Source organism: Chelon labrosus (genome assembly GCF_963514085.1).
Source record: "Chelon labrosus genome assembly, chromosome: 11".
Taxonomy (NCBI): domain Eukaryota; kingdom Metazoa; phylum Chordata; class Actinopteri; order Mugiliformes; family Mugilidae; genus Chelon; species Chelon labrosus.
Genome location: NC_140344.1, coordinates 5,167,571 through 5,311,749, shown reverse-complemented (window position 1 = coordinate 5,311,749; position 144,179 = coordinate 5,167,571). Strand labels below are relative to the sequence as shown.

The 144,179-nt window shown below is 41.0% G+C and overlaps 5 protein-coding genes across 7 annotated transcripts; 4 read left to right on the top strand and 1 right to left on the bottom strand.

The window, feature by feature from the left end:
• Nucleotides 1-27,161: 27,161 nt before the first annotated feature.
• Nucleotides 27,162-42,822, top strand: eif4g2b (eukaryotic translation initiation factor 4, gamma 2b; the record flags this gene model as incomplete). The annotated part of the gene is made up of 21 exons (XM_084555932.1): nucleotides 27,162-27,171; nucleotides 29,787-29,895; nucleotides 32,052-32,117; nucleotides 32,583-32,708; nucleotides 33,585-33,687; nucleotides 33,829-33,960; nucleotides 35,257-35,323; nucleotides 35,426-35,577; nucleotides 35,753-35,863; nucleotides 36,208-36,390; nucleotides 36,585-36,726; nucleotides 36,945-37,108; nucleotides 37,225-37,338; nucleotides 37,826-37,954; nucleotides 38,105-38,209; nucleotides 38,682-38,897; nucleotides 39,184-39,442; nucleotides 40,087-40,291; nucleotides 40,538-40,746; nucleotides 40,938-41,059; nucleotides 41,209-42,822. 21 exons carry the CDS (start codon nucleotides 27,162-27,164, stop codon nucleotides 41,272-41,274), a joined length of 2,790 nt encoding a protein of 929 aa, XP_084412058.1. The 3' UTR covers nucleotides 41,275-42,822.
• A 10,558-nt stretch (nucleotides 42,823-53,380) lies between these two features.
• lyve1b (lymphatic vessel endothelial hyaluronic receptor 1b) lies at nucleotides 53,381-56,526 on the top strand (the record flags this gene model as incomplete). The annotated part of the gene is made up of 6 exons (XM_084554675.1): nucleotides 53,381-53,626; nucleotides 54,110-54,275; nucleotides 54,609-54,748; nucleotides 55,292-55,708; nucleotides 56,056-56,134; nucleotides 56,325-56,526. Exons 1-6 carry the CDS (start codon nucleotides 53,542-53,544, stop codon nucleotides 56,524-56,526), a joined length of 1,089 nt encoding a protein of 362 aa, XP_084410801.1. The 5' UTR covers nucleotides 53,381-53,541.
• Nucleotides 56,527-57,414: 888 nt separating this feature from the next.
• rlig1 (RNA 5'-phosphate and 3'-OH ligase 1) lies at nucleotides 57,415-62,474 on the top strand. Its single transcript, XM_084555242.1, has 7 exons — nucleotides 57,415-57,742; nucleotides 59,279-59,396; nucleotides 59,528-59,623; nucleotides 59,754-59,870; nucleotides 60,027-60,224; nucleotides 60,530-60,699; nucleotides 61,127-62,474. Exons 1-7 carry the CDS (start codon nucleotides 57,653-57,655, stop codon nucleotides 61,310-61,312), a joined length of 975 nt encoding a protein of 324 aa, XP_084411368.1. The 5' UTR covers nucleotides 57,415-57,652; the 3' UTR covers nucleotides 61,313-62,474.
• A 2-nt stretch (nucleotides 62,475-62,476) lies between these two features.
• cep290 (centrosomal protein 290) lies at nucleotides 62,477-95,684 on the bottom strand. The gene is made up of 53 exons (XM_084555244.1): nucleotides 95,545-95,684; nucleotides 95,176-95,253; nucleotides 94,897-94,954; nucleotides 94,766-94,812; nucleotides 94,059-94,193; nucleotides 93,572-93,625; nucleotides 93,393-93,413; nucleotides 92,926-93,072; nucleotides 92,538-92,720; nucleotides 92,287-92,376; nucleotides 91,490-91,612; nucleotides 90,613-90,736; nucleotides 89,438-89,610; nucleotides 88,916-89,078; nucleotides 88,713-88,813; nucleotides 88,563-88,629; nucleotides 87,876-87,997; nucleotides 87,214-87,289; nucleotides 86,885-87,018; nucleotides 85,370-85,525; nucleotides 84,252-84,401; nucleotides 84,051-84,166; nucleotides 83,861-83,963; nucleotides 83,470-83,700; nucleotides 82,706-82,879; nucleotides 82,504-82,615; nucleotides 81,560-81,765; nucleotides 81,075-81,226; nucleotides 80,308-80,419; nucleotides 79,551-80,006; nucleotides 79,220-79,384; nucleotides 78,869-78,976; nucleotides 78,502-78,636; nucleotides 78,133-78,402; nucleotides 77,798-77,905; nucleotides 77,283-77,482; nucleotides 75,276-75,489; nucleotides 74,665-74,802; nucleotides 74,289-74,510; nucleotides 73,631-73,753; nucleotides 73,091-73,233; nucleotides 72,633-72,788; nucleotides 70,961-71,084; nucleotides 69,568-70,359; nucleotides 69,149-69,283; nucleotides 67,614-67,700; nucleotides 67,286-67,444; nucleotides 67,059-67,181; nucleotides 65,030-65,199; nucleotides 64,744-64,885; nucleotides 64,201-64,274; nucleotides 63,897-63,991; nucleotides 62,477-62,722 (listed from the first exon to the last, which is right to left on the bottom strand). Exons 1-53 carry the CDS (start codon nucleotides 95,647-95,649, stop codon nucleotides 62,478-62,480), a joined length of 8,097 nt encoding a protein of 2,698 aa, XP_084411370.1. The 5' UTR covers nucleotides 95,650-95,684; the 3' UTR covers nucleotide 62,477.
• A 615-nt stretch (nucleotides 95,685-96,299) lies between these two features.
• Nucleotides 96,300-128,627, top strand: tmtc3 (transmembrane O-mannosyltransferase targeting cadherins 3). Of its 3 annotated transcripts, none has more exons than XR_014699333.1 (15): nucleotides 96,300-96,426; nucleotides 97,447-97,660; nucleotides 97,969-98,187; nucleotides 101,131-101,230; nucleotides 102,228-102,343; nucleotides 104,133-104,305; nucleotides 112,646-112,898; nucleotides 119,451-119,599; nucleotides 119,897-120,017; nucleotides 120,170-120,281; nucleotides 121,235-121,338; nucleotides 121,876-122,045; nucleotides 122,239-122,465; nucleotides 123,985-125,442; nucleotides 127,737-128,627. XR_014699333.1 is itself a non-coding variant. In XM_084555241.1 (15 exons), exons 2-15 carry the CDS (start codon nucleotides 97,472-97,474, stop codon nucleotides 125,300-125,302), a joined length of 2,697 nt encoding a protein of 898 aa, XP_084411367.1. In that variant the 5' UTR covers nucleotides 96,300-96,426; nucleotides 97,447-97,471; the 3' UTR covers nucleotides 125,303-127,650. The 3 variants fall into 3 exon arrangements, 2 of the variants coding, with proteins under 2 accessions (XP_084411367.1, XP_084411366.1); XM_084555241.1 differs by lacking the exon at nucleotides 127,737-128,627 and having other exon boundaries at nucleotides 123,985-124,743; nucleotides 125,298-127,650; XM_084555240.1 differs by lacking the exon at nucleotides 127,737-128,627 and having other exon boundaries at nucleotides 123,985-127,650.
• The last annotated feature ends 15,552 nt before the right edge of the window (nucleotides 128,628-144,179 follow it).

Sequence of the window (144,179 nt, the reverse complement as noted above, 5' to 3'; positions counted from 1 at the left end):
AAAACAATGTGAGACTTTTAGCAGATCATCTGAACTGATTGAAACAAGATGATGTAATGAGTGAGTCATGGTTTTGCACTGGTGGAACAAGCATATTAGTAATGTAGCCAAACCACAATATAAAATCGACACAGATGTATGACATATAAGTCTACAACTGCAAAACTTTGCCTAGTATAAAAAAAAAATCATTATGCATGTTTAACCCCTGTGAGTATATTATTATTTTAATCAGATCAGATTCACGTTTATTTATCATGTATATGCAATGATGTTGTGGATGAGAGAACCGGGCAGCTTAGTCTTAAATAGTAAGAGCGAAAACAAAACAACAGTATAATACTAAACTTTAAGCACAAAAATAACAAAGTTTATAACATGAAATTTGAATTCACAAAGGTGACAAGTGGAAGTAGCTGTCATCCTGCACATACAGTCTGCACATCTGTGTGGAAACAGAAAACAATAGCAATCTCGACCACCTTAGAATGAGGACAATTAGAATTTCTATAAATTAATAAATTATTGGATTTTACCCTTTAGATGAGTGTTTCTGAGCTGGAGGGCACAAGAGGATGTCAGGGGATGAAAGCAATATTTTTAGTAATTTGCTGATTTCATCTCAAAGGGGATCGCCGAGGTCTTCTTGGGGGGCATTTGTTCAAGGTTTATGATGAGACAAGCTGAAACTATTTTCAAAATATTGTGGCCTGCACCATTCTAAAAACCTGCCTGTTTACGCCAATGCGACTGTGTGAAACAGTTTATCATTTAAGTAGTGATCACTCTTTACTTCAGTGCTTCCTGTGGAACAGTTGCTTCATCAGAACGGGACGTCACAGTGTCATTTATAATAATTATCCTATTTATTACATGCTGTCAACTCAGGAAAATGGATGTAATAGTCTCGTCTATATCGTTCCTGTGCAAGAAAATGCGAGTTTTATCCTTGAAGAAATGAATTTCTGCCTAGAATAGCTACAAATTAAGGTAATTAATTAATTAATTGACTAATCCTTTATTGATCCCTCATGGAGAAATTCTTTCTCTGCATTTAACCCATCCATTAGTTCACACAGCAGTGTGTACATGCAGAGCAGCAGGCTGCCACCTATGTCGTGCTTAGGCAGCAGTTTAGGGGGCAGGATCTTTACTTAAGGCAACTCAGTCAGATGGGGATGCAAACCTGTGACTTAATGCTGCTTCTCTAACCTACTAACTACTCCCCAAAATAGGGTTCATCCAGGATTTGAACCCGAGGGCTGTTGCGCTCTTTTAGCGTACTGCAGGACCTAGATGCTTACGTACGTAGCCTACGCCAGTGCAAGCCATTTCTACTTGTGCACTCGTCAGTCTGGCTCGCTCTGTAACAATGCCGCCCAAATGCTAGTTGGCGCTCTTTTCGTTTTTGCCAGTCCTACTACTTCCTGCTTTACTTTCAACAATGGCGACTGAAACTTTCGCCAAAATTTAGTCGAAATTTCGCCGAAGATGAGTCATAGAAACGTTTGTATCTCTGAACCTCCTCAGTTAACCTTTCCTCGATGTGTTCCATCTTTATTGATCCAAAACAATCGATTCGAAAATTGCGGAGATGGAGAAGCAGCCGGAAATACGCTACTACCAAGCGGACAAATCACAGCTCTTCACAGGTCTGCATCGCTGCGGCACATAGTTACATTTCTGGGGAGGTGTTCGTCAGTTGCGGCGCTAGGGTCTGTAGGGGACTGCGCTGTCGCTGTATCTTCTGCGTCAACTTAAAGCAGAAGTATAAACTGCCTGAGAAAGAACCAGGCTGTTGGGTGCAGACATTCTTATGACCTGGCTTTCAGTGTGCACTCAGAGACTCAAAGACTGACATAGACAAACACACACAAACATTTTAGTGTTCTGTCAGAGCTTTTATTCTGTCATTCAGTGACATATTTTTATAACTGAATAAAACATTCATGGAACATAAATGGATTGAAATTGACCTTAAAGAACCTTAGATTGTGGCAATGACGTTTACATACAAATTTTGTGCGGACCAAAGTGGGAGTGGCCTACTCACCCCTACTAAGCCTACTACACGCAACCAAGGACCTCCATACAACACTACTGTCAACGGTCATGTATTTGTTTCCTGGTGCAATGGCCCAAAGAAACTACCCAACACCCAGAGGAGGCTCTGCAACTCCTGACAATGATGCTCGGCAAAATGTCTGGCACGTCTCCACTGGGTACCCCCGGGACTTTGATGAAATATTCCACCTGAGGCGTCAAGTACAAAAACTGCACCAGAAAAAAACAGCATATTCTCTGTGAAAGAGAGACGTTCTACCCACACTTCTACATGATCCAGCTGGAGCGCAACAGGCTGCAGGAAGAACTGGACGTAGAAAAGTAGTAGAACAAAAAGTTCCAGCAAGAGCGTGAGCACAAAAACTCCAAGCCCACTGAGCTGGAGGACAAGGCTTCTTCAGAGGTCTGAATACGTCCAACAACTTTCAGCAAGAGCTCATTGAGCTGAAGGAGCAGCTCCATCAGAGAGACAACCAGATCCTGCAGCTCCAGGATCAGCTACAAGGCATAAGAAGAACAAATAACTGGAGACTCAGAAAGAAATGGAGGAGGAAAGAAAAAAAACTTGAAGAGGAGAAGCTATGGAATGGATGACAAAAACAACAACATGAAGGACAAGGTTTAGCAGTAGGGGCAGTAACTTGAGCAGTAGGTGAAGGAAATGGAGGAGACAAATAAACAACTCCAGGACAGGAATAAAGAACTGGAGGAGGGAAAGACAGAGACAGAAAAGAAGGATCCAGAGGATACGTATGAAGGACTGGAGATGGAGAAGAAAATGGAGGAAGAGAGGAAAGAAATGGAGACTAAGGAGGAGAAAGAAAATGAAAAGAAGAGAGGAAGAAGAAGAGTTTCTGGCACTAACTCTGCATGAATGAAATAAAAGATATTACGTATATTTTTGACTAAAATACAAGTTATCACAATATCTTCTAGGTTTAGTTTTTTGCTTTCTAAAGGATGCATCTAACAGCTCAACCGCAAGTCGCTTAAAATCACTTTTTTATTCCTGCTCCCATTTCCTGTTAGGAGTACTTGCCTCTTGTTTGCTAATTGGCTGCTGGTTGTGATAAATCATATTCAGTATATAACACACAATAATAATAATAACATTTGAAACAAACATGGGGCGGCACAGTGGCGTGGTGGTTAGCAGTGATGCCTCACAGCAAGAAGGTTCCGGGTTCTCATGTGAGGAGTTTGCATGTTCTCCCTGTGTCTGCGTGGGTTCTCTCCAGGTACTCCGGCTTCCTCCCACTGTCCAAAGACATGCTGGTTAGGTTCATTGGTGATTCTAAATTGGCCGTAGGTGTGAGTGTGAGTGTGAATGGTTGTCTGTCTCTCTGTGTTAGCCCTGTGATAGACTGGAGTCCTGTCCAGGGTGTACCCCACCTCTCGCCCGATGACAGCTGGGATAAGCTCCAGCGACCCTTCACAGGACAAGCTGCTACAGAAGATGATTGAATGAATGAATGAATGAATGAAACAAACATCGGTTTTCAGAGGAGAGCTACATTAAAAGAACATCTGGATTCAGATGTGCCAAAGTGTGTGGCATGAGAACACTAAAAAGAATCTGCTCCACACACAGCAGCTAACCAGTGAAAGCTGACTATTAGAACTGAGGCTGTGGCATTAACATAATCATGAATATTCATCTTTAGACTTCCACAAACGTCCTTCTGAGTTGTGTCCCGGGGTAAATCATAAATAGCTCCTCCTGAGCTTTCTTCCACAGATGAAAACTCTCAAAAGTTTAAGGAGAGAACGCAATGTCAGATGCCTGTCCTTTTGGAGCATGGAGGCCTTGGAGAGAAAATAACTTTGTAGTGGCTTAAGGATATTCTCTATTTTTACCCTGTTTTTGAATGGAAATGAACCAAACTCTCGTCCTTTACTGAGATATTATATAATGATTCCCAACATTATTGGGCATTGTATGTTGTGTTTTGGTGTCACCTTAGCTAAGCCGTTCAGCTACTTCTAGGGACTCTACAGAAGTGAACCAGGCAGTTTGTCTGACTGTGGACCAGTTATTGTAACCCTTGACAGCTTTATGTCATTAACCCACACACACAGTATGAAATACTTGTTTCCAGCAGATGTTAGACATGCATGGATAGACATGGCAAGTATAAATGTTCGCAGCGTAGGCCACGTGCGTAAGTTTATGCCGTCTACCTCCCGTAAAAGTATAAACCGCACTTAACTTTCATTCTTTCACCAGGTATACTGTTTATTTTATAGATTTTTCTTTTGGTGTGTTGCATCTGTTGTCTTGCCTCATCACTTATTCACCTACAGTAACTTGCATGTGTTTGCATGTTGTAGGAGGAAGAGGGACCACCTGGAGTGAAATCACACAAAGATACAAAGAAAACATACAAGCTCCAGGCAGTCTGTGGGTTTGAACTCAGAAAACTTCAAGCAGCACTGAAGCACAGTGCCACCTCTTTCAAAATGTGAGGGATGCAAGCATTTTTTTTTACAGCACTACCACATTAACATAGTCACTTTTAACCATTGCCCTGGGCATTCATAAAATTTAATTTTACATTTTAATTTACAGAGGCATAGTGCAGTAGCAGGTGCAAGGTATATTTTTGGAATATAGCTGGGACCCCCAAAAAATACTTGCAAAAATACTTACAGTATGTGTCTCTCAGCCAGAAAAAAGACCTCTCCAGTGGCAAGCTTCCACATTACATAAAGGAATGTGAGAATCTCTCAGCCATGCTGGAGGCATATCCTGTTAATTTTAATGCACACCAGCCCGCAACCAGCAGCTCAATCTACTCGGGAGAAAATTACAAAGCCCAATCAATACAAATGTGTCCTACAAAGTTAAATACCAGCTCGCCTGATAAACAGCCACTTCTCCCTGTCATACTGCACAGAGGCAATTTGGCACTACAAATTGGTTTAGAGGGATAGCAGAGGAGAGTTAGCCTTCATAGGAAGAAATTCTGGAACATTTGTACCCTTTTTCAGAAATGTGGCACTTCAGAGTTTTCCTGTCTGACTCATACGCCGCTGATGATGCTCACTGGATCCATATTGGGTCACTTTTCCATTACACAGAAAAAGAAAACATGGTCACGGATTTTGTAGCTTTTGAAAGGTGTGATGATGCTAAAGTTTGTAGTGCTGATCCATTTATTGGCTGAAATTACCCTTTAACATTAGCTCCTTTCCGGGTTCCTAATATTAGAGGCAGATCTGCCTGTTTGAGCACTGTGAATAGAAAAGTCAGAAATAAAATGTCAAATTTTGAATACTTACAGGAAGAATGAAGCCCTGCAGGAACAAACTGCGTGACTTCATGAAGTCCTCCTCATTTTGTTTAATGGAACTTGGACCAAAGTCATAATCTCACTGTCAGGTCATCTCATATCAGAGTTTCAAACAGCAATAGGTGAAATACTTGTAGTATAAATATATAATAGATACTTTTACTACAGCTGTTACCCCCATTGCTGCTACTATTACAACAACAGTTACAGATTCAGAGCAACATTTCTGACGCTACTGCTGTGGTGCATTGCATTGTGGGATTGTTAGCAGAAAATACTGTACATGTCATGGATACTATTTTTGACGGTGCTACATTTTGTCAATTATTATAATACATCATAAATTGGCAATAGTAGCACTGTAAATAGGGGGTGATTTGGACACTGAATAGCCATTTAGTTGTGTTTCATTCAACTGACACTGAAATCTTGTTACGGCTGTTGTGTTGCCCAAACCAGTTAGTGGCTTTCCAACCGTCATTTTCTGTAGATAATGCCTGAATGTGTTGTGACCACAGACTAATATGCGGTTCATGCTTCTGCGTTAATTTGACTCCGTAGCTACGGACCCTACACAGACCCTCCCCAGAAAAGTAACTACGTGTCACAGCACTGCAGACCATCCAGACAATGCTTGGTAGTAACGTATTTCCGCTTTAGTATGTTTTGGATCAATTCAAATTGGAACACACCGAAGAAAGACTGACTGAGGAGGTTCAAAAATCCTCAAAGCCACCGCCTCTTCGGACAGAGTTCATCGAAATTTCGGCAAAAGTTTCTTTCTCCATACTGAAATCCAGTAAATGTGGAAGATGAGCGAAGAGAGTGCACTTTGTGAGAACAAACAAAAGTTTTTTTGCATTGTTAAATTTTTTAGTGCTGGGTAAAAATAAAGTAAAAAAAAAAAATTGTTTCAAACTGAAGCAATTTCTTGGAAAATCAAAACCTTTCAGCTGAAAAATAATCTCCACATTATTTTATGTGCTGAATCCTGAGGGGGTTCAAGGAGGAGCTGAGGAGTTTCATGTGCACCAGGGCCACAACTGTGAAAGCATCAATAAGTGCCAGGGCAGTAAACCCCCCCTGGGTGTGAGATTGGCCATATTGATTAGTTTCTCTGCAGATAATATCCTCACTTGCGGTCCTGTCTCTTAAAAAACCTGAAATTCAGCTGCTCAGTCCTATTTTGATCTCTGATCTTTCCTGAGGGAGAGGTGCATGCAGACAAACATTGACATGTCACAAGAAAAAAAAAGAAAAAAGAAAACTGTCAGCGCAGTTAATTTGCAAAAGAAGTAAAAAGCACTTCACAAATCTTACTGAAAGCTTTTGTAGGTGGTCAGATGTGTGTGTTCCACACTGTGGCGGGAGAGTGCCTTGAAGGAGGTGAAATACACTGCTGAGTATTGGAGTATTGATCTGAGACCATGTGATCCAACTTCTCTCCCTGCGGACTCTGCTCCCTCATCGTCTGTATCCGCCTGCATCGATCGGCTGGTGAAGGTTCGACCTGCACAGCAACGTGGTCAACCAAACGTCTGCTGCAGAGAAGGCTTTCCACTTAGCCTATAACCCTAATTGGTATGCCTTTGAGTTTTATCGCCAGTCGTTGGCGCTTTGATTGGATATCTCTGCAGTGCATACACCAACTGTAATTTGTCAAAGGCTGTTTGCAAGTGTTACAAATGTCAGTAACACTTTGACTTTAATGTGGCTTTAAGAATAGTCAGAGCCATAAATACAATGTAATAACTTTATCTATTTATTCATTGTTACTGGTCTCTGAAATGTATGTGTGATATAATACTTTTGTGAGAATCAATAAGCTATTGCATTTTTGGATTTCATAAATTTGTAATTTGTCATAAAAGATGTAATGAACATTTAGTTTGATTTTGGTCTTATCGATGGCAATGCAATAAAGCTAAAACTCCTCATTGATCGCAGAGGCTAAATTTCAAGCAGCCGTGCTCACTGAATGCTATGCAGATGATTAGGGTTTAGAATGGGACCTTTGTTTCAGTTGTGCTTTTTTGGGGGGGTGTAGAAAAATCAAATTTCCCTAACAAGCCTAACATTTCATGGTACAGGCATCTTTAAATAGAAAAAATATCATCAGATTATTCTAGCACAATAATACAAATAGTTACACTGACACAAAGAGTAGCAGCAAGGATGAAAGGAAAGGTTTACAGGACAGTGGTGAGATCAGTGATGTTGTATGGTTTTTAGAGAATGTGGCTTTGAGGAAAAGACAGGAGGAAGAGTTGGAGGTAGCAGAGCTGAAGATGTTGGGGTTTTCTCTGGGTGTGACCAGCATGGATAGCATTAAGGCTCATTTAAAGTACTGCGGATCATAGACAACGTAATGTATGCTCACTGTGTGTCTTTTTTGCCAGTCGGGTTCATTTTTGTTTCTACTTCCTGCTTCACTTTCAACAACGGCAACTGAAACGTTCGCCGAAATTTTGCCAAAGACGAGTCACACAAATGTTTGCATCTCCGAACCATCCTCAGTTAACCTTTATTCGATGCGTTCCATCTTTATTGATCCAAAACAATCAATTGCAGGGATTTGGAGAAGCAGTCAGATTATAGTAAAGCCGAAATATGCTACTACCCTTGTGGTCTGCGTCACCATAGCTACATTTCTGGGGAGGTGCCCGTCAGGCTATGGCATTAGGGTCTGCACAGGGTCTGGGACAAGAAGAGATAAGAACACATTACATGACACTTTATAAGCCAGTTACTACAAAAAAAATTCAACATGGTAGGTTGAACTCAAGCACATGCTACACAGTACATTGCAATCAAACTATGTTTTAATAGCAGTACCTACTTTTGCTGACCAGCACTTTTGATTAAAAGAAACAGAGCTGTCAGGTAGCAAAGAAACACTATGCATATTTACATTGTTGTACCCTTCTGCTGTTCTGGGCATATGGGATCAATGTGGTATAAATTATTCAGACACCTGTGTAGGCTACAGAACCACACCATGTAATCATCAGTTCCATTTGCATTCCATCTGATGCCCAACCAAATGCTGATCCTTGTTTAATTTGCTTCCCGGCTTTATCTGGAGCCACAGAGATAATGCAAACACTTTCGCTTTGTTAATTGAAATCCTGATTAATTAACAGGCTGCCTTGCTCTTAGTGTGATTTGCGTTCCAATCAGGCGTCACAAATCATACATATAACAGCATAAAGCAATCCCTGAAACGGTCTCGCATTGCATTTTTCGTCTTTCAACGTATGCAAGGCTTCACTCAGATATGGATCCCTTATAAAACATTTTCTGTGTACTATGTTCAGGCAACTGTAAAACAAATAAAAACAGATCTGTTGTAGGCGCATACCCAGAGTGAGGGCGAAGATTGTCTCACTGATATAGAGTCTAATGGGTAACAGGCTCTTTGAGTCGGACTACCAACAAAGTTAGCTGCTGCAGGATACTTTTTCACGTTTCATTATTTCCTTGGACCAGTGAAACTAGATGTGAACCCATTTTCTCCAAGATTGTAGAAACCTCCTGGATGTTCCGGTTGGGAGGAACTGTCCACTTCATTTACTCCTTCCATTTGTTAGGGCTTTTATGAAAGTCACGCACCATCTGCATGGTGAAAACACTTCTGGAAACTTCTCTTAGGGGTGTGTTTGCTCCCGTGAAATGCTCACTGCCCAGGTTGTTTAATGAGGAGATTTGTATTGTGGCTCTCAGCCGTCTTTGTGACCTCTTTCGGGTTCTACCTTGGTGGCCAAAGTTAAGTTGTGTTTTCGGTCGAATTAAAATGCGTCCAGTGGGTACTGTATGTGGGTTTGGAGGTTGCCTTGGCCTGCAGTTTTTTTCACCAGAGTCTAAGAGTGCTGTCACTTTATGTGATTCAGCTCTTAGTAAGACATCAGCTGCCAGTGCTGGAGGCCTTCATCTGCTCCCTCTGGACTCAGTTTGTACATTATTTAGTTTTTACACACACAGACAAACACACACACACACACACACCCACACACACACATCGCTAGTTTGGAGCAACCCGAGAAGACACGTGCTATTCCGAAAACTGTCACTTACACTGTCAGTGTATCGCTGTCGGTCTATGTGAGAATAATTCGAAAGGAAAAGGCAGAATCATGAATAAATGAACAAATGACCCCTGGTATTTGTTGATAATGGGAAGTGGTGTAAAAAAAAAGAAAAAAAAAGATAAAATCCAATTAAAAAGTTAGTGATCCTGCAGTGGAAATTAGCCATTAGCAGTTTGGTGTACATTTATGCTGAGTCACTTAAATTGTGATCATATTAAAACTGCCTTCATTTATCAAGCCCAATAGCTTCACAAGGAAATTAATTTTTTTTTTTTTTTAAACTTGCTACCATCTCACAGGGCAGTTAAACGTTCAAGAGGCTTTTTGAAAGTTTTTTTTTCCTTTCTTTCAGTTTGCCATATTCTGTACTTTCACTTGCCAGAACATTAAGTACACTAGTGATAATGAATGCATTCTGAACATTAAAGTGTCCTAGGTCAAACTGCAGGATTTCCCCAGTGAACTGACGGCCTCTGCGAGTGGAGTTTTACCTCATTCACTTTGCTCTACAACACTACACTGTGAATGTTGTCAATTCATTAGAAGGGAGAACTTCTTAACCTTAACCTTTGTCCCTTTGTAGCTGTTTTTGATTGCATAGATTTTTCTGTTTCATAGTCTCACAGCAGGCTGTTTGCATGAATGACGATGTGTTTAGGTTTCCCACTTCATGTGCATTTATTTGCGTTCGGTGAATGAAGTGAGATCCACACACAAAAGGTCACTTTAGATGCACATGCAGACGCATTCTTATGTCATTGTGAACAGATATTTAGAGCTGTGCACTTGTGATTGGATCACATATGAACAGAACCTTATCTACATCACTAGGTAGCACATTTACTGTCAGTCCACTGGTTAGTTTAACAAGTCTGCAAACAAAATTAGACCAGTGTCAGGGAAGAAGCTGTTTTGGTTTAACCAATCACAAAAAGGAGCCAGCTGTGCTAAAATGATCCTGTGAAAGTCTAGTATGTCAAAGGTAACTGACATACTAGACATTCTGGTTTGTTTGTGTGCTGCTGAATCACCTTCTGTTGTCCATTATCAGCATTGTGCCAAGTTTGAACAAGTCCCAATGTCACAAGGGATCATCAGTGTCATTATTAACCTCCTGAGACCCAAGCATTTGTTTGCTATTTGGGATTAGTAGGAACCAAGAAGTAAAAAAAAAAACAACAACAAAGCATCATTTTTGAACAGGAAGTCGTTTTTGGAGTCCTCATATGTGGACAATGGGATCATTTTACTGTATAATACAACACCCAACTAGAAAAAAAAGACACAGCGCCATCACCAGCGTGTAACAAAATATAAAACCATTTCAATACATGGCTGTGCAAAAACAGAATTGCAAACAATGCAAGAATAGTCCATCTCACCTCCTGGGGAGGGAGTGAAATGCTGCATGAAAGTTGCACTGAGTTTCCAAGCATAGGAACACATCACATGCCACAGAGTGCACGCAGGATTTCCCATAGCCACTGCCATGCAAAACTCTAGAAACTGCATGATGCCCTTTCTTGGTGTAGTACGCTTAGTGTTGTCTTGGCAATACAATAGCTAGCTGTTGACTAGTGAGACTGTTGGCAGGTGACCTCCAGCTGTCCAGCAAGAACAACAGAAAGCATCAAAACTGGTTTGTTGTCATACCACTTCACTACACAAACCTTCACATCTTGTCTGGTAACTGATCTATAGAACAGTGGTGTTAAACTCAATCGGAGAGGGGGCCAAAATTATGAACTGATGCCAAATCACCGGCCAACCAGAATGGATATTTATTTAAAATAGACACAATTTGCCTTTCAGATGTAGTATTATTCATACAGAAACATGAATTTAACTTTTTCCAAGCCATAATAAAGAATTTAAAATAAAACCAAGCTCACTGATTAAACGAGTAATGAGAACAAATTTTTAAATAAAAGAAATTGGCCTTTTTTGTGTGTTACTCTCTGTTGGGAGATTTCCAGTGATTTATTTCAAATGAAAATGTATTTTCTCTCAAATTTCTCACAAAACTGATGTAAAGGGGACATGCAGGGGGATAAAGGAGATGAAACTCTCACGTTTTGAGCATTTTCTACATTTAGTAGGGTGTGTGGCTTGTCGGCCAGCTCTGATAAAAAGCCATGCAGTCAGTTTGTTATGAGTGGTCTGAGAGTGAAAATGTGTCCTTCAGCGAGCTATTTCAAATTTGACTCATGTCTGGCGTAACTAGCTTGCTTTGCCAGTCAGTGGTGCCTACATGACTTCAGACAGCCTCCTTCTTCCGTGTACACAGGTAGCGACGACTCTGCAAAGCCACATTTCGTTTCAGCAAGCATCGAATACACATCAACAATGAAGAGGTCCTGGCATGTAAACTGCTCTGTGGTCGTCTGTAAAGGAATGTTACCAATACGATGCTATTTTTCACAAGACATTGTGAAATTATTAGTCCGCAGTATGGTTTCCTAATGTTACCTGTATGTCGCATGAATCCGCTGTTATCAACACTTTGAATTTACGCCAGAATAAAACAAGACTACCGGGGCTAACGTTGTGGTTACTATACGATGGAGAGCGGAGCTAACCATGGGGCTAAAGTGCGGTAACCTACCCACGTAGCCTGCGCCCGTGCAAGCAAATTGCGACTGAAACTTTCTGCGAAAATTTCATCGAAAATTTCATTGGAAATTTCATCGGAAATTTCATTGGAAATTTCATCATACAAATGTTTGTATCTCTAGTTAACCTTTCCACGATGTGCTCCTAGAACCTCTGGCTTGCTGTTTCATGGTTTGGTCACTTGGTAGCTTCTGCCATGTTTTGCTGACCCAGTTCTTCATTATCGTACCAGTCAGGTACACCTGCTTCTCCAACATTAGATCCACAGCTTTCATAGTTATAAAGAACCGATCACAGTATACTTTTGTACCTGGATACAGAGTTTTAACCAGACGTTTGAAAACCAAGGCTCCCAAATCCAGCCCTTCCGCTTCCTCAACCTGTGAGCTCAGTGCACCTTGATACACTTCAAAGTCCAGCACAATGCCATCTCCTGAAGGCAGCACGAACTTCTTTGTCCCAACTGGATTTGGATCTGTGCCCTCCTGACCTTTTCCTGAAACAAGACATCAGACAGACCTTACATCAGTATTTAACACCCATGCTAATACTCACAAAGGTAATTCTGCGTCATCCTCGTTCCCTGACTGAACAGGAGGGCTCGGCGTTGACACTAACAGAACCTTCATCTGCCTTCAGAGCTGTCACACTTCGTCTCGTCTCTTCTTGCCATTTCTCTCCGCGTTTCGTTCCTTATTTTTTATACTTGGGCTCAGCAGGAGCTCGGCTTTGTGTTCTCTTATTTGGGGCTGGAGGTCTCTCTGCAGTGCTGCGCACACATTGCTGTGGGGCTGCTGTGTTGCATCGACACAGTAATATGCAGGCGAGCATGAGAGACGGCACTACTGAGGAGAGAACAGTGACATGAAAATCAGGTGTTGACGAAAGGTGCCAGGGGTAATCACTGTTGTTTGGAAGCAAACAATGTGATCCCCATTCTGAAATATGGAGGCTAAAATGTCACAAGTCATTCGTTGTGACCTGCTGTTATATATAGTTGGCTTATATTCCTGTGGCAAGTTAGATACAGTGAGTGCAGTAAATGTTTTGACAGGGCTTTTGATCTGGAGAGACATGCTGTGCTTTGCAGTCGAGTGGCCTGGTGTTCTAAGAGAAAGTGAGCAACTAACTATCAAATGATCAATTGCCACAGCAAAAGAAAATATAATAGTGCAACGCGTCTCATTAACCGAGGAATGCCCCATCATAACAACTAATTAATTCAAACAGTGACTGGATGCCCAGTAAGGCTCCATGCATCACAATGCTAGGCAACAAACATTTAGATGTAATGATTCAAATTCACTACCAATCACAGTGTCTTTTATGACGGCAACGGCAGATGGAATCTACTCTCTGTGTGCAGTTTTAGATTTATCTGTGCACCATGAGACATGGCAGTCTTTTACCTGTGCTGTTCCCAGTTGGGTTGATGGTATGGAAACAAACCATATTTCAACTCAAAGGATGGGAGCAGGGCACAAACAGAATACAGTTTTTCTGTTGGGAAAACAGTGAAGCTGTGGTTTTCTCATTTTATCGTTTTTGGTCTCAGAAAATATTTGGCTGGTTGTTCTTTCATGCCTGCTAAGTAGCCTAGATAATAGTCATTTTTAAATATTTCTACATGCATACTTTTTATTGTCCAGTAATTAAGGAGCCTTGGACGCCTGGTTGGGAACCATAGTACAGTGGTTATGCTCACATCGATACGTCACTCGGACTGCTTGCTTCCACCTCCGCAACATCAATTGACTCTGTCTATCCCTAGCACAGAACACCACCTCCATTCTTGTCCACGACCTCGTCACCTCATGCATCAACCACTGCAACTCTGTTTTTTTTTTTTTTTTTTGGTGTACCCTCCAAATGTCTCCATAAACTTCAACTGGTCCCATTCAGTAATACACAGGATAAGCTTCCTGCCTTTGGAACATTCAGATGGCACACTTCACTTTGACTGATTGCAAAAGAGCCCTGAAAAGTTATATTCTCAAAATGCGTATTGTTTTTTGTGCAGTTAATATGCATGCTTGTACCAATAGAAACGCGTTGTAAAAAACAAGGCCATTTACTTGCAGCTGCTTTTGAGTCACAGAAAATGACTGAACTGTAACAACCCAAAGTTTTATTCATACAGTGCTAACATAACAAGCCCTTGGTGGCCTCAGCAGTGATGATCTACAGCGTTGAACACTTCATTCCTCAGAATCCCTCTGGAATCCATTATGTTGGCTTCCATTGTTCTGTCAGGTTTGAGGGTGCAGAACTGAAAGGCTTCTTGCTCGGGCAAACAATAGAAAACAGAAAAAAAAACAGGTTGTTCATTTGCTATTCTGTCTTCAGGTGAAAACGGTGTCAGCTGCAGAAAAGAAAAACATTGATGTGTGGCTGACAGAGAGCATTAATTGATAGGCCACTAAAAGATACACACAAAAAGTGCAGTTCGTCAGAAATGGTTAGTGCGGAAAATTGTGTGTCTTAGGTTGATTTAATAATACTAACGACTCAGCTTTAAGTTCTGCAGTGTTCCCATTAACAAATGCAATAACCAATCAGCAGTTGCTTATCAGACATCACCTAATCACAGCTAATCGCCAACAAGATTTAACGACACTCATTCCCCGCGGCTAACGGTGTGTCATTGAACCAGTTAAGCTAATCTTTTATCCGATCGCACCTTTTCATGCTGTATAAAGACATTTAATTTCCCTGGTTGTTGTGGAAGATTAATTGCAAATTAGCCTTTTTTTGTTTGAATTAAACTGGATCTTTCTAAACCTCCACGACAGACAAGTTCTGTTCGAGGCATCGAGCAGGACGCTAACTGACAGTAAGGCCGGGATAACAGAATTATACTCTTCGCACAAACAAACAAAGCAACAAACTAAACTAAACAAAAAAAAATAAAAAAGGAAAACAAAGCGACGGATAAAGAAGGGGAGGGCGTATTTGTTTAGACGCTGGCTAATCTGAGCGCCTGGTTCAGTGTGATATGTGGTGATCCAGGAGACTAGCATGTTTGTTTGTGTTTGTCGACTCATTTGCATGGGAATATGTGCCCCCTCCCACCCCAAAGAAAGAACATCTGAGGACATCATTAAATGTTGAAAGGCATCAACATAAATTAAACATTAGCGCTTCATGTTGCCTCGGTTTGTAAACTTTCTGAGAGATTCCCTATCACGGTCTCACATCTTAATTACAGCCATGTACAAGCCACTCGGGCATTTCTTTACTCTGTGAGGACTGAGCGCAGAGAGGGTGGAAGCAAAAGTCACGGGAATGTTTGCCAACACTTGATTTGCATTGCATAAGCACTGACGGGGGAGAATAACATGCCACTGAATGGGAAACAGTTATCAAGCAGCGGGATGACTAATTTATTACTGGTGAAGAAGAAATCTAAAATCATCCTTGAACGCTCCTTCACTATTATACTTAATAAATAATGGTGCTCTTGCCATTCAAGACACCATGATTTTTCTGCATTTCTCATAATGACCATTAACAGTCTCCAAGAGAGGATCATTTAAAAACTGGAAGTTTTGAACCTCTGTCCCAGTCGCAGGGACACCCTTTTTAAAATCGCAATAACTAAGCAAATAACTAAATGTTCAGCCTTGGAACATAACCTCACTCTGTTGAAGAAATGGTAGTTCTGGACCAAATTCACCTATTTCTAAGGTGCATGTAGGAAAAAAAGCAAATATATAAAGGTGAAGACTCCCACCACACCTGTAATAAGGAAGTGTTAGTAGACAAACATTTAGGTTGGTGGCCTTCATCTGGGTCATCCAGAAACACTCTGCAAACAGCATTTCATTAAACTACTGATTAAAAAAGTAAATATATGTGGTTGAACACTTGCCAGGTCATGAGGTACACCAGTTAAAGGAGAACTACAGTTTTTTCCAACCTTTGTCATTCGGACGATATTTAGATCCACGTTTGTCTATATAGTGGGAGTAACTGGGGCACTGCAACGCAGCCTCTAAATAACACATTATCTGCCGTGAAACTCATTAATTTCACCAATATTTTGTTATATCATCCAGATCAGAGGTTAGTAGGTCAATCTATAGACCCCGGATGATGATAACAGGTAACTCCGGACTCAATGGGCAATAGCACTAGCGTATCATAACAAAGTATGACAAATGTTCCAGTACACTATTCCAGCAACTTCGTTATGATGTTCCATGTATGCATATGCTGCTTAGTAGCATCTTAAAAGAGATATGATAAAAGATACGATAATCCATTTGCAATGTCACAGCAACATGTAGTATTAAGGACAGTGCATGCAAGAGATGAATAAAAAAATAGAAAATAGTTATAATTTTAGTTAAGTTACAAGTACATAAGTACATATGTGGTCTACTGGGAGCAGGCTTGTTGTAAAGCTTCACAGCAGCAGGAAGGAAGGACCTGCTACACACCTCCACACAGTGCTGTTATAGCACCATGGAGGGGGTGGGACTGGTTTTGCATCAGAGGTGACAGGTTTGCTTCCATCCTCTGATCACCCACATCCTCCACAGGCTGAAGAGGACAGCCTAGAACAAAGCTGGCCTTCTTCACCAGTCTGTTCAGTCTCCTCTGTTCTGCCACTGAGACGGTTCCTCTCCAGCAGAAGATGGCTGATGCCATCAAAGAGTCACACAAAGATTCACAGAAGGACCTCAGTAGTTCTCCCAGCACTCTGAAGGACCTCAGTGTCCTTAGCAGGTCGAGTCCGATCTGGCCTTTCTTGTAAAGTGCACTAGCATGGTCAGTCCAGTCCAGTTTTTTGTTCAGGTGAACACCCAGGTACTTATAAGAGTCCACTACCTCTATGTCCATTCCCTGGATGTTCACCGGTGTGTGTGTCTCTGTGGAAATCCACCACCAGCTCCTTGGTTTTACCCACATTCAGGTGGAGCCAGTTTTCCTGCCATCAGAGTACGGAGTCTAAGAGCCTCTCTCTCCCTCAGAGTCCTCTGTATTCTCCGCCTTCCCCATCCAGGATGAGGCCAACGACTGCAGAGTCATCTGAGAATTTCTGCAGATGAAATATGTGATAGTGATGATAGATGTGAGGTAAAATGGCACACCGTGCTTATGCGATTGATGGTTTCATCTTCGCAGTATATAGATTTATAAACATATATATGTGATTAGTTGTCCTGAAGCCATGTGACCATAAGACCAACCCCACTTTGCAGCTGTATATACTGTATATGACTGGTTAATTATAATTTCTTTATTTGGTTGTTCTTTTTTTCCTTTTTTATAACACTTTTGTGCCAAGTGTTATAACTTCAAGCACTATCAATGCAGTGTCTTCCTTGGTGCCACAATGGTCTAATAAAGTTGTTTCATATATCACAAGTGTTGCTGGAGTCTTTACCTAAACATAACCTCATTCATCAGAATGCCGTGTGATTCACCATGTCATTACAACAATGGTCAGTTAAATAAATATATATGATATAATAGCTTAAATAGCGTTTCTTAAATCACCAGTGTGATGGATCACATTCAGCCATAGTACTTGTGGCTCGGTGTAATTTCAGAATGATGAAAGAAGGTTAAGGTTAAAGAATATCTATGCAGTTAAATACAGACATTCTCAGCAGCGTGGGCTTTGGTGTTCAAGTGAAAGGGTAAAAATAGCCCTGGATAATGCTGTTAGCTGACAGTAGGAGTCTATTTGGTTGAAATGGTTTTATGATTAATCTTATCACAAAACTTAAACACATCCTTGTTTCCTGCTTTTGCTCCCATTAGACATTTCACTTGAGCTAGCTATTGTGTCAGTTTTGCACCCTGTGAACTGCTTATCATGGTCTGGAATGTGAAATTGAGATAAAATGTCACATTTTAAGAGTCAGTGTGAACGATTTGATCCGTCTTCTAGAAATGATGCTCATAATAAACCAACCTGAAGAATAGTTTAAAGAAAAACAACCTAACTGCATTTTGCACAGATTTTGATACCCAATGATAAGTGAATTTTCCAGTGACACTGTGATGTTTCTTGCTGTACAAAGTCCACTAGTAGTGGCTGCAACATTATTCCACTATTTATTGATATGTTTAGCAACTGACAGCCCTTGGCTTAGGTCAAGGAAAGGGTGCGGTGTTGCTGAATTCCTGCAACAGTTCTTTTGTTACCTAACAGATGTCAGGATGTGAATGCCAGCCCTGCACTCAGTTTGTTTCCCATCCGCATGTTTCCAGTGTAGTAATAACATTACAATGTATGTACAGTACTTAGTGCACATGCATATATTGCAGGTGTATGGGTACAGTATAGAGGCAAGTTGAAGAAGGAATGTTTTGGATTATTTAGAGGAGGGTTGGCTCCGAGATCAACAACATTAATTACCCTTGAGGGCACACGGTATACGGTCTTCTAAAAGGAGGTATTCTTCAACCCAGGGACACCAGGAACAAGCGGTCCAACTTGGGAAGTTCAGGATACAGGATAATTGGTGAAGAGACTAGCTCCCTGAGTGGGCTTTGAGGACCTCCAGGGCTCCTTGAGGCAGTTTCTGTAAGTTCCATGATTTCTTTTTTAAATGTGCTTAGAAGAACCAATTATAGGGAGACGGTATGAAATGACTAAAGACTCTCAGCTAGAGTTTCTGAGGATAAATGCTGCTCCCAAACAAAACTTTCCTGGTACCAAGATGTTTTAATTTTAAACTCCTGCACTGGCCATTAAAGTCCATTAGATAGCATCAAACCCGTATCTAAGGTCATATCTTATGGTTGGCCCTTCACATTCATGCTCTGATAAAGACCACATTTGTGATTCCTGATCCATCATCATGCGCTGTGCTGTTCTTCTAGAGCAATGCAAGTCATCACTATTAGATTGAATTCAGACCGTAAATTCCTCGTACGCGTCTACCCTTTGAAGTGTAATCCTGAAAAGCTTTTGTCAAACGGTGACAAAAACATGACTTTCAAGCGTGAATTCGAAAAGAACCCAGTGACGAATCATTAGTTTCCAAAAAACACAAACAAAAAGCCAAGGCAGGCTTCCGCTCAGAAGGTGGAGTCAGTGGTAATTTCTGCTTGTGCTTCATTGTTGACGTACCTTTGTCAGAAAGCACTGCAACATGAGGAATCACCTCTAATCCACAAGCTGGAATATTAACATAACAAACCCTTTGGGAGATAACATGAAATTCAATTCCTTGTGTATAGCTCATTTGAATATAAATCAAAGGAAGGTATGTTGACGTCTGGCTGTGGCTCATCATCCATTGTGCTATGGCAATTGTCCAGCCAAAGTCAATTTATTTTCTTAATGAGAATATATGGTAACAGAGATAACAACATGCAGCCCCCAACTGCCACCATTTGTCAATCAAAGCATTACCAGAAGCACTCAAAAATGCAAACAAAGTGCGCCTCGCACAAGCGAACTGTAATGTCCGTCCTGAAAATGTCATGCAGGTTCAGCGTTGGTGAAGGGCAAGAGAAGGGATGAGGCGTGGACAGAGTTTGAGACTGGCTCTGCAGCTCACAGCGTTTCATCCATAGAGCCGTCCCGCCTATTAGCCGTGTGTCTGCTGGATCCCTGATGCTGTGAGGACTTGACAGGCTTGCTGCAGATGCTCAAATTAACTTAATTTGGGTTTGGATGTCATCCCGCACAAAGCCGCCTGCCTGGCTTTTTCTTATTCGTAACCTCTGCCTGCTGCTCTTCCTGATGCGCAGTCAGTAAAAGGTACATAGAGTTTCCTCGAGCCGGGGAAGGCCGAAGGCTTTAATGAGGGGAGACTGAGGCATTTTAATTAGCAGCAGGGCCGCTTTCTTGCTTAGTGGTCTCTTCTTATTTCCATAGCAAGAAATTATTTACGGATGCTTTTACGGACGCCCATTTTTGGATGGGCGTGGTAATTGGCTTTGTGAAAAATAACCGCAGAGGTCCAGAGTAATGGGAGTGTTTGAGTGTCATTCGTTCCCCACTGTTTCAAGCTGAGAAAAGGAAATACATTTGTTTCCATTGTAGTCATATTCTGATTTCAGCAGTGAGTAACCACATTAAGAAAGAACACACTTCTTAATTCTGTTCACTTAAGCGGCAAGCTTCCCAAGCTCATAGCATTACTTGGCCAACTTTATCTGATTCATTTGTTGTTTTTTTTCCATCTGAGATCAGTCCCACTTTCCTATATGTTCCACAGCCAGCGTCGAGGGAGCAGACCACCTCAGCCCCTCAGCGTCTACTGTATCCAAAATGTCATTCCCTGCGTACGAAAATACATCTGTGCAGGGACCAGCTACCCAAGAGCCACCGGTCCTTCTTTACATTTCCACAAAAACATATGCATCATAAATACTTAACAAAAAAAATGTAGCTTGAAGTGATGAAAACTTCCATCACAAGGCAGTGTTAGGTTGTATCAGAGGGGTATACATCCTCAAGTCTTAATACACTGGAATACCCACAGCGAGCGACTCCACCCTTGGGACCGGGGTTCTTTGAACATTTTTTACATAATGGTGCTCGTATTGATTTTGTTTTGAACTAGAGGGAAGAGTTTGAACAGGAAGGCCTAATATTTTAATCCTGTATTCCCAAGACGAAGAAACACACAAACAAACAAGATTTTATTCTTTTATGAGAAAAAAAATAAAAAGTTGGGGAAGTTTTTCATAAAAAAACAAACAAACATGCCTACTGGCTTAACACGGAGAAAACTGGATCTGTATTGTAAGGGATATTCATGGTAACTCTCTTGCACGTTATCTTTTTATCTTCATTCTTGACATGTAGCTGACCAGTGATGTATTGTTCAGAGAAGTTTGTAGAAAAGTTGGTCCAACACATTGCCGGCTCCTGAAATTGACTTTGCAAACATGGACTTGTATTGATTTTCATATGACGAGCGTATTATTTCTCCAGCATGTCTCAAATCTCATTTGAAGTCATTTTGCTTTCTGCACTCTAATTCAGACAAGCAGCCAGAATCCCCTCTCTCATGCGAAGAGCGATAGATACCCCGTGCCAAAGGCCACTCAAACAGCAATGCGTTCTTTCAGATTAGCCTGTCAGGTACAATGTAATTGTCTGGGGAGATTAAAAAAAAGATATCAACGGTGCCTTATTGATCACATGTGAGGAGGGTCACATGCACCGCAGTTTATCTGCACCTCGGAAGACAGCCCGGGAATGGGAGACTTATTGTCCTCCCAGGACAAGGGGGAAGGATTAAAAGGTTACATGCAGTCAATTGTTTTCGCGTTTGCAGCTACAATGTATTCCATTCTCATCACTGACCCTATACTGAAAAAAAAATGGATGTCTTGCACAATGCATCAGACTATTCTCCACATGAATTAGATGCAGGGGTGGCTGTCTCAGAATTACACTCACAAGTCCTCTTGTGAATGGAAGATTGCCAGAACTGAATATTGAAATGTCAATAAACGAGGAAGCAAGGAGTAAAACAAAATCCTACAGCTATGTTTCAATGTGCTGGAAGTCTGTATTTATGCACAGCAATGCATGACATATTTGCACGGGTGTACATACTGTGTGTGTATATACATCTAACACTTTATATGCTACTGTATAGTATTGTATAATATTCATTCATTCATTCACCTTCTATACCCGCTTATTCCTGTTAAGGGTCGCGGGGGTCTGCTGGAGCCTATCCCAGCTGTCATCGGGCGAGAGGCAGGGGTTATTGTATAATATGTTCTATACTATGTTTAATAACATTCACTATAACATGCGTATGCATATGTAGATATTATGTAGATTGTATGTGCATATATAGGGGCATGTTTACAGGGCTATATGTTCGTATTTATGTTTATATGTACATATGTATGTATAAATGTATTTATGTGCATGTGTATGCGTATATGTGTGGGTATACAAACTGTCCATACTGCATACCGATCTATATATTAATATTAGTATTACAGTTGTTCTTGTTTTATATACTATTACTTCAAAATGCTTGGATACTTAATACAATAGCCATAGCCTGTTACCTATTATTGGGTAAATTTTGCACTTTTTTACTATTTGGACTTCTGGTTAGATGCCAAACAGCAACATTTTGTTGTACATGTACCTGTACTATATGCAATGGCAAAAAAATCTAATCTAATCTAATCTAATCTAATCTAATGATGCTGATGTAGCACCAATAGGAAACATGAAGCTTTAGTGTAGGATTTGACGGTAGTGACAGTTTTCAGTTTTAAAGGCAGGCCTGTTTGATCAGAATCAAAAATACTGGACAAATTTGATCCAGTTCACCCATCCAGTGAACAGTGAATGCCAAGAACGGAAAAAAGTGTCAACCTTGCAGTGTCACTCGAGGAAATCAGTCTTCATTTTTTCTGGCTTCATGGCAATCAGCCTAGCTGTTGTATTTCCACCTGAAAAAAAAAGTGGTGCACCAACTGAGCAACACAACCATTCATCCACACACCTACAGAGTTGCTTGTTACTTGCCAAACCTTTTTTTCTCTCTGTTTCAGTTAGCCATTTCCCAGAATAACCTTCAGCCACCCAGAGCTACATGGTGTGAAGCTGTGTAGGTGGTGGGAGATAGAGTTTAACTGGTAAACAGCAAACAGATTCCTCACTCAGAATACCTGCTTTACACTCGTACAGTGATGTTTATTGGGGTTAATGTAAACTGGTGCTGATTCCTCCTCCTCTGTCATGGTTTTCTCCTTGCATGATGATTGGATGTCATTGCAACAGACTTTACTCTTAGAAACCCGATGTTTACCATACCATTTTCCGCCATTGCCCTGCACTGGGTTCCCTGACCCTGCAAATAAATGTGTGTGGCTTATCATTATACGTTTTTAGGAAGTCAAAATTATGTAGTGTGGGTTTTTTTTCTTGCTAGCCCCCATAAGCCAATAGACCCTGCCTGTTGTGGGCATCTCTCAGAAGTGAATTTATTTTAGAAATGTGGAGCTTCCGGAGCTGAAAAACAGCATGCAGCATGCTAGGAACACCCTTCCCTGGATATGTAGAGGCTCTGGTATAGCAAGAAAGGTCACACACATCTCAGGGGGGGGGGGGGGGGGGGGTGCACCAAAGGAGTGTTTCATTCATATTTGAATGGATGTGCTCTGAAGGTTGCAGATGAATACACATAGGAGCAGGTGAAAGGTGAACCTGGTATAAATAGCCGACATGGAAAGTTTCAAAGCGTGACCTTGTCATTCCCAAGATGTTTATGCGACTATGAAACACTGAATTATCGGCAGTCTTACATCTGACTTTCAGAATTTTATGAATAAAGTAAAAGAGACTGAAAAAGGAATGGCAGTAATATGCACAATTGCTTTCTGTGCACGGATAAAATGACTAGTTTATACACTGCCCAGCCAAAAAAAAAGTCGCCACCTGGATTTACCTAAGCAAATAGGTACAAGCCTCCTATTGGATAATTACTGCATGGGTGATTATCTTTCAGCTGGTAACAAGTTATTTAACCCCAACTGATGCAATGAGTAGCTTGTCATTTCTTAAACAACCATGTTGAAAGACACATCCTGTGGTCGTGGAAAAGATGTTAATCTGTTTGAGAAGGGTCAAATCATTGGCATGCATCAATCAGAGAAAACATCTAAGGAGATTGTAGAAACTACTAAAATTGAGTTAAGAACCGTTCGACGCATTATTAAAAACTGGAAGGATAGTGGGGAACCATGGTCTTCGAGGAAGAAATGTGGTTGGGGTGATCGGCTATCACTTAAACATTTGGTGAAATCAAATCGAAGAAAACTAACAGTAGAACTCAGGGCTATGTTTAATAGTGAAAGTAAAAGCATTTCCACATGTACAATGTGAATGGAACTCAAGGGATTGGGACTGAACAGCTGTGTAGCCTTAAGAAAACCACTAATCAGTGAGGCTAACTGGAAAAAAGGCTTCAATTTGCTAGGGAGCATAAAGATTGGACTCTGGAGCAATGGAAGGAGGTCATGTGGTCTGATGAGTCCAGATTTACCCTGTTCCAGAGTGATGGGGGCATCAGGGTAAGAAGAGAGGTGGATGAAGTGATGCACCCATCATGCCTAGTGTCTACTGTACAAGCCTGTGGGGGCAGTGCTATGATCTGGGGTTGATGCAACACTGGATGGAAATAAATCTTGTGACATTGCAGAAGCGTATCGAAACAATTTCACAGCAAATGTGTGCTGTAATCAAAGCTAAAGGCCGTCCAACGACATATTAGCGTGTGTGACCTTTTTTTTTCGGAGGCGACTTTGTTTTTGTATTTCACTCCTCTTTACTCCTTCAGATCTACCTTATCCCTCATTCAACCTTACAGCATAGACAGACCTATTCACTCAAACTGGAGTCAAACACAGGGAAAAAAGAAATCATACTGTGGCTGTCACTGAGAGATAAATGCGTCTTTGGAAAAAGGTCACGAGGGTTGCTGTTTTTTTAAGCAGCAGCTCTCCTCTGACGGTACCTGGTCCTTTCAAAGGCTCCCCTTAGAAATCCCTTTAAGAGAAACACAAATAAAAGCAAAGTTTGGTTCTTGCGATAAGTGACAGCTGTACTCTGACTGAAGAGATTACCCCATTCATTTGCCTTTTTTTTTTTTTTAACTGTGAATGGATGTTTCGGGGCGGCACAGAGGTGTGGTGGTTAGCACTGATGCTTCACAGCAAGAAGGTTCCGGGTTCGAATCCAGTTTGCATGTTCTCCCTGTGTCTGCATGGGTTCTCTTCGGGTACTCCGGCTTCCTCCCACTGTCCAAAGACATGCTGGTTAGGTTCATTGGTGATTCTAAATTCGCTGTAGGTGTGCATGTGAGTGGTACCCCTGTGAAAGACTGGAGACCTGTCCAGGGTGTACCCTGACTCTCACCCGATGAAGGATGTGTTACTGTGCTTTTAAAGCATCAATAAATGTGTGGGCTTTTCCCCACAGTTCAAAGACATGCAGAATGGGATAAGCTCCAGCCCCCTGCGATCCCATACACAATAAGCAGTAGATGGGTGCATTTATCGGTGCCATTTGTAGCCTATCTCTGTATAGAGCAGATCTGTGGCCTTAAACAACCCTTCAGCTGAAGTTCATATTAAACCCACTAGATGTGAAACTGCATTTTCGTCCACCTCCCTTTTGACCCTTCATCCGTGCTGAAGTTCGAATTATTCTTTTGGGCTTTTCAAGGATGCCTGCGCAAGCCCAGAAGTTATGGCTGCATGGAGTGGCTGTCTGGACATGTTAAGACCAGGCCCTAAGTCAGTGTTTCCATGTGCAAAAGCTGAGCTTTATGAAAATAGTCAAGAGGAGATAAATCTGAAAACTGGCTTTGGTGTGGGCGAGGAGAATAGAGGTTTTGGAAAAAGCCCACTCGGATACATTCAGGGAATGTGTGTCAGAAAAATAAAGACGATAACATTCTGCCTGTTTAAACCTCCTCTCATTTTCAGTCAGTATAGCTGAATACACAGATCATCCGGGCATCTGAATAAACCGAACCAGTGAAATATGGAAAAGGTTTAAATTAGCTGCCTTAGAACACAGCGCTATAGGTGAGGTGAGTGTCTGTTTTGCTCCTTACCAGACGCTGGCTCTTTAGTTTGCTTGCAGAGAGAAGAAGAAGAGATTTTTTTTCTGATTGATGTTGTCGGGTGAAAGAGATGGATGGCGATTTTTATTAAGAAACGTGTGAAAGTACGCAGTAACTTTGCTACATGTCCCTTGCAAGATATCACCACACAGCTGAGCCTTTTATCTCTTGACTCCGCACAAATATGGATACAGAAGCAAGGTCCTGAGCTAATTAAATCTGTAATCACTTTGTACTTTAAAAACACAAAAGAAGAGGTTGAGGCTGTTGTGGGGGTCGGCTGGTGGTTTAAATGAGGGCCTGTGGACTGGTATTTAATAACAGCTAATTGGGTCAGGGATCTTTAGCAGTGAGAGGGGTTCATGCAGACCTGCAAGATCAAAGTCTTCCTCAAGGAAGCTGGGATGATAATGAAGAGAGAGCCAGAGAAAGAGGTTAGAGAGAACAACATGATAGTGTTGTCAAGGGTACAGCACGCAGGTGTCTCATTCTGCCGGCAAGATTTGAAGTGAGTGCTTATGATAGGGGAAGGTAATGGGTTTCAGGAGGGATCCAGGCTCAGAGTGCAGCCTAATGGAGGACGAAGCGATAGAGCAGCTGAAGTCACTGAACCCTTTTCATCTTAACTGCAGGGCTCATTCTGCCCTCTAGTGGAAAACTGCATGAACTACTGTCTTCCGTCCCTGTCTGATTACAGTATGAGCTGCTGTTACACCTTCTTGACAAAGCGAGCTCTCTTTCATCCGCCTAGTTTCATTTCCACATATTGTTGCACACAGATATCAGTCACAAAACATCTGGTTTGGCAGCCATGTGAAGCAGTTGTATGATCTGAGCGTTTTCTTGTTATTTTTTTGGCGTTTTACTCAAACACATTCTTAATCATTTATCCTTTTAACATGATAATCATGTAAAATATTCATAAATTAATTTTTACTTTGCTAATAAATTGCTTTTTTGCAGCTGTGTAGAAAAAATAAATGCAAAAATATCCTGCAGTCCGTGTCACAACTTCACGGAAGACACGTATGTCACATCCAATGTCCATGATGGGTTCCCTGACCTACATAATTTGTTATGTAGCTACCTTATACAAACCTATGTACAGCCGTTTTCAACGGACATATAACCTGACCTGACTGGTTTATGCTTCTGGAATCTTTCTCATCTGGATTTGGTGAGTGTGAGTTTGGCTATCGCTCTACTGTGGGTTGTGTCTTTGTTATCATTCTATGTTTTCTTGTGAGGGTTACTTACACCAAGGGGAAAGGCGGCACTAGATTGGTAAACTGTGTGCATAACAGCAGGGGTTAATTGTCAATGTTTTCCACATAACACAAATGTAATGATGTCTATTCCACTGCCACAAGACACATTTCTTTGTCATATTTTGTTGTTTCAAAAACCTGCATCCACTCTTGATATTGTCATGGCGTAGTGTTTTTCAATGAACATGGTATTTCATTTAAAATCCAGTCTTAAAAAGCTGATTCCATTTAACTAAATAACACTGCAGTAGTAGTATGATACCAGGTGAGTGGTATAATTTTGTCCAAGATACCCACAATTTAAACTAAGTATTGTTTACAGGCATTTCTGCTAGACCATTTTATTTCTTGCTTCTGGTCCTTTTGTAAATGGAGGTTTTTTTTTTTCTTCCCGGCAACAGTGCTGCAGGAAAGGTGAAGAGGTGGAGGGTTGATTAACTGGAAGACCAGCGGGAGTTTGGGGGTGTTTGAGGTGATGGAAGTCCCCAATTATTTTCGTGGCTGCACGGAGAAGAGGAGGTCATGACCCATGCCCCTCTCAGCAGGCTGAGAGATGGGCAGCAATTTGCCCTTGGCCTGGACCTATGTGGCTCCAAACCTGGCAGTTGTGGATGAGTGAAAATGAAGTCAGTTAGAACTGTTCAGGGCTGTGTTACAAATGCACCAGGGTGCATGAGCTCCTAAACATAAGGGTGTGGGTTTGGGCTTCCTAGTGACTGATCCATCCATCAGAAGATAGACCCATGATTAAGACCACGAGTATGAACTCGGATTGCAGAACCTGCATACATTAATGATAAGTGTATGAGTTAAATCAAGTTAAAAAAAAAAAACGGGTGACATATTCATGGCCTGGTAGTATTGGTTTAGTAGTAGTAGTAGTAGTAGTAGAGTGGATAGAACAGTGGTACACATTACTTGTGGAGCCTATAAATAAGATAAGAAAATCCTTTATTTTATCCCACAGTGGGGAAGTTTGCCATATTACAGCAGCATATGGTTAAGGACAGTGCACAAGACAAGAAAAGGTAAAACATTAAATAAATACAAAAATAATAATTTAATTGACCAGATACTTGAATAAAAATACAGAGTTGGTCCTGCACAGCTTACCTGTAAGTCTCTAGAGGGGTATATCATGTGCTGTATCCCATAAAATTATGAAATAACGGGACAATACAATTAAAACAAGCATAAACAGCTAAATTAAAAATATTTAAATGTGGCAATGGTCAATTGCAGGACTTATATTCTTGAAACAGCCTGTACAGTTAATACAGTTGCATTAGCACAAATACTTAATCCATTATGGATGTTGTTGCTGGTTAATTTGATGAAAAGTAAAATATATATTTATAAATTAAAATTAAAATGAAAAAAGAACAGATGAACCTTTTCTCTACACAATATTTTAAATTGCATGCCAATCAACTAATGGAGGCGGCATCCTTTGTTTCAAGGTGTCGCTGATTGGACGGTGGTTACTAGTGGCAACGCCCTAAAAAGCCATCTTTGCTGTGATTGGTCGGGACTGACATGGCAACAAAATATGTGACCAATGCAAATTGGTGACTTCTCTGCCCCCATAAGGCTGCAAGCTTTTGGGTTCTCTGCTGGCTGGCTAATGCTAACAAACCAGGCAGTAAGCAGGGGGTTCATATGTCTGTTTGTGCGGTCATCTTTCTGCTCTAAACGCTCCTGATATCCGTTGCAAAATCCGCCTTTCTTTAACAACCCTCTTATTTCTTCTTTGGTAGTTACACAGCAATACAAAACTGAAGTTGCTTTGGTAAAGGTAAGGCAGATTTATCTCCCTTACAAAACCGCACCGGTTCATCCAAAATGGCTACGGCTGGCTAGTGAGCTAAGATGCTAACGTCTAACATCAGCTTGCTTAAGCTAACTATAGCATATTAGCTTAAGAGCCGGCAGATAGCCTAGCTCGCCGATAGCTCAGCTGATTTAAATTCAAGTAGAAAATGGCGTCGTCGCCTAGCTACTGTAGCTTGTTTTTACTGGTAAATAAATGCACTAGTGCATCATTTAAATTACGTTCTATAGTTTTGAATAAACGGTAGCATGCCCCGTTCAAATTCACTTCAAAACCGGCCTAAATCCATATGTTAACCAGACGACGGGATGGCGATACAAGCACAATTTACTGGAAACGTTAGCGACCAAGCACGCCGCCCTGCCCCATTTCACTGCAGCACAATCTAAACATTAACACAGGGTTCGCAGGCTAGTCTTCTTTTCGATGTAAAATAGCGAACCAACGCAAAGCATCTCGGATTAGACCGTTCAAGTAATTAAATATAACTGCAAGTCTTTCTCTAAACATAGTTTTACACTTCGTGTTGAACAATTGGGTAATAGTTTAAATCATTTGTACTCAAACTGGTATACATCTAACCAATGTCGTGACGCTGCTAACCTATGGATTTAGCAAGCTAGCTAATTAGTCAACGTTAGCGGGTTGCGTTAGCTTGTTAGCTGACGCACCTTCGCTTTGTTTTAGCCGAGAAAATACCATCACAGATATCACTGTGCTAAGCACTGCTACAAGAACTCGATTATTATCTATTTAGTATGTATCCTTTAGTGTTTGTAGTTTACTCCAGTAAGAGTAAGAAGGGAGGGTGATTTGATAATTTAATTATTTGTTAGTGGCCAGGCCTGTAGGAAAGATATAGCTAGTACTGAGCTATTTGTCAAACTCTTTAGGCTAACTGCCATCTCTGGATAATGTTGGAGTGAACATAGTGTCCTGGTTAATGTCTGTTTAATAACGTTATAGCATAGTCATGTGTCTTATGACTGCCTTGTTTTTTCCCCAACCCCCCTTCAGTGTCTAATTACGTTTCTTTTTCTCTCCCTCAGCACCGTTTTCCCCATCCCCTCCTATTATTCTTATTCTTTTGAGTATTCTTCATTGTCAAGCCGCCAAAGTGGAGAGTGTGATTGCAGAAGGGGGTGCTTCTCGTTTCAGGTAATAAACAAGAGCCTGAACAGGAAATGCCAACACAGAAATCCTTTTTTCTTTTTTTCCATCGTTAGCCCTCTGTTAGCACTTTGGGTAGGAACTTCCGGCCTTTAGAACAAAGCAGGATGTGGGAAGTCTCAAAATGGCTGTCAGACACTACTCTTTGTGAGACCTTTTGTAAAGGGGGTTTGTGTACAGTGACTGAGCCTTTGGAGGGTTGACTCTCTTGGTTGTGTATTGCTGTTGGCAGCTCACACCCAGTTCCCATTAAACAGAGCTGATGTTAACAGGATGTCTTAATCCTAGTTTATTCTTTAAGGTGTCTAAATTAAGGTTCAGTTGAATGCAAAATTTAGTACAATGATTTTAAGATTGTATTTTTGTTGTTAAGCTTTACACAGGGTTCCAGAAGTTTCTATGTTCACATGTCATGTCAGATATAAATGTAATTGCTGATTAAAGTAGTAACATTTTACAAAACATATATCCTAAGTATACATATAGCCAATGCCTACTTGCCAGAAAAAAATGCTGAATTGGCTTGTATTTTCATGCACAGATTTGAATATTTGTGAACCATGTCATCTACTATTAAACAGCAGCAGAGGTGTGAAAATTGTTGTTCTGCTTACCCAGTGCTCCCCAAACCATGCATGTTGCCTGAGCTTTTGGGAATAACATCATTGTTTTGGCCTTTAAGTGTTTCTCCCGAAGCCTGAAAACGACGTGTGTCATGGTAAACAAAATAAATGGCTCTGTATTTAAGTTGATTTGTAGGTCAAGGATTCACCATGTTTTCAGCACAGGCAAGGAACAAAAAGAAAATGCATAAAATAGTATCATTGTCATAGATTTTAATTGCCCATAATTCTTACTTTACCCGAGTGTTTACACAAAAGTTTATTTTAGCGGTCTTTTTCAGTTGTCCATCTTACCCAGCTTATGATGAACCTTACTGTAATGAGTCCAACTGTCTACTCAAACAGTGAGAAGGCTTGTGTAGCATGTTTTTACACTTCTAGTCTGTTTTACATCTCTGTGGGCTTTCAAAATGCAGGCAGACACAACTATCTTATTTGAATAAACTTTTATGTATTGGCAGTAGACAAAACAGACCAGTAGTTTTGTGTTGATGTTAAGTATGAGCAGAAATGTAGCAAGTTGTGGCTAACCCTGCTAGCATGCCATAGCTGATAGATAATGACAAAATCCTTGCCAGCTCTCATGGTAAGAAGTCCAGGGCCCTATATAAATCAAAGGGGAGTGAGGTGTAACTGCAGTCTTAATGGTACTGGGACGTAAAGGCTGCATGTCCAAAATAATCAGTTATATCTGAAAAAGAAGCTGCTCTAAAGACTTCAGCTAACGATGGTATGCTAATTCATGGTATGTACACAGTAAGCCAAGAAGAACACTGTTTGAAATCTGTCTGCTCCTGCAACACGGTTGGCTTCATGTTTCCCAGTTTAGCTGTTCTAAATCACATGATTGGCTCATCACATGATTCTGGTGTGAGTCAGCATATGTATCATAAAGTGTGGCTTTTATAGAATTTGCCTCATAGATTTACAATTAAAATTCTTTGACTAGTTTGTCTTTCCCTTATAACGTCTTTGACAACAACTGGTGCACTGCCAACATGTTCCAGGTGGCATTCTCCAGAATTTATGTTTGGGTATGCCAGTGCATGACTTAAATATACCGCTGTGGCCGAGTTCGTCACATTCCAAATGAATGATCCTATACAGAAGGTTACATGCCAACTGCACCAGAAGTGTTAACGTTATATCTGTGTAAGATGCAGTGCAGCCAGATTAACTTTACATGTGGAGTTGCTTTAGCTTTGTTCCTCTCTGTTGACTAGTGGATTATCGCACAGTCTGTCAATTCACTTTAGATGGACTGCATTTGGCATTCATCTATGCAAGGGTAAAGATATTATGTTAAAATTTTAGTTTTCTACACTTTGGATTTTAAAATAAAATTCCTCTTCGCTGTTGTGGCTCTTATGTCATAGTGTGTTTTCTAGTGTAATTGATGGTTGAATGAATAAGCGGCACAGTCAATCTGGTTTCCTATGAGACAAAGATACAGGCTCATTCCAGCTTGTGCAGTGTTGCATGTACTTAATGTTTTCCTTTGCTTGTGTTTGCTGCTTGCAGTGCTTCTTCGGGGGGAGGAGGTGGTAGGGGTGCACCTCAGCACTATCCCAAGACTGTCGGCAACAGGTTTGTTTTTGTTAGGAGTTTGTTTCACCGCAGAGCGAAAGCACTAGATCGCTTTGTTGATTATAAGACCACTATTCCAGGAAGTACTAGGAAGTCTTGTCAGCCAGCTGCAGAACGTCACGCGCATGATTACCAATCTAGGTAGCAAGGGATCATTTTACAGAGGATAAAAACCAAGGAAGGTGTTTCAGTTGGCAACAGAGTACTCACACCTGTGTGAAACATTAAACAGCAATATTGTATTGATGTTTTGTGGTGAGAGATTCCTTTATACCGAAATCCTGGATTTTAATAGAAATAGATATTAACATTAATATTAACATTGTTAACAATATTAACGGTGTAGGTTTTGTACTAGATCAATACCTACCGCAAAGGGCAACAACTGCACCTTTCTGTACCAACCACAGTGTCGGCATCAGATTTAGTTGGACTTCACTCAGTCTCTTCTTTGTGCCTCTACAGCGAGTTCCTGGGGAAAACCCCAGGGCAAAGCGTTCAGAGATGGGTTCCTTCACGAAGCACTAGACGAGATGCCAACTCCAGCAACGAAAAAGAGCGACATGATGCAATCTTCAGGAAAGTGAGGGGGTAAGGCCCAAGACCATATGGATATTTGAAGATTTGTTCATCCCCAAGGATAAAACCTTCATATTTCGCCCCTCCTAAACTTTTTGTCAAGTCTTACACTTTATCTATCATGGCTCAAAGCTGTTGTGTGTTATTACAAAATTTGCAAACCCTTTGCTGTTGATGTGACCTGGAGATTTTGACTCAGGATTACCAGTAGAGGCCTGACATAAAAGGCCATTAAGTGTTTGAACAAAAACCATGAAACCTGGAACATTATCTAGAACAATGCTGGCAGGAATTGGGGTGCGGTTGATATGAAGATAAAAAACATGCTGCTGTCAGTCAAATCTCCACTTGCCCTAAATTGCTACTTCAGTGCAGTTCTGCTGAAGATGTTAGAGGCAACGCCTGGAGTTTTTATAATCCGTTTTGCATTGCATGGTTTTCCATTACTTGTCTTTCCTGATGTACAAATTAAAAATAGTTTTTAGACCAGTAGGACTGTGTTGAATTGCACAGGACTGCAGTCATTAAGATGGCATGTGCTTTGCTAAAGGCACTTAAGGCCTGCTTCCTCTGTATCAGGTGATGTTTACAAGTACAAAAGATGAGGAGATGCTCGTTTTCCCTCGGGAATGTAGGCTTTCTGGTGACCACAAGAGGCAGGCTATGTGGTCTGAGCTCCAGGAATTGACGTAAACTACTTCACTTGTTTACTTTATATGACAATTAAAGTAACAACGTATAAATAAATCTGGATGGAATTGGCCCTACAGTAAACTAAATGTATAGGAAATCCTTCCTGATAACATTATATCAACATCTTGATGGCATAATCTCACTGACTTCCTGCATTGGCTGCCTTTGCCTTTCCCTTGTTTTTATTTCTTGTAGCATACTCAACAAACTCACGCCTGAGAAGTTTGACAAGCTATGCCTTGAGCTCCTGAACGTGGGCGTAGATTCAAAACTCGTCCTTAAAGGAATCATCTTGCTGGTAAGACTGCATATGTATCCTTTAGTTCTCAGCTTAAGAAAAATATATACATTCATACTTTGTGGGCTGTACTAACTCATAACAATATACACAATGACCATGGTAATCTCGCTCTCTTTTCTTCGTTTGTCTGTGGCTCAGATTGTAGACAAAGCCCTAGAAGAGCCGAAGTATAGCTCGCTCTATGCTCAGCTATGTCTGCGCTTGGCAGAGGACGCACCAAACTTTGATGGCCCTTCATCTGAGATCCAAACATCCCAAAAGCAGAGCACAGTAAGTGTCACTGTTGACATTCTTCTAGAAAGCTGAATATGCTGAAAAAAAACAGGAACACTTTGAAAACACATCTGATCTCAGTGGGGGGAAAAAAATCATGCTGGATAGCTGTATGGACTGTGTAATGTGTTAAGAGCGAAAGGATGCCACATTGTTTGATGTTATTGAAAATGATCAACCTACAGAGGGCTCAATTCAAAGATACCCTGAACATAAAAGTGAAATAATCATGCAGCAGGCTAGTCTATTTTGTTGAAATCTCATTGCGGCAACTCAAAACGGTACTAAGTAGTTTGTATGTCCCCCACGTTCTTGTATGCATGCTTGACAACATCATGCTCCTAATGAGGCGGCCGATGGTGTCCTGGGGTCTCCTCCTAGATCTGGACCAGGGCATCACTGAGCTGTTGGACAGTCTGAGGTGCAACCTGGTGGTGTCAGATGGACCGAACCTAATGTCCCAGAGGTTTTCTATTTGATTTCAGTGCTATCAATTCCTTCATCCTCCAGGAACTGTGTGCATACTAATGGCAGTCATGGTGCCGTTGTCTAGTCTGTAGAGGTCTGTGCGTACCTCCATGAATATGCCTCCTCAGACCATCACTGACCTTTACAAACCGGTCATGCTGAACGATGTTACTGAACGATGTTAAAGACAGCATAACATTCACATGTGTTTACACCAGTGGCCTGCTGGAGGTCATTCTGTAGGTCTCTGGCATCTTGTTCCTCCTTGCACAAAAGAAGCAGACAACAGTCTTGCTGATGGATTGAGGACCTTCTATGGTCCTGTCCAGCTCTCCTAGACTAATTGCCCGCCTTCTGGAGGCCCTTGAGACTGTGCTGGGACACACAGCAAACCTTCTGGCAATGGCACATATTGATGTGTCATCCTGAAGGAGTAGGGTCTAGGTGTTGCATCATGCTACCAGTAGAGACACCTACCGTAGCCAAATCAAACAGTCTGAAAATACCTTTACTGTTTTCGGAGTTGTCTCATTGCTGCCCCTCTAGTACATCTGTTAATTTCGTTAACAGCAAATCAGCTGGAACTGACTAACAACCCCCTGCTACTTTACTGACCAGATCCCAGAAGTTTAACTGACTTGATGCTATACCCTGATTTAGAAAGTGTTCCTTTAATTTATTTTAACAGTTTTTCTTAATGAAAACAACTCTGATGTGATAAGCACCATTCTTTATCACATTTGTTTTTGTTTTGTATTGAATGTTATTATGCATCAATGTTTCTTGATCTACATCTAACCTGTGGCTGTTTTGTTGCTTTTGTAGACCTTCAGAAGACTGCTGATTTCCAAGCTTCAAGATGAATTTGAAAACCGCACCAGAAATGTTGAAAGTAAGTCCTGGATAGTTGTGCATTTTCAAAGCCGTGCTTATGATGTAGCTCATGTCACTATAACCGGTTCAATTCTAACATATGTTCCTCCTTCCTCCTCAGTCTATGACAAACATGACAACCCTCTTACTTCTGAGGAGGAGGAGCAGCGTGCCATTGCCAAGATCAAGATGCTTGGTAATATTAAATTCATCGGGGAACTTGGCAAACTCGACCTCATCCATGAATCTATCCTTCATAAGTGCATCAAAACAGTACGTGATCTTGTTTTTGTTATTTTTGGGGGCGGGATTCATGTTATTGGATTTTATTAGAAGTCACATTTCTCATTTGTGAAACGATTTAGAATTTAAAGAAATACTGCACATATTCATGTGACGGTGACCAGTGTGCCTTGTCTGACACCCTCTGCTTTCCTATTTTCTGAAGCTTCTGGAAAAGAAGAAGAGAGTCCAGCTCAAGGATATGGGGGAGGATCTGGAATGCCTCTGTCAGATAATGAGAACAGTGGGGCCGAGACTCGACCATGAGAAAGCCAAGGTAACAGCTCTTAATCTGTAGCTATCTGGAGATGCTGTGTCTAACTTTGAGATGATGATACTAGTATGAAACAACAAATTTATCGGATTCGATTTCTTGTATAAACGTCTGCATAAAATTCATAGGTCAGCCAGTTCTCTCTGCAGTGTTATGCAGAAGTGAAACCTTTGTTACTGTGCCACCTGTTTTCTCAGTGCCTTTGTGATTCTACTTGGGTCAACTTAGCTTACCTATGTAATGCCTTACTTGGCTCATGACCAGTGTTAATGTAAATCCCATCATAAAACTGTACATACAGAGTATTGTTACCCATTCCCACTTTACTTTCTCTGTCCTTTCACCAGTCTTTAATGGATCAGTACTTTGGCCGTATGCGATCCTTAATGAACAACAAGGAGTTGCCCGCTAGGATCCGCTTCCTGCTGCAAGATACAGTGGAACTGCGAGAAAACAACTGGGTCCCCCGCAAGGCTTTCATCGACAACGGACCAAAGACGATTAACCAGATCCGTCAGGATGCAGTAAAAGTGAGTCTGCTGTTAAAGGATTCCATGAATACAACTGTGATATTACGAGCAAGCTGTTTCTGCACATTGTCGAGGCAAATGATGTAAATAGTATGTGATTTAATATGGAGTAAGGAAGATGACCAAATCTGGTGAGTTCTGGGCCAAGTGTGTAATCATGCCCTGGGATGACTTAATGACACTCGTTTGTTCAGGATTTGGGTGTTTTCATCCCTGCACCCATGTCTCAGGGGATGAGGATGGACTTCTTCTTGGAAAGCCCTTTCATGCCCAACAGAATGAAACTGGACAGGGAGACTCTCGGGGGATTGGCTGACATGTTTGGACAGATGCCAGGTGTGGTTTTTGTTTTGATTTGTGTATCCACATTTTTATATGTTATTAGTGCTACTTAAAATTAGGCTATTTTTCTTTGAAAAAAAACTGCTTTTTTTTGTTTTGGAGGAATCATCATTGGGTATCAATTTCATACTCTATAATATTCCAGTGTTTATTTGCTGGGACCCACTGCTCTGTATGGAATGTCAACCGTCATCATCTCTGTGTTTTCTCAGGCAGTGGGATTGGAACTGGCCCGGGGGTTATTCAGGACAGGTACTCGCCCACTATGGGACGTCATCGCACCAACCCGCTCTTCAACGGCCACAGTGGCCATATCGCCACTCCGCCGCAGTCACAGTTTGACATGGTGCCCAAGCCTTTTGTTAAGTCTAACCAGGTAATCCTGCTAAAAGAGAAATGTTTCTCTACAAATCCTGATGTTCAAGTTTTTAGAGAGAAACAAATCGGTTTCTTGCCGTTAATCATCCTCTATACCCTTGTGACTTCCAACAGGTTCAGAACCAACATTTCCTCAACCAGAACCAGAACCACATGGCACAGCAGCAGGTCCAGTCCAAGGACATGCCTCCACGATTCAGCAAGAAAGGACAGCTCAACGCAGACGAGGTAACTGGAGATAATTGTAGCTGGGGTGCAGGATATGATTCTAACAGGAGTTTGTGTAGTATGCTGCAAACTAAATCAATTTCCAATTTATGGAAGTTAAAATCTTCATTGAGCTCCAAGCCTTTTACGATCAAGATACTGCACAACATGTAACCACACTCTTGCGTGTATCCTGCTCTCCTAATTGCCAGTGTTGAGTTTTGATGCCCAGTGATTATAAAAAGACGCGTTATTCTGAGGAACACAACCTGCTACCAGTCTTTCTTCTACTCTGTACTCTATCTTTAATCTCCTCCATCTTTCCTATCCATCGTCCACTTCTTCTCTTCTTCCTTTACTTTCTTCAAACTGGTAGCTGGTCCGCTGACTGCGATTATGAGACATGAGGGCATTACACATAGCTAGTATGCAAATTCAGTATTTGTGGAAGACTGAGACTAATCCTATTGCATGCTCTCTGCCTTCACAATGCCCGGTGGTTCCACAGATCAGCCTGAGGCCTGCTCAGTCATTCCTCCTCAATAAGAACCAGGTGCCCAAGCTTCAGCCCCAGATCCCTACCATGATGCCTCCCAGCGCCCAGCCTCCACGCACTCAAACCCCTCCTCTGGGACAGGTGGGACACTGCCAATAAGTTGTCGTAAAAAGAACATGCAAGTTTTGAAAGAACTAGCATGTAAAGGATGAAACCCTGACTTAACCTTAAACTGTGCTGATTTGTTGGTGAACTGTTTCTGTAAAATAACCCCTTGACCTTTGGTCTTAGCCTCCACAGCTTGGCCTGAAGACCAACCCTCCTCCCATTCAAGAGAAACCTCAGAAGACAAACAAGAAACCCCCTCCTGCCAAGGAGGAACTTCTGAAGATGACGGTAGGCAAAACAATTGCATGTACAGCTGCAGCTCCTCCACTTTATGATAACACTTTAGGAATTATATAATCATCCTGTATGAGTCAGAGGACTGTCACATGACCACAGAATAGGTCTAACCGACTAAAATGCTGCACATTATTTTTAGCCATGTTCCATACTTATCTGTCTCATTCATCTCAAAGTGTGTCACTTTTCATTGTAATCGTAACGGCCAGTAAATACTTACTACTCATGTAATACTCATGACTAAATCCACAGTTTCACTTGTAACAATAATAATTACAGTTCAGTCTTCTTTTAGATATCCTCTTTGACTTTTTACGAAACTAAATGAGACTTCACTTAATCAAGTATTAACCCACTTAGCATTATGTGCATTGGGAGTAGAAGACACAAATGAGCTCATGTGTCATGCTTAGTAATCAGAGTGGCCTCAGCTCATTTCTGTGCACTTGAATCCTCTCTTTAGGAGGCAATCATGACTGAGTACTTGAACACTAAGAACCTGACTGAGGCTGTGACTGGTGTGCGAGAGATGAAGGCTCCGAAACATTTCCTGCCAGAGATGCTCAGTAAGATCATTGTGTGTTCCCTGGACCGTCCTGATGAGGACAAGGAGCATGCCAGCACTCTGATTCACACCCTCCGCACTGAGGGGCTTATCACTGCAGAGAACTTCATGCAGGTACATTCATCTGTCTATCATTCAAAAATTAACCTTATACATGTACTGCACAAATAGTTAAAGCACAGAAACAGCATTTTTTTAATAAAAGTGGTTATTGATTAGTTTCCATCTAGAACAATATTTTGAGGAGAAGGAGGCAAGAATACAATCTCAACCTTTAATTCTGACATTTTTCAAAATTACATTAAATTGCCCTCTGAAAGGGTTGCTGTAATCAGCCATGACATATTTATTTTATTTATTACTGATTAACCCAGAGAGATTATTTATGCCATTCCTTCAGGCTTTCCTCAACGTCCTGGACCAGTGCCCCAAGATCGAGGTGGACGTGCCCCTGGTGAAGTCCTATCTGGCCCAGTTTGCGGCTCGGGCCATCATCGCAGAGCTGGTGAGCGTAGCAGAGCTGGCTCACCCCCTGGAGAACGGCACCCACTTCCCACTCTTTCTGCTGTGCCTGCAACAAACGGCCAAGCTGAAGGACCGTGAGTGGCTCACCGACCTCTTCCAGCAGAGCAAGGTCAACATGCAGAAGATGCTGCCGGGTATGTCTCTCCCTCCCACCACCCCACCTACTGAAGATGTCATTCTGTCGTTGCAAACTATCCTCCAATTGGTTTCTTTTTTTTAAAGAAAGTTCAGTGACCGGTACGTTTATTTGTGTATTTGTTTTTCTTCATAATTTGTTATCTTCCCAACATTTCACAGGCCAATGACTTGGTCAAGTCTTGCAGACATTAAATGTGTCTTGCTTGTACTGTGCTGTAAATACTGTTAAACAGCAGCGCAAAATGAACAGGCTGCAACTGGTTTCTACCTAATACATCTTCTTTGGGCTATGTTGTCATTGGATGTTACGATATGAAAAGTGAGACCCCAAAGGTAGCACGAGGGTTGTGAGTCCTTTTATCCTCAACTTCTATCTTTTCTACAGTTGCTTGTCATGACTGCCCCCTGGTGGCGGGTGTTGTGCACTACAGTGAATCATGTTGGCAGTCTGTCTTTGTTAGTTTAATAAAATGTGTGTGTATGGTTTTAACGGTGTTGAAACAATCGCTGTCTGAATATTTAAATATAGTGGCGTACCTGTACCTTACAGCCATAATTCTGTCCCAAGTCTTAAATTACCTCATAAACACAACTGACAACGTCACATCTGTCTGAATAACTGACTCTCTTGTCGTGGCAGAAATCGACCAGAACAAGGACCGCATGCTGGAGATCCTGGAGGGGAAGGGCCTGAGCTTCCTCTTCCCACTCCTGAAGCTGGAGAAGGAGCTGCTGAAGCAGATAAAGGCAGACCCCTCTCCACAGTCCATCTACAAGTGGATCAAAGACAACATTTCACCCAAGCTTCACACTGACAAAGGCTTTGTCAACATCCTCATGACCAGGTACATTTGCTGATTGTCTTTAGTGTTTACGTTAGTTGTTAAATCATTTTTTTTTATTATTTATTTATTTTTGTCTTCTGTGAAATGTAAGGACACAAGAAACTGCAAACAAGGTGTTAGAGTAAAACACACATTCCACTGTGTCTATGTGCATGCATTGTATTTATACAGGTAATGTATCCACATCACAGTGACTTGGTACAAGGCCTTCACTTTAACCAACCCGTGCCCTCTGATCTTTCTCAGTTTCCTCCAGTACATCTCTCAGGAGCTGTGCGTGACGGAGGGCGACGATCAGCTGTCGGCCCCCTCAAAAGAGCAGCTGGAGCAGGAGAAGCAGCTGCTGCTGGCCTTCAAGCCCGTCATGCAGAAGTTCCTGCACGACCACACCGAGCTGCAGGTCAGCGCCCTCTATGCCTTGCAGGTGCACTGCAACGCCAGCGGGTTCCCTAAAGGTACAGCTTCCTCAGCTCTGGCACAGTCTCCTAGACCAGTAAACCAGCCATATAGGCCTACTGTTGTAGTACAGTGATGTCATGATTCTTGGTCAAATGTGTGTTAGGGTTGTTGTAAAAGAAAAGATGTGTCTTAGTTCATGACTTTGTTTGCGTCATTATTTATTCTATATGTTGAATTCTTTCCGAAGGCATGTTGCTGCGCTACTTTGTCAACTTCTACGACATGGAGATCATTGAAGAAGAAGCCTTCCTTGCATGGAAAGAAGACATTACCCAAGAATTCCCTGGAAAAGGAAAAGCTTTATTCCAGGTACAGACTTCAACTCAATAAAAAGAGGTTCCTTGTCAACTTAATTAAACTAAATAAAATGTGGATATTTACAAACCACATAATAACATTTTGTTTCGATTGTGGATATGGATTTAATGCACATTTTGACTTTTCTCTTTTCCCGGCAGGTAAACCAGTGGCTCACCTGGCTGGAGACTGCAGAAGAGGAGGAATCAGAAGACGAAGCAGACTGAGAAACCAAGCAGAAGAATAACGACGTAGATCGACCTCCTCATCTTATTATTAGACTCGCCTTTCCTTTATTAAACTCCATGCTTAATTAACCACTACCACGTGGCACTCGGCTGCTTCTCTCTGCAAATATAAACCTGAAAGCTTGTACCTGTAGGGCCTCGCGTGCTACCACCTGCACCGTGATGAGCTGAGAAGCATCGTTTGATCTGTTGCCTAATGGATGTTTGATTTTGATTTTTGAATCTGTATCCTGATCAGCTCCATGAGTTCTTGAAGTCGAGAGTGGCTCAAAAGTATGTGTGTTTTTTTTCTTTGTTGCTCCAACGGTGTTAGTTTTTTTTTTTTTTTTTTTCACTTTATTGCATGTTTTCAGTTCCTCTCAACTTTTACTGATTTAAACCTTCCCCGATAGGAAACGGCTTTAATTAAGAATGTGTAGGTTATCCCCCAAGTAAGTCTGATAAGTGGTATCTTTGCTAATCCTAGTTTTAAAGCGTACGGCTATTCAGAAAAGGTGTCGTCATTGAGCTGCTTTGTGATCTTCTGTAGGGGCCCTACCCGGTTTCCCTTCCATCACACTGGATGCTGTGCTTCAAAACAGCAGAGAGGGTTTTGGACAAACAGGCTGCAGAGTGATCCATAGGGTGAAAATCAAGACTATGTGTGACTTCTAGCCTTTGCTTCAGAAAGTGTGGTGTATGACAAGAGGGCCTAAAGAAGTGAGAGTGAAGCATTACCTGACAGAACATTTAATAACAAATTATGGTGCGTGTTTAATCAACCTATGCTCGCTAAATACCAGTTTTTGCTTCTTTTTTTTTTTTTTTTTTTTTTAATAAAGTGCTCTTCAGTTACTGATGAGCATTTTCCTTTTTTTTTTTTTTTTAAATTAACTCTCTTTCAAACAGGGGGTTTGTCCCTTATGTTATCTGTCCTCTTTCATTGTCTTTTATCACGAGTGTTTGCAATACTCATCCTCCAAATGTTACAATATTTAATAATAATAAAAAAAAAACAACTGTCAATAATTGGTGTGCCGCCGTAACGTTTCAAAGTTGCCTGTGTTTCTACCTCTTAGTTAGATGGGCTATTGTTATTTTTTTGTGCTGGAGTAATAATGAAATCTACTAAGAAGAATCTAAAGCCCAAACAAATACTGAAGTACTTGATTTGATCCTGGTCTGAAAACAAAAATGACTGAAGCAGATGTTTTCAATGAAGCCTCACGGTTTACAAGTATCAATATTGAAGAATATGAGAAAAGCTTGTTTTTAGTAATCCTCTGAGAAATATACCTGTTCAGCAATGGCGTGGCCCTGTTTTATTTTGAACGAGAAAATGGGACAAGTGTTTCTTAAATTGGCAAATCAGAATATACTAAGGTGTAACAACTAACAAATGACAAATGTTGCGTTTTACCCACGAATGGTGCTCTCGAGTCATGTTTGTGTACGGTAATGGATTTTGGTCTTATTGTAAGGCATTCATGATTATTATGCACCTCTATTGCTTTAATGTCAATAAAGTCCAGTACATGAGCACCAGTACTATATTTCTCTTTTATTTGTACTCTGTCTCTTTCCACACCACACCATGCCACACACTTCAGCATCTGAGATGACAACGGTCTCCCGTCTCGCTGGTGTTCAGATTCCTTGACAAGGGGGCACGTGGATTCATTGTGGATCACTCCTGGTCTGTGGGGATCCAGAAGTATTCCACCACCTTCCTGCTTCTGCGTGGAAGGGCAGAGTCGGGTCGCTCCCCTCCGTAGGCGGGCAGCTCATCGAAGTGGCTCGGACCCAGATCCCTCCCGGTGCTCGGGGCAGAAACCCTGAACATGGTCCTGAGGGAACATAATTCACAAATTAACGCAAGAGATCTATTTGAACAGAATTTTGATTTATTTTTTGTCAAAACAACAGCTTCCATCAGTGAAGTCAAATTCGAGACAGTGTGCCTGAGGCCCCCTGGTGGCCACTTCACCTACAGCAGCTGCATCCGTCAGTTTACCTGGAGGGACTCCTCTCAAGCTCCTCAGGACTGGAATCTGGAGTGGAAATGTACACAGGATCGCTTTCCTGAGTAAAATGACACGATTTAGGTCGGGCAGCGGTTGCACAGTTCAACTATGAAATTAATGACCTTTCCATTTTACAAGTCCGTTGTTTGAGTAAATGTTCTGGTGGAATATACATATATATACTGTGTATACATTTTTGTATTTTGTTGTATTTTTATATTTTATATATCTGAGAGCAAGTTTCTATATTTATTCTATAATATAGTTTCTATATTTTATTTTATTTTATTTTATGCGTAACAACACCAAAGCAAATTCCTTGTATGTACAAACATGCTTGGCAATAAAGTCTTTTCTGATTCTGATTCTGATTCTGATTCTGATCCAAGCGTGGGATCATCTCACCGTGAAGTTTCTCGGGGCGCCGTCTGGATTTTTGAGGATTTTTACCCTCTGATCGCTCTCTGTCATGCACAGGAAGTAGCTCTTGATGTTGGCTTGACACTGTTGAGAAAAAAAGGTGTATTTAACAGACACAAAAATCAGACTTGTTTCTACAAACTGCATTTGAACACCGTCAGGATGCAGCCCAATAGTGTCATTGTTTGGGCCTGAGAAGTAGAATCCGTAACGGTTCAGTGGCAGTGAGATGCAGTGAAGTATGTCAGTGATGCTTTCATACTGCTTTATTCTGCCTCAGAGCCTTCAGGTCCTCCTGCGCTTGGATTGTGCTGGCCAGCTGCTGGTGCCTCTCCCTCCAGCCGAGACACTCGGCCGTCCTCTCCTGCCTCTCCTTCTCAGCCAGGCGCCTCTCCGCGTCGGCCTCCCTCTGAGCCTGGCTGGCCTTTTTGCTCTCTTCCTCCGAAGCCATCGCCCTTCGCCTCGAGTTCAGCTCACTGCGAACACACGGCGCCCCGGCGTCACATCCCAACACATTAAGTCCAGAGCACAGAGTGACAGCAGTGACTTCATTTCCACGAGGCCTCAGAAATGCCCCCGGATAAACAGCACATCGTCAGGCTCTCTTATTTTTGGCCCGCTGACCATGCTGTATTCTCATGTCCTTTTCCCATTCAATTTCTACAACTTGAGTTTTTAGGATTCATTAAAAAAAAATGTTCTACGCAATACCTTTCTGTCCTGCGATTCAAATGAAAATGACTCACTTCACTTTCATGTGCAAAAGAACAAATAAAGACATGAACGAAGGTGGCACTGTTAAAAGAGAAAACCTTTTGGCCGTGTCTTACACAGTCAGACGCATGGTGTTTGGACAAGTATATATACCAACTCCACACATCTGGATTTAGGTATTTCCTCCTACAAATTCTTTGAAGAATCACTCTTGTTCAAACGGACCACATGGACCACCTGCACTCCTGTCCGAACAAAGATGAGCAAGTGTGATTTAATGAGCTTTTACTATCAAGGGAGTTTAGCCTTTCATAATCCACCATATATCTTTTATGGTGTCTCGGAATAAAACAGCCCTTCCCTTCTCTGACTTTCATCTTTGCTTCTACTGTTTTCTCCTCCTCTGCTCTCCAAACATTAGACCTCTTCTTGTTTGATTATGCTCAAAGAGCTTTTATGTGAAAGGTCGTGATTGTTGTCAAATGGAGGCGTGGTGGCTGATTAATGCTCTGGACAGTATTTAGCAGACACAAAAACACACAAGAAGGCCGTAAATAACATGACAGCCAAGACCAAGGTGTCCCTGAACTTCCTCCTCTTTGTCCATTTTTAGCAATGTTTAACGGAGCAAACAGAGAATTCATTTGCACTCACTGGCCACCCAGTACCCTTGTACTGGGTGGCCAGTGAGTGGCGAGACTTCAAAACATAAAAAAATTCCTTTACAGAAGTATGATGTTTCCCCCTCATCTAAAACAAAAAAGAAAAAAAACAACAACATCTTTTCATCCAGTTTCTTCTTTGGTTTCTATGTATGCTGCACTGATGTATTGCTTCCAGGTGGAATGTGCTGACACTGAAATCATTCTTGATGGGGCATTTGTCATTTCAGTCTTCCTGTACACCCTTCTCTTATTCACTTCTCTGGCCTCCTCCACAACGTTTTAACTTCCCTTTCACTCAGCAGCTTACTATTTGGTTCACAAACATGATTAATGTATCTGATTAGTTTCAAGAAGCAACTGACCAGCCACAAAGTCCTTAGTTGTCTTTTGCCTGTTGCAAATATAAAAAAATGACATCTTACGTTTTACACAATTACATGTTTGATGAAACACTTAATGTGTGTTTAAAAGTGTTTAAATGATATCCTTATTCAACCAGATGTGCAGCAAAATGGTGTGCAACAGGGTTCAACACTTGGTCCTCTTAAGTTTTCTTTTATAGTATATGAAATCACTTCAAGGATTTTCTTAGCGTTGTTAGACAGTTAACACCCAGAGTATCTCTCTTTTAGACCACCACCCACTTTGACTGTTTTAAAACAGTTTATGCATGACTTCAAATGAGTGGTTACGTCACTTCCTGTTTTCTAGTGGTGTAAGTAAGCAATTCTTTGCAAATAAGTCATATTAGTTTTTTGCCTTCTGTTGACCAAAATGACAGCATAAAGCAATGTAAAGTGTCTGGTATTTAAAATCAAGGACAACAAATGTAACTTTTTGCTTTTATGTCATTTCTTTTTTAGAAAATGTTTCAGTCTCTCTGAATCTGTCTAATATTTGTTGTTATTTTGCAAACATTTGATTTCTGTTTTAGATTGCTTTAAAACTTTAAAGCGGTCTAAAGCATCTTCATCTTCAGTTTTTCATTCCAAGATTGCCGCTGCAACTGCTGCCTGATGTATTTATTATCACCAAACCTAAATGTAAAATTTGAGAATTACGGCACACTAAAAAACAGCAACATCGAGCACCGATAAAATGTACCCACCTCTCTTTAATTTGGACATTTTCTTGTGTGACCTGTCTCAGCTTGTGTCGGAGGTCGTCTCTGTCTGCCTCCAGGCTCCTGTTCTCCTGCAGCAGGGCCTGTTTCTCCCCAGACACCCGGTCCAGCTTCAGCTTGGTCTCAAAGTAGTTCTTCTCTGCTTGTGCCAGTGAGAGCTGCGCATCGGCGTGCTGCGGAAAGGAAAGTCAGATTAGATGTTATATCTTGTTCGTGCCCTGCTTAATTGAATGGAAATTAATTCTGATAACAGAGAATGGAAACTCTATCACAGAAAGCTGGAACAAAAATACTTCACATCCGTTCTGTTGACAGAGATCAGTGGCTCATTGCTCTGCTGATCAACACATACAGTATGGAAATAATTATGATTTACCATAATCTGGATTTGGTTACACAATTCATTTAATTAGTGATTTGGTGAAAGTTATGAGTCCAGCGCTTTATCTAAAGAAGGACAAATCCACATAGGATTCTTGGAGAGAAGCTTTGAAGCTTAGCATGATGGCTCTGGCTACCTTGTTCAGCACTAAAACGAGAGCTCACGTCGCCCCTTTCCTGACATTCACTGGCTAAATGTTTTGTTTTAGACCTCTTAAGCCCTCAGCCATTGGTGACCTTCTGATTGCAGGGGCTGAAGTTAAAATGCAATAGTTTTCTTTTGGTCAACAAACCCCTTAAAACCAGTCCACCTCTCAGTACTTTCTGACCGATCAAGCCCACTGGGTGTCTGTTTTACTACAAACTCCCTAAAATTATTTCTTTTTTGGTGTTGGCATTTATGGGTTCTGTTTTGAACGTGTACCTCCTTTTTAAGCTGCTGCAGTTCTTCACTCAGGCGTCCCCTGTCGGCTACGGCCGCCTCCTTGTCCCGCTGACAGCCCAGGGCCCTAGCCTCGGCCAGGGCCCTGCTCTTCTCCGCCTCTCCCCTGGACTCCTCTGCCTCGTCTGCAGCTCGCGAGCACAGGGTGGCCCTCTGTTGGCTCTGGTACAGCTTCTGCTTCAGCTGACGGAGGTCGGGGAGAGGTGTGTGTGCGCTGCAGTGACTTGGTGAGGAAACAGTAGAGGCCTCCCTTTGTTTCTAGATGTAATGTGAGTCTGACCCCTCTGAGTAAGGGTCTGCTTTAGTATATAGGTTAATGGTACTACATGTAGCTCCATTGTAGTTATAAGATCAATACCACCAACTGTATGTCAATCAGAGAACTACTTTTTTTCGTACTAATACTATGAATATCAGGTTATTCATCAATAAGAGTACTGCTAGATATAGCGCAGACACCACTGGCAGACAGCCAGCTACGTGTGATAGCACCCGCCATCACCCAAAGCAGCCATGCACATGGTTATCTCCATAAAGTTGTCATCTCCCTGTTGTTTCAGGCTGTAAACATGTTTATTCCTGCTGTAAAGATCTAGCCTGGCACACCAATTGGATTTCAGAGGAAAAAATAGCTCTGGACAGTCCCATAAAAACTCCACAGCACTCAGATTTGATCGGCCTGGCGGATCTTTACCGGAGCATAACCAGTTCCCAGCAGAGCCGTTCCAGACCTACTTTCTGACACAAAAAATTAGTGGTTGGAGAAGTTGGTCTGGCTTCCAGACAAGTAAAGTTGGGCATTTTAGCATTTTTAAAAAAAATCTGAATCTTAAGCTTGACTCATAACAGGATCCAGAAGTCAAAGTTTGTCAGCCTCAGATACTTTAGTTTTGAGTACCCTGCTGCTTCATGTTGTCCTCACTTTTATTGTTAAGAGCACCTATTGTAGAGAAGAAGTGCCATTTCAGAAAGAACAATCTGATCTCTGGTCTTTCATTTATTTTGGAAACTCCATACATATGTCTTTGAGACATACAAATACAGAACAGTTCCTGCTGAACCTATGCTGTTGTCACACAGTATGGAATACGGAGAGTACGCAGCCGTGTAGTACTGGTTGATTCGTGATTCTGGTCAGAACAGAGATTTTAAAATAAAAATCCCGAAGCCAAGTTCACTACATTTGGGTCTACGGAACATAATTTGGCCAATGTTTAATATACAGCATTATATGCAATGTGTCAAACGTCTAACTGACAGGAGACATAATAGGACACAGTTCTGAAGAGGAAAGAAAGGTGTATTTATTCTGTCCAATAAAGACTTTTTTTCCTTCTTTTTTTTTTTTGTCTATGTTGGTGTGGTGGTTTTTATAAAGATCTGTACCTTCTCTTTTTTAGTCCTTAAAAGAACAATAAAGCTCTTGATGGATGTGCTGTTTCATCCCGTGCCTGATATTTCTAGCGTACCTCTTTGACTTGAGCCTGCAGCTCCTGGTTCAGGTTCCTGAGGTTCCTCATGGTCAGCTCATTCTCTGTGCGCATCATGATCCTCTCCATGTGGATCTCATTTGATAAGTACTTGTTTTCCTTCTTCAGATCCTCGCATTCCTGAGAGAAGTTTACATTACAGATGGCGTGCGATGGAGAACAAAGGACCTCATTCCAAAGTATACAAACTCATAAAATCACAAATTATGCTGTCATAAGAAACAACCTCATACAACCTTTTTGCACTTCCAAAATGCTCTATTGAGATATTCTTCATTCCAACTACGATGACAATTAATTTCACTCACAATCCAAATAACAAAATTCCCTCCTCATTTTCACCATTTTAGGTCCAGTGCTTCATGTTATTTTTGAAGAATGTTTGTCTTTCATTGCTGACCTAGCTCTTTAAGTATGTGAGAAGGGAAATCAAAGTTGCTATGGGTGTTGAAATTTCATATTGTAACACCCCTTTAATGACTTTAAAGCCCAAAATTGCTACAAAATGCATTGGGCTGCAGCTGCATGATCAACGTCCCAAAAAAACGTCTGTTTGTAATTGAGCAATTGGAACTAAAGCTCATTGAGTATCCTGCAGATTCTCCACAACAGGGCTGTGTTGAAAAGTATGGAGAGGAGGTTGATTGCAAGCGATAATGCTCCTGTTGAAAACAGAATAGCAGCTATGTTTGGACAACGAGGGGCTTTCACCACCTCATCTACAAATATTCATGTAAATACTTGTCATCTTCAGAGCAGATAACTGCTGGATCAGGGGTGCACTGCTGCACGCAGCTATTAATATTCATTAGACGTTTCCTGTTTGGATGTGTTTACAGCAACAGTGACACTAGAGGGATCTCCTGCTCGTATGTTCCACTACACTTGCAGTTGAAATGTGAAAAATCAACAGCATGTTCTACAAAAATAATTCTAATCATTCTGCAGTAAGGTTTTGATTATTTAAATCAGATGTTAAGAAGACAGAATTCTTTAATCTCTGTGTATTCCTTCCCCCTCATCGTCTTACCTTCCTCTTCCTGACCAGCTCTCCTTGCAGGTGATTGATCTGGAGGAAGGATCCGCTGGAGCTGATGGCACTGACCGGCCTGACCGCCCTCACAGGCCTCCGGGGAAGAACTTTGACCTCTTCTGTCACCCCGTTCCCGAACCGGCTCCCCCTGTTAACGCTGCTGCTGCTCATGGAGAAGGGCTTGTACAGGCTGTCGTCCAGCGATGACATGCCGGCCGTCTGCAGGTCCGTGTGGGACTTGGCTCTGATTGACATTTCCAGGCCGAAACCCGTGCCGTTCTGCCAAAACCTCAGCGTTATCGCTATGGCGCTCCGAGTCGAGGCAGGGGCTTCTGGTTCGCGGTTGCAACGTGGGCCGGCGACCTCAGTGAAGTTCTCAGTTTCATGAGGAGTTCACTGGGTGGATCCTATCACCAACCATGCATCATTTATTATTTATTAGGTAACACGAGAGGACAAACTGCATCAGGCAGAGGCAAAGAGTCTCCATGTTTTTCTTTGAGGGCACCTTTTATAAACTTACACCTCTTTGGGCTTTATAGCTGATGGGAGAGAGGTAGAGAGAGCAGGGCCTTAAAAGCAGAATGGTTTCTTTTAACTGTGATTACGAGCAGTTTGTGTGGAACATTTATTTCCTGTGACTATGTTGATGTTTGAGAAGTATGGAACCCAATGGTGTCACGAATTTAAAGATTTAAAAAGGCCGCATGATAGCATCAGTCATTTCCCCTTACATTTATGAGTTGTGTGACCAAGCTTAACGATTTTTTAGCCACAACGCAAACAGAACGCAAAAGTGTCGTACGAACCAATTCTGTATAGATCATATAAAACAAATGATAATGAACTGATGAAAAAGAAGTACTGTTGAGGAGCACCAATCAAGTGTTTAAAATACTTGTTGAAATTTTTGTTTCCTTACAATCATGAAAAATCTCCCTGTTCTGGAAGTGCTGCAGTCTCTCTCAACCAAAAGTTAAGTCTGGAGAACAGCTTTACGCACGAATATCACGCAACAAATGATCCCATCAATTTACTATATACTCACCAGCCACTTCATTAGGCACACAAGTGAAATTGAATACATTCAAATAAAATAGCCCTGCTTTAAATCTTAGCATCGTGAGTTGTTTCAAACTTTAATCAAATATTTGATTTGATCAAAGAGTCTGTAATTAGATGTGGATCATTGACTGAGAAGAATCTTTCAATTACACCCACTTTTCCCTTGACCCCGGGCAGAGAAATTATGCTTTACCATTTCCTGTTGGATTAGTTGACACTTACACCCTTGCAAACCATGGAAGTGTGACCAATTAGCTTGTGTTACAGCTCGTGTCCATGTGACAGCCCTGTATCTCTTACAGGCCAGCCTCAGCCAGCCACGCTGCAGCCCGGGGCGAGCAGGAAGCTCCAGTATTCACACCATATTCACTGAGTCATGGAAGTAGGACATGTTGAACTCTGCTGCCGCCGGTGCGTTAGAACACCCTCGCTGTCAGCAAGTGATGATGAAGTGACTGGGAATACAACAGAGACTCCTCACGCTAACCCACCTGTACTGTATCACTCTCACTTTCAGGTTTCCCAAAGCTGGCCAGGTTCAGCGGATGAAGAATGGAGCAGAGAGGTTTCTGGTTTGGCTCACAGGAATGAAAATGGAACATAGAGTGGCAAGTTTTAATTGAACTGATAGTGAGCAGGTCTCATCTGCAGCGCAGCTTTGAATTTAGTTTTGACATCAAAGCATCAGTTTCAATCCTTCAATCCCAGAAAAGCTTCAAACACTGATATATTTGCCCCCTGGACTTAGTAGTTTAAAATGTAACATATCTATATGTGGGCATTAGAGGTGCTGGCAGGCTGTTTCTGACAGAGGTGACTGTAGGGAGAGGCCTCACTAGAGAGCTGGAAACACTGCTCTGCTAGAAGTTAACTATCAAAGAAAAACAAAGAAATACTGGCCACCCCTATACTTAGGTTCTTATCCATTATTCATCGGGGAGGGATTTGACTTGTCCCAAAATGATACGGCATCATGCGGCACAAACAATGAGCAACAGATTATGTGGCGCCTGCTCTGATCTCAACATCGTGGAGAAAAACTTAAATCACAGAAGATCTATAGCGAGTTCTCCAAGAGTCTCCCAATGACCTGCTGTAGCTGCAACGTAGCTCAAAGAACTGTGTGCAAGATAACTTGAGAGGGGGTGTTCGTACGAATTTAACCTCATTAGCTTTCTCATTGGTCCACTGCCAATCAGAGGATTCTTTTCAAGTCCTGACTTCCTATGTTACTGTTGCTAGGTTAGAAAAAACAATAGCCATTCAGTGTTGAAAACCTGTAAGTTAAGAGTCCAGAAGTAAAGTGGAGGTGGATCAGCTAACGTTAGCAACTGTGCTAGCAATGCTGGAAAAATGCCTCTTGAGTCTTTTCACAGGTTTTTGGTTTTTATGTGAGGATATTTTCCTCATCTGTAGCCACACTTGACGACTGGAAGAATCACAATAATGTGTTCCAATGCTAAGTAACTCTGAAAGCTTTCAACATTTTTCTATGGGCTATTGTTTGTCTAGCAACAGTAGCACAGGAAGTCGGAACCTGAGAAATAGTAGGAGCCCACTGATTGGTGGTCAGCAGATCAATCAAAGGGCCAAAAAAAGGCCAGTTCGTTTGAATTAGGGTTTTTATTCATTCATTCATTCATCTTCTGTACCCGCTTGTTCCTGTGAAGGGTCGCGGGAGGCTAGAGCGGGGTACACCCTGGACAGGTCTCCAGTCTATCGCAGGGCCTTAGGGTTTTTATGTGTGTGTGTATTTACAATTTATTCATCAATAATTTGTTTATTTAAGTCATATTCCAATTTTTCTTTTAATACTCATTTCTGTATTTTGTAACTTATTTATGTATTAAAGACACAAACAGGTCCCTTTAAATACTGCTGTATGAATATATAGATATATGTACGCATGTTTATCCTGCTCACTTTTGCACACAACCTTTCTCTCGTACAGTCTCGTCTGCACCACCCCCCACTTGTTGTTCTTTGTAATCCTTTCTTCCTCATTATACCTGTAGCCATTTTAAGCACAGAAAGCAACATGTGACCAGGGTCAAGTGAAATAAAGCTGGACCTGAACACTCTGAACTTCAGACGAAACGAACAAATTCAGGTTAACAGACAGTGTACAATACCTGCGTGATCCTAAACAATAAGAAAGTGAACAAAAGACGAGGGTTAAAAAATGTGTCACTAACAGCAAAGTTGGAGATGTGATCCGGCTCTGTGACATACAAACACATCGCCCTCTTAGTTCAGAGTTAAACTAAGAAAAAAAAAAGAGGCAAGAAAAAGCTGGCAGCACAGGAACACTGTGGAGGAAGTTCCCCTTCCTACTGGCCTGGCAGAGCAAACATACTTCTGGGAGAGATGCTGGCGAAGCAGAAAAACTCGCTGAATGCCCTGCAATAGCGATAGCTTTCTTCTATAACCGCTTGTTCTGTGAAGGGTCGTGGGGAGGGCTGGGGCCCATCCCACCTGTCCGATAGCATAGTCAAGTATCCATATCGTATCATGTTTGGTTGAGGTGACACATGTTTTGATAATTAACTCTACAGCACTGACCAGCTCCTTCATGAAGCATCATCCTCTCATTTATCTTTAACACTTCCTGTCAACCTCTTTTAATATTTCCGGGAAATCCTCAATTTGTTTTTACTCTTAACTATCTCATAGCTTTCTATATTAAATATGTAATGTGTAAATTATTTAATCACCTTAACTACTGTCAAGGTCTTCCTCCTGTGGATGTGTGCGCTATCTCTTAGCGGGCCATCGAGCAGATTTGACCCCCGTTTTCCTGTTTTCCTCTTTCTCGTCCACACCCCATTTGTTCTGTGGCTTTCCCCCGCAGGTTCTCTTTATTTAGCTCTTCACCTTCACCCGCTTTAGTTACATTTTTCGTACAAAACCATGGCAGGACTGTGGAGTTATACCCCGTCTTTACTCCTGTGCTTTGCAGCCTTCTTGCTGGCCTCTCAGGCCAGTCCACACAGAGGTAAGCTCTCTTTAGTTCTGGTGCAGCTGGAGGACCAAATTCAGACCCTCTGATTTACATGTGTGTTCTGCAGCTCCATCTTATCCACTGTTTATTTTTATTTATTTTATTTATTCTTAATGCATTGTGAGAATGATTTATGACATGTTAAATTTCTTAAAGCATGCTTTGCTCATTGTTGGATATTAAAAGTTAAGCCAAGAGTAGTTTCTGTTGCATGTGCATTGTTCTTGCCTGTAATGAGCTGTGTTTTCTTAACACATTCGCTTTGCACATATTGTGTATTTAGAACAGTATGTACTGTACTGTGTGTTAGCTTGACTTTACCAGAGATCATAGTACTTTTAGGATGCTTTTTATTTGATATAATGCTCAGTTTAAGCTTCATTCTTTTTTTCCAAGAATAAAATTAGTGAGAAACAGACTTCCGGATAAGTGAGTGATCGCTTGGGATTTTTCACGTCAGCTGATTTTACATTCCAGCTGTCCCTCAGAGTCAAAGAGCTGCTGGAGTCCTCATGCTCCTTGAAGGAGGACAGTACACCCTGAACTTCTCAGCCGCCAGCGCCTCCTGTCTGTATCTGAACGTCACCATGGCGACCAGAGCCCAGATGGAGCGGGCGCTGCAGCACGGGCTGGAGACATGCAAGTAGGCTGATGGCATTTGGTTCTGATGAGTCTGGGTTGGGATGCTGACCAAAATGCAATGTTGAAGATGAATCAGTGATGCAAAAGACATGCTCCTGCCATCCCAGGTGCACTGTATCACATGAGCATAACAATACAATCGAAATTATTAAAAGAAATATTAGTCATATAAAGTATGTGGGTTGAAAGTGTTATGTGTATGTGGCATATGGAAATGAGAGAGAAGTCACAGATGTTTAAATATTTAAATATCATTAATGAAACTTTGTTATACACTGACTTTAGAAGTAATGGTGCACTTTTTTGTATTGTCCTTCACTTACTGTGTTGACAGATTTGGCTGGATAGCTGAACAGATTGCGGTCGTCCCACGACTTAAATCCGATGGACAGTGTGGAAAGGGCAAAACTGGGGTGGTGACGTGGGCCACACCGCCAGATAGAAAGTTTGGTGCCTTCTGCTTCAACGCATCAGGTACTCTTTGTTCACTGCGCTATAATGAATCCCAGCTGCAAATCCCAATGACTCCAGGACACAATACGTGTTCAGAGCAGAGTCAAAACAAGAAGAAAACTGAATGTTTACTTGACACGAACATAAATCCCATGTGAGCTTGACCTCATTTTTATATTAGGCCATTAGTTTTGAGTTCACTGTACTATTTTGTAAGATTTACAAAGCCCATGAAGCCTAATTTGTTCTAATTAAATTTACAACACATTCATGCACTGAGTTCAAAATTGCAGTTTTTATTTTTACCATTTTCTTTCTCAGCGAAATCCATTTACAAGTGGAGTTGAAGTAGAGTTAGTTAGTTGGGATTTACATTGTGCTACATGTTCCCATATATAGGCTTAATCTTTTGTATTAACAAAATAAAAATAAAAAAGATCTATCACATAATTATTACAGTTATTAGACCCTTACTGTTTTAATTTTAATATAATGGCTAGTACAACAATTCATAAATGATTTCTAAATTGGACTCTCGACCTTTCGTTTCCTCATCACTTGCAGATTTGGAGCAATCTCAGAAAACATCAACGGCCGCCCCGCAATCCTCCACGTCCTCCACCTCACTGACAGCTCTGACCCGAGCCTCGACACCTGCCACACCTTCGGTCGGGTCGACAACCACGCCTCCACCTTCAACGGAGATGCTGAAAACTACGAAACCCCCCGAGCGGACACACTTGACTTCAGCTTTTACTCTCCTGGTCAAAACAACAAGTTCCACAAGGACTTCCCCATCAGCCTCACCCCCTATAAAACCCTTCCCCACCCATATCCCTTCTTCTCTTCCTCACATTATCACGTCAAACCCCACAGCCGTCAGCTTCGTCTTTTTTACTTCTGTTCAAGCCTTAAATTTCTCTGTTTCCTCAGAGTCAGTGCCGCCACAGGCTCGGAGCTCTGCAAAACCTCCTCTAGGAGGTATGTCCTTTCGGTTTTAAGACACATTTCTTTTGTGTGTCAATTTTCTAAGAGTAGACAAACTACTGTAATCTAATTACCTTGATCATTTCACCTCGGAACAAACATTCATTAAATAGAAGGTCGAAGGTCCCTCATGTTTCTGATCCTACCAAATATGGTTCATTTTAATTAACATTCTTAAAGCTGTATTGAATATTGTCTGACCACTAGGGGTCAGAAAAATGCTTAAGCAAAGAAATAATTTGAACTACAACAAATCTACAATGTTACCGTGTACAGCATTCAAGTAAATCAGATCTGCCTTGTGCTGATCACTCATGTATGTATTTTTGTTTCTTTACCAGACGTATCTACAGCACTCATCATTCTTGGCATCATTCTTGTGCTCCTGACAGCAGCAGGTGCTGTGTGGTACTACAAACTGTGAGTCATTCTTTTAGCTAACTTGCATGACTACTTCAGTACTAAAACATGTAGGAGAGTGATTCTGAAACTGACTGGTTTTCTTTAGTTAGGTGAATAATACTAACTCCTTTGCATGTGTAACATGTATTTTGTGTTGCATAAAAACAATTAAATAAATTGTAACACCATTTATTTTCATTTGGAAAAGGAATATCTTTGCCTCTTGGTCTCAGAGGCAGCGGATCGACGACATAGAGACAGAGATGTGGAAGCACACCAACAGCGAGATGAACCTGCACAGTCAACACGGAGAAGAGGAGCAAGAAGACGATGAAGACGAATCATACAGGAAGTACTCCAGTGAAATCACGCTATGTGTGAATCCAAACATCAATGCAAACTCTGTGTGACTGTTTTTTTTATGGATTGAATGAACTACAACACTACAACAGTGTTCTCATTTATTGCAGACTAGTGGATTATTTAACATATAAAAGCTTGTGTTGTTTTTTTCTACTCATCAAAGTAATTGTAAATATGCACAATTATTGCTATGGGGTCAACCTGTGTGTTACCTAACTTCAGTCGATTGCACTCATTGCCATACTGCAGAATGAATTTGGAACTCACGCTGATGGAACTGTGTGATGGATATACGCTCACTTTCCAGTTCATTAGGCACACTAATGAAAACAAACACATTCTGATATAACAGTCCTGCATTAAATCCTCCTTCATGACTGCTGTCAAAATAATAGAAACAAGTGTCAGCACAACACGACACAATTCAATAGTTCTACAAAACACAGTTGAATCAACAGCTCTCTCAGTTATTTGAAATAAATTATGAATACCTTAACCTTCATGAAGCTAAGATTTAGTGCAGGAGTGTTATATTATAATGTATTCATTTTCACTAATGTACCTAATGAACTGGCATGTGAGTGTAAATCTAAAGATCTTTAGTGCCCAGAACTTGCTCAGCAGCATGCTTCTCTTTCTCTGTCTGTTCAGATATCGTTATTAAAAAGCCGCAAACATCCAGTGTGTCTTTTCCTTTGTGTTTACATGTGTGAGCATATGATTTTGTCGATACAAAACCAGACCAACAAAATTTTAAGTGTTTCATTTTTGTTCTTTTACAAAGGGAAAAACTACTACTTTAAGAGGAATTTTAAAGGTACAGAATTACGTTTGTTAAAATCCGAGGACAATAACCGTTATATACCATATATATCATACAATATCATTGTAGAGGTTTGACTGGAGCGAATAAATATAACGGTGTGTTAACATGGTCGTATCCTTGCTGTTAATAGTAATACAATTAGGAAGGTTCCACCGACCCACCACTGTGGCGCTAATGAGTCACTTAACCGTTTGCAAACCGGAAAAAGAGCAGCGAAGAAGAAGAAGGAGCTTCACGTCACGTTGTTTGGACATCCATGCCATAAGCCCGTCGCTGTTTAATATCTGCTCTGCTCGGTGGTAATTGTAAAGGCTGAAGAAGGGCTTAGCCTTTGGGAAATAGACAGAATGCGACGTCTGGGTTCAGTTCAGCAGAAGATACCCTGCGTGTTTCTGACCGACGTGAGGGAGGAACAGTCCAGAAAACGAGACTGTCAGGTGAGCAGCATGTCTAACAGGACGCTGCTGCTGCTGTTGCTGCTGCTAGCATGGAGCAACGTCCAGCGTGAGGCTAGCTGAGCATCATGTTAGCTCAGTAAATAACGAGCCTGCTTATGCTTTCAGGCGCCCTTCCCTTTACTCAGTGCAGTTAGCCCTTTAGAAGTAGCATGCGTGGTTGCCATCCTCCCTGGCTGCTGAAACCTCACACTCAGGTTTTTATCCAGAGGGCTGACATGAGACAGATGCTCAGTTTGTTTACCGCTGCCAGCTGAGATTTCTTCATGTTCACATCCGAACACAAACAACTTATAAACAGTCCTCTTTCCAGGTTCTCACATGTAAAGGACAAATTAACCTAGACAATGAATAACATGCTCATTGTTATTACTTTGTCTGGTCTGGTTGAGATCATGTGACAGCCTCGGCCGCTGCAGAGTATTCCACTTCTCTAGCTCCAAACCCTCCTGGGTTGCTTTCACACCATGTTCTGATTCGATTGTCCGTCTGCACCACGAAGCATCGTCCAGTCAGCTTTGTTTCATTTAGCTAAATCCGAGCAGCCAGTATATGTCGAGACACCTCAGAATTCGTCTGTTTCTGTCACACTGCCATCACAGAACATCTTTCACAGTGTTTCACAGGAGATGGTCTATTTTTTTCAGATCATGATCTGTTCCAAGGTTCTTAATCCTTTTTTTTTTTTTTTTTTTTTTAAACAAACTTCCTGTCATTCTGGTACAGGTTGACCTTAGCTAGCCAGTTCGGCAGTGCATTCTGCTTTCTAAGAATGTACCAAACTGTTGGCCTGCGCTCTCCTAACGTTCCTGCTATCTCCCTGACCGATTGTTTTTGCAGCATAAGTACGACCTGTTTCACCTAAACTGAGAACCATCCTGACTGCATCTTGAGCTTTATCAGATACATTTCAAAACCTGATGATGTTTCACACAACTGACGGCTTGACAGTCAGTGAATTATTCTAGGACTGTCTCACTTATGGAAAGCAGCCGCTGTCACCCCTCAGATTGTAGACATGGTTACTAGTTACGGGTGCTAGTTCAGGGGCCACATACGGTCCAATTTGATCTCAAGGGGGGCGGACCAGTAAGATAACAGCATAATAACCTATAAATAACAACAACTCCAGATTTTTTTCCATTTGTTTTAATGCAAAGAAGTAAAGTAGGAGAATGTTTACATTTAATTAACTATCCTTTAAAAAAAAAAAAAAAAATCTTAATGCTGCGGGCCAGGTTAGACCCTCTGACAGGCCGTATTTAGCCCACGGGCCGTATGTTTGACACCTGTGGTGTAGGCTGTGGTCTTGTGCAGTCATTGTGTAGACAATGAGGTTAAAATCATGAGTGGAAAAAACAGCTTCAAAGCATTTTAATGCTTTTAGACTTGGAAAAATATGTATATAGTTCTTTAATAAATGTATTTCAGCTATGTTACATTACTATTTTTAGCACAGTAACATCATTGATATGTTTTTCCACTTGTCCCTGATCAGACATGTCTTCCTGTCTTCAGCAATTTCAGGTTGTCGCCACTGATAATGTGAACCCTGTGGCTCTGGAGGCTAACATAGATTGTGCGCTTGCCACAGAAAAACTGGACGGTACCTGCTGTTACGTAACACGTTATAAAGGTGGGTGATATTGTAACTTCTTCTCAGACATTGATGTATGCTTTTATTGTGTAAAATAATGATCTACTTGCTGGACAGCTGGGAGAAACCGTTTTACTTCCATGCTGAATGAAATGATCTCTACTCTTTAGGGGAGCCTTACCTCTGGGCTCGACTCGACAGGAAACCCAACAAGCAGGCAGAGAAGAAGTTCAAGAAGTACCAGCATTCACACAAGAGCTCTGAAGGTATTCTAGCTTCACGGCCCGTGTTCTTGAGTGTGTCTGAGATGTTTTCACTCTGTAATAGTTGCAGATTCACAGGTTTTATTTCCACAGGGAGGTCAAACCAGTTAGATTTTTCTGGGTTCTCTTCTAGGATTCATGTGGAATGTAGAAGAAGATTTTAAATCAGTGCCAGAGACGTGGATCCCAGCTCACAGGGTCAAATTTTACAACGATCATCCAGTGCCGGACGAACACGGACATATCCCAGGTTCTGTGAAATATTCTGGTTTATACATAAATGCAGTTGCACTTCAGATGGAGACCCTGTGTATTTGGATGTAGTATAAAATTGTCAAAGGTACTGTGGAGGATGTTTTTATAATAATATACACAATAACTGATTTTTGTTCTTGTGACTGTCCAGGCTGGGTTCCAGTGGAGAAGGACAACAAGCAGTACTGCTGGCACTCCTCTGTGGTGGATTACGAAGCCGGTGCTGCTCTTGTTCTCAGGCCCGGCTCTGAAGACGAAGACATGTTAGAAATCGCAGCAGTCCCACTGGCCGACCTCCAGGAACAAACACTGGAGCTCATTGGAACCAACGTCAATGGAAACCCTTATGGTAATGTCATAGCACGTTCCTGTTATTGTCTTTAACAAACTGCTGCTTTGACACAAGCGTGTGCTCGTAATTATCATTAATATGAAAAAGACGCTTTCTCTAAAGTGCTACTCAGATGACAGAGTAACAGCGGAGGCCATCTGCACTCGCAGCAATCGCTTTAACACTTTTGTAACATCTTGGTCCTTTTTTAATACCCAAAACATTCCAAACTATTGTCCCGGTGGCACTTGAGTTATTATAATCCCGCTTCTGTCTTTTCTGTCAGCCTTTCAAACTAAAGTTGAGTGTCACTGCACAAACAGGGCTGGGCAGTAAGAAGCAGCCTGTCCACTGCCTGGTGTCACATGGCAGTGTTCGGATCAGAAACCCGCCACTCGTGGACTTCCAGCAGCTGTGCTCCTGGTTCCAGGAGAGCCCAGAGGGCAGAGTCGAGGGCATCGTCTGGCACTGCAACGACGGCACTCTCATCAAGGTGGGGGTAACTTCTGTGCGTGCACAAGATGAAATGAGTGTTCTTAACTGAAGCCATCAACACTGAACAGTTTCTGTTCTGGTTGTTGTTAGTTGTCAGTGTAACCTTTGTTTGAGTGTACTCTGTGTATTCAGTTGTTTTTTTTGGTGGAAAATCAAGTTGGTAGTATTGAATTATAATCTCCTACTACCACCTCAGCATCCCCACCCAACATCCACATTGCATAATTTACTAATTGCTGTCTGACTGACTTCATTTTCCTCAGTAAAGTACTTCCACACAGCAGACATGTTTCATCACTACTGGCTCCTTTGAAAGGTTTAGTGGTCATATACAGTATATATGGATTTAGTATAGTGGCTGAAGCTTGTGCTAAATGATTAGCAAAATCAGGCCCTGACCTCTTCTGTGGCTGTCGTCTTCGTAGGTTCATCGTCATCACCTGGGACTGAGGTGGCCGGATGGGGACACCTGCCTCGGCAACAGGCCGGTGGTCATCCGTGTTGACGGGACAGCTGAAGCTTTCAACAACAGCAAGGACTTGTTCACATCCTTTTTCACACTAAACGGACACTGCTTCAGTCGGCTTCAGGACGTTCAGTTGGAGCCGTAAACTAAGGCAAAGAAGACGACGTTCCTGTAGCTCCCGCTGTAACCCAGTACGGATCAGTCACTCTGGCACCCAGTTTTACCAGTAATTCCAGACGAGTGATTTGAAATGCACTGTTTATCACACTTAATTTATTCCATGGAATCCAGTGAATCCAGTAGAACTGCAACCCCACTCTGAAGCAGTGGGGTTTACAAATGACGCTTTTAGACAACAAGAACCTTTTCACGGTTCCTAGAACTGCTGGAGAAAGTTCTTGCTTTTAGTGTGTGTCTGCACTTTTAGGAACTCAAAACTACTTAGTTTTTCGAACAGTTTTCAGTTCCGAGTTCACTGACACCCAAAAAAAAAAGCTGTAAACATAGGGGAAACACTGGTTTTAGCGTCTTTCTAATATGCTTCTGTGGCAAGTTGACGCAGAGGCTACGGCGACAACGACAACAGTTGCCCAGGTTAGCATTTAAACAACAAAAACATTAATGTGCAGACAGTAAAGTCCAGGTTTTATTTAGCCTGCTGTTACTGTAGTATTCCTATTGGTACGTGACTACAGAGCAGGAGCTCCACAGCTGGTAGTTCCCCTCAGAGAATCTCCAGAACTGTCCGGTCCGAAAGCGTCTAATGAGTGAGACAGTTCGCCTCATGTTCTGCAGAGATTTGTACAGCTTTAATGTAAAACTGACTGACCAACAAGACATTACTGTCAATGTAAATTGTTGAACATGATATATTTCTTTACTGGCTGTTACTTCTCTTCCATTGCTGGGCGAGGATCAAATGATGACAATGTAAACGTTTTATTTCACTGATTTTTATATAACAATGTAAATCCTAGAATAGAAGCTGTTTTATTGGCAAAAGCAGCGAATCTTATAAATATGCTTCAGAATGAGTTCCAGTGCCAAACCAAGAACTTGATATTAACATATAAACAAAAAACAGCTGCCTCAGAGAAGTGCACCGTGAAAGTCTAACAATAAACTGACTTTTGTTAAAACACGACTGTTACGAAAACTTCTACAGCATTAGATATAGAAATGTGATCGGAAGATTTCTAACTGTATTACAAATGTGCTTGACCCAAATGTCTACTTTTAAAACCGAGCAGCCATAAGGGCACATTCAGATGCAGGTTTAACGATCCACTAAAAGGCACAGGCACCCTGAGTTAACTGATGGACACACTGGCCATTTCAGGCTTTACGCCAAACCGATCACACACCTTCTTCAGCTGCTCCTCCAGCAGAATGTTCTTCTTCACCTCCAAGTTGTAGTTGTATTTCAAGTCCTCAATCTCTTCAAAAAACGTTGGATCAAAGTTCTCCAGTTCCTTCTTCAGCTTTGTGACCTCGGTTTGGAGTTTGGTTTTCTCCTTTTCAGCTGCCTGCAGAAGGTTCTTAAGCTTCCCATAATCTGAATAAAACACGTGATAACTCAAATGACTACAGTCATTAATAACAAACATATTAAGTTATTTTGTCAACTTCATCATTAGGCATCGTGCCAACATAATCGATTCCTTAAACACGTTTGCTGGCCTTCTGATTGGTCTGCTGCCTAACAACCAGAAGATTCCCACACTTTGCCAAGTCCCAACTTCCTATGTTACTGTTGCTTGTATGGTAGCATGGTATAGTAACACTGCTTCTCAGTGCATTTACAAGTTGTAAGCAGTTTGTTTCTGAGCATATAAACTAGATTAACAACTACTTTTCCATTAACATTGTAAGCTGCAATTAAAATTAAAATCAAATGAAATAGTAGTCATCAGTATGTATGCAAATATACAGATCAGGCATAACATTATGACCACCTTCCTAATATTGTGTAGGTCTCTCTTTGTGCCTCCAAAACAGTTGTGACTCATCAGAGAATGGACATGGGCCTTCTTAGGGTGTCCTGTGGTGTCTGGCAACAGAATGTTGTTAGTGGGGAGCTTTGGGTTGAGGGGAGGGGCCTCTGTGGATCATCCCACAGATACTTGATCAGTTTGGGATCTAGTGAATCTGGAGGCCAGGTCAACACCGTGTGCTGTTCTTCATGTTTTTTTAGTTGTTCCTAAACCTTTTTTGTCTGTGCGCCTGTGTCAGGCTGCATCCTGCTGGGGATGGCTGCTGCCATCAAGGAGTGTCATTGCTATGGGGTGGGGGGGCCTGGTCTGGTCTAGGTGGGTGCTACATGTCTAAGTAACATCCACATGAATGCCAGGTCCAAAAGTTTCCCAGCAGAACATTGAATTGTCAGTGTATATGGAAGTACATAGTATACATCCTTTCTACTTAGGTCTAGCTTAATAAATCTTAACTGTTGTGATGAACAGTGTTAGTTTGAAATGGTGTGTTCATTCTCAGATTTCATGTTAAAATGCGTTACTATGAGAACATATTTGAATAAAAGTTAAATCATGGAAGTAATGATTATTATTTAGTGGTAAACTATGAAAAGTTTAGTAAACTACTCAGAAAACCAGCGACAGACTAATTGACAATGAACCATGCCACCTACAATATTTGAAATAAATGACAGTGGTGCAACAAGAACTCCCAAATTGTAGAAAAAAAAAAATAAAGTGTATCGGTGTTCTCACCTAGTTTAGAAGACGTCTCACCGTATCGCTCAGTGTACTCGTTGATCCTTCGTTTCAGTTCTGCATTCTGCTTCTCCAGCTCAGTGTTGACCCGCCTTACGATAAACAACAGGCAAGTTAAGATGTTGATGGAAATAAATGCTAGTCTGGTCAACTTGACCAAATTAGAAAACTTGCATGAACTGTTTGCTTGATAAACAGTGGTAGTCACTGGGATTTACAAAATAAACAAAACAGGGACACAGAGAACTTAAGCCATACTATTATGTATCATCACCATTTCCGTGTACATAGTTTAACGTACTTGAGTGCCTGGAACTCCTTGGTGAGTCCTGCATCGGTCTTGGCAGCAGTAGGAAACCCTTTTAACATGTCAACCTGTGAAATTACAAACCCCAGAGCGACAATTATCGGCTTTAAGGCTGATTTGGCACTCTTCAAGATGTTGAGAACGTTTTAGTCACAAGCAGCTGTGTGCTACGACATTAAAGGCAATCTATGACGACTTCTTAGAGGTGATTTTACGCATCAAAGCCAATTAACTAGTCACAGAGGCTCCTGACAGGTAAATTTGACATTTATTTTCTATTACACCCCCTCTTTAAATGTCAAGCGTGACTGAACAAAGCCACGTTATCGTTTGAAGCTTGTAACTTGAGAAGCTCTGTTAATCCTTCTGCCTGTTGGTCCATTTTTGACACAAACCCAAAGGAAAAATCACAAATCTTAAAGATTCCAGGCATCATGCCTGGCGGCTGAGATGGAAAACCAACGGCAATTAGTTGAACGTTCTCCTCCAGTTAAACAGTGAATTAGTGTGTTCCTGACTCCTGTTATTAGAGTGTACCTGATCTTCAAGCTGTCGGATGCTCGTCTGAGCTCTCTCCTCACGCTCTCTCATGTCCTTCAGCTGTTGTTTGAGTTCAGAGAGGCTGGAGGTCTTCTGAGAAAGCTCCTTCTCTAGCTCCTTCATCTTGTTCTCAAACATTCTGCAGATTAAAGTCGACTAGTATGTTAACTGAGTTATTCATAAACTTCCTGAATAATGCTTTGTCAACTGCTGATTGGTGCATTTTGATAGTGATTTAGCTTTTGTTTTCAAACCACTTATTGAAACAAATCGACTCAGCTACCTGGTTACCACAGAGGACCTCCAGGTCTTACTGTCCGCTCCCTCTGTGATTGGTCTGGATAGAGCTGCCTGCAGCCTCCCCTTAGTTTCCTCCAGCTCTGTCTCGAGCTTCTCGTTGGTCACTTCGAGACTGGCCTTGGTCACTCTCAGCCTCTCTGCTGCCTCTATTTCCTGTTCCCATGTGAAACATACACATCCAAGTGAGATAACAGAGATGAAATATTTGAGTTTAGCAATGTCCATGTCTGGAAAGTGTGGGGAAAATATTTGTGTTTCCAGACCACCGACTCGATCTGTCTTAGAGAAAAATTAGGTTTTCAGTGTGTTTACAGCACAGGCCAGAGCGAGCCTGATGTGCTTGAAAGCAAGAAATGATGTGTAGCATATAACATTTACTGTGTAAACTGGAAAATGTTTAAAGATTTAGCTTTCCTGTGAATCACTGAAATAATATTTAGTTGTATAACCACTGTTTCTGAGAACTACTTCACATCTTAGTTGCGTGGAGTCAGCCAACTTCTGGCACCTGTGAACAGGTATTCCAGCCCAGGACCACTGGACTACATACCACAATTCCTCTGCATTTCTTGGTTTTGGCTGAGAAACAGCATTTTTGATTCTCACCCCACACGTTTGCTATTGGATTAAGGTCCGGGGACTGGCCACTTAATAACATTAATCCTGTTGCTCTGGAACCAAGATGCTGCTCACTTTCTGCGTGAGTCTGGTGTTGTTGTCTTGTTGAAACACCCATTTCAAGGGCAACATGACCTCTTCAAGTATTATGATGTATTCAAACTGATCCATGATCCCCGGTATGCAAGGCCAGACACCACAGTACAAGAAACATCTCCGTATCATGATGCTTGCGCCACCATGCTTCAATGTACTGTAACTTGAATTCAGTGTTTGGGGGGTCGTCTGACAAACTGTCTGCAGCCCCTAGACCCAAAAAGAACAGTCTTGCTTTCATCAGCCCACAAAATGTTGCGTTATTTCTCTTTAGGCCAGACAGTGTGTTCTTTGGTAGATTGTAACCTCTTCAGCACAGGTCGTTTTTGCAACAATAGGAATCTGCAGGGGCTTGTTGCTGATAGCCTGGCTTCACATAGGTGCCTTCTAATAGTTGCAGTACTCAGGTACTGGTAACTGGTACTCACAGACCTTCTTCGATCTCCCTGGACTCACTGGCGGAGTCTTCCAGGTCTTTCTGGTTTTAGTTGCCATTTTAAAGCATATGAGAGCACTTTAGCTTAGCAGCCTATCATTTTCTACACTTCTTTATATGTTTTCTCCTCTTTAATCAACTTTTTGATCAAAGTGCGCTGTTCTTCTGAGCAATGTCTGGAATGACCAATTTTACTCAGATGTTCAGAGAGAACTGCTCTATAACCAGCATGCCTTTGTCCTTAAATAAGAGCCACCTGTTTTTTCACAGAATGAATGACCTCACAAATTGAACTCCACACTGATATTATTTTGAACATGCCGCTTTCAATTAATGATTCAACTACAAAGAATCAGCAGCATGCATGTCACGACTGTTGGGTCTGTTGGTTTTCTGTTACTCTACTACACATACATATTAGCCATGTAGAAATATCGCTTCTACCAAAAACAGCGACTGATCTGGTTAGTGACGTTGAACTTCTATTGAACTGTATATGTAACATCCCAAATAACCAAATATGAAGCTCGTCTGAACGTTTCTGAGTAGTCAGAAAAAACGCATAGTATCTGTTCTGAGGGAGGAAAGGAAAAACACTTTTATGGCTGTGTTGTTTCCATGGATACGGTGAATAAACAAGACCACATGAATATTGTTTAACATTTTACAACTCATTTTCTGTTCTTATTTATGAGAGATGGTCTTCTAGTGATTATTTGGGAACATACTAGCAAAGCTTATTCAGAATGTAACATGTGTTAATAGTTAGATTTTAAGGGGATTAATTTACACAGTAAAAGTCTGGTTATTGGGATTTGGAATGGAAATAATTCTGGCACTGCTCTGCCATAAATGTGGTTACCCTTTTATTCTCCTTGCGTAGGCGTTCATTTTCCATCACTATTTTCTCCAGTCCTTTGGTTTTCGACTCAAGTTTTGAACTGAGCTTGGCTTCGCTTTCACTCTTCAGGGTCTCACAGTCAGCCTGGAGGAAACAACAGCACGGTGTTATCTTTAGCAACAGAACAAAGGAGCTAAGCTAAACTCGCCCAACATGGACGTAATGTTTGAGACAAGGCGATGCTCAACCTTTAATTTTTCATTTTCTCGCTCCAAGGCAGCGACCTTGTCTTGATTTGCGCTGGATTTCTTCAGTGTTTCATTTTCCCTCTGCACCCTCTCCACCACCTTCTTCATCAACCCAATGGTCTTCTCCAGTTCAGGCACGGTTTTGCCACTGTGACCAGTCTGATCAGGAACACATTACAAATCATGTATTGGAACAGGAGGTCAGTCATTTCTTTACCTCATATGTAGTTATGTATACCATTTATGATTAGTTACTTTTGTGTTTTGTCATTTCTGGGAAAATAATCATGTGTACATTAAGAAAACAGATGACCATAGTTGGACTTACTCCACGTATTTGAGCCAGCTTTTTATCTACCTCTGCCTTTTCCTTTTTCAGTGCACTGCACATCTCTTTAAGGTCTGCAACTTGATTCTGTGAAAAAAGAGAAACTGGATAGAATCATGTAACACCCTCTTGGCAAAAACACACGTTGCTCTTGTACAAATCAATATACTGATTCTGAAGTTCATGAGGTTAAACGCATTTTTGCTGCATTTGCATTAAAACTTATAATGTGGAGACTTTAGGGGGAAGTAAATCACCTTTCATTAAAGCAAAAGTTAATTATTTCCGTGTGTTTTGTAAATGTCTTGTTTTCCAACCATAGGACATGAGACGTGCCCAAGCCCAAGCCCGGATCCTGAACCGGGCCGTCTGGGATGCGGCCCGGGAGCCTCGAGCTTCGAGCTTTTTTTTTTTGAGTAGATCTCATTAACTGTGTGATGAGTTATAAATTTATAGCCTACCCGAATTATTTGCAAATAAAAATATTACTGAGTGTTTGTTTTGCTGTCTTTGTCCGGGCGATGATAATGGGGCCGTACACACGTAAACACGTACACACATAGATGACAGTTGAAAAAAAAAAAACAGATGACAGATGACCGCGAAATTTGAATCTACACAGTTGTAGATTGTACAATTTAAAAGGAGCAACATGGAAATGAAGTTAAAGCGCTGGGAGAGTGGAGCCTCTAAATTAAAAGTAAAACAGGAGCGGGATAAAAGACAAGCACAAGTCCGACAGAGCATCCCTAATATCTCCTGCTTTTTCACCACATCTCACCGCAACATCAGCGACAATGAAGAGCGGGACAGCTACCCGGCAGATGCCTCCACTTCACCGGCTCACCCACAGCAGGGTGCCTCGACTGAGACAGTGACAGTCTGTCCATCGGCGGCATCACCCGCACCTTCAACCAACCTCGGTGAGGCCGGTGATACCGCGGATGACCCCGTGGGTGATCCCGCGGACAGTGCTACAGATTGTTCTTTTATTCAGCAGAGTGTGTCTATTCCTGCCTCCCGAGTTGTTAATGTAAGTGCATTGTTTTTTATGACTTGGAAAAATTGTTTTGTTGTGGAGACAGGTTGTTTGCTGTTCTTTTCGTGTTTCTGCATATTTGAGTGTTTTAATAAAATAGTCTTGTGATCAATTTATCTACAGTTGTAGATATTTTCCTAAAATAAGCTGTCGCCAGTCAGTGTGAATCCTGTGCACAGGAGTTTCGAACAACTAGGTTAGCTTAGCTTAGCGAGACTGTAAACAGAAGGAGAAAGGCTAGTCTGGATCATTCCAAGAGTAACAAAATCAAGTTAATAAATGTGGATCTACAGTTAGTTTCACTAAAATCACTGCAGCACAGAAGATAGAGAAGACATATCAGTAGAAGTAGATGGTGTGTATGAGCCTGAACAAAGGAGAACTATCTGTGCTTGTCAGCGATATTATAAATTACACTTAACTTGCGTCCACATGCAATTTGTATTAAAATCAGCAAACTACGTAACCGGTTTCTCTCAGTTTGGGATGTATGTACCTTAAGTCTTGGTAGGTCTCTGTTGGTCTGCTCCAGCTGAAAACGCAGCTCCAGGTTCTCTGAAGCCAGCTTGAGGTTTTCTTTTTGGAGGTCCGGGTCTCTCTGCGATGGAGTGCCAGTGCCTCGTCCTGAAGTCTAGAGGACAGCAGAGGCACAGAATAAGCCAGAAGTAAAAGGTGTCATTAACATTAACAGATGTGGAGGGAGATATCAGCTTTAAACAAAAGGTCCTTGTGCTTGGGGGTCACGAACTTTTTCTACTAATGCTCAACTGATGGACACCTTGAAGTCCATGACAGAGCAGGGGAGGAAGGCACCAACACACTATGAAGCCACTTCCTACTCACAGAATTTGCCTGACTTCAGCTCTACCACAAAGCACTACCACCCTGCAGGGTAACCAAGGAAGCCTGATGTACCTTCAGATATTTAAGAGACCTGCTGTCTCGTTTTCGATCATCCCCTTTTCTACTGATTAACCTCTTTGTGTGTTTGCTCAGTACGGTGAAGGAGTCAACATCTGGCTCTGACTGTTCCAGGTTATCGTCCTCTGTTGCCTCCTTTGTAGTCTCAGCCTCTTCATCTTTAAGCCCAGCTTGTTCCTGAGGCTTTGGAGGCTCATCCATCATTATCCCCACATCATCATTGACTGTATCTTGACCATCTAGGTCACCAACACATGCTTCGTTCAGTGTTTCAGTTATTTCGTTGCCTGTCTCTGCCTCTGGTGCAGAGGGTGATCCTTGTCTTTCTGACAGCTCATCAGGCTCCAGCTCACTTAGTTTTGTGGTCTGCGATTCTTCCTTTTCTTCAGCCGCCTCGACTTCAGAGCCAGAGACGTCTTGTGAACTTTCTAATACATCTGCTGCTGTTTGCCTCTCATCTTCTTCAGCATGATTAGTACCGTCGTCTTCTTCTGCTGTCACATCTGTTCTGTCATACGTTATGTTTTCTCTTACACCAGGGCTTGATCGCTGTGGCTCAGAGCAAACATCCTCTGCTGCCGCAAAGCTGGTTTGTGTTTCTCTATCTGCCTGGCTTTGCTTTGGCTCCCTCTGATGGCCAACTGTGTCCCCAGCAGTTTCGGGGCTGGGGGAGCGGCCGGAAGACTCCACAGGATAGGATGTTGCATTCCCGTCGCATGACCCCTCTTCAACATCAAAAGTAAGAGAACAAATCCCCCTCAGAGCCTGGGAGGATATGCTTTTTCTCTTCACATGAAATTAAATCCAGTGAAGAATGAAATACATGAAGAAAGAGAGTAAAGAATGATGAATACAGAGACAAAAACGCCTTTGACTCTTTAAAGCAGATCAGAGTCATGTCAAACAAAAAGCTGAAACAGTGCTACAGCTTTGTACAACAGGAGGTTGTGTTAAATACATTAACTCCAGCTCTTTGCTACTACACCACATATCACTACATCTGAGGAAAAACATTTAAATAAACTGTTCTTCCATTTGCGCAAAATGCCCATCAATCTGCATCACCGAACCAACTGGCAACCAAAAGCCTATGACAATCAGTTTACTGTTATATAAAACATGGGAAAACAGCACTTCCTAAATTGCCAAAAAAAGTATCCAGAGAAAGGGAATTTGTTTGACATATAACTGAAATGAGGAATTAAAATAGTTCCTGACTTTTTTTTTCATTTTGAATTCAAGTCAACTCCTCAGTCCAAAACTAAGGAAAACTTGCAAGTTTTAACAGCTGGAAGCATTTTTTTTTTAAATAAACGTTTAACTGATGGAACAACTCAACAGGTGATAAATTTTTCTAATGCATTTGTTGTTCTAAATAATCACTTACAGAGGGTCTTGATGGAGGTTCTTTGGATATCTGACTCTCTAAGGAGTGGAGCCTCTCCTCCAGGGAGCGGTTCCTCAGCATCAGATTCTCCATGGCGTCATCACGAGGTAAAGCCTGGTGCTGTCTGTGCGTTTGGAAACCACAGTCTTAGTCTTTGCATTACTTAACGTTATACGTCGCAGTGTGTGTTTGGTGTATTTATAGAGACTTGGGAGGAGTACAACAGATTAGAGAATAACATAGCAGGAGCCTGGTTCTTGTCCAGTGTTGGCGCAGTTAATCAGCGCTGGCATGTCGTAGGGCATGGTCACTTTACAGAATTCATTTTATTATCATGCATTCTGTAGAAAAATCTAGTTTCAGGTTTGAAATTTTAATTTAATAATAATTCAGAATTTGCTTTTTTGGCCACTTACTTTAGGCTTGTTTATCATATTTACATAAAATTATCCCTTCTTTGCTAACCTCTCAGCATTCAGGTTCTGGTTTGTTTGGATTTGAGTACTTTTCTCTCCATTGTTAAATCACTTAGTGTTAAATGTGTTAAATTCCTTACGGTGTCATAAGTGCTGGTCTTAATGATTTCCTAGCTGAGGTTTTCTCGCTCCATTGTTACACTGCTAGTGTGTTGTTACACATGCTAAGGAGCGTTGGCAGTGTATAAATGGCCCCTGAACTGCCTGCCTTTCATTCACCAACAGACTCCACCCAACTGACACCCCTCCCCCCTAGCTGCCCGAAGGTCACAACAGTCAAACCTGGCATGGGCTTGGATCAACGCTTTCCAAGGGATACATTCAGCCAAAATTCAACGGGGCCAGAATGGCATGTTGTCAATGAAACTCTGGCTGCCCTGCTTCTTGAGCAGGAAATGTTAGCCCTTTCAAGGAAAAGTGCAATTGAATACATACAAAGTATGATTCAATTCTACTTAACTTATTTTACTGTTCCACACTGGTTTACCTGCCACATTGTTATCGCCCAAGCCCAAGCCCAACATTGCTAACAGATTCTTCCTTCTCACATTTAGCATCCACATTCAAATCAGCTTCTGCTGCACATTTGGTCGAACAAGGCGCCCTGTGGCGGTGCCCCAGAAATCACAGAATCGCAGGTGCATTCATAAAAATCGTTCTCATATGTGGATCTGGGACTAGTCCAACACTTTCTCCTGATTGGCTTCAGCTCCACGTTTTAAAAGTGAATAATATAAGAGAAACTAAAGCCCACAACTCTTGTATCTCTGAATATGATTAGTCTTAGCTGTACAGGTTTTTCCAATAATGTCCTGAAATGAAACACTGCTGTTTAATTACTGCTTGTTATTGCAATACTTGACTTGCAAAGTTGTTTTTATGTGTTTAGTGATTTATTTAGAGCGTTTGTTATGCGGTTTTATAACCTTTTGTGAAGCAAATGATTATTTATGCACTTTTTTATATTTGTTTTGAATTCATTTTGGTGTCAGTTAGTATCCGGAGTGGATTTTTTTAATTTAGTTAGCTTTATAACAACAACATATTTTTTAAATTATCATTTTCTTCTGGTAAATTTCAGCTAAATAAAATGTTTTTCATTAATTTCAGTTGTATTGTATTGTTATTATTATTATGCACATTCTTCTTGTTAAATAATGGTTTCTTTCAAAGCAGAACAAAAGGCTGATAGATACTTTATGGTGAGGATTTGTGTCTCCAGCTCAGAGTTCTTCTTCTTCAACTCCTCCATCTCCTTTTCCATTTCAGTAGATCGCACTCCCACCACCTGATCAGCAGTCACACCTCGAGCCTTCAGCTTTTTCTGCAGTGCGCCCTTCTCTTGTTCAAGTCTGCACACATGATAAACACGGAAAGGACGCAGACTTCTGTCACCGTGTGGATAATTTCCTGACAGTCAAGATCAATTATTTGTGTCTACTGATTTCCAAATGATTTTCTGTTAATATTAGTACGTAATATATACGTGATGGCACAAAGAGAGATACAACAAATGTTTTTCACGAAATATCTGAAAATGACTGGATATCATGTCTGTGTTTTGGTTAGAAAACAGGAAGGTGAAGTAATTACTGTCAACGAACAAGAGCTGAGACAGTTTGTGACAGTGTGTGAGTATGATGTACCCACTGACCTGGCATAGAGATCTTTAAGAGTGCTGAACTGTTTTGACAGGGACTCATTCTCTCGTTCCTTCTCCTTCAGTGAATTCTTCACCTTCTCGATCCTGGTCTGCCATTTCTTTCCCTCCTCCCACCGCACAATTTCTTCTTTGCTCTGTCCGACATAATAATAAGAACATGGTAAAATGGCAGTCACACAAAGAGCCTTGGTTAAACTGTTAGCAGAAAGTCTTAGGTGTATCGATTGTTTTGCCATCTCCAAATACATCTACTTCATATACTGTAAGTGCAGAAATAGAAAGAGCAAAGGGCTGGTTGAAATAGAATACAGATGACAGATCAACAAAAAAATCTGCTTCTTTAAGCAATTATTTTTTGGCCATCAGAGGGCAACAGGGATTTATTGATACTGTCTCTGTTTACAGAACAATGCTGACAGCTCTGTATTGTTTTTTTTTTTTTCACCAAATGTCCACACTGCCAGGAAACACGGAACATTCAAAGCACTACTGGTTGTTGCACTACCACAAATATAGAGGTAATGTTCCAACCTTTCCGTGATCATCTTTGACGATTTTTAATTCCCCTCTTTTCTCCAAGTCAGACTCCAGCCTTCTGATCTTCTTCTGCAGATTCTCGAGGGTTGGCCCCTTCCCATCTGGTTCTGGTTGATTCTGATCAATAGAAATATTGTCCCATATCAGAACTACCTTCCAAGAGGTCTTAAAAATAGTAACGGTGGATGTCAATAAGAAAAACAAAACAACAAGTCACTCAATTTGTAAAAACATGAAGTTGTGTTAAGTACATATGTTGAATCTGAAATAAATCCGGACCCTAACTTTAAATATAACTGTGATGTGGCACAGATCCAGAAGAATAAATGAATCATGAAGTTGTTCTTCTCAGACTCTGAGGTCTTCGCGCACTTTTCAGTTTATCATTTTTTTATTTGCTGACAAGCCTACAGGGTTTGTATGTCTCGCATCGCAATGTTTTATCATATTTCAAGGTCGGAATGTCGTGCCTGGCTCACTTGCCCACATGATGTTATGGTGATAAAGGCTGTATCATGTGGCTGTTGTGCATATCACTTTGCTGCTTATGTAAAAACGACAGCAACAATAAGCTCCAGGCCAAAGTCAAACTAATTTGCAAGCTTTCACGTAAACCGATATGTTGGCGTGTGATTCCTGCAGGGATACTCACCTGAAGTGCACTGGCGAGCCTCTTGATTTGCTGCTTGAGCTCCTGAATTTCTTGCTCCCGCTCCTCCTTTTCAGCCAGCAGGCGTCGCTGCGTTTTCTGACATCTCTGGATGTCTTGGTTCAGTCCCTCTATTTCCTCTTTCAGGGCGTTCTCTCGGCCTTTGGCTGCTTTGGCAGACTCCTTTGCAGCTTGAAGTTCTTCATTAAGTTCTTCTACCCGTGCCTTTGGAAGAGAGGTATTTGAGATGTTTCTCCAATTTAAATGATTAGTTTAGTGATTTATTATTATTCTTGATGACAATGTAATGAGAAGTCCAAAAGCATCAAAGAAGTAAATATACTTGTCAGGGTCTTGCTGTGATGACATTTGGTCTCACCTTCAGGTCTTTGGTGTGTCTGTCAACCAGCATCTGTACATTGAGACTCTCCTCTTTCTGTGCAGCACTTGCTATAACTTGATGCTCTGCAGCAGATGTCATCTCTGCCCGCAGCTCCAACAGAGCCTTGCTAAGAGCCTGAGGAAAGAGGGAGCAGCAAGGTGCCAGTTATGATAAACATGATAAAGTTAGTGGTCAGACCGCATTTTACAGTTAATACACCATCGTCCATTACTGCATGGACTACTTTCCTCCTCCACCCTCATTCTTGGTATGAAGTTGTAGGGAAACATTGCATAACTTCCAACTAATGCAAGCATCAACTAAAAATGCTTTTAGCACTCTGATCAGTCCGGAAACAGATATCCAGATAAACTGCTCTTAGTCACACAGCTAAATTGTTGAAAAGCAGTATTCATTCAAGTTGCAGTACCAGAATACACTGTGTGAATACATCCAAGTCAGCCAAACACACCTAAAACCGAGAGAAGACACCCAGTCTAGATTCAAATGGCAGCTGTGACTAGAGGACATTTCCTCATGTCACCAAAATGAGACGAGGTCCCACTCTTTAAAAAGCACAAAAGCTCAACTGAAGAAAAAGGAACAACCTTGAGTTGTTTCTCTTTCTGGGTGAGCTGTGCTTTCAGTCGCTCTACAAGGTTTTTCATGGTGTTGCTGGGGGAGCGGATGTTGGCTTCCTTCTGGGCTTCCAGCTCAGTTCGGAGGTAGTTCATCTCCTTCTCCATCTGGGCCATCTGGCTCCTCTGATCCTCAGTCTCAGCAGTCAGAGCTTTCACCTGGGCAACATGATATTCCTCCAGCCTGCAACAGATGCCCTTTGTTAGTTTTATGACATAACCAGTATCACATCCTTGTACACACAGTTTGGCTTTTGATTTATCTAAGTTTGTGAATCGTGGCCAGCATCCGTCCTTTTCACCAACACTGCACGAAGGACGTAATCATAAATAAAAATGACACACAATTCAACATAACTTGTAACAGACGTTAGCATGCAGCAAACAGAAATCCTTCAATCACACTCAAACACAGCAAAAAAAAATTGCATGCCTTATATCACTAGAGAGGGAACAAACTTAAGCCAAGTTCAGTATGAGTGATGACAGCTATAAAACTTTATATTTGCACACTATATTTCAGGTTCGGCACTGATTTTGTGACAGACGAGGCAGTATAGGCTTCAAGCAGAGTGATATTTCTTCTAGGTATAAAAAAAACTCTCCATTGTTTAGAAGGCAGTTTTGACATGGGACAATATTTCTGTGAAGGCCAGGTTTGGCAACTTTTCCTGCTTGGTAAATCATTTTGACCAGCAGGGCAACATTTCTTGCATGCAGGTTTGTTCTGCATGTTTGGGCTGGGTGTGACACGCATGGTTATGGTTCTCACACAGAGGACACTCCTAGGCATCACTTGATATCACCCTTCGTGAAAATAACTTCAGCTGTCTTCCTATCTAAAGTATTTCAATATAAGCGTTCTGCAATAAATGATCTGGTCATGAGGCTTTTTAAAGCTTTCCTTAAAACTCAACAGAGGACTTGTAGTTAGTAGAGGTTTTGCCCATTCCCATTCATGCATTAGTTTGTGTACCCATGAGGCTGAAATGCATGTGAACTCTTGAAAGCCCTCTTTAATCTTCTTTTCTTCAGTTGCTTTTTATTGAACTTTGAACCCATTAACAACCAATTTGCTTGAACTTCCTGTGCTGTCTGACACTTTTTACTGAAGCTACACGGTGTTTACACTGAGTGAAACATCAAAACCCGATCCTTCGCAACAGAACACGGAGAATATGGATTCCTGTTTGACTCAATCTGCTACTGTCAATATAGATGTCTACATGTCGATTATATTTAAAGTCTTTAAATTAGAAAACATATTCCTGGATTTTTCCAGGGTAGAAAGCTACCTTGTTCCCTGGCACTGACATTGACTCCGTGATTCACATCCTGTACGTTATTACGTGGCTTTTCACTCATTAGGAGTAGCAGAGATCAGCATTAGGCAGGGCTTAGAGTTGCGTTAGCACTGGATGTGTTACAGTTACAACATGAATGTACGGTTATTCGTCTGTTAATCTGAATTTCACAGAGCCTTTCTCCACAGCACAGCCTTGCAGAGTAAAACACCCAAACCTATGCTGTTAAGATCACTATTGTTAGCTGAGGTTAGGAAAGTGCTACATGGTGTCACTCTTTACATGCTGTGTTTCCTAGTGTGCGAACACTGGTCTTAATGCGAGCCTATAAAGAAATGAACCTGTTAAAAGATTTCTTTTTGTTTGATGCTGGTGATTTTTCAGTCACAGTTAGCGGAATGTGCCATATGCTGAAGTGTCCTTGAGCAAGACACTGAACCTCCAGTTGCTCTGTTGTGTGTGTGCTTGTATGAGCAAATGGGTAGATGTGTCTATGACTGTAAAAGCGCTTTATATAGCACTATATATATAAAAACAAGGCCATTTAACACTTGCTGAAATAACTAAATGAAAGTAAACATAATGATTGTCCTTTATATATAACTTTAATATAAACTTCATTGCTAGCCACAGGAATTAAGAAAAAAAGAAAAAGGCTTAGAGGGATAATTACTTCGACATCTCGTCAGCGTGTTTCAGAGCATGCGCTTCCACAGCAGTCTTGTGTCGCTCCAGCTCAGCAGCGGTCAGCTTCAGCTTCTCTGTGACGGAGGAGAGAGAAATGTCCTGCTCTGCCACAGTCTGCTCTAACTCAGCCAGACGCTCCAGGTGCTTGGAGGTCGGAACCCTGATTGTGGGCTTCTTCATCAATTCCTGGACGCGAAGGAGGGAGTTTAAATAAAATGTTTAGCATTGCATCAAGAAAAGTACAGGTTCAAATTTCATCAAGCTCTCATGAAGACTTATGGCGAGTTTTATGTCCATATTGAATCCTTGGAAGCTTAGCAAATGTTTTCTTTTTAAATCTCTGCTGAATAATTGGATATTTTCCATGAACTGTGGTTGTGAAATGTCAGGCAAGATTGCATCAAACTGCAGTGCAGACTCCATTGATTAGCCTTAGCCCATAAGCCAAATAAAGAAGTAGGAAAAAGCTGTTGTTAAAGAAAGACATGGACTCAATAGTACCATTGCTGTCTGTTTGAAGCGATCCAGGGAGGTGTCCGTGTGCAAGTCCAGCTTCTGATGCAGCATTTTCAGCTCCTCCTGATGTCTCTTTATCATTTCCTCTTGGTCCTGGTATCAGCAGAATTTAGAGAAAGTAAACAAAAAGAAAGTTAAAAATAACAAAAAGGTGCTTCCATTGAAGGAAAGGACCAGAATACGTCTATTACTGCCTTAATCTTTATTTGTAGCGGTCATAAGTAACACTTAAATCTGCAACAGACTGCGACAACAGTTCTTTCTAATCCAGACCTCTACAACTTATTGAACTGAGAGTATTTCTCCTTTTATCATGATACCTGTCTAGCTTGACCGAGCTGGTTCTGATATTTCTTCAGCACATCCTCTTTTTTGTCAAGTCGGCCCTGAAGGTCTTTGATAGTCTGGTGAGCCAGCTTGATGGCAGGTTGACTGTCTGACTGGCCGTCTTCGTGCTTGGCAAGGTCGGCTAGCAGCCGTTCTCTGCTGGCCGAAGCTGGGAGCCGGAGACGCAACTCATTGATCACTTTATCTCTGGACACGATGTTCTGTTCAGCCTTCCACAGAGCTGCTTCTTTCTCTTTCAACCTCTGCATGGGAAGGAGTTAAGAATTCAAAAAATAATACCAATGCTATGCATTTGATTGATGAGGAATGGTGACCGTATGAATAGGGAAGTAATACTATGCCTTGTCCAAATTTTTGCAGGTGGCCTGTGTGTCCATGATGGTGCGGACATGTTCTTTGATTTTACCCAAAGCAAACTCTAACTGGTGGGCAAGAGGTAGCGTAGGGTCTGGTAGGAATCCTGTACCTTCCTCAAACTGAAAATGACCAAAAATACAGTCATTAGCATGGTAGCCACATGATTCAGAAATATATAAATAACATGCAAATGTAATAAATTGTGCATGACATCTAAATGTAATTAACTAAAAAACAACAACAATCCTGGACTTTAGAAACAGAAATAGCAGCAAATCCAGGCTATTTTAGTGTTTTACTTTTTATTAATTTGAGCTACTGCATCATCAGAATTTGTAAACACTGGGTTACGTTTTCTGCACTGCTCAGAATTTCACTCTGGTGCTTCTCATAGTTGTCCAGTTGGCGCTCCAACTCCACCTCTCGCTGATCCCATGCGAGCTGGCGTTCTTCATGAAGCTTAAAATGGCAAAGAGAAGACTGCGTTACCCCAACACACTTCTGTGCATGCAGTTTCCTTATCAAGTGAGGTACTTAAATACAGTACATGGGATTATGATATCTGCAGTGCTCTTTGTAAAAGAGTCATGCCATAGTAATGCTTTTGTACGCAACACTGCTGTTCTCTATACATTTACAACGTGCAGAAATGAGCAAATCTCGGAGTGTGTGTGTAGATAGTTCCAAGAGTTTTTCCCTCACGTTGTTTTGCTGCACAATATCCTCTTCCAGTGAGCAAATGGTTCGCTCCTGCTCCTCCACAAGTTTCTTCAGATACCTGATTTCCTCCTTCTGCACCACCAGCTCCCTGCCTTTCCTCAGCTCCTGCAGACGAGCTTCTTCCATCTTCTTGTGCCACTCAGTTACCTGTTTCAAGTTATATACTATATAGTTATATAGTTCTTTGGCGATTTTATTTCACAAACTGGGAAGGTGTAAAAGCTGTGGCTTGTAACCAAAAGCTACAGAAGAGGCATACCATAACTCCAATGCCAATGTTCGCTGTATTAGCTACAACTTTTTACCAACTGACCTTCTGAACCCCTTTCACATCCTTTAGTGTTGAGATGAGCTCCTCCAATCCTCGAAGCTTCAGTTCCAGCTCCTCAGCCCTTCCCTCCGCCCTCCTCCTCTCCGCCTCTGCCTTCCTCTTCTCCTCCTGGGCTTTTGCCCGGTCCTCCTGCAGGTTCACCATGGTCACAGAGAACTTTTCCTGCTGGGGAAGTGGCAGTGCTCCAGCAAATTGCCTACGTAGCGACTGGATGGTCTGTCGCAGGTGCTTAGAACGATTTCTGCCCTCCTGGCGGGCGAGAAACAGCGTGCGCTCGCTGGCATCCAGCCGCTGTTCAGCACGCAGCTTGGAGGCCTCCAGCTGCTGTATGTGAGAAGTGGTAGCCTCCAGTTTTCCCAGAGCAGCTGACTCACTGAGCTGCAGAGCTACAATGTGCTGATGGAGCTTAGCAATGAGAGCCTTCTCATCCGACTGTGACTGAGGGAAAGAGATGCAGACCCCAGATGTGAAGTGCCCAGACATGAAAAACACTGAGTCATACAAACAGTGGAAGAGCAATAATACGAGTGTAACAAATGTTTTCACTTTGTTTTTCTACAGAACATGTGAAAATTTGAAAACTGCTGTGATATGTATGCTGTCTGTTGAAGTCAGAATAAAATACTAGAAACAATCAATGCACCACATGCCAAGAGATAACTAACAGAAAGTGGAGAAGGTTACATGATTCTGCAAGTGACGTTGTGTGAAAAAAGAAAACCAAAAACAACCCAATTACCTGGTAGTCCAGTATCTGCCTCCTCAAAGCTTCGACTTCTTTGTCTTTGGACTTCTGCCTGGCCTGTAAAGCAGATACCTGGGTCATGGCCACATCAGACACCTCTTGAAGCCTGTAGAAAAAAAACACATATCACTTAATTTGAAATTATTTTTTACCAGTAGAAATAGCCCAAATACCTTTAATGTTGACATCACATTCAATGCTAACAGCAAATGTTAACAGACTGCTATACATGCACACAATAAAAGCAAAGGAACGCTCACATTTAGTAAGTCAATCCAAGTACAACATATTTAAACATATGATGTTAAAAATGTCATTAATGGAACATTAAAAGCATTACAATGCTGACTATATGTTTAGTTTAGTTGCTGGTGAAGCAACAGCCTTCTAAATAATACTGCTGTTTTTTGTAAGATGACCTTGAGTGCTCTCAAAGGCGTCCACAAATAATATGTAAATGTTATTAATAAAATAGTACTGTTATCAATACAAGAGCTGAAAAAATTCAGGCATCAAAGACATGAATCTTGATCCTACTGTTAAAAGAAAAGTCATTACATTGATGTAAAACAGAAAAACAATGAGAATAGGACATTATCTTTGACAACCAGTTTCATTCTTGAATCCAATTCCATGACCTCAGTTACATTTCTGCTTCTTGATTTTATTCCTATGATTGTGGGTGCAGCCTTTAATAAAACACACAGATCATGATGAGAGCATTAATGATCAACCCGAGGCGTGCACATTGTCAAACGTACTTAGAAACCTCGATGCGATGCTCAGCCTCTGACTTCTCCAACTCTGCAATCCTGGCTCTGTCTGCGTCGCTCACAGCTTTGCTGATGCTGTCTGCCAGCTCGTCTCTCAGCTCCCGCTCCACCCTCTGGGCCTCTACATTCATCTTAGTTAACTGAAGAAACACAGTGGGAAAACAACTTGCATTAGAATAATTGAAAAAATTCTTTTGTGAAAAAGAGAAACCTAAACTGGTAATGATTTGGAGCTGTGTTATGGGTTTCAGCAGTCATGAACCCAAATCTTGAGACAGTGAAATTAATATCTCTGAAAACAAATGCTTTTTAGTGTGAATAAGGATTTGTACAATCCAAATGATTAAATTCTTTACTATGAGACTGAATGTCCGCCAGCTGAACCACAGGGCCTCGTGGTAGCATTGGCGCCCTGGAGCAACAGCACGTCTAAAGAGAATGACAGTAAAAGCTGTTGTTTTCATTGGTCTTACCTCTGCGAACTTGGACTCTAGTTCTACGTTGCGCTCCTCCACCTGCCTGAGGGAGTTCCTCAAGTGTTCGTACATTTTGTGGGCATGCTCAGCTCTCTGCCTCTCATTCAGCTCCTTCATCTCCAAAGTGGTGATTCGTCTTGCGGTGGATACCATCTCATTGTTGACAAAAGCTTTGTCTGCTTTACCCATGCCATTTTCCCCTCCTGATAGTGAAGAAGAGATAATTTGATATTCAGAGTGGGAGCCGGGAACACCAGGATTGTAGCCAAGTTGAACTGTGCTATTGTGTAGGATCAAAGCTATAAACCTGGGTCAGAACCAAAAAGGTTTCATGCTAATTTACTTTCATGTAATTCAGATCTGCCGGTTATACTGTGCAGCACGGACTGTTTCTCTTTGTGGTCAGTGGCAGACTGTTTTCACTGCATTACGTGCCAACATTAACATTGTGCATGATGACATTTTACTTAACATCCTTGTTGTTGAGACTAAGTTGTGATGACAGGGGAAGCCACAGCTCAAATAGAATAAGTGTTTGCAATGAGGCTAAATGTACTCAAGCTGTGTGATAATCATCTACTGTATCACAACAATGCATGCACGCAGGGCGAAACAGTAGATCAAGGCTCAGGAAGAAAGTCCACCATACAACAGACATAAACAGTGTACGGCCTTGTGGGAATCCTCTGTCACCACGTCCCTGCAAATGTTTTGTTGACAAGAATGGCAGCCAGAAGGGCAGCTTATAAAAAAAAAAACCTGAGCTTGTCCTTTAATGGCCCTGTCAGCCTGTGTGTTGTCAGCGCTGTGCTGATATACTGTGTGGTCAGGGCTAATCCATTTTTTTTTTTGGCTGTATGGTAGGATTACTGGCATTGTAACAAAACAAACAATAAAATGAAACAAAAAACTGCCTATAATGAGCACTATTCTCAGTTTACCAGTCGAATCGAACTTCTCCCATGCTTGCTCTAATGTATTAAGTTTCTCCTTTGTGATCTCCAGTTCTTTACTCAAGGCAGAGATCTGTTCTCGGAGAGACTCATTCTCGCTCTGTAACAGAAAATATGAAAAAAAAAAATGTTATGGGGAGTTGGTCAACAGCCAGATGAGACAAAGACATACATATGGTGGAGCTAATACCTCCAGTTGTTCGAGGTTGGTGGTTCTCTGTATGAGGCGGCTGTCCCTCTGTAGCATGTCTCTGTATTTGACTGTTAGCTCAGTGTACTGTTTGTTCGCCTTCTCCAGGTCTGATGAAGGCACGCTATCATCCAGGGCTTTCTGCAGCGCTGCTATCTTATATGCAGCCATTTCCTGAAGACAAAAGGCATTGTATGGTGGTAATAACACCCAGTTCAAAACGCATCTTTTATGAGTGACTTGTTTTTCAAGGAAACAACTACATTTGGCAATCTGAGCATTATCTTCACATTTTGGCCCATGCTTGCTTTAACAGCTACAGTTGCAATGTCATAAAATATGAGAATGAGGCCCAGGTTGCCAAAAAGATTACATACATTTCCTGAATTTTACAAGAGCCCTTCCCATTTTACTTCCTGAAAACGGGATAAGGGTCAGTCAACCTACCAAGTATTTCTCACTGTTCTTTATTCATGTATTCCCCTTAAATTTCCTTCATGTTTCTCAATAATGCTGCTTTGTATTATAATAGCGGTACATTATTTATCCAGATGTATAAAACATGTGAAACCCAGAAGTTAATATAAAAGTCTCTGGTGTTTTCCAGGGAAAACATCCCCAGCTTTCATTTTATGCACAATCTTTGGATAGAATGCGCTGATTCACTCCAAGCTTTAACCTTTCTCCTTTGGAAAATAGGCACTGAAATAAAATTTATTACTTTCGTTTCAAAGTCTCTGGGTGAGGATTTATTTTCTAGCTACCTTGTATCTCTGAAGGTAACCTATCCTCTGCGTGACAGAAGTCTGCATCTGGCTGCTCTCATCCCTCAGCTTGTTGTTTTCCTTGCGGAGGTGTTGTTCCTGTTCCAGCAGCGTGGTGTAGCGCCGTGTCAGTTTCTTCTCATTAACCTTTAACACCGTTAGCTTGCGAAACGCTTCGCTTAACTGTTTCCTGATTTCCTCTGGGTCCTTCTTAAGCGTGTCCAGCAGGTCCTGATGAGTGAAATGGACAAGTTCTCTAATGAAATGGATCTTTCGTGAAGTTTTCAGAGGGAAAAAAATTAAGTACAGTGAAGCCAGCAGGGAAATGCCTTACAGTTTTACACTGATGTCTTTTAAGCACTAATAACCTTTAATCATTCATTTGACTTACGTTGAACTCTTGGATTTTAACATCGTCCACCTGCTTTTGCTCGTCCAGCTTGTTCTTCATCTCTGTCAATGCCTCTTTCTCCTTTTGCCACTCTGCCTTCTCACTAAGAAAAAATACAATGGAAATATTTCAAATTTTCTACTTAAGGTTATAAACCAGCTATGTGGAAGAACTTCTTTTGTCAACCCACCTTAGGTATTCCTTATATAGGAGTCCCTGCTGATGGCTAATAACTGCAAACTTATCCTTGTATTCTTCCAGTGTTCCTGTCAGTTTCTTGCTTTTTTCCTCCTCGTTTTTGAGCTCCTAAATAAGAGTAATTAAATGAAACATAATTATTTGTTTATTTATTTTTTTTACATCCAGGTCATCAGAAGGAAGCAACACTGACCTGCAGAAGTCGAACAGCGTACTCATTTAGGGAACTGATGATCTCAGTGCTGCTGGGACCCAGGCCCTCTGGGAGGGTCAGAGATCGGATGATGACTCCACCGCTGCCTGACTTCCTGAGCTGCTCCAACTGTCCTTCAAGTTGGCTCACCTGACAGACACAGATGACGAAATTACATGCAAAGCACAAATCTCTTAAAAAAAAACAAAAAAACCCCTAAATGATAAATAATCTGCACTTATATGGTGCTTCTTTATCTCAGTGGTGCTCAAAGCACTTTGTAGTGTTAATTATTCACACACACTCACACAGCAATGTGACTAAAGTACCATGAAGGCCCTCCTTCTGCCATCAGGAGCCCCTCTGAGTTTTATTTTTCCCAGGGACACTTTAGCATTTGGAGAGGCACTGGATTACTGTGATTAGTGCTCAAACCACATCCATCAACTTCACTTTCACTCAAACATCATTTGTACATCAAAGTAGTTCCTGTGCTTCTGTGATCTACTGTCATAAGAGGAACTAAAATATATAATTCTGCTCAAGAGCACAATGAACCAGGCAAAGGATGAAACAAGTGAAAGAACAGAGAAAAAAATAATTAAAGACGAGGTAGCTGTCTTAACAAAAGACTTTAACATTGGACAAGACATCTCCCTTTTAAACACAGGCACCTAACAAACATTTTACTGGCTGTGTTCTGGTTATGGCCCTGTGATAGACTGGTGACCCGTCCATTGTTATATAGAACAGAAACAACACACAACAAAACAGAAAAGGCTGAATGAATACAGAAATGTTCTAGACATGCTAAGCAGCATCAAAGCCATGGCGCTCTCTTTATAAAACTAAATTCTGTAAATGTTTCGGTTGCTGTGCTTAACAGCTTTCATATACGACAATGATTCTGCTGGTTTGATAAAAATAGCTGCAACACACAGCTGTGACTATACAGTTAGCCTTGAATAACGTGCCCCCCTTTGACAAATCGCTGCTTTGGTTTTTTTTGCCAAAAGAATAGATACAGCCAAAAAAAGGACTTGACAGAAGAGTTATGAAAACAACTGTCATTAGCAGTCGATCACACCATCTCTTCATCTTGACACATATGAATGTACCTTTTCTTTGGCTCCTGCAAGCTGACTGAAGCTCCTGGTTGCCTCCTCACGGGCCAATTTCAGTTCCTGCCTCAGTTCTTCATTCCTCCCCAACAGCTGATGTACCTGGGACTTCAGATGCGGGGCTGACTCAGATGGTCCACTAACCTCCATAGCCTGCAATAAAGGAAATAAGCAAAGATTAAAACGAACATATGGACAGAGCCTGTCGAACAAGAAGCATTTTGCTATGGGGCAGTAAAATGGATGCACTACACTGATACACTGCCATATAATAAATAAATCAATGTATGTTTTTGTTCCAAATCATACTGCTGACCAGATTCAGATATTTCCATTTGCATGTAGCTAGCACCTGGTACTTTCTGATACTTCCTCTTGTGCTGGACAGACTTGCTGCTGATCCCAGGAGAGTGCATCATCAGTCAGTGTGTTTCATCAAAGCCATAAAGCCATCAAAAATCAAATAAATAAATAAATATTTGCCCGACCATAATGTGTCTTCCTGCTACATTATTGTAGCATGATCCAAAAGTCTGAATTTGACCTCAGTTTTTCTTTTGCCGCATTTGTTGTTCATTAAGTTGCTAAGTGACAAACTCTGCGCTTCATCAACTGACAACGTCCATTGTCCCCTTGTAAAAGTACTCTACAAGGTGTAAACTGATTCAATTGGAATTTAAACACAAAAAAAATAATGCTCCCAAATTGAAGATTTGTTATATATAGTTAAGTCTATTTCAGATGTGGAGCCGAGGAGATCATTTCTGTGAGATTAAATGCTCTTAAACAGAATCTACAGTATTAAACATCAGGTTTGTGAGAATAGCCAGAGAAATGTCAAGGCATGCTGATTTGCTCTGTGCCATGAGAACAGAACACAGGTAAGACTTCTTGAAAAATGACACTGGCAAAGTACCAGGAATATCAAGTGACCTGAAGAAAGAAGGAACTTCTCATTCAGATCTTTGATGATAAGTCGGGACCTCTGTGAGAGCTGAAATAAACAATGGCTTCCACGGGTTTTAAATTAAAAATGTGTCAAAAGACTGACGAGTAAAGATAATCTAATGTAGTGTTATTTACAGAACAGGAAGACAAAATAGTGACACAGGGTTTCCCCTGTACAATGTCCAAAGTAATGTTTTCTTGGTGAGAAAAGTGATAAAATATTTTTAATAATCAAAGGCCACCAGTCCGAAGCAAAAACTACCTGGATGTTGTATATACTACAGTGCAACCAGCTAAATAAACTATTGGATCAATGTTCACCTCATTGCATTTACAAGTATGCATGTGCCTGCTATACAATTATCCAAAAAAGGTTTAAAAAGGTTTTGGATATACCATGACCTGAATGACTGAGAACCTTCACAGACATACTGCTATACAATTACTCATTGAGAATTGACTTACCTGTCACTAGTCAAAACAAAAAAAAAACATTAATTAAACTTAACCCTTTAAAAGCTAATAATTGTTTAATGTCAGATTTGGTGCATGGGTCATACTTACATCGGCCAACCTTTCCAAATTAGGAATTGAGGCAGCACCATCAGAGAGAGTGGTCTGTTGATTCATCCTCATAGCTTGAAGGACATCTCTCAGTGCAGCCTCAAGCTCCCTTTTCTCTTTCGACAGTTCCTCCACTGTGATTCAACACACAAGTATGAGAGGCAACAGTGAAGCAGTGGCTTCTGATGTGTAACAATGAAAGAAATATCATAATAGCCACATGTGTTGTCCAGCTTTTGACCGTTATCAGACGAACAAAATCTACAGTTCATGTATGTGACACAGATGTAGAAGTGTCCACGTCAAATTTGAACACACATCATACTTACATTTGAACTGAAACTGGGTCTTGTGGACTTGCAAATCCCTCTCCTTATTTCTCAGTTCTTTTTCCAGGTACTCATTCTGCAAAGCACGTTTGTGTTGTTAAAAAAGGTTGTAATGAAAACCTTTTAGCAACAGATGCGACTGCACTCACGCTACCACCAAACCATACCTAGTTCTGTATTACTTGTCTTAGCCACTAATTCACCAATAACAAACCATTCCAGTCAGTTTGTTTAGACAGTTTCTCCTATACCTTTTTATATAACCACCGATTGTATTCAGAGCAGAATACTCCACTCATCGCTTTACATTTTAATCTAAGTCAAGATATCTTTGTAACCATATTATTTCATGGTATTCCACTTTAATTAGCATGAAATACTAACTGAATAAGTACGTACATACATTAGGTTATACTATCCATGAAATATCCCTTTATTCATTTTCCTCAATTTTGTTTTTATTAAATCATTCTTTTCTATGGTATTTCCTTTCTTTGTTCGGTGCATCAATTGTAACTAAGTCTATTTACAAAAGGGACAGTCTTCATGTGAACTTGACATCTCAGGATGCCAAGCATTGTGCAGTGAACACCAAATGCAGTCAGCTCTAAGAATCAACTAATCCTTGAAGCGGGGATGCGAGAAGCAATGTTTTAACTTACCTTTCGCCTGATGCCTTCATCTGTGTAGGTGTTGCTCTGTTTCAGCGGAACCTGAGCTGTTCTGCTAGGCCCGACATCTTCCTCCAGCAGCAAGCTTGAATCTGGGATCCCTGCAGACACAGCTGATGATCAACACTGTATTAATATTAGGTAATATGCTATGTTTTCACTCTTTCAAAAGCGAAACAAAGCTTTTAAAGACCATAATTTAGTAATAAAATGGTCTCACTTTCAACAAACCTATACAGTATAGATTGGTATTGTACAAATCAGTTAGAAGTGGCACTATTCCTCTTGGGTCAGAGAACATTAAAAGGCACTGAGGAGCTTTTACCCCTGACAGATCAGTCTATAAAAACTCCTCAGGGTTCAACTGGAATTTAAATAATTGGACCATTGGTCTCTCATGTATTTCCAAAGCCGAATATCCAGCAAACCTCCAGACATCCAGACAAATTCTGGCAAACATAAATGACACAGAGCTGGCAAAAGCGGTACCTATCAGAAACCTGAAAATATCAACCATAACATGATGCAGGGCCACTTCCTACTCCCAAGACAAACCAGAGATTTCATTATATGTAGTATCAAAGAAATAACCTCTGACTATATAGCAAAGGATGTAAAAACAATGACTGGCACTGGCAAAAACAATGGCACTATGTATCTCCATGATATGAATGTCACCTCTTTCCTTCACTATGCGTCTGATTTGTTTCTTTAGCTCCAGTCTCTCCTCTTCAAGCCGTTCAATCTAGAAAGAAATCAAGCACTGAGGTGAGAGGAGCTCACAAACTGCTTATAAACTTAGTGCTTAAAAGCTTTGTGATCCTCTACCTCTTTGGTGAGGACTTGGTTTTCTGCTTTGTACTGGCGTTGTCTGAGATCCTTGGCACGTCTGAACTCTGTGAGATCCACTTCTTGCTTTGGCTTCAGACCTTGAGAGCCAAGAAATAAACACAAGTAAAATTCATTTCACTCCTCCAGATCTGTCAGTGTTTTCTGACAGGACTGAAAGTAAAGTTTTTAAAAATTCTGACCTAGTTTTTCTCGGAAATCCTCGTTTTCATCCATGAGGTCATTGATTCTCATCTCAAGCTGGTTGATCTCTTTGGTCATGGCCTCCGCCTCACGATCTCTCACTCTAATCTGATTTTTACACTCTTTGATCTCCGCAATGGCTGCTTCCAGACCATAAGTGCCCTGCAATAGAGAAACAGAGCTGTAGTTACTCGTCCATCAGAAAGCATGTGTTGTCTCACTTTCTTTATTTCCTTGTTTTGTAACTCATATGCTTTTTCCGGAAATCAGGATGCAATTAGACGTGGTGAAAGACAAACACTACATTTGTAGACCAAAAAAGCATGTTGATCACACCATAGTCACATAGTCATTTCAGTGTCTCTATTGAAAGTGAGGATGGACAGGGAAAAAAAATCACAAGCCTCACTTCTGGGAAATTAAGTCTCAGTTAATTAGTTTTGGACAAAATCAAATCTTTGATGTAAGCCGAAACAACAAAAACAAAGGGGAAAGAAAAGAGAGGGCATTTGTTGACTTACAGACTCATACTGGCTCAAGCGGTTTGAAGCCTCAATGAGTGCTTTGTCTTTTTCCTGAGCGTGAGCTTCCGCCAGTTTAACCGCCTGCTCTGCTTCCATTGCTCCGGTCTCTGCTTCTTCTAGCCTGGACTTCAGCTCCTCCATCTTCCTCTGCTGCACGGTCAATGGCAGGCCTTGGAGAGGAAATGCAAATTATTTCTTTCACTGCAAACAAAAGTAGACACCCAGTGATGGCAGAACATAAGAATTCATTTGCTAGTTACTCTTGATCATATCACAACAAGTACCCATACAGATTTACTTACTTCAAGTATATCTGTGTTCATCATCCACAGAATTTGTTAAAAGATAGCTGCAATAATTCACAACTGCGTAGCAAAAGGCTGAGATTGAACTCTAGTGGATTGTGACTGAGGTTAATTTGAGATGATACTTCTGCTAATACCCAATGCTAAGCTTGTATCCTTTACAAAACTCTTGCTACGGTAAGCAGCCTTTATTGATTTCAGGCCACTTTCAGCACACTATTATCATATCCTTGGGACCTATTGTCAGCATATAAAGGCACTGTATTCGAGTCGTTAGGTATCATAATTCTGTGAGCAACAAAGTTTAATATTCACTCTCTCCCATTAGCTCTGTTTATGTCCCAACTCCAGAGGAAACATCTGGCCTTTTAGCTCCTTAAAGATAATGAGACTTTTTAGCATATTTCATCCACAAATTCAAAAAATGACGACAGTCTCAAACAAAGATGAGAGAATATCACATAATACGTGTAATCACGTAGGGTGCTCTTAAGATTTGATATTACCTGAGAACAAACTGAAAGTATGCAAGTACTGATGAATGCCACAATAGATCCTAAATTGTGAGTGTGATATAATCTGTGTATATGCATGAGGGCAATATTTTTTGCAACTTTAACTACCCCTTTCACCATTTTTCTCTTCATTTTCTTTCTGCGCACACACACATAAATTTCTGAGGACAAACCGAGATTAACACACACTCGTCCAATGGCATTTTGTGTACCTTTTCTCTTTAGGGCTGCAGCTAGGAATTCTTTCCACTCACTATTTGCTCAGTTAATTTTAATTTCATTTTAGACTTATGATCCTATGTCTTTGGCACGAAGGTCTTCAGTTGGGGATATTTAGCAAGTATTCACCCACCTCTGTCTTTCTTTGTGGACGTCTTTAGCTCCTCAATGAGCAGGGTGTGCTTCTCCATTTCCCCCGTGTACTGCTCCACCTGCTCACTCAGCATCTTGATTTGATTATCGCGCTCCTGGACGGCCTTTGAGGAAGTTCGAGTGAAATGATGAGAATTTATGTCCATGCACTACATGCCGATACTTTCATCATTAAGGAAGTTTATGGAATGGAAACAAGGAGAGGTTTGATGATAAGATGCACAAGACACATGAAACTTACACCGCAGAGCTCATATATGACCTGGCCCACGGCAGCGATAGAGATGGAAGGGAGGACAGGTTGTTAAGACGTAACAAGACAAACAAAGAAAGCCAGAGGAAGAAAAATGAGATACAGACAGATGACCTCCAAGTCGAGAAAGCCTGATAAAAATAAAGCCCATGCTTAATGATTTTCCAGACTGATTTAAAGATTTTCCTATTAAGTATAATATCCCATCTTTAGGTAGTCAAGATCTTTTTTAACATAGATGGCAAGACACTACATATGTAACTACATTTTCAGAAAGAAATTAACTCCTAACCTGATTTCTATTCATATAAGGTGCTCCATAATTTGAGCACGTAAGGTTCTTTCTCTAACTTCACTTGGTGTTTCACTGTGGGAAAATTGCCTTGGGTTTGACCAACTACGGAAGCTCCAATGACACCATGTCTGTCTTTGACAGAAGGTTATCGCTGTTGTAGTAGTAATTTGTGAGAGCTTTCGTGTTTACATGAGAAGCATCATGATAACCCAGTGACCCTACATTCAGTGCACCACAATGGCAGGAGATGAGAAGTCAGAAATATATACAGACAGAGGGGATTAATTCATTTATTATTTTGACACAGACCTGCTGCAAGGCAATAATGTTGCTTTTGTCCAAGTCCAGTTGGGCTGAACGCAGCTTTTCCCTCAGGTCGCGGATCATCTGCTGGTACACCAAAATTTCATCGTCCTTCCCAGAGAGCACTCTCTGTGTATGAAGAAGAAGTCTCATTTCAGTACGGTAGAATAGCTTAACAAAGAGCAAAACTCAATGATGTTAGTCTAGCAGCATAATGATGCCCACATCATGATTTTATTTGCACAAAATATATTAAGTCCCTTCTGTGCCCTTTTATTTGAACTTCTACCTTTTCTAAACTGCGAAGTTTAGCAAAACGTGTCTGATTAAAAATGGCCGTTTTGTTTGAAACAACAAGACAAACATTTGGCCTTTGTGGTTTACTGAGAGACTATGATGTCTGAGTGCATACTGTGGAAAAGAAGGCGGGGCATTTTCCAGCTATTTATTTCAGTTTTTGTACGTGACTGCATTGATTACAATGATCTTCCTCTTTTCCGTGGCTGAATATTTCTTCTGTCCCATTGATACATACTGTGAATGCCGCTGGGCACAAGTTGTAACGACCTTGAAGGAAGTCTTTGTTTAATCTGTGACACCGAGTACAGCAAACTTCATCCAACATTTCCTCTGCATTCAGAAAATATCCTCCCACCCCCAGAGCAGGGACTATCCCCAACTGCGGACTGAATTAAGTTCCTCATTCTTGCAGTTGAACGGTATCTTCTTTTACATTTGACTTAAAAGAACTGAAAATAAACAACACATGCCTTCCTGAAACTAGACAAATGATTACCACCCACCTTCCACTCTTCCACTTTGGCGTTGACTGCTGCCATAATTGGGTCATTCTCCTCAGTCATGCTTTGAATCTTATCTGTCAACTGCCTGACCTGCACATTAAACAGACACATACAGGTGTGATTATCTTGCACGCAATAATTACATTAACTAATTCATATTCATGCCTGTGATAACCTTACAGAGAAATGATGAATGATGTCAGATAACTCATCTCAGCATGAAACTAAACAGTATTTTACAGGGTCTTTACTTGAAGCTTTGCGTGATCTCTCTCCTTCCTAAGCTGGTCCATAATGGAGTCTGTCTGCTGTACAACAATCTTCATTTTGTTGTATTCATCTGTCATCTTTTCCATCTCCTTCACAGACTCCTCCAGACTTTTCTGCATCTGTTCATTCTGTGTCTTCAGGTGTAGGTTTTCATCTTCAGCCCGCTAATGGACACAGAATAATATAATAAATATGATTTGTGGATGCATACCTTAACCCGCTACAAATCAGTGGTGCATAGAGCAGGTAATAAAAACAGATGAAGGCCATAAAAATAGGTGGTAAGAAGTTAAATTATTAATTGAAAACAACACTGATCTTGTGTGTCTCTGGCCTCATTCGGTCGTAAACCAGTAGACTTTCAAGCACCTGTAGGTCTTCCAAGCATTGGTAAAGCTGGCGGTTAGCCAAGTTGAGCTTCCTCTGAGTCTCAGCATTCTCATCCCTGGATGAGGCCGGCTCTTTCTGGTCCAGCTCCCCGCGATAGAAGTCTACATCCTGCTGGAGCTGCTCATTCTGATGTGGTGCAGGAAAGAGAGAATTCATATCAGAAAACATCAAAGTTCCTGTGATCAATTTAGAAAACAGTATTTGGTCTCAGCAAGCTTCTGAAATTTAATCTGTTTTCAGCGGTAAATGAAGTAGTTTAACACTTAATGGATCAAATGACTTAATGAAAGTGTCACCTTGTATTATATCTTGAGTGAGTAAGCAGCAATACATGTACAGCAGAACATTTCTTAAAATGTGTACTCCAAATACATCTTCACACAACTACCAAACCTACTTATTTTGAATGGGTGCAGCTTTCCTTACTACATTAACCTACGTCTTACCTTCTTCCTAATTTTTTTTATCTACGCAATGGAACAGAAAGAGATAAAGGAAAGAATGAGTGAACAAAAGCAGAGCACATAAAACGACACGTTTTGAATGAGGTAGGAATACATGGTGCACTCATAAGAGGATGGAGTTGTGAACTAATCTGTATGATGTGGGGCCAATTATCACGTACTTCTCTTTTCAGTTTCTTGACCTCATCCTCAGCCTCCTCTGCTCGCACAACCAGCTAGGAAAACAAAACAAGTACAAAATGCAGAAACAAAGTCAGTTTAACCACACCAGATAAACACTGAACATCTGGACAACTAGTATTAATGAATGGAAAGTGGGTGGAAGCTGGAAGCAAGCGGTGTCTAATAAGATTAGCGCAACTAAAGATAATTCCAACAGTTTGTTTTTAAAGGAATTTATTTGAATTTATTTGTGAGAACATGAAATTGTATACAACATGAGCATTTCGAATTATTATTACAGAATCTATTGGCCCTAAAGTACAAAACAATCTCTTCAATAGTATGAGCTTTAAAAAGATACAAGCACAATGTCAAAACAATGTGAGCAAATGATAAAATTAACATTTGTAGGTCATCCAAGGACTCATCGCTGAATCCATAAACCTATGTATGTGTAGTTGGGAACTATGGGTAGCGTGCGCATACCTCCTCGATGGTTTTCTTTTCCTTGCCCATTTCTTTCTTTAACTGGGTCAACTCCTTCTCCCTTTGCTCCAGTTGGGTTTCGAGCTGCCGGATCTCATCCCTGAGAAAGCGTGTGTCTGGCCCAGTGCCAAGGTGCTGAGCCGTACGTACCGGAAAGAAGACATACAAACACCCAAACAACCCCCACCGTCTTAGTCCCTCATCACCTCCATCTGTTTACAGCACAAACATACACTTAATCTGCTAGTAACAAGTTTTTAAACAAGGATTCACATTTTCTTAAAATTTGCACGGTGGGAGTAAAAATTCTGATGGCATATAAACATTGAAACAATGAAAATAATAAAGCATAAACAGAATGCAATTGCTGTGAGCATGCAAGGAATTAGCTGTAATCTTCTTAAGTGCTGTCTTCCAATGGTCACCATAGTCAATCCCTTTGTAGCCCGGGTTACACTCAATGATTGGCTAAAGGATTTCGAGCCGTTGCCGGAAGTAAAGAAGCATGAAAACTAATGATCTAAGTCACACACAGGAGTGTGTTTGTTTTTTTCACATTCATAACAGTGGTTGCATTTATCCCTGTGACGAAAATGAGCAACTTGGTAGCTCAGTGAGTGACATACAATATTTAACAAACTGTGTGTGTAATTACACACAAGTAGTACAGTATTTAGACATGTAAACAGACAGCTCAAAAGCGTTACCTTGTGCTCTTGTTCCAGCCTCAACACCTCTGCACGGAGTTTCTGTTCTACAGCACAGCACAGACACCACAGTGTAAACAGTGTGTGACACATGAGACATTTTATATACCAAATGTAATCATTGCACTAACCAGTTTTATCTTTCTGCTGAGCAATGTCGAGGGCAAGCGCACCTTCCCGATCTTTAATCTAACCGGAGGAAAAGTGAGAGAGACTGATACATCCATAAATCTAAAATGACAAACCTGCAACATTTCAAGCAGAATATGCCCAACGAGCATCAAGATCAACAGCGTGGCTTGTGTATTGAATGCTGTTGCTTCTTAAAATGCATTTAATGTCCTGCTGAGATTGTTAACAGATGTGCAAGATAGGAGAGATCTGAACATAGAAATAATAAGAATGAAGACCTTCAACAAGGCCTGAGCCACTCTGAGGACGTGAATAATGTCCTCTGGAGCTTTATCCCTCACGTCCCATTCTTCTGTCTGCGCAGGAAAAAGGAAGAACAGTCAACTACAGAATCATTTGAGTTCATAATAAGTTACAGCACAAGAGCCTGGAGGAAAGAAGAAACACACAAAGAACCAAAACAATTTAGATGTGTTCAGATATAATGTTACTGCAAACAATCTTTTTGTGGACTGATCACAGTTTAGTGACAGCACTCACACTTTTTAGCGGTGTAAAGTGCGTTATTTTAAAATCTGAGAAGTGGTGGTTGTGGTGGTTGGGCCACTATGCAGAAACCTGAGGAGTAGTGAAGTGTGATGATTTACCAAAACGAACATGTCGAAAACCGTGTCCGCCTCGTCCGTTTTACATGTATGGAGGGTGTCTGGGTCAACTTTTGACACTTCATCCCACTCGAAGGCAGCAGACATCTTGGCTCAAGTGTGTTTGCAAAGATTTAGCCAACTAGCAGAGTACGCAGTGATGGTAAAGAAACGCTTGGGCAATGTAACTCTTTAGACAGCCAATTGTGGTCGTAAGCTAAGGCTAAACATAGCTGTGATCCACGATTTAGTTTTTAACCATATGTTGTGAGAACGTTTAAGTAGAACACAAATTGCAGCAACAGAGACCCAATAACTCCCTTTTTAGCTAGCTCGACGCAGTAACTTATGAGTTAACATTAAAACCAAACGTCTCTTATCATTATTCCTCACTCACTAGCACAAGTTAGAGTCGCTAGGTATGAAATGTAGGTTACATATATGTTAAGTTGACAGTAAACGGTCTTCCTGAGGTTTCCATGTTGCGACGCTTTGGCTGCTAGGTGACAGCTGACAACAACAGCACCAGTTATATAATTAAGCTACTCCACAAGAAAACAAAACTAAAATAGAAGAAAGAGTGGACCGCTGTAAGACACTCAACCAAACCGCAGGCTGATATAACATTATCACACAATTTCATCGCATCGTAGCAACATAGTACTGGCCGTTAACACATCAGTTCGTCAAAAAGCGCCGTCTCGGTTTGCTAATGTTTAACTTGCGCGGTCACCTTTGAACCGGAAGTGATAGTGATGATACGTTGAAGCTAGTTAGCACAAATGGAATATCGTCTGATGAATGGTTTACTGTGTATGTGTGTCGCCATTCCGAGTTTTTGATATCAGCTCAGCCAGTACTGCTGTCTTTTCTGTTATAGACGTGGTAAGAAAGCCCTTAAATATCTCTGTTCCCATTTTACCCACCTTAAAGAAGGGTAAGGAGCTAGTTAGCATTAGCTGCTAAGTTAGCTTTATCGTTAGCTAACGTTACGACGCATCAGCCAGTCTAAAATAGTCCTAACATGCTGTCTGGGACTTTTGTTGCTATCATATTACCGCAGTCGATTGGTAACAATGTCCGTTTTATTCATTCACTAATGCCTACAATTAAATACGTATTTTCGAAGGGTGATATCAGTCAACAATGGTTTTACATGGCTGATGAATACACCCTTCACTTTTCTGCTCCCAGTTGTCACTGTACCGGTTGCAAAACCACTTGATTTCTAAGCGTAAGAGTCACAAATCCATACTCGTGGTTTTACTTGGTGTGTACTTTAACTGCCATACCCCCAAATTTGACACTACATTCATTTGCATCACTATCTACGCATCAGAGACACGTTGTAAGGGTGGAATCACACACTTGCCACTTAATAAGGTAGTGAAAATGTATTCTAATATAAAAGTCCTGCATTAAATCTGAGCTTCATGAAGGTTCATGTATTCAGCATTTGTTTTAAATAGCAGAGAGCTGTTGGTTCAGCTGTGTTTTAATCTTGGAGGCAGAAGTTTGTAGTATAAAGTGCTGGAAGTGTTGTACTCACACGTTTCCATTATTTTGACATCTCCATTTAACTCATGGCCTAGGCACAATAACAGAAACACTTTAATGCTTAATTCAATGCAGTTTAACTGCACCACAAACTACATCCTCCAAATTGATCATTAGGTTAAAAAGACACATTTCTTAAGCTGTTTCAACATAAACTGAACGTTAGAACATTCACGAAGAGGGATTTGACACAGGACTGCATTCATGCCGGTGTACCTAATGCTTTGGCAAATGAGGAACTAAATCCAATCGAGAAATTAACCTGACTTCTGATTTACTTGTTTTACGAATCTTAATGATGTTAAATTGTGATTTATGTCATTGATGTCCCTTTGTTTTCCTTTGCAGTGATCAATGACGGCTTTGGTCAGCAATGGCTGTCGTGTCATGGAAGGAGATATTACTTTTGACTGGACTGGTGGTGGGTTGTTACTGGAACAGTCTGTCTTGTGGGTTTGTGTTTGATGATGTCTCAGCCATCCTTGACAACAAGGACCTACGGCCCTCAACCCCTCTCCGCAACCTGTTTCTCAATGACTTCTGGGGAACGCCGATGGCTGAGGTTGGTCCATGATACACATCTGTGCTTTATGAATATAGGCTTTCTTTTTGAATACACTCTGAATGAACACAGGAATTGTGTCTCTTGAGTATTTATATTTAGCATCTGAGATATATCAATTGTATATTTATTTAAATTATTAAAATTTATAGCATTTTGTGTATGCAATCATAAAATGGGATTATCACGCCACCACTTCAGATTAAATTGAGTTAAGTTTAATAACCACTAAACATGTGTCAGCCTGAATGGCTGTCGTTCAGCGGACTGACCTGCATCTCACAGCCTAAACACGTGTCCCACTACAGGAGCGGAGCCATAAATCGTACAGACCCCTGACTGTGCTTACCTTTCGACTGAACTACCTCTTCAGTGAACTCAGCGCCGCTTCCTACCATCTGTTCAATGTCATTCTACATGCCGTAGTGTGTGTGCTTTTTCTGCGAGTGTGCCGATTGTTCCTGGACAAGACTTCCAGCCTGGTGGCGGCGTTGCTGTTTGCTGTGCACCCCATCCACACTGAAGCAGTAAGTTTGCTTTTATTTGGCGAGCAAGCGTAATGTAATATATATATTGTGTGCAGAAACCTTTGTGCTTGAGATGCTGAGACCGTGTTTCTTTGCTTGTTTTAATGTCAGCTGACCTGGAGGTTTGAAAAAATGTCCACTTGCACTAAAATGTTATCATTACTTCCCTAATGTGATTTAATTTCTGTTGAAACAGTTGGCGAGGGATCAGTTTTTAGTTTAAATGAATGGACTATTAGCTACGAAAAGAAAGGATTTCATATTTTTTTAATGGTTGGACTTTTCAGTAGTGATACAGAAGAAAGCAATAGAACTGGAGAGGTATTATTTTTTGAGAAATACGTAAGCTTTTTTCAGGAAATTCTCAGATCATATTCGTGGCTGTTTTACATAATGTCTTCAGTGGCAGTATTCTGTATAATTAGACATTAGAAGAGCAGTATCGACTATGTTTTTAAAAGCAACCATCTACAAATACATTGCACTCAATAGAAAGGTCAACACATCAGGTTGGAGCTCAGTGGAGCGCATATTGACAGCAAAGCGTATTTTTGAGGTCCAGTGTGTACAGCAAGGTGAAAAAGAGGCCATACTATGTAAACTGCGTGTAAATGTACATCGTGTACATTTCATCACAGAGGGTTAGGGGATTAGAAAATGTCAGCGCCTAAACTTTGCTCCAACATGCCCACCTTTGTAAGAGGTGGGGCATCATAGGCCATAACTGCCGCAGGCTTCGGTTCAGGTGGCCGTGTTTATGTCCTTATCTAGCTGGGTGTGTGGTTTCTCCACAGTATCGGTGCACAATATTTCTTTCCCACAATACAAGCTGAATAATATGCATCAAAATCTCCAGACTTGTGTGTGATTTAAAAAAAAAAAAATAAAATAGCGTGACAGTAAACAAAAGGTGAAACAACTGTTAAATTCTTAAGTCTTGTCTGTTTTTGGCATGCTTTGAATGGGGTTGCAGTTTATCCAGCATTCCTTCTTGTCTGCTGTGAGCTGCGTTTATGATCATGTTATAAATGCTCTCATAATATGGTTAAGGGAACTCCAGTTCATGCAAGTGTCACTTAAACTCCTGGTTTCCAGTTCTCTTCCTCTGCTTATTATCACCTTGTGCATTTGAATTTTTAAAACTGTTTATTTTTAATATTCTAGTTGGAATTTAAAACACTCATTGAACATGATTGGAAACCAAAAACCTTTTACTTATTGTTTATCATTTGAACTTGATCTTATTTGCCTCTCTCTGAAAAGCCTCTTCCCCAATTAGGGCTTGTAATTCATCCTATTCAACACAGATGAGCCGACAACCAGACAGGCCCTGACCAGAGTAGAAAAACAAAGGAAACATTCTCCTTTTTGGGGTGGAGTGCTACAGTTACACAGCATGCACCACTGCGCTGATCTTCCTCCTGGTGTGCTCTAATCTATGCACAGTCTCTCAGACCTCTTGAATGGAAACAATTTGCCTCACAAATGAGCCCTTAGAGTTAGTCCAGCGAATGCCCTTCATGTTATCACCGTCTGGAATCTCTCTCTGAACAGATCATTTGTTTTTGAGTTATGCTCCAAGCACTGAAGGTCCCTTCATGACAAGTGCGAACAAAGAGTTCCTGTGTGTCTCCATGTCTTTCTCGGTGTGCTCTTCTGGTTATCTGTCTTTTTGAATGGAGACTTCAGCTTTTGTGTTGTTGTTTTTTTCATATCTCCAAGTATCTTCAAATACAAATTATTTAGTGTAGTCCACAACAATATCTTAAGGCTGGAACATGGCATTAGGGTGAAAGCTGTTGCTGGAAAGTTGCACCCCAGTACTGCACAGATAATAAGTCAGAGAGATGGAGCTAACTGTATGTCAGTGAGAGAATGTGGCTGGTTTGCATCTTGATGTTAGCCCCTTTTTCTTGGAAGCTTCAACCCTTTTGTGATGTTTATGTTTGTCCTCAGGGGATTCACAAGAGACATAAGAGTCTCTTCTTTTGTAAAGTGCTTAGTGGGACCACACGTGTGGTTTTACGGTATGTCTACGCCTAAGAACATAGGCCTTTGGTTATGACAGAGTTGAGAATGTCGTTTCTTCCACAGGAGGGCAGTCATCATTTACATCAATGACAGACATAGCTGTCAGAGGGGCTCCTCTGCGGAGATGTGAAAACTGCTTTCTACCCGTTGAGATGATTTAACCAAATAGACCTGTTTTCACAGCTGGATTCTGGGGTTTAGACCAATGAACTCTGGCCAGTTGGAGACATCTGTCTAATGTTCTCAAAGATATCACAGGGGTCATTCCATACCCACTCACTGAAGACCTCCTCCCACTTTATGTTGTGAATTTTCTTAAAAGGATTTATGCAAAAGAAATTAATGGGTCCTTGGAAAAAATCCTAAAACTCTACACCAAACTACCTGTTTAAGTCATCATTTTTAAAAGTTCTGCCCTACAGCTAAATGTAACCATTTGTCGTGATTATTTGCTTCCGCCACTGCTTATTTGTACTGAACATCCAACGAACCCTAAGGATAATTGGCAACATGTATTCATGTCAGCAGTTGCAACTAATGGTTTTAAAGCAATAAAAATGCAATCACCCATAGTGTTGTTCTGTGTATCTTTACTTGAGGCGTATCTTTCACAATGTGTCATACACCTCACTGGCAGTTTCCCACAGATGTTAGCTCCTGGAGAGCAGGGTTCATATGCTGGTGTGAAGGTCTGGCAGTTTTCACACCAGTGAAGTGAGTGAGGCCGTGGCAAAATAACATGACAGTCCTAACCTGTTTTGGAAAGTATTTCATAGTCTGTATAATTTCACATACTTGATTGTGACAGGCTGGCTTATTTGAAACTAAAGTGTGCATCCCTCCAAATCAACATGGGTGGGCCACAGTACTGACTGCTGTTTTTTTGTTGTTTTTTTCCCAAATTATTGTCAGGTCACTGGTGTGGTTGGCAGGGCTGAACTTCTTTCCTCAATCTTCCTCCTGGCTGCTTTCCTGGCATACACTAAATCAACAGGCACAGATCACTCCATCGGTAAGTGTATACGAGACACTGTATATCAGGTTTATTTCACGTAAGCTCTTCCTCCTTGTGCGAAACTGAAGACGGAGCAGGAGAAGAAACACATCCACTAACCGAGCATGTATTTATCAAAGTTGTGAAAAATGCAGGAATAGTCCAAAGGTTTTCAGATGTTAAGAATTAATTATCCATTTCCCTACCACTGTTTTCATACACATCGCGTGCTTTCCAGATAATTTAATTAAAATCTTATCTCTCTAATTTAATAATACAGCTGCTTTTTCGTGTGTGCAGTAATTCATTTGATGTGCACTATTTACGTCGTTCATTGATGCAGATGCACATATATTTTCGGCATTTCCTGTGCGTTTGGTAATATACATAATTAGACCCTTAGGAAAATGTCTGTAACCTAACATGTTTTCAAATATCGCACATTAATTTATCCTCTATAATAAATTACTTCAGCCATTTAATTGGATTCACATTGAGCTACTCTAGTTCTCCCTCAGTCCTCTGTTGATAGCAAGCATGACTCTTAACTACAGCCCAATCAATGCTGGATTTTAAGTCATTAATAATTTACTGTGCATACAGATAAATTTACTCCTTAAATGTCAATTGTCCTGTAGAAAATTGTTCTGCAATCAGAATCCCTAGAATCACTAGGCATGCCCAAACTCCTGACAAGTACCATTATAGGATATGATCAGGAAAAGTTATTCCTGTACCTAAAACTGCACAAATCACTAAAGCAATAGTGTCCTTTACATACATTATTTTTACCCTTGCATGGCAGGTAACACTTCCTGAAAGTTCCATTAAGCAGTGGATCTTGAGATACCGATCTGACACTGCTTTGCTCTAGGGTTTGATACATAGAATGATACATACATGCAGACAAGCTGCCAATTTGTTAAGTAACAGATGTACCTCCAGCTATACAAGCTTGTAATGTATATTCTATATAGGTTGTCTTATGTAGTGTCTATCACTGTTTCTTTTCCAGTTTGGACTCCCATTGCTCTGACAGTAGTTTTGGTCTCTGCAGCAACACTGTGTAAGGAGCAAGGAATCACCGTTGTTGGCATCTGCTGTGTCCACGAAGTGTTTGTTGCACAGGGGGTAAGGCTACCAAACATGCTCCTTCTTTGTTTCAGTGTACCAAAGAATATACACTGATGAGCCAAACCCTTATGACCTCTCATGCCTAATGTGCTCTTGCTGCAGTGGATCAGTCTTGACCCAGCACATACCCCATGGCAGTCAGTACGTTTACATGGTCTTTAGTATCCCGGTTTTGAGGCTTATCCCGGCTTTGAGCATATTCGGGATATGGTGTTTACATGGAACACAGAGAAACCCGGTTATTCATATCCCTGTATACATGATAAATAACAGTATCCCGTTTTCCGATCGCTGCATCCTATCTGCGCATGCGTGTTTTACGTCTTTTTCAATGTTTTCCAACGCGACCTAACTTGTTCAACGGAGCGAGGTGGAAAACCAGCGTCACGTAGCTTTTCCGCAACAGATTTGAATACATCAGTATGTCGGTGTTTTCTGCCATCTAAACACGTCGTTATGTTTAGTTCTTTCATTACTTTAAGGGAAAATTCTGTCTCTTCGTCGCTCCAAAAGTGAGGAGTTCTCGTTGCCGCCATGTTGTTTGTATATCTAGTGCGTCACTTGGCGTCACTCGCGCATGCGCAGACAGTGGGCAGCCGTCAGAAATCGGGATAAGGTGTATACATGCTTCAGTATCCCGGCTTCTATCGGAGTACTCCAGGTAGCAAAGTTAAAGTGTTTCTTGAAATCGGGAAATGAGCATATCCCGATTTCTGAATTCCGGATATGGTGTTTACATGGACAAACACGAAATCGGGATACTTCAATATCCCGATCAAATTCGGGATACTAAAGACCATGTAAACGTGGTCAGTGTCACTGATTCATTCTTCTTCTCCCTTTAGCATTACCGTTTCTTAAGTGTTTCCTACCAAGACGTGGGGTCAAAGCAACATGGCCTTGGTCAAAGTAACATGGCACGCTGAATACAAGAACCAGCAGTTCACTTACTGTCTAATTTTTCCCAGATGATGATATATATTATTGCATCAACTGTACATAAATGTGGACAATGCGTCCCCACTTCCTTGCATTGGCCAAACTGACGCTAGTTTCCCAGGGATATGGGCAGTGACATCTTGCAAATTTTGAGCCAGAGTATGCGCAGTATGGCCTGAGAGTGTACTGCAGTCAGTCACCAAGGGGTTGCGCTATTTGCTTTGCCTTCACTTTTGAGGAGTCGTTCTGCCGTCCATCTTTATACTGTCTATGCGTTGTTATTAGTAGATAATTAACACTATTCTCATAATAGTCATAATGTTTTGGATCATCAGTGCATTCAGTATTAATCATTTTTAGAGTCTGTTTACCTGCCGTAACCAGACTAAATTTTTATCAGTACATGAACCTAAAACTAAAAGGTACATGAAACTAAAAGGTAACATGCCTTTTAGATTTCATTATGGGGGGTATTCAACTGATACAGAGAAAAAAAATAATGGCACAAAGCTGGATCGTCCTACAACCAATCAGCGGCAATTTGTTGAAAAAAAAATTCAACTTCACTACGGCAAGATGACATCTGCCACTATGTTTCTCAATCACCGCATAAAGCCCACCCAAACGAATTGATTGGCCCAGCAGAACTTTGCCAGAGCATAATCGGTTCCCAACAGACCAACTTTCCGCCACAAAAAACACATGGGCGGCCAAGTTAGTCTGGCTTCCAGGCTACAGTTTGAAAGGTTCCTCTCAGGAATAACTGGACATCAGAAAGATACTGCTTTACTCCAAAATGTTGATTTAGTCCTTCCTCTTTCTGTCTTTCTGCCCTTTGCAATCTCAGTTCACCCTGCCCATGCTGCTGGACACACTACGACAAGTCCTGCAGGGTAAAGACGGTTTCCCCTATGCTGTCCTCCAAACTCTGCTGAAGCTCATTGTCCTTGTCATCAGCACACTGCTGCTCGTCATCATAAGGGTCCAAGTCATCCAATCCCAGCTTCCTGTCTTCACCAGGTAGGCAGCGTTACAGCTAAATCCTTTTCTAATTGTATGCCAGTGTGGAGACCTTTAAAACTTACTTAAAGGTCTTACTTATTTACTAAACGTACACAGCTTCAAACAAGATTGTTGAAACTATTTTTAGAAAATTTCAGTTTCTTTTCAGTGCACTGTCAATAAATCACATGATTTTGGCCAGTTTGAAAACACAGAAAGAAAAGACATTTGCAGAAACTAAAGGCCAGTACAGTGAAAAGTCACGATTTAAATGTAAATGGATTGCAGGATTACATAAACACATTATGCTTGTCTGGTTCTTTATTTATTTCGGATTATGTAATAGTTTACGTAATGTCTTTATCTATTTGATTAAAGTAGAACATCTTCCCATGGCCTCTGACTTCCAGCGGCTGATGAATGCAGCTAACAGGCCTACATCTCTTTTTTAGCACATTGAGAGCTCTGTGTGAAAATCAGTTTTACATTTATATGCATTGCAGTTGTTCACAGTGTAGCTGTAATTTCTCGAGATATTGAGCGATGCCGTTAATGAGGAGTTTAAAGACCAAAGCCACAGCAACTGGTAAACAACTGAAAAAGAATTCCCTTTAATCCTCTTACACGCAGTGATTGAAAAAAAGAGAAAAGCTTTTTCCTACTTTTTAGAAAAAATCTTTTTGTTCCCTCTTTTGTCTACTGATGTAATACAAGCTTGTACCTCTGTGTGACATTTTTGCTATTGATGAAGGTAGAGGTGTAGAGCACCTTCTGGCTTAGTCAAGTTCAGTTAAGGGAAACACTCTGCAGATGATACGTAAAGGAGCACTGATGTGACGTGATGCATTTAGGGCTCATTACTCATTTAAAAAGTCTGATATCTGACAGTATCCAGCTGCTGCTCATAACCACAGATACAGCTGCTCTGTTTGACCGTGACAAGTGAAACTGTAGCTGGACATAGTTTTTGGTTTGATATGTCACCACCGGAATTGTAACAACTAAAGTGGAGCCATGGCTACAGCCACCATGACGGCAGCTGCTATGTCTTCCCAAGGCTGCAGTCATTATTTAAGCCACAGTCTGTCTCTGCAACAGTCAGTGAGTGAGCTGGTGAACCAGCTCCTCAAGTTTTTTTTTCTTTTCTTTTCTTTTCTTCTTTTTTTCTTCTGCCACGACGGAGGGTGCACAGAGTCTCACTCTGGCACAACCAGTAAAGACTCCATGGTTGAGAGGAAATGCAAATACTGTTTTGAGGCACAATCATCTAATTTAGTACATCATTTACATTTCAGGTATATTTCTGGCTAAGTGCAGGAAGTCCTGAAGATCAATGGCACTCAGATTGATAATGTGCAAGGAGTTTCAACATTTACTTTGGAGTGCTCCAGTCAACATTTTAACAGCCAACCAGTAATGGCCAATGCTGGGAAACTTTATCGGTCCATTTTTCTAAAAAAAAAATAAAACATAAAAAAAAAAAGGCTTCTTTTGTCACGGTTTGGCTTGTGTTGCATGGGACAGAGTGGAAAATAGGCTTTTGTTATCTAGCCAAAATACAAGCAGCTTTGATGGAAGACTTGCTTCGATAGTCACAGTAGATGTTAATCTGTGATGATTCTTTGTTGCTGACTCCAACATACATAGCAAGGAGCCAGTTGGTGGTACTTTCTCTGGGACCACGGGGCTGCAATGTTCTGCTGCTTCAGTCCATTGGCCAGGAGTCCATGTTTGAAGTGTGCCGGGAAATTATCTGGCGATTTTTGCATCATCTGATAGGCTTTTCTGATCGGCATTTATACGTAGAGGTCACAGATTCAACTATTCAGGTGGAATATTGATTCACTATTCAAACTATTGCAGTCATTATACAATATGTGCAATCACATTAATCACTTTAAATTACATTACTGAGTTATACGGATATATTCCTCTTTCAAAGCACCAAAGTGATCAGTCACGCCCTAACTGAATTCCGACTGGTTTCCCTTTCTATGGAAAACATGGCCAGTTATTCTGATGTTTGTGACTCACTACATTTCACAGGAATGACTTGATCACTAGCCAACTGCCTGCCCCAGCAGTTTAGAAAAAACTGGTCCTGACAATGAAAGCATGTTAGTGCAAATCCTGTCTGTGAGTCTGTGACAATGATTTGGGTAATACCAATCTGGTTGCAAATCACCCAAAAGGGGCCAGAAGTACTCCAGGGAATGCAGCATTACACTATTTGGACTATATTCAGAGGCACTGGGAAAAGATGTAGGAGGAGCAGGAGACACTACTTGATTCCCGTGAAATAATCTAGCCAATCAATGGGAAAAGTCGCTACACAGCCATCTGAACGAAAACTGACTAGATTAGAGGGCACATAAATATAGTGAAGAGATACAGGCACAGAACTCATTCCAACAATCTCACAACATTGCTTGTGTCACAAGCAGAACACCAAATAGCAGATCACCATCTGTCAGAAAGAAATCCGGTGTGATCTCTGGGCACGTCCACGTAGTCTGTTTTTGCAATTTTTAAGACTTTAAAATCTTTAAGCATCTGGCACTATCTCCTATGACTGTAAAATTGCGATTTTATTCTTGCTTTCTCATACACCAGACTTTCCTCAGCAGACAGAGAAGATCAAGCTCTACCAGTTAGCTTATACAAGTACAGTGTTGCTCACACAACTGTTCGCTATTGTGTTGCAACAGTAGGGCTACATGATCACTGTACACAAGTAGTAGACGGAGACGAAACTGCCTTTAGTTCTGGCTGGCACATCTTAAAAGCTGTCACTGCCTCTAGTCTTTCCAACTCTCTCTTGGGTGGAAACCCTCCCCCTTTCCTCTTTCTCCAACTGAAGACACATTTTTAACTTGGATGGTACCTAGAACAGGAGGTGACTCCCCAGAAAATGCAGCAAACTGTGGCAACAAATCAGCCATGGAAGCTGATATAAACACGCTAGCCGCTGCTCGTTACTGCCTCCCTCCGGCTACCGAAGTAGCTGAACAACCCCAGCACAAGAGGGCCATCTAGATAACCGCAGCCACCGACCCAGAAGACTCTACAAACGTAGCTTCAAGACTCCCTACCAGACTCACTTGCTAGCTGCCATACGACTACAGAAACTTAAACATGTTGACATGTTCCCAACATTGGCTAGGACCAAGGCTGGACTCCCTATTCCGCTTATTGCGCTGTACCTGGCTTCGCTATTGACAGAATTGAATCTGCACTTCCCATCCCCAGACGACTACCCAGAAATGCAAAAGATCGGATCCATGACCCATTTTTGAAAGTACTCGGCAAATCATCCATGTCAGTGTGGACAGAAGATCAACACCTCAAACTTGTAAATGATGGTGAGCCGAAGGTATGTGTGACTCAACAAGGATTCTGGATCAAAATTAGGGATGAATATCCTTATAGCCTCTAAAGCACACATCCATTTAATATTTCATATTATTCATATGAAGTGCTTTATTTGTTTATTTTTGCATTGAAGACAAAGCTAAATTTGTCTTCAGGTGTGGCTGTATTGAAATTTTTTGCAAGAAAACAAGTTCACGGCTTAATGGAAAATGTGTGCTGGCTATATCTCATCTCCATCTCCTTTATGCTTGCTCCCGTGATGAGCCAAGTAGTATAACCATAAGGCGTGCACTGATGGCACGTAACACTACTGTCCAACAGCTTTCCAATTCCATTTTGTTCACCAGCTTTTGTAGCATCAAAATGCAGCAAAAAATAAAACTTGAAGTGGATAAAGAGATGGATGTCATCTTTTTTGGACAATTCTTGACTATATTTGAACATTTACACAATTTTAGTTCTTCAGGTATTATTTTCAGCACAGTTTGACAAAATGGAAAGTACACTTTAGTGCCATATCTCTTCTTTGAGTAGGTTTATGTCACAAAAGAATGGACAATACGAAAAATAGAGTATACTATGGTGTACTTATTGGGCATATGGGTACAAATTGTATCCGCATGCAGAGAAGTACTCAAGCATTGCAGTCAGTGGTTAGCAAGCACATACCTGTCAGTTTAAATTCTCGTACTTATCCACAAATGTAACAAGCTAGTGGCTTACCGCACATTTATTTTGTGTGCAAAGTAAAAATATTTCTACACACATTTGTTAATGCGGCCCAATGTCCCCAGGATCCTGAGGCCCAAGAACTGGGTCCTTACACCTTCTGGAGTTGCCCTTTAACACATGTAACCGTAAACAAAAGATTGTACATGTCAGGTGCATTCTCACCTACAGGTGGAACCTAGGAAGCGTACAGGAAGAAGAGCACTTCATTTTTTTTTATCACTGATATCGAAACTACATGTATTTGGACATATTCAGTACATCAGCAAAACCATGGAAGGCAATATAAAGGGAAGCAAAAAAAATATAAATACAAAGCAACATTGTGAAAATCATCAGCACACACTCGCTATTGTGAATTCTTCAGATAGATACTACTCTAACAGACTCTATACTTGGGAGCTTGGAGGATAAAGACAGCTTAATGTAGGGTCAGACTGATTTGGACGTGTTTTCACTCACAGCTCTTCCTGATGTCCAGAAAATTCCAGGACTGTAGTATACATGTGAAACGGATAAAGATAAATGATTTCCTGGCTGTGGGCATACAGAAGCCATGTGGACTGATGAAATAAAAAATCAACTACTATCAATGAAATGAGGACAATAGAGAAAAACAAAACCAAAAAAAAACACCTCGTGTCAAACAAGGTGGTACGTCTGCTATCAATATCCCCAAATGGATTAAATGCATCATTAATCTAAAGTTCCACTTATTGAAGACCAGACTAAAGGCTGAAAGACTCAAAAACAAGCAGTATCTGAAGGTCAGAGAGAGGATCACCAAAGAAGATATGAAGTGTCTGCTTTATATCAATACTACTATTGTACTATTACTATGGTACTATTGGACCTCTATTCTTTGGGCACTATGTGGTAAACGAGCTGTGCCTGCCACACAATTCTTGCGATATTGATGTAAACCTACTCAAATCAAAGTTGAGACATGGTACCTAAATGTAGCATCCATTCTTTACTTCAGATTGAATATGCTGAAAGCTGCAGCTGTCTAAAGGTTTGGGCTGTAGTTAAAGGTAATAATTCAGTATGAGAAATGTATTTTTATTTTTAATTTAATTCAGATTTAGATTTCGATGAACTCCGTGTGACCAACGAAAATGCAATGCCAAGGACCAAAAATGTTAATAGTTCTACTGAGTTAAGTACTTATTAAATCTGAACTAGTTTGAAATTGTCTGCACAGGATTAAACCTAATGGCATTTAGCGTGAAGATAAAATTCCAGACAATTACTCTGGATGGTCTGATCTTCAAGGTATAATCCTAAATCTGTCTCCAGACTAACTCAGAGAAGTTCTATGTTCGAGCCATAACAATACTACATATTTAGATTATCATCTCCCCAAAAGTGATTAGTTTCCACATAAGTAGTCTTGTAAAGCAGGTTTAGACTACTCAGCAGCACTGTTAAGATAACAGCAAGTATGTGCTTAACATGAACAAAAAAAGAGCTATAGATCACAAGTTAAGAATGCGGCGATATCACAGGAAACTGAAGACAAAATATGTTTGTCACTACTGCCTGGTAAACTGTGCCTTATTCACAAAAAATGAGCATGTGAGCATGCTTAGTCAATTTCATGTAATCTGTCTGAAGGAAATAATAGTAGACTTTTGTTTTAGACCGCCTCCTGACCTTTCCATTAGAGTTAAAATTGGGGGAAAACTGGACTGATTTAGCCCTACGAGCTATAGGGTTTAAGGCACTACAGTGAGATTGTATCTCTCTGCCAGTTTTATTGGGTTTATGATTGGTATGCGGTGCTTTAGGGGCTTATGAGGAGGGCAGAAAGTGTTGGGTATCCTGTGTCAGATTAAATGTAATAAATGTGTAGTATGGTGCATTAATCTATCACGCTGAAAGTGAGCACCCATACTATACGCCAAAAAACAAATTTAAAATTTTTCAAAATATTTGAACATGCAAGTGATCATCATGATCATCTTAGAAACGCTGCCAATTAAAACAGATTATTTGACAGATGAGTCACTGCACGCTTCAGACTGAATGCACATTGCTATTGGTACGTTATAATGTTCAAACTCAAACTCTGTAGCCTTAAATCTGTGCTGGGAGTAGTAATATTTTTTACTTGTTAGAGCACAGACAGTTTGCCAAGTAAAATATGGGCAGAGATGAGGCATTTTACAATAATGTGCTCTGGAGAGGAGAGTACTCAAAGATAGTTGTTTGGCCACAGTAACAGCAAAAATGTAATTGGCACCTGCAAAGACAGCTTTCAAGGAGCTTCATACCAACTTAGAAGCATGGTGGTGGAAGTGTTATGGTTTTGGCTTAAAGCCGTTGATTCAGCTATTAATTCTGTATCATATCAAGGGGTGCTTGAAGATAGTGTGATGCCATCTGTCCAAAACTTGATACTGAAATGTAAGATGACCTTTTTATCAGGATAAGGATCCAGGATAATAAATGACATAAGCAATCAATTGCTCAAAAAGAAGAAATTGAGAGTTATGAAAGTTATCCATTAAAAAGCCAAGATCCCAAGTAAATATTGTGAGGGAGATTTAAAACATCTCGCAACTTAATGAATTTTGGATAAGGAGTGATAAATAATGTCACAAAGCCAGAGACTGGTGGACAGTTATGGAAGAGGCCCACAAGAGGTTATTTCTGATGAAGGGGGCAATACTACATTCTGAGGCCAAGGGTGTGTTGTAAATTGTTTTATTATATTTATTTTAACTTTCCTTGTGATGAAATACACCACCTTTATCTGTAAGTACAGTTTCTAAGAGGATAAGATTTTCCAGAGAAATATTTGGCAGCAGTTTCCATGGAATGTACTTGATTTTTCACATGATGCTACTCTTCCGCTGACTTATTAGGTATTGACAACATACAGAGAAACCGTTGTACTGCGGATTTTGTAAATGGTAAGCACGGATTTTAGAGATCTACTTGGATCTTGTCGATGTGATATGTGGATGCAACACTGCAGTTCGAGTTTTGCAAAACAAATAAGTGGATTTGATATGAAGCCTGAGGCTTAAATGCTCACTATACCTCAGTCAACTTTTTATTAAGAAGAATGAAAAAGATCACTACATTACATGTTTAAAATGTATGTCAATATCAAGTATTTTGTGGGAAAGTGTCACATGCTCTGTCTTAAATCTGGGCCTGTGACTGAATAGATATAGCCTTTTTATGCATGGAATACAATGTTGGTTTGTCTAGTAGTTAACCTTTTTAGTCATGTTCCTTATTGCTTTATGGAGGCATGCAAAGCCACGATACAACATATCATATAACACAGGAAACTAGACAGGAAAGGATGTTATGGATAAATTAATTATTAAATTAAACACTCTGTTCTTGCATTAAACTAATTTCTAAACGCAATTTGTCCAGGCTATGAAATCCGCCACTTGATGTGATAATATCTGAAATAAGGATACAGTGACTCAAGCCCCAGCTGTTGTGATTAATAAAGATACTATGTGTAAAAACATCCTATGGCACTAAACTACAACCCTGTGCATCTGGCTGTCAATATGCTTATTTTAAATGAGCACTTCTGCAGAGAAATAACCAGCAATCGTTTGTTAGATTTCTGTCCAGCTTCCTCTGTCAATATGCAGACATATGCAATAACCTCGCATGATAAGGGTGGGTGTAGTTTTTGGAGCCAGGGGCTGCAGTTGTTCTTGACTGACTGCAAAACACTTCATGAAACACCTTGCTGTTGTCTGATCTGAGAGATGATTGGTTTAGGTGTTGGATCAACATAATAATATTTTATAAGAACTCAACACACAGTATTTCTGATATGACGGATAGTTCTCATATAAAATCTATGACATTTCTAGCGTACAATATCAATATTACTTACTTTATTGCATCAACGTTCATGAAACGTTCTGCTCTAAAGTTAAACTTTAGCGGTTGATTGAGGTCCACTTTCAGATATGTCACATTGAAAGCTATCTTTGTACATAACTGTACAGTTTAGGAAAAAGGGTTTTCTAAAGTGTTTATCAGGAAAATATAGAAAGAAATCATGTTGAGGTTGCTTCAGAAGCAATGCCAAGCTATCCGGTAAGTATCTTCTTTTCCATGTCTAACTGTGTCCAGAATCCCTGCATATCAGAATTTCTTTTCATATAGGAATACCATATTTATGTTAACTGCAGACATATACCCTCTCCTGACCTATCCACCTCATGCTTTATTGGCTGCATGATTTGTTTTTTTGTCTGTGTCCTATTGTAGATTTGATAACCCAGCGGCAGTCAGCCCCACTCCCACTCGACAACTGACTTTCAACTACCTACTCCCTGTGAATGCATGGCTTCTACTGAATCCCTCAGAGCTCTGCTGCGACTGGACGATGGGCACCATCCCCTTGGTGGAGTCACTTCTAGACCTTCGTAACTTGGCTACCTTAGTGTTCTACAGTTTTCTGGGCCTCCTTGCTTACCACAGCCTGCGCTACAGACACAGCTCTGCCAAGATCGTCATCATGGTGAGAGGAACTTTGGCCACATTATTCAAAAGCAGGTTTTATGCAAGATGTTTTGTTAAAATTTAATCAGCTGGACTGAGTGTACTCGAGCTAAATGAACACATCTGTTCAAATGCGATTACCCATGGTATCCCAGCATGAAATGATAGTGTTTCAAAAAGCTTTTTGTCTGTCAGGAATGTTTTGCTTCCTCGGTTAACAACTGCTCCATAAATTCTCAAAGGTGTTGAGGTGAAGGTACTGTGGAGAAAAGTCCATGACAGTCAGCATTCCTTGGTCTTCTTTGGTCTTCAATTAGTTCTTCAAAGCTTCCAACTGTGCTTCTGCTCATTATCCTACTGTAGTATGAATCCAGACAGCAAATCAGGGGGTAGAGCATGTCTCTGAAGGATGGAGTGCTGCTTGGCTTTGGTCAGGGTGAAATCGTTTCAGTGCAAGTGTCCAACTCCAGAGTAGCAACACACCCCAAACAACTGACCCAGACTCGGATACACATCACTTAGCCTCATCAGTATATAGAATTTTTTTCAATTGCCCACCATGAAATGCTTGGTACACTATATTACCAAAAGTATTCGCTCACCTGCCTTTACTCATTCTATGAACTGAAGTGCCATCCCATTCCTAACTCATAGAATTCAATATGATGTCGGTCCACCTTTTGCAGCTATTACAGCTTCAACTCTTCTGGGAAGACTGTCCACAAGGTTGAGGAGAGTGTTTATAGGAATTTTTGACCATTCTTCCAAAAGCGCATTGGTGAGGTCACACACTGATGTTGGTCGAGAAGGCCTGGCTCTCAGTCTCCGCTCTAATTCATCCCAAAGGTGTTCTATCGGGTTCAGGTCAGGACTCTGTGCAGGCCAGTCAAGTTCATCCACACCAGACTCTGTCATCCACGTCTTTATGGACCTTGCTTTGTGCACTGGTGCACAGTCATGTTGGAAGAGGAAGGGGCCCGCTCCAAACTGTTCCCACAAGGTTGGGAGCATGGAATTGTCCAAAATGTTTTGGTATCCTGAAGCATTCAATGTTCCTTTCACTGGAACTAAGGGGCCAAGCCCAGCTCCTGAAAAACAACCCCATACCATAATTCCTCCTCCACCAAATTTCACAGTTGGCACAATGCAATCTGAAATGTACCGTTCTCCTGGCAACCTCCAAACCCAGACTCGTCCATCAGATTGCCAGATGGAAAAGCGTGATTCATCACTCCAGAGAACGCGTCTCCACTGCTCTAGAGGCCAGTGGCGGCGTGCTTTACACCATTGCATCCGACGCCTTGCATTGCACTTGGTGATGTGTGGCTTGGCTGCAGCTGCTCGGCCATGGAAACCCATTCCATGAAGCTCTCTGCGTACTGTACTTGGGCTAATCTGAAGGTCACATGAAGTTTGTAGCTCTGTAGCAATTGACTGTGCAGAAAGTTGGCGACCTCTTTGCACTATGCGCTTCAGCATCCGCTGACCCCTCTCCGTCACTTTACGTGGCCTACCACTTCGTGGCTGAGTTGCTGTTTTTCCCAAACGCTTCCATTTTGTTATAATAGAGCTGACAGTTGACTGTGGAATATTTAGGAGCGAGGAAATTTCACGACTGGATTTGTTGCACAAGTGGCATCCTATGACAGTTCCACGCTGGAATTCACTGAGCTCCTGAGAGCGGCCCATTCTTTCACAAATGTCTTGTTTCACAGTCTGCATGCCTGAGTGCTTGAATTTATACACCTGGGGCCAGGCCAAGTGATTAGAACACCTGATTCTGATCATTTGAATGGGTGAGCGAATACTTTTGGTAATATAGTGTATGTCTGCTATGTCTATTGGATGTGTGCTTATTTGTATCTAGGAATTAAAAGCAAGCTCATTTATCCTTTGTCCATTTGGAACATTGGTTGTGTGCATTTTGAGAATAGAATAGATGCACAAGATTTTGAAGACACGTTTAAAGACCATTCCACAATTGCCTGTATATGTGCTACGTATTGGCGCTGCGAATGCACAGCTGACGAGAGGTCAATATTATTTTAAAATGTGATGTGGAAACCTGCAAAAATAATGGAGAAACAATCCTTGCATGGTTAAAACCAGAGTGAAGACAATGGGAAAGACATGTTTTCTTCATCACTCAGCAGATGGCTAAAACATTTTGTCAATCACTGGCCCACTGAGACCAGTTTTTCACAAAAGTGAATAAAATTCTATATCTGAGTTCCCTGATGTACGCTGTTCTTGTGCAATCCTCCAGTAAGACACAGTACAAAGGCAAGCATATGTAAAACGACGTCCAAATCGAACATATGGTTAAAAAGGTAGTATATCTCAAGACTTGGATCACCCAAACCATTGTTTCCCTTTCTGAGAGGTGCTGCTTCTCCTCTGAGATCACTAGGAGACAGAATGTTTTTGAAAGTACTTGCTGACTGGAGTCTTGAATGCTGTTTTTAACAGATTCTATATCTGTGATTAATTTTATGGTTCATCTCTCAGTGTGAACAAAGCTTGATGCATTGATCTGGTGATGTGGGTACTTTTGGTTTGTTCTTCTCCATGTTTATGACAGGAGAACAGTGGCTGTCTGATGAGTAGATCAAATTCATCTGAATGGGATAAAGATATCTTAGGATAAGGGTTTCGTCACAACTCAAGGAAATTTGATGTGGCCTCAGTCTTTTTAATCCTCTGTATTGTCTCATTTTAAGTATGATCTAGAAAGCTTGAGGCCAGACTGGGAGGACATGACAAGATTCTCGAACCATTTGTTGAATTAAGCAAGTGCAACATTGCTCTGCCCCATGACAGAGGCTCTGTTACACAAGACTGCCTTTGTTCACAGTGCATAGTTTTTAATAAAATGACTATAAGCATATTGCTTGGAAAGAACATTTTTATGTTGCAAAATAAATGATTTTAGGGTGTCTTTCGCTTGCAAAACCAATTGTTCATCTTTTCCCTCCTTGTGAAACAAATGAGGAGCTTCCAATTCTTTCTCATTTCCACTGTCTCCTGATATTTTAACACCGTACAGCCTTTATTTCCTCCATTTCTCAGTATCATCACTACAAACTATTTAAATAGCTTTGAATAGCTTCATTGGATGCAAACTGTTCAGAAATGAATGAACTCCTTCTGTGTTTATTTTTTACACAACATGACATAGGAGGGAACAAAACTGGCGTTACAAAACCATGGGCTAAATTGCTTCCTCGTGTCCAACAGCCGCATCCACTGATTAATAGACCTAACAGATAATGATTTTTGACTTTATCTTACTACGTTGGGTATTGGATCAACATATTAGCCCATGCTAAGTCAATCACTATTTGCCTGAGACAAATTTTATTACCGTACTGGGTGTCTCTCCTAAATATTGGAATTGGAGTGATATTCACTAAACTACATTGTAGCATCTGTAACTGAAGAAAATCAAGAATGAAGAACAGAATTACCAGCTTAATCATAAAAGGTATTTTTAGCAGACAAAATAAACAAAACTAGGCTGTACTGCTCTGTACAAATCAGCAATAAAACATTAGCTCTTGCTAGACTGTTGAAGGGATGAATGGGTAGTGATTGTTCATTGTGAGACACAGAAACAAATTAGCATCTGTTGTGCAATAGACCCATGTCTCTTCTACTTAAAGGTCAGTAAACTTCCACACTGAATTGTTTTACGTTTCAGTTTTAGAAAGGGTATCACAAATCTTCACAAAATAAACTGGATTATGACATTTGCAGTGTTTATTCTGGTTTGCTTAGAGCATTTTGGACTATGTTGCATAACAATATCATACCACATCAACCTACTTAGCATTATTGTAAGGCTGCCAGCCACCTCACATGGAACATGAGACTCTTTAAATAGTTTTAGATACACACTTTCCACTGAGGGGAACAAATCTGGAGTGCCTTAACCCAATTATGGTGGCTACTGGTTGTGTGGGAATGGGAGTTGCACAATAGAAATGACACAGATTAATTTGATTAATTGTGTAGTCGGTAGTGGATTTAATAATAATTACTTAAAACACAAACTGGCTTGTAGATATTGCATGTTATTGCATGGTATTGCAAACTGAACTTGGTGGGCACCAAGTTCAGTTTAGTTCTATTTGATGGTCATTCAACTGTACAGATACACCGATCAGCCACAACATTATGACCACTGACAGGAGAACTAAATAACATTGACCATCTTGTGACAATACACAACGTTCTGCTGGGAAACTTTTGGACCTGGCATTCATGTGGAAGTTACTCAGACATGTAGCACCTACCGAGACCAGGCCAGGCACCCCCACCCCATAGCAATGACACTTCTTGATGGCAGCAGCCATCCCCAGCAGGATGCAGACTGACACAGGCACACACACAAAAACATTTTAGGAACAACTCAAAAAAACATGAAAAACAGCACAAGGTGTTGACCTGTCCTCCAAAGTCATTAGATCCCAAACTGATCAAGTATCTGTGGGATGATCCATAGAGGCCCCTCCCCTCAACCCATAGGATCCAAAGGCCCCCATTAACAACATTCTGTTGCCAGACACCACAGGACACCCTCAGAAGGCCCATGTCCATTCTCTGATGAGTCACAACTGATCTGGAGGCACAAGGGAGACCTACACAATATTAGGTCATAATGTTATACTTGATCAGTTTAAGGAGCGGATCAAAATTAAGGAAGATGGCGATAAAATTGATTAAACTTGATTTACATAATATTGCACATAAAGTCCATTAGAACAGGTAAATGAAAACCAACAATCCAAAAGACATTATCTTCATGCCTGTACAACATTCAGAAAAACATTAACTATTCAGACTAATCTTGTCAGTCAAAACTTGACACAACAAAGTAAAATTCACTTTAATGAAACAATATAAGCAACTGTCTGTTAAGTGGTCCACCCACGATTCATTCAGTATTAGCTACCATAAGCAAAGTTGTTAGCTTGTGTACAAAATGCCTTTACAGCCTTCAAATTGCCACCATCTCAGTTCACACTGAGATATTATAGTACACAATTAAGTATTTCTGGCTGTAATGTGTATAGCCAAAATATTTTCAAAGTGGTGCAGTGCCAAACATTCATAGAAGGGTTTTGTTTGTCTTCCTTCGTGGAAAGAGGTGCAGTTTCATCTGAATGTTTCTTGGCTTTCTACACCTCATCATCTCTTTAACTGCCATTCTTAATGACATTTCACAGTGGTATTTCCAAGCTCAAAGTGCTTTGACACCTTTTTATTGCCTCCCCTGGTTTGTAGGTGTCAGTCATTTTTACTTCAGATCCTCAGTCAGTTGTTCATAGTACCCCATGGTTGTAAAGTGATACCACTAGGCTTAAAGAGTACAATTCATCTCCGGCAAGTGTTAATAAAGTTCAGTGACATTAACAATATAAGGCAAACCAAACTTTTCCATACACCAATATTACTGTTTTAAATTGTGAATAAAAACGCAATGCCATTTTTTGCAAATCCTTAAAACCCTGAATTTAACTGAAAATCTTATAGAGAGGCAACACATTAAATGTTGAAATATTCACAGAAAATGCAACATGGCTGCGTTAACTGACGCGTGTTCCTGAGCTCATTCTGGGATTTCCACTTCTGAATCGTTTCTGTTTTTTAATCCAGGCGGTACGCCCGAGGGCTGGAAGATCACAGCCATTCAGTATTGATTTTTGGCCTTTCCCTTGCATGCACAGATTTCTAAGGATTCTCTCAATGAAATAACGTAGATGATGAAATCCTCCAATTCAAATTCTCACTTTCAAAGAAACATTATTCTTAAATTGTTGACACCGCCATACTGTCTTTCTGTGCAGAGCTTTCATAGCTGTTCTTATTATACCCAGTCGTCCTACTTAACTTTTGTCAGTTAACCAAATTAGTAGTGAGACATTCCATCAAGTTGTTATTTGAGCATTGCACAATTTTCTCAGTCTTGTGTTATTTATTTCCCAATGTTTTTGAAAAGCTTTCATTGGCACAAAATTCAAAGTGAGCATGTATTTTCCAAAGAATAATACATTTTCTCCATTTAAACATTAGATATGTTGCCTTTGTACTTTTTTCTAGTTGAATATATGCAAAATTTAGTTGCTATTTGGAATTCTCACAGGGGATAGAGGGTAGTAATTCTTTGCACTTCATAAATCAACTAAATAAAACATGGTTTATTTATTTTAATGGCAGTGATGTAGTGTGTTAAAAACTGAAAAAAAAAACAAAAAAAAAACTGGCAAACACTTTAAGTTTCAGCCTGTGCAATGGGACACCCCGTGCTATCCGATCACCTGGCATCTGGGCATTTCACACATGCCCACTTGTAATGTTTTTGGCCTTAAGCTTTTGTTCATTATTTTATACAAGCAACGTCAGTCAGACGGCATGTAGATGCTTGTTGTGACTGATCTCGTTGGGAGCTTGAGTACATTTTCAAATCTCTGAACTAACTTTGCCATGACGTTACAGGTGCATTAAAATAGAATGGCTCACGCGGACTAAAGTAACATATATGTATATATTTTCTGTCTTTCTTCTTTAGGCCCTGTCTTTGATCGTCTTGCCTTTTGTTCCAGCATCCAACCTCTTCTTCCCTGTGGGATTTGTTGTCGCAGAGAGGGTACTTTATGTTCCAAGTATGGGCTTCTGTGTTCTTGTTGCTCATGGATTCAAGATTATCTCACATAAAGGGTGAGTGCTTCATCTGCTCCGTTATGCTAAACACTCAAAACAAGTGACTCACTCCCTTGTGCCCCGAGGAAACATGAACAACAGAAAACACTATTCTTAACACCATGATAGCTTTTTTACCAGAGGAAACTATTACTACAATGAGATACATAACTGTATATAGTATATACTCTGAGGAGCCCAGAGATCTTACTTACTTAGTTAGCACTCACAATATTATCATGTGAACGCTTTGAGTCTGTTATTTATTGTATCACCCACTGAACATCATATATAACACGAATTGTTCCTCTGTAGGCATTTGAGGAAGATTTCTTGGCTCATTATTGGAGTGCTGCTAACTACGCACGCAGTGAAAACGTTCAACAGAAATTGGGACTGGGAATCAGAATATACTCTATTTACCTCTGCCCTAAAGGTAAGATGGAAAGGCTGGCTGTCTGCATTGCCAGATTATCTTGGCTTCTGAATCAAAAAGATAATAATTTATCTTTACAAAATGATTAATCAGTCTTTAACAAAACAGCGCAAGCCTGTTGCTAATGTTTATGAAATTGTCTGCCACTTCAGGTTAACAAGAACAATGCCAAGCTGTGGAATAATGTTGGCCACGCACTAGAGAACCAGAACAATTATGCAAAGGCCCTGCAGTATTTTCTCCAGGCCACCCGTGTCCAACCAGGTGAGGAACTTAAATCAGGCAGCCATAAATCAATGGTATCGTAAATGTGACAAAGAAAAACAGTCAAAGGATTTCCTAATAGGGGTAGAAGGAATATTGTGAGACAAAACTTTTCTGTGAGATTCACTGTGTGTTGTAATGTGTTGTGTATGCTCAGAGAAACTGAACTACCTGTTCTTTCAAGGGGTGTAAAGGGCAGGCTATCATATAGGCACTACACCAAAAGAAACAGAAACACAGTGCACTACAATAGCCCTTCTCTCCCGGAGGATTTCTTTTTAGATATGCATGCATTTAAGAGGCTATCTTGTGCAAAGAGGGCGAATGAGTTCATTGTGCAGGCATATCAGAGGTGATGAAACAGGTGACTGTTGGAACATTAAATGCTTGTATAGTAAGACTTGGCCAAAGACTAAGTTCAGTTACAAATCCAAGGAGCTTTGTGTTCACTTGATATGGATTGTAAATTCTCGTTCCATAAACTTTTCTTCACGCATGGTTAATAGACAGCCCCTTGTTTCATGAATCCATTTAGTATACTCCAAGATCTTATGACTGAAAACAACCCTACCCTAAATGTCCGTCTAATTTCCATACATAAATGTGCATTTTTTTGGTTGTGCTTCATGCTTTTCTAATCAGGAAGTCTGTCATCAGCTGAGACATTAAAACTTTAACCGGCTCACCACCCATGAGTGTTTCCCCAAGATTAACAGTGAAAACACATTAACCCAGTTAGGATTTCCTGCTAGCATGAGTTCGGCTCAGCTCGCCTCTTTCACTGCTTGACTTTCCTCACTGGTTCAGAGAAGGATATATTTTACTTCCTCAGTGTTCGTCAATTAGCATTATTCATTCTAAATGTTACTGTGCATAATATTGAATCTATGGGAAAAATAAACTAAATAAACCTTGTTTTTCCTCTCGTTTGACATTATTTCCTGTTGCTGCAGATGACATTGGGGCTCACATGAATGTCGGTCGGACCTACAAAAACCTAAATAAGTCCAAAGAGGCGGAAGACGCTTACTTGGTTGCCAAATCCCTCATGCCACAGGTATCTCAGCATTTCAAGGAGGTGTTTGGAGCAAGTTGCACCAAGCTAAGACGACAAACACAATGACTCAATTCATCACTCTGGCTAAGCCACACCTCTTGGCTACTTTTAATTCCCTTGCGTGATTTGGTTTGTTGTCTGTGTGTGTTTGGACACGCATGTGTATTTATCTTGATCTTTGCCACCAAGTTGAAGCAGGTCAACCGGAATATGTTATGGCACATGCAAAATTAATAGCAAGTGCTGACTCCACATTTGAACTGGTTTTGGCATCCACCTGCTGGAATGTGGACAAATTGTACATTTAAAATTCACAAGTTCACTATTCACACACAGTTCTCTTTAGGCCATTTACCAATTTCTAAGCTGAGACCATCTTCACCATGAGGACTGCATTTATAATGAGAACAGTGACACTTAAAACCCACAATTCAGACACTAAGTCATCAACCAAAACTAGAATTTGCAGTTGAATCAGGTCTCTCAGAAGAATAGGTTTTCATCCACTCCTTGAATTAATGTTCCGCTTCTCAACAGGTTATTCCTGGTAAGAAGTATGCGACACGCGTGGCCCCTAACCACCTGAATGTTTACATAAACTTGGCAAATCTAATTCGGGCCAATGATTCGCGGTTGGAGGAGGCTGACCAGCTCTACCGACAAGCAATCAGCATGAGACCAGACTTCAAACAGGCCTACATCAGCAGGCAAGATTTTCTCACCTGATCAAATTCTTGGATACAAATTGAGTACCCTATTTGACGCTTCGCGTTTTAAAAGTCATCATGTTTTATACTGTTATTAAGCTTTGGTTTGTTTTATTCTGCTTTCTTATTGAATATATTAGAGGTTTCACAGTAAATCATGCAGTGACTTGATTTCGTCTTCTTTTTTATTCAGGGGTGAGTTGCTTCTTAAGATGAACAAGCTGACAGAAGCCCGGGACGCCTACCTCAGAGCCTTGGAGCTTGATCGCACCAACGCTGACCTGTGGTACAACCTGGCCATTGTCAACATAGAGATGAAAGACCCATCCGAAGCCCTGAAGAACTTCAACCACGCTCTGGAGCTCAACCCTCGCCACAAGCTGGCGCTTTTCAACTCGGCACTTCTCATGCAGGAGTCTGGTGAGTAAGGTCTGCAATGAGGAAGTGATAGTTTAGCTCTAATCCCACCTCTGGCTGAAGTAAAAGCAAGCAACAATTGTCACCTGTGTGAGGCTTTTTGTTTTTGTATGAACAAAATAAATAAACGAAAGTTACCTTTTAGGGTGTAACCAGTTTCTCGTTGTTGATTATGTTGAAATGAATACACTGGCGCGGAGTTCATTGCCAAGTTTCTGTCAGATCATGCTTCACTGACTCAGTGACTGAAAAATATTTAATGGGCAGGTATAGATTTCACTGAAGGTTTTGACGCTATATGCTAGCGTTTTCACTCGTGTCCACAACATTCCTGCTGCAGGTTAATCCAAGGACTTGTCTATTGCAACAGCTAAAAAGTGTCAAGGAAGACATGTCTGTTTAATGTTAAGTTCAAGTGGGGTGAGCATTGGTGTAAAGGTTTTTTAATGCTACTCCATTAATCAAGAGGGTTAAAGTAATGCCTACTAAATAAGAAACATCCTCCCTCTTTGCCCAAACGTACACAATGTGCTTCCTCCATTCTGCTGAGTTTGTTAAATGGATGAATCCCATTCTCATTAGCTACGTTTTTTGTGCCTTTTTTTCCTTGAAACCTAAAAGAGTAACACACATATAACATGACACCACATGACAGGATTGCTTTTTAACTTAGATGACTTGGATGAGTTCAACACAGGGACACTGAGCAGTATGCAGCAGCACCAGAGTTGGCGTGATCCCAACTCTCTAAAAAATGCTTGACAGACCATCTTGGAGTACTGTTTCAGTATGTGGAGAGCTGAATCTTTGTCGTTAAGTATTCAGTTTGACTTTGCAACAGGTGTGAAGGAGGGCTGGGCTCCAAGCATGCCACAAATTATTTTCTACTTCCGTGTTCGTCTGTTTTCATTCTGTGCAATTACATTATTTGTCTTTATTGACAGTTGACTTTTATTGCGGAAGTTCAAGAAGGTTTGAATTTATCAGCTGAACAACAGGCTGAACTGCTTCGTTCAACTGAAGTAACCTGATACCTAGCAAGGAATACATCACAGTGCAACTTATGAAAACATTATGTTTTAAATTCACTCTTTCCCTATGATTTGCCTTTAAGGGTTTCTTTTCTGAAGCATTATTAATCATTATGATTAAAGGAACTTTACAGTTTCCTTATCTGGCCCCAGCTGGTTGAACTGTCTGATACGTTTGTGATTTTTGGTCTCTCCAGTGGAATAGAAGCTACACTCGGCGTCAAAGTCTGATGCCTCACCCAAATTTATTTATTCATTTATTCCATTTCTGGCACTTTCTGTCACATTTAGATTTTATTGAATGAACTTTTCCAACTCAACTAACAATAAAAATGTTTTTGTGACATTTTAACCCTGTGTTTCCATTTCAGGTTTGTATGTTTACATTGAAAATCCACATCGGAACAGATAAATGGAAAGCATCTCATGTGGTTGAACGTCAGCATTTGTTTATAAAAAGTCACCTTTCCTGTGTGTCTTCCTTATGACAGGAGAGCCAAAGTTCTGGCCTGAGGCCAACCGTCGTTTCCTCACATACGTGGAAGAGGAGCCTGATGATGCCAATGGCTACTTCAACCTTGGCATGCTGGCTATGGATGCCAATGAAAATGCCGCAGCTGAGCGGTGGATGCGTAAAGCCATTGGGCTGCAAGCTGGCTTCCGCAGTGCCCTGTTTAACCTGGCATTGCTTTACTCTCAGTCCAAACGCGAGATGGATGCCCTGCCTGTGTTGGATGAGCTGTTGCGCCACCACCCGGAGCACATCAAGGGCCTCATCCTCAAGGGTGACATCCTCATGAACCACAAGAAGGACACCAGCGGTGCTAAAGATTGCTTTGAGCGCATTTTGCGTATGGACCCCACCAATGTCCAAGGCAAGCACAACCTGTGCGTGGTCTACTTTGAGGAGCGCGACCTTCCGCGGGCCGAACGTTGCCTAGAGGAAACGCTGGCCCTGGCGCCAAATGAGGAGTATGTTCGCCGTCACTTGAGTATTGTCCGAAGTAAAATGGCTGCCATGAGTGCAGCAGGGCAACCACTTTCTTCAGCAGCCAAAGAGGAAACGCCACAGAGAGTTAAGGAGGGGGCGGAAGAGGTCGCTGAGGGTGAGGAGGAAGAGAGGGGTGCAGAGGCTGTCGGAAAGGGTGATTCGGAGGAGAAGAATGTGCGGAAATCCTCTGCAGAAAGCCTCCGAGGTGTGGACCAATCAGAATCTTTAGACAGTAGCCAGTCTGACAAGCGGACTAAGGGTAAGTCCACTGAAGAGATTAAAGATATAGAGAAAAAAAGAGAAGCTGCCTTGAAGAGACTAGAGGAGATTGAGCGCATATTAAGTGGCGATTGATACTGTTGTAATTTATAGCTGGACTACTTTTGTAGAGCTCTTTAATGCTCCAAAATTAGACTGCATTCCCCCCCAGAATGTTATGTATTCTTAATCAATTACCATTTTATTTCTTTGATTTACTCACCTTTGCAGGCCACTCAGCAGGGTCTTGTCATTTTAACACTAATCATGTAAAGAAGGGAAAAGTTGATCTGCACATGAAATTCTCGTAACAATAAGCACAAAGCCAATTGGGATAATCTATTTAAAGCTTAGGCCAGGCGTACTGTAGATGCCAGTGTGTGTGTGTGTGTGTGCTGCTTCATCTGAATGTGATTTCACATATCCTAGATCTGCAGTAGCTATATTTGTTTTGTTTTTCCCATGTGTAGTCATTGTTTATCACTGGAATTTTTTTATTTTATTTTTTATTTTTTTATTTTTGACTCACTCTTGCGTTATTGTTTTTAAAAACAGAATGATTGTATCGTGGACAATTAAAGGAAATGACGTGCTCCCCAGATTTCCTCAAGGCAGGATTATATCTACGCAGTTTGTGCCTCAAAATAAACCGCGCAGAGAGCAAAATAACCCTCCACTCTACACCATCACAAGGCTTACGGTATGTTCCCATTGCTGCAACGTCTGCTAATCTTTATTGATCTCACTCAACACTTCCTGCCACTACATCATCAGCTTATGTGCTCCCAGCTGCCTTCACCTCAAAATTTCATTGTGAAGCCATCTAAAGGCGATTATCTCATTCCCTTTGTCACATTACCGCCCTCGCATTTCCACGCCTGCCTCCCATCCTTTAGACGGCACCGGCCTCGTTAAATATGGAGGTCTGCGGTGTTTTTCCTGCTTTCCTTGATAATCCAAACAAGAGACATTCCTGTGACCGGGGTAGCACCCATTTTATGACGGTCGGCAACAATGCTCACTCTTTCTCTACGTCATGTGTTCTTCATTTCCTGAAACGCCTGCTCTTTTACTGCACATTTGCGGAAAATTGATCTGTTCACTTGCTCCACAGTGAAGCTGTAACTTAATGGCACTGAAATATCAATAACATGTTCTGCTTTTTGCAGCAGCCTTTGCATTTGCCTTCTTCAGCATTTACATCTGTGATTCCTCACAGTCAAAATTACCCTATTGCAAAACCGCTGCGGGTGAAAAGCTCGTCGAGAAAGCAAAAGTCCACAAATCCCTGCGGCTCCTGTTTCCTCAGGCCTCTTATTTTCTGTTACTACACTACAATAAAACCGAGCGCCTCATTGGCTGCTCTCCAAGAGGTCTGCTGATTGAAACAATTCTCTGTTCTGATTGTGAGCAAGTAAGAAGCCAAAAACACTTCCGTTACCGCACAAATGGATAGTCATCAATGGTAGTCACGTAACATGAGCAGCCCTGTGGCTGGAGCTGCGAGGCAGGTCAGCTGTGTTCAATTCATTGCGCTCATTTGAGCATATTAAGTAGAACTGTATTTTCCTTGCTGATAGTCATGTCTTCGCAGCTCCCATGATGTGATGGAATTTGTTTCAGCATGATGACTCTGCTCTGTTCGATTCCTAATTGTAGACTTGCACAGAAGACTGATTTCTGGAGGTTAGGAGTGCCACGGTGGTACAACGGAGTCTTGCTATGCATTGACCTGCCCCTGAAAATGTACAAATACGCCAGCCACAACATTAAAACCACTGACAAGTAAAGGGGATTTGTCATCCAGTTACAATGCAGAGTCCTGCTGGGAAACCTTTGGTGCTTGCATTCATGTGGATGTGACATAGACGTGTACCACCTACCTAAATGTTTCTGGCCAGACACACCCACTCCCTAATGGCAACACCACATAGCTAACTATAGGACCCAGAGGCTACCCCTACCAGTGTCCTGGTGCCAGGCGCTACAGGATACCCTCAGAAGGTTCATGACCACCCTAAAATGTGTCAGAACGGTTTTTGGAGGCAGATGGGAGACCTACACAACACTAAGCAGGTGGTTTTAACATTGTGGCTGATTGCTGTATTTACAGGGTACTGGAACCAGTGTTATTTATTTCTTTTAATTGCACATGCTGTAGATGTTTTTATTTACCGGTGGCAGTTTGCTTTAAATTCATGGTGCATTATTTTGTCTTTACCGACTTTCAGTATGTGTTCTGTCGCTCAGAAAAAAATGGATCCTCTTAAACTACAGAGCCCATGTCAGTGTTAAACCTGTACGAAATAATAATAACCGCCTGCGTCAAGAAGTAGGTACAACCTAGAATGAGGAATCTGGTTTCACCTCATTTTGTTGAGTGACTTTTGTGATTTATTTTTTTGTTTTGTTTTGTTTTTTTTGTACGACTTAAAATGTTTTTTATGCAATAGCCCTTGGTGGTGTGGGTCTAGGTTAATAAATAAAGTGAGATGACACCTCGCATTTGTTCGACTGTCTCTGATAAGTGCATTAAAGTCTTGTTGGTCTGCGTCAGAGTTGTACAGCATTTGGTGAAGGATATGGAGCGTATTGCAGTAGCGGATTTCATACCAGCCACGTTGTGCCATCCCCCACAGGATGTTAAGCCCTGTGCCAATCCTATTTGAAGTCCCAAATTGAAATCCAATCCAAAACCTAATGCTATCATTAGTCTCTCTAACCAATTAAGTCCCGGCTGTAATGTCATTTACAAATGCACAACATCAGCTTCAGCGGTATATCCCTCGAATTTATTTGTCTTTGTGCACCCACGCAGTGTCTGATTGACAATACAGAGAAATTAAAGTGTGCGTTTGCAAGAGTGTGCCACTTGTTTCCGCTATTTACCTACATCCATGGCCTGTACTTAAAGATGGCAACACTGCCATGATCATTCCTGAAGTGTGTTGGCTCTGGCCATCACCATCTTCTGATTGCCTGATTTACTTCCAGGTAAGCTGAAAATTGCCAGCCCAGTGGAGTGTGAGAGCAGAGCTGAGACTGGAGGATGACGCCCACGCAGACAGCTAGCCACCACTCTCTGTCAAAGCAGCCACACCCTTACATTATGCAGAACTTTGATGCTTGATATGGTTTAAACAAGGTCAGTTACATAAAAGAATCAACTCCTGTGCAGTTTACATGAATGATCATATTAGTTATAGAGACTGTAAACATCTTTATTTCCCCTGTTGGGCATTTTTCCATGGAGGCCTGTAGGGATTGATTCACTTTTGGCGTCAACCTCACATGGCCATTCAAAGAGACGTTTTTGGCACAGGTGCATGGATTTATAATGAAAAATGATTACAGAAAATAATGTATTCACGTATGAAGTCTGTTAATTCAAGTAATTTTGGAGAAACCACACAAAAAGAACCCTTTTGTTATTTTTGTGAGTTATTTGTATGTTGTTTGTAATGCTGTGTGCACTAGTGATGTGCGAGTCCTGAACGAATCGTTCAAAACTCCTAAATCATTTTACTGACTCACAACTCTCTATGATTCATTCACTGACTCGTCCCTGCCATCTCTAGCTGACTGCAAAGAAGAAATCAGACAACATGTCTATGCGACTGATATTCTAACTGCATTTGTATAAATATATCAAATTAATCGCTGTGTTAGCCTTGTGGGGAAAGCAACAGCTCTGGTGTCTTGTTTCAGCTCAGCTCCCCCATTTCCCTCCCTGCTATGAGCTGTGATCAAACAATTCACTCAGTCGCTAACAGTAGCCCGGCCCTATTCACAAAATGAACAAATCGCTTGCTCACTTGCACTCACTTGCCGCTGGCAGAGCCGGAGGTTGAAAGTGTGCTGCTCTGCTCCAGCAGTCTCTTGAGTGACGGCGTAGAAAGACATTATTAACTATACACTTTATTTGTGTCTTTCAAAAGTAATCAGTAGGCTAAATAAAAAATGTTAAGCCAGTTCCGCTGCCTGTCCTGAAGATAAACTACAACTCTAGTGTCTGATTCACTGTGCTGCAGTGCCCTCGCTATTGAGTTCCGCCCTTTCAACATCACATTTTGCCCCATACTCTTTGGATCCCAAGAATTTACGTTTAAACTTTATGTTTAATGCACGGGATGAAGCAGTGTTACACCACCATTTGTGGCTAGTACGTTTCCTTTTAACTTGATAGGTTAAAAGGAAAAAATGGATAGCCACTGAAGAAGTGATATTTGGATGCCAGATCATTCACTCTTTTCCTGTTTCAAATCAGTGGTTTTAGCGATATGAATCAGTGGGAACTAGGAGTGCATGGTGGTCGTGTGCGCATATGGATTTCCGCAAACTCTGGGTAACAGACTCAGTGGCTCAAATGACCCCAAAAAAAAAAAAAAAACATTCTCTTTGGTGAGTGATCATATAAACCCGAGTCAGTAGTGAATCACTAGTGTGCTCTTCTAATGAAATGCCAATGGGTATCGAAAACCTAATCAGACAGGCAAAAACCAAAGGTAAGTGAGAAAAATGTTTTTGTGCCTTATGGGGGTCTTCTTTTGAGGAAAAAGTTGCAATTGTCCTTCTCTGCCGCAAATCAATCTCCATGAATTAATTTAAAGTGACAAGTAGCAGGTGAGGAAAGACAGTGGGCTTAATGCTCAAATGAACTGCTATGATGTCAGTAAAAAGGCTGGTAATTGCTTTTGTGGGAGTAAAGCATCAGAGGGAAACAAATGGGAACGTTTCAACACTTCGAATCAAGCCAGAGCAAGATTTGTCAGCTTCACCGGAGCGTAGCGCAACTGTCAAGGTCCCGGCCAAAATGTGCTTTTCGTGCACACTGATGTGTTGCTGGCCCCGCCGCCTTGCTCCAGGGCTTAAACGCTGTCTCACGTACTCGCCGCGCAATTATTATCTCTGAGGCTCCAAAAGATAGTATAGTGAAATGTTGCAATCAGTGTAAGGAACGGGACTGTCTCAGCAGGTTCTGCTCACGGGAACATCACATTTTATTTACAGCCATAATGGGCGAAGGCTGCTGCACGTATTCTGCTTGACATATGAAGTGGATTAAAATTTGAAACCTTCATGAAAATAATATTTATCAAAGCAAAAATGATAGAAACCCAAATCCTGAGGATCTGTTGCAGTGCAATTAGCCAAGCAACAGACATACATCATACGGTGAAGCAAGAGCTAATGGAACGGAAAATGTGTTACTTAATCCATCAGCAAGTAAAAATGTAATCACATCACGACCTAATCAAAACAACGGGCACATGACTCCAGTTCACCGGTTAATGAAACACCTGTTCCGTCTCCCGTGCCAGTCACTCCATACCAGGCATGTCTGTCAACCCAATCACTCCCCCAGGCATTCCTTGCCTCAAGAGCTAATATCTAGTTATTTTCAAAGGGACCACCGGCACACGATCAGCAGATGCAATTGCTGCTAATGACCCTTGAATGACTGAAATAAAGTGACCGACTTACGAGATAAGAGAATTTTTTTTTGTTTTTTTTTTTAAGCTAGCATCTAGGCACTCGCTGTGGTATTCTACTTTAGGGTCGGAGGTCAACTTCAAGTCTCTGGGCTGGATGTCATTTTCACATTTCTTGAGAGCTTCAATCAAAGTTTTTTGCTGAATTATTTCATTTCATTGTCACACTGAAAGCACCCATGTCAATAAATATTATTTACAATAGACGTAAAATAGACTGCATTATCTGCAATTCACTGTATTTTAACAAACCTTTCCAAGGACTTTTGGTAGGAGGGTGCACCTGTGTGCATTATTACCAGGCGATGGCAAAGCATTCGCACGCCCATTCGAAACTCTAGGATTGACTCTTGCTTGCTTTTATCTCTGTTGATCGCTGCCATCATTCACCAACCAGAGCATTCAGAGGAAGGTTTGTGGTTTCGCTCTTGAGTCTTTTGTCTGCTCCGCATTGCTTAAATATGCATCTGAAAGCTGCAAACCAGCCCATGCGTACATTGGAAAAAGGCCTTTCTTTCCAGGAAAATACATTTGAATTGTTCGTATATACACCGTTTCTTCACACTGACAAGTCGCTGCGCTCAGTGAGAGGATTTGTGTGAAACAATAAATATGTACAGCTTATCTGCGTTTTATTCAATGTAGTGTAAGATGTTATCTACAAAAGGTGGTTGTGTGGCTTTTGAATGCATGCCTGTCTAATTGGGAGCCGTGAGCAGTTCAACAAACAGACAATTGCTGGAATGTGTTCAAAGTAACTGTCTCTACTATGCCTTAAAAAAAAAAAAAAGGCTGAAAGTGGGGAAATTTAGCTGAAGGATATATCACTGATTTATTCGCTCCTGACAACTCAAAAGTATCAACAATAATTCATTTAATGGCACAAATGACTTTCATATTGAACTTCACAACCTGTGTGTACCTATTCACACAGCTTAGTAGAGGAGTGAACAATAGACCAAGACAAGCGGTGATTCAGTATAAATCTGTTAAACAATCTAAGTCATGTGTTTTGGATAAGTTATTCTCTTACCCAAATGTTAAGGATTTAAAGAGATCGCATTATTTGAATTTCATTCTTTTTGTCTTTAGTTTCTGATGATTTCTCGGATACATATTCTAATTATTATTCTTAAAGTGCTTCATGGTGTGGCTGCAGCATAGCCTGGAACCAGGAAAGTTGGTCTGGAGATGCTGCACTGGGAACTGATAATGCCCTGGCAAAGATCCGTCGGGCCAGTGGCATTGTTTGGGTTGCCTCTATGTGGTGATGGAGAAAGAGTCATGCATGCAATCTGAGACACACCGCATAATGAAATCCAAATGGAGTGTGACTCATATCTGGATAAGAAGTACACCAGGCTAGCTGCACCATACAATAGCAAAGTTGTATGCCTATATATACATGCACTCAACCTGACCTCCTGTAGCTACTTAGATCTGCACTTGATGGCACTAAACATTCCATCCATGTATGACTGGGGAACATTTCCTTTCAAAACAATGAGCATTAATGTGCCGCTGTAACATCCTCCCCTTTTCTGGGACAAGATTTCCACCAGAAGCGAGTGCCCTTCTGCAGGGATTAGCTCCCATTCAGTTTAGAGTTCCTGTTCATTTCAAAGGTGCAGAACAGTGCTTGCTGCAGATCAGTTCCCTCACACTAAACTGGGAAATAATTTATTTTTGGTCCGGCATGGAGGCATGTAGTGATAGGAAAGTACCCACATAGTTTGGAATTTCCTGACATATCACTGTATCCCATGCTATCTGTTACCTTATTTGGAATCAAGCCCTGAAGCCCCTCGATGTACACACAGTTGGTCCACATACTTTTAATGATGCTGTGTATTATTATGTTTAATTTAAGAAAAGGAAAAGAAAAACAGCAGCTTATAGAACTGTATAGAACTGCCAAAAGGAAGTGCAAGTGAAAAACAAATATCACAGTAGCACCCACAGTACGTGACTGATGAAAGCTAAGGACGCTTTCCGGGAATGCCAGAGGAATCAGCACTCATTAAATTATCCAGTGTTCAGTAAGAGGAAACGATGACTTGATGACATGTTCTTGGCTTTGTGAATGTGATAAAACATTAGGCACAAACATGATCCAGCAGAGTTCTGGATCCCTGATCCAGAACACACACACTTATGCTACTGTAACAGCTTCCCTAACTCACTGTGAGGGGATACCTGTAAATACAGTCAACTAAGGTACTTTTCAAGGAGGAGTAGAGAAATAAAAATAACAGACCACGTACTTGATTTAGTTGGAACAAATAGCCAGAATTTAATAAACAACAGTAGTAATAACAAAACAATTCTTGGAAAAAGAATTTAGCTGAAATAGCTTCAGTTTAGTTCAGAGTCAGTTCAGTTCAATTCCTTCTGAATTGTTCATTTGAATAAGGGAAACCGTACTCCCTCCTTTGCTTTTCAACCGTCGGGTTGAAGTGAGATAAACCCAAATCCCAAAAAAAACAAAACCCAAATCAGAGCTCTGAGGAAGCAAAGTAGCAAATCAAACAAGATATAAAGTTCATCTACCCGGGTAGTATGTTTTTTTTTTTTTCTTTTGGAAATAGGAAAACTGAGATCTCAGTGCTTATCTGTACGATGGAAACAGTCCTCCTGATGGAAGAGGCGTTCCTCCTTCCTCTATTCAAGTGTTGAACGTGTACCAGAATCAGAATCAGAATCAGAATCAGCTTTAATGACCAAGTATGTGCACATACAGGGAATTTGACTCCGGTAACTTTACTCTCTTGTACGTAACACACAAACTTAAATAAGTGAAGAAAATTAAAAATAAAAATAAGATAAAATAAACTAAATCTCAATCTATACACATAAAAATATAGAATAAGAGCAGATATATACAACGAGCCAGGGTTTTGTACAGTGACTATATACAGTAGTGCAGTTATTGTTTATTGTTCATGTGGATGGACTCACACTCTGTGACTGCTCAGAGTTCAACAGAGCAACAGCCCGGGGGAAGAAACTGTCCTTGTGGTGGGTGGTTTTGGCGTACAGCGCTCTGTAACGCCGGCCTGAGGGGAGGAGTCTAAACAGGTTGTGACCGGGGTGTGAGGGGTCTGTGGAGATTTTACTGGCCCGCTTCCTGACCCTGGATACCTACCTCGCTACCACCCTCCTGGTGCAATTCCTCTGCTGGCTGGTGGTGCCTCCATTGACGATTTGCTCAGCGAACACTCTATTTTTCCTTCACAAATCGAGTGCACAAAAAAAAAAACTTACATAAGCAGGATAAAATCTAATTACTCTCTTTAAAATGAAAATATTTCCAGATCAAATGAATTCATAGCACTTTCAAGAATATTACACTTCTCTTAACTGTTGCACATACAAAACTCTGGCGCTAGCATGCGGCTACATGACTAGCATAAATTCCCGCTAACTGTGCTGTGACTTTTTAAACAGGAGTTCTAGTCCAGTTGGATTTTTTCCTGTAGCAAGTGTCTAATCAATAAATTGCCATGTTACTAAACACACAGAACCGAAAACAGCAATGACATAAATTCTAACGAAGAGGACTCTTCACTCTTTCACACACTTACATGACTATGCTAATTCGCCTCCTTTGCAATCTTCGACCAATCAGTCCTACAATTCAAAAAAAGCTTTAATCAAACTGTATTATCTTATATTTATAATTTCTTCTCTACACAGTTTTTCTTCCTTTAAGTTTCACCTTGTTGCACTTGTTTTATTTGAGTGGGTTACACTACTATTACTAATTTTTATGCAACCGTCTGTAGTTAGGGCTGTTTTTTCCACTCTAGGGGCTACACAAATTCTAAAATGTGCTGCCCAGGAAGAACGTAGTTGCCGTTGCATTAATGCTGATTTCCTCACCGCCGTGGCATTGACTAGCAACAGATGAGAGTGTCACACTTTTAAATCAGATTTGTGGAATTTACCTCTGATTTTGCGGCAAATATCTTGGGCAACAGAAACAGCTCTGCGCTTGTTGTCAAATCACAACAGTATGAGGAGTAAGGTCATGTTTTAGGTGTGACACCAGTCTTTGAGGACACAGTGAGAAGTGATTGTTTATTCAAAAACCACAATGGTATGTGCAGTACTTACAAAGGAATTATCCAACCACATGCTGACACTAAAGCTACCGTGCTGAGGGCTTTCAAAGCCCTTCAGACGGCGACTTGTTGAGACCTAATGTACGCGTTCTGGCACGTCAGGTTATTAATATTCTTCCCACTGCTTATTTTGTTAGTTCACACACAAAGTTGTCTTTTGTGTTTGAGGACTCCCACTGACGTAATGCAGGGCTGTCAAACTCATTTTAGTTTGGGGGCCACATACAGTCCAATTTGGGCCGGACCAGTAACATAACAGAATAATAACCTATAAGTAACAACAACTCTAGATTATTTTTTTTCCCCATTTGTTTTAGTGCAGAAGAATAACAAGTAAATAAGGAGGCTGTTTACATTTAATAAACTATCCGTAAAAAAAAGGAAAAAAAATGAAATTTCTTAAGAAACATAAGTGCAATTTGGGCACATTGCTGTCTGCTGTTTAGTCCTGGGTCTCAGTGTTGTGTCCTGTCCACTTATCTTACTTAAACAGTGGACAAATTAGGAATAGCTATAGTTATTTTCTTTGAAAAATTGCAGTCTTCTATGTAATGGAAGGGTTGCTTTTGGGCCGCGGGCCGTATGTTTGACATCTGTGATGTAATGCATTCCCAGGCCCTCTTCTCCTTAACTTCACCAGTCATATTTAATTGACTGACCCCAATTCTAATCTAAACTTAATCATAACCTTAACCACAAAACCAAGTTAGGGCTGGCCATCAGAGTGAGGACATTTTTTAAAAGCCCCCTGATAGTCTAAATGTCAAACTTTGCAAAGATAACTGGACCAGTACACATACTCATATAGTACATCACCGCAGCATTCATGCTCAGGAAAACCCCATATTAAACACATTTGTGTGACCTACGTTACTTTGCAATGCTTGTTTCCTTAACCAATTACTGCTTAAACAGAACAATGCTTTATTTCAGAGTTTTCTTGCAACCACTGTTGCACTCCTTGAAAATCTGGCCCCTGCCCAAGTAAAAATAGCTACACCGGTCATTCAACAGTAAAATTGTTCAATTAAGTTGTCAGGAAGGGCATTAACATATATGTGTTATAATTTTGGTCTGCAGGTGGTGGGCAGGAAAGGTCAGCAGGTCATCTTAACAAAAACCTATCTGTAGTCTGTAAGATGTTTGTAGTCTTGTTTTAAGGGGAGCCAACATAATTTCATTGTATGTGGAACTTGCAGTGACAATAAAGGCATTCTGATTCTGATTCCATCCTAATCAGGAAGTTACTGACTTAATCTGAGGCATAAGTCAAGGAAGTTGCTATGGATCTTGGACAGTGAGACCATAAGTCACAGTGTTTACAGGATGACCATGTAGTCTTTATCTCACACGGTTACACTAACAATTCTGCTGGTGTATATATATGTATAGATATATATGTGTGTGTGTGTGACAAAGTGGGTGAGAACCGCACCATTTGTCCCCATTTACCATTTCATTTTAATCATGCTTTAGTATTTGTTTAACAAATTCCACCTTTGTTCTGTAATGTGCATACACTCACTATTGTTTGTGTTTTGCATTATATTTGGTTACAATTCATACACCAACATACTCCATACAAAATCAGACAAGTATCATTAAGTCTGCGTAGCTCCGTGCATGTTGTGTTACGTAATGTTATGTTAAATTAATCTAAGTTGCTATATGTTTAGTTTTATTCAGTTAAGCTTTGCTAACTGTTTATTTTAGTATATTTTTGTTTCACGTATGTTATGGTGACACTTTCTTTTGTAAAATAAACACTTCTTTTGGATTGGAATGTTTCTGAGTCTGTCTATACTACTAAATCCTACGGCTCTGGCTGGGCTTCCCGACATTTGGTGGCAGTTTGTGGATCCCAAGCCAGTAGAAGGCAGTGAAGAAAATGTCAAGACAAAAGAAAACTCAAGTAATTGAGTGTCCACCAGACACATCTCAAGATGTTCCTGACCAGCTGGGGGCAGCGGGTGGTCAACTCCAGGAACAAGAAAGCACGGCCTAGTTGTCCAGTCTTTTGCGAGGTCTGTTGCAACAGCAAGCCGGCCGCGACGCCTGCGCAGAACAGGAGCGCAAGCGACAGGAGGATAGGTGGAGGCGGATCAAGCACCAGTTTGCCCAGCTACAACTCGAAATACAGCAGGACCACCATGATCGTCATCAGCTGAGGGACGAATCGGCAGCCACAATCACCACAGCTGCCCCCCTCCATAGCCAGCAGGTGATTCTTCTCACAGTCTCACAGCAAACCAAAGTAGGCATAAGGCTGATCCACTGCAGTCAGTTAATGGAGGACAACATTCCAGTTTGGTGAGATTTCCTGTCTGGAAAAGCACTAAGATGCAACCCTATAATGAAGGTAAGGATAGTGAACATTATTTAATCACCTTTGAAAAAATTGCTCATGCCTGCCAGTGCCCTCAACATGAGTGGGCCCTCCACCTAACCCCTCTGCTAACCGATAAAGCTTGTTCAGCATATGTAGCAATGGACATTGATGACACCATGAGCTATGAATAAGTACAGTGTGCTGTCTTTGTTTTGAAATCACATGACACCAAAAACAAGGACAAAGAGAAAATTGGAGACACCATCATCGTGGAGCAGTTCTTCAAAGTCCTCAATCCTGGGCTTTGCACCTGGACTAAGGAGCAGAACCCAAAGGCCTCCAAAGAAGCGGCAGAATTGGCTGAGGTTTTCCTGTCTGCCTGCCGTCCCTCAAAAGAGTACTTCCCAGCCAAGCCCCACCCATCTCCACCATCAAGAAAGCCTCTTGATGGCGATGAGTCCAGAGCTCAGAATACAAGATAAAACCACGCTCCCTTGATTTCAGCTCAATTAAAGCCAAGAAATAAAGCGTCCTTTGCCTGTCATTCTTGTGGTCAGAAAGGGCATTTTAAGAAAGAGTGTCCCAAGATACCTATTAGTAAAAACTACATGTGTTTTACTCCCCAGTTTACCCTTAGTGAGTTAGAGATCGATAATGTCCCAGAAGGTCAGCGTGAGGAGCTTACAATAGAATTGCTAATCAAGGACGGACCCTGTGTAGCTCTCCTAGATTCTGGAAGTAATGGCACCTTAGTCAGACAGGACAGTCTCCCTGGAGACCAGGGATCTGTCATTTTCTGTGGAGAAACTGTTGATATTTGTTGTATTCTTGGTGATGAGGTAGGATACCCCATAGCTGAAATAGCTATTCAGGTTGACAGTCAGCACTACTTGCAATCAGTAGGGGTATTTCAACATCTACCCTATCAGATTGTGTTAGGCCAGGATATTCCTATCCTTGTGGAGTTGATAGCTAAGCAGTCGTGTGAGGCCAGGGCCAGCAGAACTAGTGAAAGTTTGCTAGCTGTCATATGATCCAAAAGCAGGCAGGAACAAGCTAGCCCAACAGCGGGATGGGAGGAGTTACCATTTCCAGATGAGGAAGTACCCAGCACACTCAGAGCTCAAGGAAAGGAAAAGCAGGAGACAGAGGCGACAGGACAGAGTACAGGGAACTGAGATAGCTGAGAATGTAGCAGAGCCCTTAGACTCTAAAGTTTTTTCCCATTCCTAGTGACACTGCTAAGCTACAGAGGGAGGATACCACACTTAAAACGTTGTATTCTAAATGTGTGCATGAGTCAACACAAGTCACAGAAAGAGGAATGTTTGTGTTTTGCATTATATTTGGTTACAATTCATACACCAGCATTTCCATATACAACCAGACTCAGACAAGTATCATCAAGTTAAAACTAGTTTATTTCAAACGTGCATTCTTTAAATTAATTTAACTGTCGAATTCCTTACTATACCCACCATGTGTTCCAGGGACAAAAGGAGGAAAGGTTGGATCACTTCCTGCTTTTATGGTCTCTGTGACCTCATCAATGAGGTCACCAGACTAAACCATCTATGGGGATGTTTGGGAATTATGTTATGTATTATTGATGTTTTGCGATGTGGTAGAGATGGTAAGGAAACTAAAGTTAAAGGTTAAGTGGGAGGTGACTACTGTGTTGGATTGTAACGTTTCTAAGTCTGCCTCCTACTAAATCCTACAGCTCTGGCCTGGCTTCATATATATATATATATACAGGGTTGGGTAGTAACTGATTACATGTAATCTAGATTACGTAATCAGATTACAAAAATCAAGTAACTGTAATCAGCCCAGACTACAATACAAAAATGCGTAATTAGATTACAGTTACATTGTTGGGGATTACCTGATTACATTTTATCATGCAAACAATGCAACTTTTTTATGATAGCCTAGCCAGTGTTTTCATTTGACAAGCAGCCCATTTGTTTGTTCACTAGATGTCATTATCATCCATTTGCCTGTGTAGTTTCTTGACAAGAAAAAGGTTCAAATCAAAACCCAAGATGGAGGAACCGTCAACGTCAACCAACCCAGATAGCAAAATCAGATTGGCAGATAGCAGACCGCTGGTGGCATGCCACTTGTGGTCCACCGTTGGACCACCATCTCTTGAAATTTAACTTATCATGAATATTAAGAAAATACATAAATAAATGTTATTAAAGTGATGGATGAAGTATAACTGAATAAATGAAAAAGGTTTTAGACCAATAGTGACAAAATATTGGGGCATTTGACGACAACTCGCTCGCGGACCGCCAGTGAACCGATGAGCAAAACTCCAGCGGACTGCCAGGTCTATCCCCAGTGGGCTGACGGTGGTCTGCCAGCCTCTTGCTATCTGGGAATAGACCTGTTCCAGTCGGCAAAAATACGTTCAGTACTTGGCAAAATCGCCACAACTTTGAATTAAAGACAGAGGAAAATAAGATTGTGTATGTCTTGTACAAGTTGTGTAAAAAGTAATCCTAAAGTAATCAGATTACGTTACATGTTTTGGGTAATCCAATAGATTACGTTACTGATTACAAAATTTGCCATGTAATCTGTAATCAGTAATCGATTACATTTCAAAGTAATCTGACCCAACCCTGTATATATATATGTCTATATATCTTTCATATCTGTTTCTATGTGATGAAGCTACCTATCTATCTGTTTTTTCCCCTACAAGTATCAATTCCTGCAATTCTTTCCCAGTTTCACAATGTCTTCAGATGTCTTCACTTTTCAATTCATGGTCTCTGCTTCTTGTCCAGTTTTCCCCTGTTGTCAAGAAAGATTTTCTTATTTCAAAATGTGTGTAACCTTTTGTGTCCAATTAACTTTGCTCCTGCTTTCGCCAAACCACCTGCTGTCTTTTTTTTAAAGCATCTACAGTACCTCAGGGGCTACTGGCTGTTCCAAGAACAAAGCTGAAAGTTAAGGGTTGTTGGACTTCTGTTATCATTGCTCCTTAATTTTGGAACAGCCTCCCACAAAGTGGAAGAGTTGCCAAAAGGCTGAACATTTTTAAAACTCCCCTGTAATCTTTGGCTTTTGCAGGATATTTTCCTCCTGTTCTTCAATTTCATGCTCTAAAAAATGTTTTATGTGCAAGACCTTAAAGCTGCTCTTAACGTTATTAATGTTTTTATTAGAGGTCAGAGCTCCTTGCTCTTTTGTCTGCTTTTCTTTTGTCTTCACCCTGATGTGAAATTAGGTTAAATAAAGCTTTATTACCAAATTATTTAATCATTTTACCTGTTGTTTACTTTACTGTCGACTACTGTTGTCTGCATTTTGTGAAGATTCAACACTTTCATAGCCTGGCGTAGCCACACTCTGGTAAGTCTGGTAAAACACCATTAAGATTAAATAATTTGCAGTGTTTTAACTGATACAGAGAAAGAAAATCATTTCAACTCACTAAATCTGATATAATATTGATACGTCAATGTTGCTTGTCCATCACCACATACAGACCGCCCAAATGATTTGATGTCTTCTGGGCATAAACAGCTTCCAACGGAGCAACGCCAGATCAACTTTCCCCCAAGCTGGGATGGCTTCCAGGCTAAAGCAGAGTTTATGCCTCTACACGCCGTAACCTACGCCATTTATACTTGTGCGCTCTACTTGACTCGCTCTGTAAAAAACGCCACCCAACGCCAGTCGGTACTGTGTCGTTTTTGCCAGTCATTTTTGTTTCTACTTCCTGCTTCGCTTTCAATAATGGCGACTGAAACTTTCAGCGAAATTTCTCCAAACCTCCTCAGTTAACCTTTCCTCGATGTGTTCCATATTGATCCAAAACAATCGATTTGAAAATTGCGGAGATGGAGAAGCAGTCAGAAATACTAAAGCTACTACCAAGCAGACCATTCAAAGCTCTTGTGGTCTGCGTCACCGTGACACGTAGTTCATTACTGGGGAGGTACACATCAGCCTACGGCGTTAGGGTCTGCGTAGGGTCTGTGTAAGGTCTGGGCTGAAGCTGACAGTGGCATAAACTGCCTATAACACTTGTGACAGAGTCCAGTTGCCAGTTTTTTCTGTGGCTTTCCCAGATTAGATAAACAAAATCAATTTTTTAATTGATTTAGTTCATCAATAAACTCAGTCTGATTCAAGCCTGACATGGATGTAATAAACCTGCACAAGTGACCGAAGATTAGAGGATCAGGGTGAAAGTAGTTGGCAGGGTGCCTGCCTGAGGGCTTGTGTCCAGTTTCCCAGCAACCACCAAACACTAGTTTTTCTTGTATGGCTTTTATTTATTTACTCGACCCGGTACCTTTGACCCCTCTACATTTGTAACTCATTGATGAGGCACAAGGCAAACAACGCAGATAAGCTTAATTTGGAACGGCAGACAATACATCATTCAAGAGTTGGTGAAGCCTGCCAGCCAGAAGAACTTTTAAGTCTCTGAACAAACATGACTCCTCACCTCGTCCCCTTTAAAGTCGGGTTCCCCACCAGGGTGCTCGGCTCCATGTGACTCTAGGTGGTAAACTTCACACCACAACGCAAAGACAGCGATTTATGACCATGCTGTGTGGGACAGGAGAGCGCACAACGACCGAATTCCTTCTTGAAATTTCAGAATTCAAATAAAATAGTAGAGCTACCAGGACTTTTAACTAGGAACACTTTGCTGTAAAACATTCAGGTTTATTTTTTTCTTTAAGAATTTTATTTGTACTACAATATGTAGAATTGATTTCTCTTATTTATGAGTTGATCACTTCTGTTGGTGTCTTTTTATCTTTTATTTACTTTTACAAAATCTTTTTTTTTGTTTGTTACGGGCATGTCATAGGGTTGTAACAAACAGTTACTTCTGTTATAAGCCATATGATTCTTAGTAGTATAATTGTGGTAAAAATAAAATGGAACATTTAAGACACGGGAAATAGTTTATTTTTAACCTTAAAATGAAATAGAGAAATTAAATAAAATAATCGTATTGCTGCCAGTTATTCTTTTCTGGTTCCAGCTTATTCAGTGTTTTTTGGAATCAGATTCAGAATGCCTTTATTGTCCTTACACACAGTGCAACGAGAGTTGCTGTCATCTGCTGTGTGGTTTGCGTAAGAGCAAACAGCAGACGGCATTAAAAAAAGCACTATAAAATTGGCAGTATATAAAAAAGTACAATAAGGTGCAGATAAGATAAAACTTAGGATATATTACAAAAAAATAAATAAATAAATTGACAGTAATAAATAGGTCAACGCAGCAGGGATTAATATGTGTAAGTGAGATAGGTTTTCACTTTTGGACATATATTGCACAGTTGTTGTTGTTTATTTTCCTTGTGTCTGTTGTTCCGACCGGCTTAGGGAATAAGAAGGGCAGACACATTAACAAATGTACAATGTACATGCATGCATGCACTTATTTAATGGAAGAAGAAAGAAACAGATGCTCGCCTTGTGATGTCCTTGCCTTTCCTCACCTTGCAGATGTTACCGGAATCCTACAGGATGGACTTCAAAGGATACCTTAACTGAGAATATCTCACGTTCCCTAAAGATAAAAGGTGCGGACACTTTATTTATAGCGCACGGAGTACAACAATTCAAAGTTCTGGAAAACACAAGGATCATCCAAGTTTGCATCTCAAACGTTTCATCATTCTTTATGTGACAACAGATAGCACGTGCCAAGACTTTCACGCTAATATTAATTCCCCAGTCGCATCATGAGGACACACGTGTCGGCCCAGGACAACCAACCAGGGAACATTTCTCTGACTATGTGATTTTTTTTCTTTTGTCTGTAGTCCTTGGGTTCTTGGAATGTCATCGAATACACATAGTGTCCACTAGTGTGACTCATGGAATCACATCATTTCAATTTTTGTCAGATTTATCTTTACCCAAAGGCCAACAAGACATGGATTAAGATTTGATGTGACTGCAAGACTGGACACATTAAAACAATATCATAGATGCAGCACTTTCCATCACCTCAACAACTATGTGTTGTACTGTGTGCTGCTGTTTTTTTTTATATAGATAGATAGATAGATAGATAGATAGATAGATACTTTATTGATCCCGAGGGAAATTCAAGCATCCAGTAGCAGTAACATACATTGAACATACAATACAAAAACTATATAAAAAATAGAAAGTAACCAGAAATAAAATGTTTTATACAACTATAAACTATGTTAAAAATATAAAGTGACCTGTTAAAAATATAAAGTGACCAGTAGAGGTAGAAGTTTTTTTTTTTATAAATATGAGAGCTACAAATGGGGAGGACTGTGTGCAATTAAATTAGGCTGTAAACAGATGAATGAAATGAATAAATGAATGAAAGTCACAGTCACTACATGTAGCAGAGGTAGACAGACATGGCAGTGACAGAGTGTCCAGTAAGTAGTGCAAAAAGATTTGTCCATTGTCCATTGTCTATTGTCTATTGTGCCTCCTGCCATCACTGAGAGCTGTTGTACAGTCTGATGGCCAGGGGGACGAAAGAGTTCTTCAGTCTGTTGGTGGAGCAGGATTGAGACAGCAGCCTGCCACCTAACACCCTCCTCTGCCTGATGAAGGTGTTGTGCAGAGGGTGGTGGGCATTGTCCAGTATGGACAGCAGTTTGTCCAGGGTCCTTCTCTCTGCCACTGTCACCAGAGAGTCCAGCTCTGTGCCCACCACCATATATACACTATATTACCAAAAGTATTCGCTCACCCATTCAAATGATCAGAATCAGGTGTTCTAATCACTTGGCCTGGCCCCAGGTGTATAAATTCAAGCACTCAGGCATGCAGACTGTGAAACAAGACATTTGTGAAAGAATGGGCCGCTCTCAGGAGCTCAGTGAATTCCAGCGTGGAACTGTCATAGGATGCCACTTGTGCAACAAATCCAGTCGTGAAATTTCCTCGCTCCTAAATATTCCACAGTCAACTGTCAGCTCTATTATAACAAAATGGAAGCGTTTGGGAAAAACAGCAACTCAGCCACGAAGTGGTAGGCCACGTAAAGTGACGGAGAGGGGTCAGCGGATGCTGAAGCGCATAGTGCAAAGAGGTCGCCGACTTTCTGCACAGTCAATTGCTACAGAGCTACAAACTTCATGTGACCTTCAGATTAGCCCAAGTACAGTACGCAGAGAGCTTCATGGAATGGGTTTCCATGGCCGAGCAGCTGCAGCCAAGCCACACATCACCAAGTGCAATGCAAGGCGTCGGATGCAATGGTGTAAAGCACGCCGCCACTGGCCTCTAGAGCAGTGGAGACGCGTTCTCTGGAGTGATGAATCACGCTTTTCCATCTGGCAATCTGATGGACGAGTCTGGGTTTGGAGGTTGCCAGGAGAACGGTACATTTCAGATTGCATTGTGCCAACTGTGAAATTTGGTGGAGGAGGAATTATGGTATGGGGTTGTTTTTCAGGAGCTGGGCTTGGCCCCTTAGTTCCAGTGAAAGGAACATTGAATGCTTC

Coding starts and splice junctions, on each gene's coding strand:
- tmtc3 (XM_084555240.1), top strand. CDS start 97,472: ATGGCTGTCGTGTCATGGAAGGAGATATTACTTTTGACTGGACTGGTG. Junction 112,899..119,450: donor CTGCCAAGATCGTCATCATG/GTGAGAGGAACT, acceptor TTTCTTCTTTAG/GCCCTGTCTTTGATCGTCTT. Junction 120,018..120,169: donor TATTTACCTCTGCCCTAAAG/GTAAGATGGAAA, acceptor CTGCCACTTCAG/GTTAACAAGAACAATGCCAA.
- cep290 (XM_084555244.1), bottom strand. CDS start 95,649: ATGTCTGCTGCCTTCGAGTGGGATGAAGTGTCAAAAGTTGACCCAGAC. Junction 81,766..82,503: donor GGAGAAGTTCGATTCGACTG/GTAAACTGAGAA, acceptor CTTCACTATCAG/GAGGGGAAAATGGCATGGGT. Junction 77,483..77,797: donor GCTTCAAACAGACAGCAATG/GTACTATTGAGT, acceptor CTTCGCGTCCAG/GAATTGATGAAGAAGCCCAC.
- rlig1 (XM_084555242.1), top strand. CDS start 57,653: ATGCGACGTCTGGGTTCAGTTCAGCAGAAGATACCCTGCGTGTTTCTG. Junction 59,397..59,527: donor TTACGTAACACGTTATAAAG/GTGGGTGATATT, acceptor TCTACTCTTTAG/GGGAGCCTTACCTCTGGGCT. Junction 59,624..59,753: donor TTCACACAAGAGCTCTGAAG/GTATTCTAGCTT, acceptor GTTCTCTTCTAG/GATTCATGTGGAATGTAGAA.